The sequence below is a fragment of the Zingiber officinale genome, chromosome 2A (assembly GCF_018446385.1).
Source record: "Zingiber officinale cultivar Zhangliang chromosome 2A, Zo_v1.1, whole genome shotgun sequence".
Lineage (NCBI taxonomy): Eukaryota > Viridiplantae > Streptophyta > Magnoliopsida > Zingiberales > Zingiberaceae > Zingiber > Zingiber officinale.
Genome location: NC_055988.1, coordinates 115,006,713 through 115,132,305, shown reverse-complemented (window position 1 = coordinate 115,132,305; position 125,593 = coordinate 115,006,713). Strand labels below are relative to the sequence as shown.

Sequence of the window (125,593 nt, the reverse complement as noted above, 5' to 3'; positions counted from 1 at the left end):
TATACTTGGAACATCCCTCCAAGAATAGGAATTCATGGAACATTTTCTAAGACAACACAATACTCAATACACACTTGGACAAAGCACAACACATTTAAGCCAAGTATAACTACCAACACACATGATTAAGACACCTTCGACTATTAAAGATAAAAATTAGACCAACTTTAATGTTTCTAAATAACTTTATGTTTAATTGAAATATTAAAATAAATAGTGGGTCGGTCAAAAATTAAGTTTTAGCCTTTGAATACTTCATAAATTATTAACCCAAAATTAGATTCCAATGAACTCTTGTTGGTTGAATGCTCCAGTGACTAAGAGCTCGAATAATGGTATAGAATTTTGTCAAGTGGAGTAGTTCCTTTTTGCATCATTTAACAAGAAATGGGCTTGCTTCTCGGCTGAGAACACTTCTGATTCTTTACTCTGGATGCATCACAATCTAATTCAAACATTTTGCTCAACTCTATAAATGTCAAAATCTAGTTCATGTCATTTCGTCTTAATAGATGCACAACTTTCTTGAGCCTTCTTGGACCATTTGAAAGTCCTCTAAGACATTTGGTAATAGAAGCTAGTAGAGTCTAGAGAGCAAGTGTGCTGAAATGCTCATTGAATCTCCTATACAAAAGAGACAATACCATGAAAACTCTTTATATCATGGATGGTTTTGATAGTAGAGACAAATGTAATAACAGTTAAAATATTTTGAGATTTTCTTTGAAGAATTTGACAAAAAGTATCTATTATTCTCATAATTTTATGCATTAGGTGTAAAACGAACACAAATTCAAAACTTGTCATATTTCTATAAATTCATCGAACATCAACCTTAGCTCTTCCATTCGGAGAATAGTCACTAAGAACTTTAAAAACTTTGCAAGTTGTAGCGTACATACCTATCAAGCTTTTTACTAAGTTATAGTGAGAACTTCAATGAGTAGCTCTTGCTCGTTACAAATTACCAATCTGATTGGCCCCACTTTCATAATCACATTCTCCAATTGCCAACATATATTCGATTTCATGTCTTTATGCAGTATGTAACTCAACAACACGCTTAGTAGAAGTGACAATATTATCCAAATGAGAAAAGAATTCCCAAATAATATTGGCATCCATAGCTATAGAAACTAATGTTAATTGTATTTGATGGGCAAAATAGTGGACATATCCATTCCACGCTCCATGCATATTGCTAGCACTATCATATCCTTGGTTTTTAATTTTCTTAACTTGCAGGACACGATGAACAAGAACATTTGATATTTCTTTTTTTTTTTCAGATTCAATGAGGTAGTGTCACTAACACTTTTGATGGCAAAAAATATTTTTGTCAAAATCCCATGATTGTTCACAAACCTCAAAATAATGGTCATTTGCTCCTGTTTAGATATATCTCATGCTTCATCAACAAGAAGATAGAAGAATTTATCTCCAACTTCTTTATGAACCATTTGTCGTACTCTATTGGTCATAATAAGTAAAATCTCTTTCTGAATTTTTGGAGCATTCTCAAGTACAACTTCATCAATTTTCATACTCATTTTTACAAAAGCCTTCACCAATTCAAGAAAAATCCCATGCATAAGCACCATGTTGACACTATAAAAGGGGGTTCTTAGCTATAGGGAAAGGTATGCACAACTTCGTCTTCTACATCTACTTGCTACAGTTCCCATTTCTTGAGATCACTAGACACTGACTTAAGCGTCGGAGGGTCAACGCAAGGAACCCCTTCTGAGCCTGGCATTGACGTTTTTTTTGTCTCACAGAGCTACATGGAGTCTTTGTCGCATCAATCATACAACCATATCCCTAGCTTGCCATCTTAGCTAGTTTCAGACAGGATCATATTTGGTGTTGTCTGTGGGAAGCTTACCTAAATCTGGAGCGCTGAGATGGAGGATGCTGGATGACTCACCACGGTGATGTTGACGCAAGAGGAACTTGATATGTTGGTGCAAGCACGAGCGACGAAATGTTGGAGTAGCAGCAGACATTACCTGATCGCTAAGTAAATGAACCCACAACATCGGCGTAAGCCAACAAGGCAATTATAGAGGCCGAGTGGGAAACGTCGCCGCTCGTTAGTCGAACAACAAGGCAATCGACACATTTGAAGACGCACCAGATGTGCCAATCCCCTATCATCGGGTGTTGTTCTGCACCTCTTCAGAGGAACAAGGCCGAGTAGAAAGGGCCCAAGGATCATCATTAGAGGAAGTGCCCACTTGGGACAAGCGCAAGGGTAAAGACCCAAGGCTCGATAACTCCCCTGAACGGATAAACAAATAATTCTCTCAAGAGATCCTGGATGACCGACTGCCGCGATACTATGCGCCTCTAACTATCGGAGAATACACAGGGGTAACCGACCTTGAAGATCACTTCATCAAATTTGACAACATGGTCATGTCCCATCAGTACTCCGATGGGGTCAAATGTCGAGTGTTTCTCACTACACTCTCTGGATCGACTGAGAGATGGTCCATGCGACTGCCGATCGGTTCTATATATAGTTTTAAAGACTTTCAAGCGGCGTTCCTATAGCACTTCGCGAGTAGCTGCCGCCATCACAAGACGAATGCCAATCTGTTCACGGTCAAGCAGGGGGTCCAAGGAGGCACTGCAGGCCTACATCACGAGATTTAACCAGGTAGCTATGGAAGTCCCTTCGGCCACATTGAAGATCCTTGTGAGTGCATTCTCACAAGGGTTGTTGGAGGGTGAGTTCTTCCGCTCGCTCATCCAGAGGCCCCCTAAAGATTTTGGTCATCTGCTCGGATGTGCTACTGTGTACATCAATGTTGAGGAGGCCCAAGCAGCTCGGAGGGGGGAATTGATCCCCGAGCCATTAGTCATACCAAAACGTCTAACGACCCATTCAAACCCACCACCAAAGGGACCCCGAGCAGGAGCATCGCAACAAGAACCCCGTACACACGTGGTCCAGCATGTGGAAGCCGAACGGGGAAGGTGCAACGAAAGATGACCATGGACGTTACTCTTCTGCTCGATTCATCGGGTGGCGACACACAACACTAGAGAGTATTACAATCTCAAGCCGAATGCCCAATGAGTGGCCTCGCTAAGATCGCACCACCGATCCCTATCTTCTAACCGTCACCATCATAGGCGGTCAGGAGGATGGTAGGAAGAGAGAAGGCCCTGAGTTGAAGAACATCGACAACCGACGCAGAGCTGGAGAATGTCAGTTGAGCAGCCGTGAACCTCAGCTCGGGAAGAGGAGAACCGCCACAATGTCGCTCGGGCGACATAGGAATGATCGTAAGGGGCTCGACCCACGGTGACTCCAATCGAGTCCGGAAAGCACACACCCGACACTTGAAAATCCACGCCATCAGGTGCAACAGCAGCAAGGCCGGAGATCAGTTTCAGTCCTCGAGTCTTAGAGGGAGTGGAGGTCCCTTATAACGATGCCCTGATCATCCAAACGATAATCGCTAACTATATTATTCACCATACTTTTGTAGATACAGGTAGTTCGGTGAGAATCATTTTAAGAAGGTGTTCGATCAGTTGCAAATCAACTAGAGCGAGTTGCAGCCCATAACAACTCCCTTATACGGGTTCACTGGCAACAAAGTATTGTCGATCAGTTAATCTCAGTTGACTATATCTCTCAAAGAAGAGCCACTCAAGAGGACAAGGATGACGAATTTTATCGTGGTGGACGCTCCACCCGCCTATAACATCATACTGAGTCGGCAAGCATTAAATGAATTCCAGGTAGTCATTTCTACCTTTTTCCAGAAGATCAAGTTCGTCGTTGAGAACTCGGTCAGAGAAGTAAAAGGCGACCAGTTGGCCACTCGACGATGTTATGTCAAAATGGTTAAGACCAAGTTGAAAGTTGCTCGGAAGGCCCAACGGCTTAGGGTAAATGCAATCATGGAGGAACCTCCTGCACTGGTGTACATCAAGAAGGAAGAAGTCCAAATTCATCCAGCCTGACCAGAGGCTACCTCTTTTATAGTTGCCAACCTAGCTGCCGAAAAGAAGGAGCTAGTTGCATGTCTAAGGTAAAATCATGATGTGTTCGCATGGGTGACACACGAACACCCGGGTATCTCGCCAACTGTGGCGCAACATGAGCTACACATCTGACCAGTCGCCAGGCTAGTTAAACAAAAGAAAAGAGACTTTTGCTCGGAGCAAAATTAGATCATTCGAGCAGAAGTAGACAATTGCTGGAGGCTAGTCACATACGCGAGGTGCAGTTCCCAAGCTGGCGTGCTAATATGGTGTTGGTCTCCAAGTCAAGAAATAAATGGCGGGTCTACATCAAATTTTGAGCTCTAAATAAGGTTTGCCAAAGGATTACTACTTGTTGCCATGCATTAATCAGCAGTCGACTCGACGGTAGGTTGTGAGCTGATCAGCATGTTGGATGCCTACCAGGGATACCACCAGGTGTTACTCTCCAGAGAAGATTAAGAGAATGTCAGCTTCATAACGACCAACGAAACTTTTTGCTTAATGTGATGTCATTTAGACTAATGAATACGGTGTTCTGATGGTAAATCAGCAGAAACATGGAGGTATATGTCAATAACATTTTGATACAATCCCTTCAAGCCATTGATCTCTATGCATATATTGAGAAGATTTGCCGAACACTAAGAAGGTACGGAATCAAGCTCAATCGAAGCAAGTGCCTGTTCGGAGCAAAAAGTAGGCACTTCCTCAGTTACATAGTGACTGAGCGGGGGATCAAAGCAAATCATAGCAAGGTAAAAGTGCTTTAAGACATGCCACTGCCGCGCAACCTGAAGGAGGCACAACGGCTGACCGAGCGGATTACCGTGTTATCCAGGTTCATCTCCAGATCCTCCAACCAAAGCCATCAGTTCTTCAAGGTTCTACGTCGGGCTATAAAATTTCAATGGGACGCCGAATGCGACAAAGCGCGGGAGGAGCTCAAGACTTATTTGTCTTCTTTACCTATATTAGAGAAGTCCATCGCTGGCGAGCCGCTTTGGATATACTTGTCGTCAATAGAGCGAGCGGTTGGTTCAGGGAAGGTGGGTAGAATGACACTGAACAACAATCAGTGTATTTTTTTAAGTCATATATTGAAAGGTGCTGAATGCCACTACAACTGTCTCGAGAAACTGGCATACGGGCCGGTCCTAGCTGCTCGGAGGTTACGCCCCTACTTTTTGTCTCATTCGATCATCGTGTTGACTAACACTCTAGGGCGGGTCCTTCTCAACTCCGAAGCTTCCGAGCGACTGATTAAGTGGACTACAGAATTAAGTGAATTTGACATCCAGTATCAGCCTCGAACGACAATCAAAGTGCAAGCTTTAGACAATTTCGTGACAAAAGTGCAAACGACGAATTGGAAGCCACTTGGAGGATCTATGTGGATGGGTCATCCACTCGGCAAGGCTTCAGCGAGGGCATACTTCTGATATCACCAAGTGAAGATTAAATGCAATTGTCTATTCGACTATACTACAGAGCCACGAACAACGAGCCAGAGTGCGAAGCATTGATAGCCGGTCTGCAAGCAGCAAGACATGTGGGAGCTACGCAGGTGATGCTCCACTCCGACTCTCAATTGGCGGCGCAGCAGCTCTCAGGGACTTTTGAAATAAATAATACCAAGCTAAGGCAATATGTAGAAGCATTCAAGAAATTGAAGGATAGATTTCAAGAAGTCAGTATTCAAAAGATCCCCCAAGGCGAGAACCAATACATGGATGAACTAGCGAAGTTAGCGAGTTCCTTGACTCCGGTGGTGTTGGATAAGTCGATCAAGCATGTGATGTTGGTGGCCCATATCGATAGGCCAACTGTGGGAGCTACCGACGATTGGAGGATGCCTCTAATCACGTACCTCCAATCAAGGAACAAGCCGACTGACCAGGAGCAGGCTTAGCTACTAAAAAAGAGGGTCGGACGGTTTACATTGATTGGAGACCATCTGTACAAGAGAGCTTACTCAAGACCCCTACTCAAGTGTGTCAGATCAGATGATGTTTAGTACATTCTGCAGGAAGTTCACCAAAGTTCATGTGGAAGTCACCTGGGTGGACGATCATTAGCAAGAAAAATCCTATTGGCAGATATTTCTGGCCTACTCTGTAAGCCGACGTCGCACGGATAGTGGAGACCTACATCTCTTGCCAAAAATATCAGAACATACCGCATAGGCCAACGGAGGAACTAAAGACATTCATGGTGTCATGCTCGTTCGACCAATGGGGCATAGACATTGTAGGGTCCTTCCCAATGGCGACTGGACAAAGGAAGTTTCTCCTAGTAGTAGTGTACTACTTCCCTAAATTGGTGGAGGTCAAGCTGCTAGCCAAAATAATCAAGTAGATGATCATAAAATTTCTGTGGTAAAATATCATTTATCGGTTCGACGTCCCTTATAGGCTAATATCCGATAATGAAAGACCATTTCAAGGAAGAAGACTCAGAGAGTGGTACGCCAATTATGGTATTAAGCAGGCCTTCACTTCGGTGGCTTACCCCCAGAGCAATGGTCAGGCAAAGGTTACCAATAGAGAAATCCTCCAAGGACTCAAGACCAGCTCAACCACTCTGGGGGGAGTTGGGCGGATGAACTGTTGAGCATGATGTGAGCCTACCATACCACACCCCGAGAGATGACCATCATTATCTCGTTCCACTTAGTATATGAGAGGGAAGATGTAGTGCCAATCGAGATGGGAGTAGAGTCCGATCGGGTGCAGCTCTACGATGAGGATAACAACGAGAGGTGACTCATGGAGTTAGATTTAATTGAAGAAACCAAAGACAAATCTATTGTTCGGATGGCAGTGTACAAGTAGAGGATGAAGCAAAATTATAACAAATGAGTGATACCAAGGTCATTTCAGGTCAGCAACTTTGTCTAGAAAAGAGTCAAGTCGGTCAACGACATCAGCAAGTTAGAAGCCTCATGGGGAGGGCCTTACAAGGAAATTTTGGGTAAAAAAATGTTGAGTGTCCTAAACTTTCGACATGATTGGGAGAGTTATAAGTGAACTTTGCTCTTGCAACTGAAGATTAATTACCAAGGGATTTAGACCGGGTGCGTCAAAGACTCTCGACCTAATCGAGTGAGTTATAAGTGAGCATTGCTCTTGTAACTGAAGAATAATTACCAGAGGCTCATACCAGGCGCGTTAAGGAGACCTAATCAGGTGAGTTATAAGCGAGCTTTGTTCTCGCGACTGAAGATAATGGCCATGGGGTTCAGACCAAGCGGGTCAAAGACTCTCGACCCGATCAGACAAGTTATAAGCGAGCTTTGCTCTCGCGACAGAAGATAATTACCACGAGGTTTCGACTAGGTGCATCAAAGACTCTCGGCATGATTGGGCAAGTCATAAATGAGATTTTCTCTCACAACAGAGGATAATGGCCATGTGGTTTAGACCGGGTGCGTCAAAGACTCTCGACTCGATTGGGCGATTTATAAACGAGATTTTCTCTCACGACAGAGGATAATGGCCACGGGGTTCAGACCGGCGCATTAAAGACTCTCGACCCAACTGGATGAGTTATAAGTGAGCTTTGCTCTCTCGACTGAAGATAATGGCCACGGGGTTCAGACCGGGTGCGTCAAAGACTCTTGACCCGATCGGACAAGTTATAAGTGAGCGTTACTCTCGTGATTGAATATAATGGCCACGAGATTCAGATTGGGCATGTCAAAGACTCTCGGCCTGATTCAGTGAGTTATAAACAAGAGTTGCTCTCATGACGGAGGATAATTGCCACGGGATTTAGACTGGGTGTGTCAAAGACTCTCGACCCAATTGAGCAAGTTATATGCGAGATTTGCTCTCACAACGGAGGATAATTGCTACAAGATTCAGACTGGGCATATCAAAGATTCTCAACCCAATCAGGCAAGTTATAAGTGAGCGTTGCTCTTGTAGGTCCCTTGGTGGCCAACTAGAGGGGGGTGAATAGCCTTGCAAAGAGAAACAGACCTCCTCGAACTTTATAGCTTGATTAAACACTTGCGTAAAATAATCTTATCATTGAATGGGTTAGAGAGGAGATAATTCACCTTGAAAGCATCCAAACAATTGGGTTCCTCCTCTTGGTACTTATTGAAAGACACTAGGGATGCCTCCAACTCAGCCTTTAATGAAGCCAACTCGACATCTTTTGCGTTGAGCTGGAGCTAGGTCGCCGGTTACTCTACGCCTCGGTTAGCTCGTTCTGTTAGTATTAGCCTTAGTATCAATTATGAGATGATTGTAAAGGGATCATTTTGTATCATATATCATTATTAATAAAAGGTAAAGTTGGTTATTATATTTATTTCAGTTCAGTGCCAATTGAATAAGTATAATAATGTCTTTGGATAGTAGGTTCTTATCTATAATATATCAATTGGTTGAATTAATAGTGAGATATTGTAGAGAACACTACTCTTAACTGTTCCTAGTCGAGCATTAATATACAAGGACAATATTAATGCGTTGAGACTAGCATGTAAGTCAACGGATGACTTGATCTCACAAGTTATGGATATGAGATATTAGGTTGACACATGGGTATATATTAGAGAATATATACTGAATGACCCGTCATGAGAATTTTTCATGGATCGTTATATAAGTGTCATAAACATTCTTATGTGACTATTGGTATGAATAGTCCTTAGACCTGAAGTCGCTATGGTTCCCTGTATAAGGAGTTATGTACTTTGGTATCGGCAAACGTCACTTGTAAAAAGGTTGACAATAAAGTCGATCACTGGGCATGCAATGAATTATGCAGAGGGATGTGAGTGATGTAGATGGGATCTATCCCTTCCATATGACGGAAGCGATATATGTGGGCCCCTTGATTAGTAGGGCACAAGAAAGTATGACCATGCACAAATGAGTCAATATGAAATATTGAGCTTATTTGATTGAGTGTGTCTACTTAGAGATCAAGAAACACAAAGGTTGATAAGAGGATGACACGGTCTATGCCTCATTGTCAACCTAGATATCAAGGATAGAGGGACAAAGTCATACAAGATAATAGCCACGGACAGGTTAAGTTGGATCTTGACCTTCTCGTCACTTGGGTAGCAATGATGCCTTGCTAGATGCCACTTATTGCTTATGTATCTAAATGTTGATTTAGATACATTGCCAACGTTACGAGAACCTATTGAGTCACACACAAAGAATAAGTAGATTTGGAGATGAGTTCATATGATGAATCATTGGATTAAGTCTAATCCGAATTAGACTTATTGAGTTGGACTCAATTGGATCTAATTGTTGGATTAAGTCCAATTCAGTTAGACTCAAGGAGTCAATTTGAATTAATAAAATAGTGATTCATTGAATTTGAATTGCACGAGGATTAATTGAGTAAGACTCGATTGAATTAGACTTGAGTTAGACTCAAGTGAATTAGACTTGAGTTAGACTTAAGTGAGGAGACTTGAGTTAGACTCAAGTGAGATTTAATGAAGATAATTATTGAATTTTGAAATTGAATTATTCATTTCATTCAATTTTCGAAATTGAATTTGAAATGAAGAATTACACTCATTTGAAATGAGGAGTTACAAGTTTGGTCCTAATGGAGTATAAATGCTCATTAAGGCTATTGATGCTAATTAAGTATTTTCATTGGATGAAAATACTTAAGCTTTTTACTCTTCATTTTGGGATGTATTCTCTTCATTCTCCTTGCTCCTCTCCTCTTGACCGAAATCCACTTTCAAGGTTGCTAGCACAACCTTTTTCCTTTTGTGAGTTTGTGAGACAAACGAACGCTTGTTCGTGTGGATACCGTAGAGGCGCGAACGCGAGATCGTGCTGTGATCTGAGCTGTCGGGAGTCCATGAGCATGCTACAAAGGTATAATCTCTCATGCTATGTTAGAAAACTTAGTATATGTAGGAATTTCTCTTTTCCTTCACATGGATCTTCTGGAGGAAATATGTTTTTCTGCTGTGCATTTGTGTATTTAGCAACATATTTCCTTACAATGGTATCAGAGCCACTTGCGAATGGATATACTAAGTTTTAGAATTTTATATGTGATATAGAAAAGCATGATAGGTTTATTATGATCTGCAAAATTATGAGTTTTGGCCAAAAATTAGTGTTTTGTTGAGAACGAAACATAGTTGGTATGTGACCAACAAGGTCTCAACCAAAGGTGTTTTGTTCGGAACGAAACATAGTCGGTCTTAAGGGTAGTAGGGTCTCGGGACCACCGTGGCGTTGCGGCTCATAATTTGTTATTGCAATCATAGTAAATTTATGTCATAAATATATTGTGAATATATATGACATGGTGCATGGTTATGGCCCTTGAACCCCCTATGTGGTTGTGTGTGTTGTTGTAATTCATAATATGGCCTGCGTGTCGTGCCTTCATCCCTTTCATTCTAGTTGTAATTTTAGACTACACTTGAATGTAAATCGAGTTTCTTTAAATTTTGTAATGTACAAATTAGAAAAGAGTTAGTCTACTAGATGATGGGTGAAAAGGAAGGAAGGAAGGACAACAACACACGGCGACAAAGGGAGCGCTTGGAGAAGCTGCTTTGACCTAGGTGGACTCATCGCTCTTCTCATTGGCTTGAGATGATCGTAGTTTATGGGGGCCATAATCGTGCCACGTTTTGATTTATGCATACATGTGTGATGTGTGCTTTGTGATGTATTCGATACATGTTTAATATATATAATTAGGTCCTTTTAGAATATGCCTAACAAAAGTTTAATACTCACATCTAGCTCGATCAATTGTAGTCAGGTTTTGCCAAAACAAAGTGACTCAATTTATCTTGCTAGAGTGCGACAGGATAATTGTGATGTCCGACTATTAAACTTGGGTGCGACTTAACTAAGTTGTCTCATTTAGAATGAGAGCTTAGAGGCATATCCCATAAGATGGAATTTAAATTATACTAGTCTTGGGCGATTAGCCAAAATTAACTCAAGATGAGCTATAATATAAATTTCATAAGATGGGCAAATAAACAAATAATATTGTTCATCTGGCTATACAGGAGTTGCATTATGCAATTGGTATAAGATGCCTACCTACATTATACGAGTCTCGGGTGATTAGCCAAAGCTAACCCAAGATGAGGTATAATATGGATCTTGTCCCACATGAATATTATCGCGATTGGAATTGGAGCTAGTAGTGTGGGTAAAACCACAACCATGACTCGCTCCTACCAAGCTTTATAATTCTGTGGGAGAATCATTTAATTAATGGTCTAATTAAATGATCGATATATGATACTAAGTTCTGTATTATGTTGTTGTAGATAATCATGTCATCAAATACGTCGAACACTCTCTCTCTGTGATCTGTCCTTGATAAGGACAAGCTCAATGGAGCTAACTTCTTGGACTGGTACAGAAACTTGAGAATAGTTCTCATGCAAGAACGAAAACTGTATGTCCTAGAGTAACCCATTCCTGAGGCACCCCCCGCTACTGCCACTAGAGCTGATAGGGATGCTTACAAGAAGCATCAAGATGATGCATTAGATGTGTCATGCCTTATGCTCGCCACCATGAACTCTAAGCTTCAGAAGCAACATGAGAACATGGATACTTATGATATGGTCGAACACTTTAGACAACTATATCAAGGACAAGCAAGGCATGAGAGATTTGAGATCTCTAAAGCGTTGTTTCAATGCAGAATGTAAGAAGGAAGTCTCGTAGGACCATATGTACTCAAAATGATTGGGTATGTAGAAAACCTACAGCGGTTGGGATTTCCACTAGGCCAATAATTGGCCACTGATCTTATCTTGCAGTCATTGCCCGATAACTATAGTCAATTTGTCATAAACTACAACATGAATGAAATTGACAAACCACTGCCTGAGATATTGAGCATGTTGAGAACTGTTGAACTCAACCTTAAGAAGGCAAAGCCTAGTTCCATTTTAATGGTGTCTAAGGGCAAAGGCAAGTGAAATCCTAAAGGTAAGAGTAAAACCCAAACCAAAGACAAAGGCAAGACTCATGCACTGAAACCCAAAGGTGGGATTGCTAAGGAAGGAACCTGCTTCCACTGTGGTGAGACTGGACATTGGAAGAGGAATTGTAAGGTATACCTAGAGGAACTAAAACGGAAGAGAAGTGAGACTTCTGCCTCAGGTATATATGTTATAGAAGTCAATCTATCTATTTCTTCTTCATGGGTGTTAGATACCGGATGTGCATCTCACATTTGTACTAATGTGCAGGGACTGAGAAATAATAGAGCGTTGACAAAGGGCGAAGTGGACCTACGAGTAGGCAATGGTGCAAGAGTTGCTGCTATCGCTGTAGGAACATATTCTTTACCTTTGCCCACTGGACTTGTTTTAGAACTAGAAGAGTGTTGTTGTGTACCCGCTTTGACAAAGAACATTATATTTGTTTCTTGTTTAGACAAGAAAGACTTTTCATTTGTAATGAAGGAAAAATGTTGTTTCGTTTATTTCAATGATATGTTCTATTGTAGTGCACCTCTTATGAATGACCTCTATGTTCTAGACTTTGAAAACCCAATCTATAACATAAATACCAAACGGTTCAAGTCTAATGATTTGAACCAAACATATCTTTGGCATTGTCGCTTGGGTCACATAAATGAGAGTCGCATATCCCAATTCCATAAGGCTGGACTTTTGGACTCATTTGATTTTGAATCATATGAGGCATGAGAATCTTGTCTTCAAGGCAAGATGACAAAGCCTCCATTTAGTGGGTACGGCGAAAGAGCTAATGATCTCTTAGGACTCATACATACAGATGTATGTGGCCCTTTTAGATTAGCTGCTAGAGGAGGCTATTATTACTTTATTACCTTCACTGATGATTTCAGTAGATACGGCTATGTGTATCTGATGAGACACAAGTCAGAATCCTTTGAAAAGTTCAAAGAATTCAAGAATGAAGTACAAAACCAACTTGGTAAGAGTATTAAAATGCTTCGATCAGATCGAGGTGGGGAATACCTTAGCCAAGAGTTTTATGACCATCTCATTGAATGTGGGATCATATCTCAGCTTACTCCGCCTGGAACACCACAATGGAATGGTATATCAAAAAGGAGAAATCACACCTTATTAGATATGATACGATTGATGATGAGTCATACAGATCTTCCTATTTCCTTCTGGGGACATGCTCTAGAGACGATCGCTTTCACACTTAACCAAGTTCCATCTAAGGCCGTCATAAAGACACCATATATGATATGGACTGGGAAGAGTCCCAAGATGTCTTTTATAAAGATTTGGGATTGTGAGGCTTACGTTCGATAACAAGTCTCGGATAAACTTGGACCCAAATCAGACAAGTGATATTTTGTAGGACATCCCAAGAAAACAAAGGGATATTACTTCTATAATCCCACAGAAGGCAAGATTTTTGTTACCAGAACTGGTGTCTTTCTAGAAAGGGAATTTATTTCTAGAAAGACTAGTGGGAGTGAAGTCGATCTTGAAGAAATTCAAGATACATAAAATAGCACCGATGCCTTGATGGAAATTGAACAAGCACCACAAGAAGTTGTGGAACAACAACCTGTTCAAGTAGCACACGCCCTACACAGATCTGATAGGACCCGTTGTCAACCTGAGAGATATTCATTTCTCTTGTCTGACCACGGTGATGTAGAGCTTATTGGTCTTGATGAGCCTATATCTTATCAGGAAGCTGTACAAAGCCCAGATTCTGAGAAGTGGCTAGAGGTCATGAGATCCGAAATGGAATCCATGTACACTAACTAAGTATGGACTTTGGTTGATCCACCTGAAGGGATAAAACCCATTGGGTGTAAGTGGGTCTTCAAAGTGAAGACTGACATGGATGGGCATAAGCATACCTATAAAGGTAGATTGGTAGCTAAAGGTTTCAAGCAAATTCATGGTATAAACTATGATGAAACATTTTCACCAGTTGCGATGCTTAAGTCCATTCGGATTTTACTTGCTATTGTAGCTTACTATGATTATGAGATCTGGCATATGGATGTCAAAACCGCATTTCTTAATGGAAATCTACTCAACGATGTGTACATGACACAACCTGAGGGTTTTGTAGATCCAAAGCATGTTGAAAAAGTTTGTAAGTTACAAAGATCCATTTATGGATTAAAGCAAGCTTCTAGAAGCTGGAATCTTCGATTCAATGACGTTTGGTTTCATTAAGAATAAAGATGAATCTTGTGTCTACAAGAAGGTTAGTAGGAGCACAGTCATCTTTCTCATATCGTATGTAGATGACATACTACTCATTGGAAATGATATCTCTACTCTTCAATCAGTGAAGACTTAACTTAGGAATTATTTTTCAATGAAAGACTTAGGAGAAGTAGCATATATTTTAGGCCTTAAGATCTATAGAGATAGATCTAAAAGATTGCTTGGCCTAAGCCAGAGTACATACATTGACAAGGTGCTTAAATGTTTTGCCATGGAGAATTCTAAGAAGGGATTCTTGCCTATGTCACATGGTGTGAGTCTTTCGAAGACTCAATGTCCCTCTTCTAAGGTAGAAAGGGATCACATGGATTAGATTCCTTATGCATTTGCTACAGGGTCTATCATGTACGCCATGCTTTATACTCGCCCAGATGTCTCGTATGCGTTAAGCATGACGAGCAGATACCAGTCAGATCCAGGTGAAGGTCACTGGACAGCAGTCAAGAATATTCTTAAGTACTTGAGAAGGATTCAAGATTATTTCTTGATCTTTGGAGGCGATGAAGAGCTTGTTGTAAAGGGTTACAATGATGCTAGCTTCCAAACATATAAGGATGATTACAGATCGTAGTCAGGGTATGTGTTTTGCTTAAATGGTGGTGCTGTGAGCTGGAAAAGTTTGAAGCTGGACACAATCGCTGATTCTATAACAGAGGCCAAGTATATTGCTACTTCAGCTGCAGCAAAGGAGGCTATTTGGATCAAGAAGTTCATTACAGAGCTTGGTGTTGTTCCTAGTATAGCGAGTCCAATAGACCTCTATTATGATAACAATGGGGCTATTACACATGCTAAGGAACCTCGCTGTCATTAGAGATCCAAACACATACTACGACGATTGCATCTCATTTGAGAGATCATCGATCGAGGAGATGTGAAGATATGTAGAGTACCGACCGATACTACCATTGTGGATCCTTTGACTAAGGCTTTGGCACAGAGAAAGAATGATGGTCACACTAGGTCAATGGGTATTAGATATCTCAGTGATTGACACTAGTGCTAATGGGAGATTGTTAGTATTAGCCCTAGTATTAATTATGAGATGATTGTAAAGGGCTCATTTTGTATCATATATTATTATTAATAAAAGGAAAAGTTGGTTATTATATTTATTTCAGTTCAGTGTCAATTGAATAAGTATAATAATGTCTTTGGATAGTAGGTTCTTATCTATAATATATCAATTGGTTGAATTGATAGTGAGATATTATAGAGAACACTACTCTTAACTGTTCCTAGTCGAGCATTAATATACAAGGACAATATTAATGCGTTAAGACTGGCATGTAAGTCAACGGATGACTTGATCTCACAAGTTATGGATATGAGATATTAGGTTGACACATGGGTATATATTAGAGAATATATACTGAATGACCCGCCATGAGAATTTTTCATGGATCGTTATATGAGTGTCATAAACATTTTCATGTAACTATTGGTATGAATAGTCCTTAGACCTGAAGTCGCTATGGTTCCCTATATAAGGAGTTGTGTACTTTGGTATCGGCAAACGTCACTTGTAAAAAGGTGGACAATAAAGTCGATCACTAGGTATGCAATGAATTATGCAGAGGGATGTAAGTGATGTAGATGGAATCTATCCCTTCCATATGACGGAAGCGATATCTGTGGGCCCCTTGATTAGTAGGACACAAGAAAGCATGGGCATGCATAAATGAGTCAATATGAGATATTGAGCATATTTGATTGAGTGTGTCTACTTAGAGATCAAGAAACACAAAGGTTGATAAGAGAATGACACGGTCTATGCCTCATTGATCAACCTAGATATCAAGGATAGAGGGACAAAGTCATACAAGATAATAGTTATGGATAGGTTAGGTTGGATCTTGACCTTCTTGTCACTTGGGTAGCAATGATGCCTTGCTAGATGTCACTCATTGCTCATGTATCTAAATGTTGATTTGGATACATTGCCAACATTACGAGAACCTATTGGGTCACACACAAAAAGCAAGTAGATTTGGAGATGGGTTATATGATGAATCATTGGTTTAAGTTTAATACGAATTGGACTTATTGAGTTGGACTCAATTGGATCTAATTGTTGGATTAAGTCCAATTCAGTTAGACTCAAGGAGTCAATTTGAATTAATGAAATAGTGATTCATTGAATTTGAATTGCACGAGGATTAATTGAGTAAGACTCGATTGAATTAGACTTGAGTTAGACTTAAGTGAATTAGACTTGAGTTAGACTCAAGTGAGGAGACTTGAGTTAGACTCAAGTGAGGAGACTTGAGTTAGACTCAAGTGAGATTTAATGAAGATAATTATTGAATTTCAAAATTGAATTATTCATTTCATTCAATTTTTGAAATTGAATTTGAAATGAAGAGTTACACTCATTTGAAATGAGGAGTTACAAGTTTGGTCCTTAATGGAGTGTAAATGCTCATTAAGGCTATTAATGCTAATTAAGTATTTTCATTGTATGAAAATACTTAAGCTTTTTACTCTTCATTTTGGGATGTATTCTCTTCATTCTCCTTGCTCCTTTCCTCTTGATCGAAATTCACTTTCAAGGTTGCTAGCACAACCTTTCTCCTTTTGTGAGTTTGTGAGACAAATAAACGCTTGTTCGTGTGGATACCATAGAGGCGCGAACACGAGATCGTGCTATGATCCGAGCTGTCAGGAGTCCGTGAGCATGCTACAAAGGTATAATCTCTCATGCTATGTTAGAAAACTTAGTATATGTAGGAATTTCTCTTTCCCTTCGCATGGATCTTCTGGAGGAAATATGTTTTTTCCGTTGCGTGTTTGCGTGTTTAGCAACATATTTCCTTACACGTTTAGCCTTCGAGAGTAGCTTCTGTCTCCTTGAGATTTTGAGCTAGAACCCGAGCTTCCTTATTTTTAATGTCTAGGTCTTCAATAGCCCTGAGTTTTCTGACATTAGTAGAGTTTATCTTCGACTCAAAAGAATGAGCTTGCTTGGTAAGTCAATTGAGTTAGAGGGCTTGCTCGTGATTTTTATTCTTCTCAAAACTGAGCGTCGTTCGAAGCCTAGTATCTACTCGGAACTCCAGTCCAAGTCTTCTTTTAGTTGGGCCACCTCTGCATTCAATTGGTTGATAAGGGCATGGGAGGCTTCTGATCACCCGGCCGGAGCGCGTAGTTGCTACAGCTTATGCTCTAAGAGTACCAGCCTCTAGCACATGGCCAGACTTTCCACCTAGTATTGTAGTAAGAATAAGTTAATACCCTGATGGACTTCTGAGTGAAGCTGTCCGTGAGCTCCCCAAGAGGAATAGTCACCGTGCGGGCCCTTGTATTGGCTCAGACTTGGGCTAACAGTCCTTGAATCTTAATTTGGTGCTCAAGGGAGCACAGTTCGGCATCGTCTCGGCGACGCCACTCTTCGATCAGTAGATGGATAATAGTCAATATATGCCTACGATCGCTCAGATCCGACAGCTTAGAAGTGGTCACACCCTTTGACTTGGGCATCGAGGAGGAGCGGACGGTAGACACAAGGTGGCTGGCTTGGACAGCTAAGGTGGTATGTACGTAACTAGTTGTGCGCATGGTCCCAGCCGACAGCGCAGAAAGTGAGGGTGTCTGATTAGACGATGGCGAAGTGGGAATGATAGTCTCCCTCTCCAGGATGGTGGAAGATGAGGTCTAGTCCCACTTGGAGTTCGGGTACGGGGTGATAGGTGCAGGGGTTTGCAAGGCTGAGGTAGCCGAATGGAAGGAAGCTTCCCCGCAGTGCCTCTTGGGTTGTTAAATTAATAGCTCACCCGTGGTGGCTAACTCTGAAGGCACCATGGATGGTCGCTCGAGGGGGAGTTTGCTTGTGGCGGTCGCGGCATCACTAGCTACCGTTCGTCTTCCTCCTGCCTCGCTAGCTGCAGCGTGGCTTCACCCTACTTCATCGGTCGGATCATCGGAATGTTCGACCGATAGTAAACCATGAGTTTCTAGAAAGGCGACTCCTTTGGCGTTGATCACTGCATCGGCGAGTCTTCTTTTGCCGCTCAGCCATGCCGTCGACATGATTTGGGCTAGAAAAAAGAAGGAAAATTAGTTTGATTCAAAGATGGTGGGAAGAAAAAGGACATACCTAAGGGAAGGGGAAGTCGTGTTCGGATCAGGCTCAGTCCGAACACATACAAGACATTCTCCAACAACAGCCAGTGTATGTGATACTTCTGATCGACCAAACTAGACGCTGCTTGGAGGTAGTCCAATCAGCTTCGATATCTTCTGAGTGATGGATGTTTCATTAATTCCATCTGTCAGCAAGTCGGAAAGTTGGGCCGAATGGGAAAGTGAACAAAAAAAAAATACTTCATTCAGTGCTTATTGGAGGATGACATTTTATCAAAATAGATAGCGCCCACTCAGGCTTGAAACAAAAATGTACTGGCTCGGATAACTTAGGATAATAAAAATAATGTAACACATGAGACACTAAGGGAATTTCGTATAGACAGAATAGCATGACCACCTCGCATAGCAACCTAAAGGAGTTGGGCACTAGTTAGTTCAAAGAGATGTGGAAATACCTACACATTTCTAAGAAGAAATGATGAACGGAAAATCGAAGGCCAATGTAAAATTGGTCCTTAAAGAAGGTGAGAGAGCCATTATCCAGCAGATGGGGACGGTCGTAAGTAGAAGGGATGACGAGCTGGTAATCAGTGGGGAAACGATAGTTAAGCTTTATTTGGTCGATTTCATCGCCATTAAATTTAGAGGCTGTGGAGGTATACCAGAGCCCGAGGAAAGACAGGAGAGGATGAGGAGCCTCAGCCATGAAGAATAGACGGGGAAGAAGATCAAAAGATCCAAAGAAAGAAAGGAAGAGAAGCTTACTGCAGAAGAAATCGTCGGCAGGGAAGGAGGAGACGATAGTGAGCGTGAGAAAGACAGTGTAGGGAATAGAAAGAATCGGTGGCTTAAAATGTGGAGAGTGGTTGTTCTCAACCGTTTGTTCAAGGGATTTGGAATAGGGGAGTTTATTACGACCGTTGATTTCCAAAAGGCAGCAGCCACATCATTCTCAAACAGTTGCCTATCACCTCACGTCTGCAGCGGCATGCGGGCACGCCACGTGGCATTCTTCTATAGGAAGTATTAACATTAAAGCTGAGATCATGATTGCGGGGCATGGTTGAGCGTGCACAACATTAATGGAAGGAGATTTTATTCATTTTTGAGAAATTAAGATGACATCAGCGGTAATTAAAAACAACTACTGTCGAGAGCGTAGCTCAGTGGGGAATCAGAAAAGCATCTAAGTGTTTTCACTTCAATAGTCGAACGATAGCTATAAATCTGAATGTCTTCACTTCAATAGCCGAACGGTGACTATAAAACCGAATGTTTTCACTTCAATAGTCGAACAGAGGCTATAATACCGAATGTCCTCGCTTCAACAACCGAACGATGGCTATAAAACTGAATGTCTTCACATCAACAGTCGGACGTTGGCTTAAAAATCTAATGTCTTTGCTTCAGCTGCTAAACGACGACTTTAAAATCAGACATCTTTGTCAGTAGCAGCCAAACGAAGGTTAAAAAATCCTGGGATGAGATCGGCAAAGTCTATAGGCAGCCTTGAGTTGTAGGACGCCTGATCGGATAGAGAGGCTCACAAGTATACTAATGGTCTAGTCAGTCGGACTTGTAGTCTTCTTTGACTAGACTTAAATGAGAGGCTTATGATCCGGTAATAATATAGGGTCCCGCCAAGGATGGGTCAAAGTAGGGAAGACCGGATGACATGGAAGATAAAGTTAAGTGGGGTATCCAAGTTCACCGAGAAGACCGGCTACGGCCAAGAGGACCGAGTACTACTAAGCGGAGCAGGTACTGCCAAGCGGATGATACCAGCTTGAGAGATAAGTAAGGCGAGCCTGCCCCGGCAGGGTAAATTGCCCCCCGACTATAAAGAAAGATAAGCAATCACTAGTCTAATCGACCAGGCACCATGCCCGGTCGGACAAAGATAATTTAGGACAGTCGGGAAGCTTTGAAAGGGATGAGTTAGCAGGCCTAATGACACTGTCGAGTGGGATAAGCCTGGACGAGTGAATGTCGGTCGATCGAGCAAGGTCTCGCTAAATATCTTATCATATTCTTTTGGGAGTTTGTGTCACTGACAGCAGAGCATGCCAAGTAGGTAAATAGTACTTTAGAAGCTTCTAGGCTATCATGTCAGAGGATTATATGACTGCTTAAGGAATGGTGTCAGGGATACTTTTTGACTTGTCTCTTCCTAGGGCACCTAGGAAGATGTGTCTACACCTTGAGATGCATACACAAGCACCATGTTGACACTATAAAAGGGGGTTCTTAGCTACAGGGAAAGGTATGCATAACTTCGTCTTCTAGATCTACTTACAACAGTTCCTATTATTGAGATCACTAGACACTGACTTAAGCATCGGAATGTCAACGTGGGGAACCCCATCTCGGCCTGGTACTGACATTTTTTTATCTCGCAGAGTTACGTGGAGTCTTTGTCATATCAACCGCACAGCCACATCCTCAGCTTGCCATCTTAGCTGGTTTTGGATAGGATCAACGACAATACACTCTACAACTATCTAATCTAGAGTGTAGACATGGTGTATAGTTATCTAGATACAGACTATGGGTGATAATACATGCTACCATTACATGGTCTAGTAGGCAGTTCAAATGTAAAAAAGCACCACTATCTGCAGGTAACAATACAGGCTACCACGATCGGGTCTCGTGGGCAGGTAAGATGTATAGACATTGTAATAAGAAACAAGTACTGATGTGCATAGTTTGTATATAATTTTATCCATATTTTAACACACATCTATTTGCATTTCTTGATTACATTTTATGTTGTTGCACCATATTTTATCATTATTTCAGCATTATTACCCCCTTTGTCAAAGATATACTCTTTGCCATTTTCTGATTGACAGGTTATAATTCAGGGAAGAAACGAAGATAAAACATACCTCAGAGCTACACTAAGAAAAAGTACAAGATGGTCATGCCTCCCAAGAGTCAGAAGCCAAGACATAGTCATGCCCCTACATCCGGGAGCCTTGTGCCATCCAGAGCCCAAAAGGGACATGATCGTGTGGATCTACACAACCATGCCACCCATGCTATGAAGAAAATATAACATGGTCGTGCCCCATGGCATGGTCGTGTCTCTCAATGAGCAAAGAACCAGACCTAGCAGAAGCTAGTAGGAAGGTGGCCATGTGGATCTACATGGTCATGCCTCCCCTAACCTGAAGAATGAGGGCACGACCTTGCTTAGAGGCATGTCCTTGCCTTCTTTGGCCCATAATTTTAAGGCATGACCGTGTCCAGGAGCTTCCTCATATCTGAACTCCCGAGACTTGGCCGTGCCAAGTTGGGATGACCGTGACGAGGTCTGTGTCTCACGCGTCTGTGCCTCGCCTATAAATAGGGGGGGTTCTTCTCCCTTTGAGGGGAAGGAGAGTTTCCGCTTGTGGAGACTCAAGGCCATGATCCATGCTTCATCTACACCACACTCGACATTCCGAGGCCATTTTTTGACATTTCTATCTTCTCCGGATGCAAGGATTGGATTTGAAGACCCGACATCACGCTTGGATAAGCTTTTCTTCTCTCTTCTCTCTTGAATTGCTTAGGAAGTTTATAATTTTAATGCCTTTGGAGTAGATCCACTTGTTCTAGGATTAAGAGAGTAATTATAATGTAAGATTGATGTGAACTCTATGGATTTACCAATTTCCCTTCTAATGACATGTTTATGTCTTGTATCTATTTGATTAAACATGTGTGATGTGTTTGTACTTAATCTCCATATTTAATTCATTGGATGTATAGATCACTCACCTTGTAGAGGGGTGCCCAGATCGTATGGCCGGGGGGGTGTGTGACAGGGGGTATCCCTTTAATAGAACTTTCAATGGCATCATCTTGAAAGGGAGGATAATTTTCTACATGGAAGATCTTAATTAGGCTTAATGGCTTGTTCTATATTCTATGTTAATAGGTGTATTATATCATCTAGGATTGTATAACCGAGAAGCCTTAGGTGACAAAGCGTAATCCTTTAATCAAACATCCTAGGTCATCTCTACTACCTAAGGACATCGGGTGATCAAGGAAGCAATACTCTGACATGATCGTCGTGGGGGGAGTGTCGAGATTTAGTTAGACTCCCTACGTAACATGAGGATAGAGGATAGAAGATGAGCAATCCATAGTACATTGATTAATATTACAATGAAACTTGACCTGTTTTCCTCAAAACTCTCTTTCTCTCTCTTTTACTTCCTCAACTTTAGTTTGTAAGACTTTAACCAATATTTTGATCATCTAGCTAGCTAGCTGTGTGAACTCTCTAGTGCTCATCAATCCTTGTGAGATTGACATTTTATTACTGACAATGTAATCATGTACTTACAATAGCATAACAAGTACAACAATAACTAAGGTATATAAATAGACCAATGACTTGGGCAAACCATGCTATCACTACCTATCTCATGGGTAGTCAAGATATACAAATAATGTAACTAGAAACAAGTAAAATATTAATAATCTCATCAAGTAGAATATGTTGGTGCAGGGAACACTAGAATTGGACATGAATTTGATGTTGTTAAAGGCTCAAGTTAAGTCTTACTATTATTTGATGAATTGATCAAGTATGCAGGATGCTCAACTTGGAATGTCCTAGTAGATCAACTGGGCTGATACAAGGCAAGGAAAGTCTCAATAGATCATGGAAACTAGGCAGGAAATCCAAATAGGTCATGTGGACTTGACATCTGGTAGGTGGATTGGATAGGTCTGGAGGATCCGATATTGAATCAAGTGGAAGCTCTAGTTGGTCGATCTGATGCTAAGCGGTTAAAATCCAAACAGGTCTGGAGGACCCAATGTTTTGTAGCTAAGTTAAGATAAGTTCTTAGAGAGAGTGTAGAGAGGTCGTGTCCCAATTGTGACAAACCCTAGGCACTGACCCAACTGAAAAAACCAACAGAGATTTCTAAGTTGAGATCAATTTAGTCCTTACTATCTTTATCATGTAGACTACCTATTTGTACTAATCTTGTTTTGCAGATTTTATTATTATTGCGTGTGCTAACTTTGTGTTGTAGATAAACAAAAATCAGGTTGACCATGAATTTGGTCAACTGATAAGTATGATTAGTTGACAGATATGGCTAGCGTGACCTAGTACTAATCAGAGCTTTGCAAAAATTGGAAATATAGAGTTATTCATTAACTGCTACATTAGACCAGTTGGCCGATACATATTTGGAAATCGCAGAAGGCAAGAAAAGAAATAAAGTTCTGTCGACTGATTAGTAGGATCAGTCGACCGATAAAAATAAGGAAAGAAAGACAAATCGATTCGGATCACAACGATTTTTTAGTCGACAGAAAGAAAGACAGAACAAGGAAGGTGTGGGCTTCAGTCGACAGATAGAGAGATTGGTTGACCGAACTGATCAGTTGACAGAATGATTTTTTAGTCAATCGAATGGTGCCTATAAAAGAAGGCCTCGAGATCTGATCCTAGTATGATCTTCCTCTCTAATTTATTCTTCTTCTACTATTACCATTCATGCAAGTGCCAATACTTCTGCTCCAAGAAGCTCTCCAACAACCTTGTTCAATCTTCTTATTAGTGTTGTTGGTAATCTATTTATATACTTACAGTTATTCATTGAAGATAGTAGAATTTTTATTACCATCTTTCATACTTGCATGAATTGGGTTCTTTGGAAGAATGATATTAGAATTGTCCACTGAAAGCGATCAAGGATCGCGACCCTTGGAGTAGTAGTTAATGGACTACGAATCAAGTAAAACCGATTGTGTCTCTAAGTTTTTGTTTCCTTTTTATTCCACTGTAAACTATACTTTGATTTGGTTTTACTAATATAAAAAAAAATCTAAAAGAATGAGATTCACCCCCTCTCTCATCTTTAACGATCTTGTAAGGACCTAGCACGCTAAACACGCTTAAGCGTAGTAGAAAATTAACTAGATCTTCTCCAGAAGATCCATGCGAAGGAAAAAACAATCATATATTAAGTTTTACATGAGAGATATACCTTTGTTGTGTGCCCTTCGTAATCCCGACAACAACCTTTTTCTTTAGATGCATATTTTAGCGCGATCAAGCATCCGCGTCTCTAAGGTATCCACACAAACATATCATTCGTTCGTCACACGAACAAAGCCTTCAGAGAAGAACCATCTTCTTGTGCTAGAAAGAAAAAAAATGGTTCAGCCAAACTTGAAGATTCGGCCAAGGAGGAAGGAGGAGGAAGAAGAGGGAAGGTCAAGAGTTACTTTTCTCACCTCTTATCAACTCTTAATAAAAAAATCATGAAAAAACCTATTTATATTCATCCCATGAATACCAAGGGTTTTTGTCTCTTTGTATTCCAATGTGTCTAACCCAATAAGTCTAACCTATTAATCCAATGTGTCTAATTCGGATTAGACTCAATCCAATGAGTGGGTTCATTTGAGTCTAACTCAATAAGTAATTCAAAAAGCCTAATCATCTCATGATTGAATCTTAGGACTAATTACTAATAGATCTAACAATTGACATCAAAGTAAAACTGCTATGAAAAGACTTAACAGATGATTCTGTCCGGAATCTGAGTCAGACGGACCGCCGGGCGAGGTGGATGGAATGTTGACCGAGTCGCGATGTCCCGGAGGGGGGGTATGCTGAGATGGCTTCCGTGTTGACCAAGTCTTCAAAAGTCCCCTGGTCAACGCTATCTGCAACCAGTGACCGGGTCCCCCCGGTCCAGGGTACCCCGAGGCTCGAGGCGGATCCAATGAACATATAAGTAACAAGCTAATAATATAATAATGAAATAAATGAGGGGTGAGTATAGAAACGTACTCTGGCCCAGGGGGGCCCTCGGATGGGACGCTACTCGAGTTGTCGTGACTCGGAAGAGCAAATGACTCTGATAAGGCTAGATAGCTGGATTCCGACGACGAGGAGTCGAGTGCGATGACACGAAATCGGATACAACATCGACATGCAGGTTGGGCTATAACGTCGACACACAGGCCGGGATACTATATCGGCACGTAGGCCAGGGTAGGAACATCGACGCGCAGGTCAGGAGGTACTAGCGACACACAAGCCGAGAAATACTAATGGCACGCAGGCTGAGAAATACTAATGGCACGTAGGCCGAGAAATACTAGTGGCACGCAAGTCAAGACATGACACAGATAGGAGCAGCGCTAAGGTGGAACACAATGTACAAGCCACATCAGCACAAGGTTGGAACACAATAACGGCACACAGGCCAGGAACGCAACATTGGCACCCAGGTCGGAGGCATACAACGACGAGGAAGCTACACCGGATGAGCGTTCGAGTCTTAATGACAGCATCAACCATCCATAATGCGGAAGGGGGAACTATTGCGACGTGAAAGGCACGACTGTAGGGGGGGTAGCCGGGCCACCCCTAAGTGCTGAAGTGAATCGAGATGGTCGGATATAGTGCTGAGAGGTGCAGACGACGAAGGAGACGAGGTGAGGAGCGGCGCTTCGTTGCTGGATGCACTGGTAGTTGCCAAGGAGGGAGGAAGAGGAGAAGAGGAGGCGGATCTGTTGTTGGCTTCGCGAGGAGAAAAGAAGAGGAAGAAAGGTGGGCGGCCTGTTCGATGGCTGTGTCGCGAGGAGGAAGAGAACAGGGGACGACCTCTCCCACGGCAGCGTCGCGAGGGGGAGGAGTCCAGCAGCGGCGTCGCGAGGAGAAGGAAGAAGAAGGGTGCGGTGTTGTAGCCGGCATCGCGAGGAGAAGGAAGAGGAAGGGTGCGGTGTTGTAGCCAGCGTCACGAGGAGAAGGAAGAGGAAGATCCCGTCTGGAGCCGGCGGCGAGGTCTTGAAACGAAGAGAAAGAGCTCCCTCTCTCTGTGGCGGCGGCCTAGTGTCCCATTTCCCCACACGTGCACAGTAACCTAAAAGGGTGCTACAGCAATTTGACCAAATTGCCCACTCCTTTCCCCCTAATTCCTCCTATGCCCTCAACATATATCTACATCACAAGTCTCCCCTTCAAGTCTAGTCGAAGGAGGTGCAAGTCTGACTGACTAGACCCAACCAAATGAAAAACAGAATCGGTACTTAATGCAGAGTCATATTGTGGATCTGTCATATAACGTCGAACGAGTAGCTGTGGACGACGAGTACTTGGCAGAGCGACGAAAAGAATAAGCACCGACCTAGCGACAAAAGACATATCAAGTGAGTGTCGAAAGAGTGATCTAGCGAATGTCGAGCGATATCAAGCAGACGGTCGAGAGATGCTGAGTAAAATGATCGAACAACAATAAATCAATATCTGGCGATCGAAAAAGTGTTAACCGAGTGATAGTAAATCACGACCGAGCAATAGAGAAAATGATGGATGAGGAGAGCTGTGAGCGTGATCGAGAAAAATGCTGACCGAGCGTCAATAAATCATGACCGGGCAATGGAGGGAATGATGGACGAGCAGAGTCGTGAGCGTGACCGAGAAACCTACTAACCGAGCGTCAATAAATCGTGACTGGACGACTAAAAAATGTCGACTAGGTAAAGAGACAATCGTCGAGCTGAACCAAGAGGTCGATGATGAATGGTCACAAAACTCATGAGCAGAGCGAAAGTGGATCTCGTGATTACCGTGAGCATGGAGACAATGAGATCGAAGGCAAACTGGAACAAAGCCCTTGAGTTGAGCAGGCGCAGAACTCGTGAATTGAGCAGTGAGTGAGACTCGAGTCTCCAGCAATGCAGCGAGTGAGATGAGTGTCGACCGAGCAACAGCGATGAGCGAAACATGAATGTTGAGTGCCTATCCGAGCAGCGAGTGAAGCGAATGTGATGAGTGTTGGGCAGAGCAACGAGTGAGCGGTGAGCGGTGAGCGATGAGCACCGATCGAGCAACAGCGGTGAGCAAAACGAGACTGTCGAGTGCCGGGCAGAGCCACGTCTGAAGCGAGTGTGTGTCGACCAAGCAACAGTGGTGAGCAAAACGTGAATGCTGAGTGCCTAGCAGAGCAGCGAGTAAAGTGAGTATGATGAGTGTCAGGTAGAGCTGTGAGTGAGCGATGAGCACCAACCAAGAGGTCGTTAGCGATACTCCGGCTCGAGACCGGTGGCCATACTCCGGTCCGAGACCGGTGGCGATACTCCGGTCCGAGACCGGTGGCGATACTCCGGTCCGAGACCGGTGACGATACTCTGGTCCGAGACCGATGGCGATACTCCATTCCGAGACCGGTGGCGATACTCTGGTCTGAGACCGATGGCGATACTCTGGTCCAAGACCAGTGGCGATACTTCGGTCCGAGACTAGTGGCGATACTCCAGTCCGAGACCAGTGGCGATTATCTCGACCCCGAATGGGGGAGGTAAGAGATGATATACTCCGATTCGAGACCGGTGGTGATTATCTCGACCCTGAACGAGGGAGGTAAGAGATGATATACTCCGGTCCGAGACCGGTGCCGATTATCTTGACCCCGAACGGGGGAGGTAAGAGATGATATACTCCGGTCCGAGACCGGTGGCGATTATCTCGACCCTGAACGTGGGAGGTAAGAAAGCCGATAAGCTGGTCCGAGATCAATGAAGATTGCTCAACCCCGAACGGGGGAGATAAGCCCTGAAGTCTGTAGAAGTGGAGCCCGTAGCAATATGAGGGAGCAAAGCCTTTATCATACCTGATCGTGGAGTGATGTCGACCAACTGAGGATCTATCTCGGCTCCTCAACTCCAGAATACCCATGGAGTGAGGGGAGAAGATAATAATCTGAGCCCTGACCGTCAAAGGGAGTGAAGCCAATATACAGGAGCAGAATCCATAGTCATAGAAGGAAGCAGAGCACCGTGGGTAAATGGAGCTAAACCTGTAGATGTAAGAGGATGCAAAATAGGTGGAGAATGTAGAACATATGATAGCAATAGAGTGAAGCGCCTATAACAGTAAGAGGATGCAGAGCCCCATGGTAAAGGGTGTAGAGCATGTAGCACACCTAATCGGGGAGTTGGGCCCCTAGTCCCTGATTGGAGAGTAAAGTCTCTAGCCTGTAATCAAAGAGTGAGGCCCCTAGATTCTGATCGGGAAGTCGTGCTGCGAGTCAATGATCAGGGAGTTGTGTCCCTAGTGTATGAGCGGGGAGTTGGGCCCCTAGTGCCTGATCAAAAATCAAAGACCCTAGTCTTTGATCAAGGAACTAAGATCTTACTCTCTTATTAGGGAGCTATAGCAGCTCCTATAACTGTAAAAAGGGAGCAGAACTTGTAACATACCTGATCGAGGAGACATGCTAACCGGCTAAGGGTTTGTCTCGGTCCCTTGACTCCCGAATACCTGTGGAGTTAAATGGAAAAACTAACCTGTCGGCCAGCTGAAGCTCCACTCGATCCCTTAACTCCCAAATACCCGTGGAGTGAGGGTAGAAGATAATATATCTGTCGGGATCCTCTGAGACTGTGATAATGACATAGAACCTCCCGACGTCGTCCATCTTCACGTTCCAGAACAGGTGAAGGAGATTCCCATAGACGACACCAAATTGATCCTATCCGGAATCTGAGTCAGACGGACCGCCGGGCGAGGTGGATGGAATGTTGACCGAGTCGCGATGTCCCGGAGGGGGGTATGCTGAGATAGCTTCCGTATTGACCAAGTCTTCAAAAGTCCCCTAGTCAATGCTATCTGCAGCTAGTGACTGAGTCTCCCCGGTCCCTGGTACCTCGAGGTTCGAGGCGGATCCAACGAACATATAAGTAACAGGCTAATAATATAATAATGAAATAAATGAGGGGCGAGTATAGAAACGTACCCTGGCCTAGGGGCGCCCTCGGATGGGGCGCTACTCGAGTTGTCGTGACCCGGAAGAGCAAATGACTCTAATCAGGCTGGAGAGCTGGATCCGACAACGAGGAGCCGAGTGCAATAACACGAAATCGGATGCGACATCGGCATGCAAGTCGGGCTATAACGTCGACACATAGGCCGGGATACGATATCGGCACGCAGGCCTGGGTAGGAACATCGACGCGCAGGCCAGGAGGTACTAGTGGCACGCAGGCCGGGAAATACTAATGGCACGCAGGCCAAGAAATACTAGTGGCACGTAGGCCGAGACATGACACAGATAGGAGCAGCGCTAAGGTGGAACATAATGTACAAGCCACATCGGCACAAGGTTGGAACACAATAACGATACACAGGCCGGGAACGCAACATTGCTCCCATGTCAAAGGCATACAATGACGAGGAAACTACATCGGATGAGCGTCCGATTCTTAACGACGGCACCAACCAGCCATAATGTGGAAGGGGCAACTGCTGCAGCGTGAAAGGCACGGCTGTAGGGGGGTAGCCGGGGCCCCCCTAAGTGCTGAAGCGAGTCGAGATGGTCGGATATAGTGCTGAGAGGTGCAGACGACAAAGGAGATGAGGTGGGGAGCGGCGCTTCATTGCTGAATGCGCTCGTAGTTGCCAAGGAGGGAGGAAGAGGAGAAGAGGAGGCGGATCTGTGGCCGGCTTCGCGAGGAGAAAAGAGGAGGAAAAAAGGTGGGTGGCCTATCCGATGGCTGTGTCGTGAGGAGGAAGAGAACAGGGGTCGGCCTCTCCCGCGACAACGTCACGAGGGGGAGGAGTCCAGCAGCGGCGTCACGAGGAGAAGGAAGAAGAAGGGTGCGGTGCTGTAGTCGGCGTCGCGAGGAGAAGGAAGAGGAAGAGTGTGGTGCTGTAGCCGGCGTCGCTAGGAGAAGGAAGAGGAAGGTCCCATCTGGAGCCGGCGGCGAGGTCTTGAAATGAAGAGAAAGAGCTCCCTCTCTCTGTGGTGGCGGCGTAGCTCTACTCCCCTCCCCCCCCCCCCCCCTCCTCTCGTGCATCCACAGTTACCTAAAAGGGTGCTACAGTGATTTGACCAAATTATCCTCTCCTTTCCCCCTAATTCCTCCTATGCCCTCAACATATATCCACATCAACAGTCTTTCTAGCTTTTTCCTTTTAATTTTTCTTTACATTATTTGTTTTCATATTCTTTATCTCGCACTACTAATTCTAAGATGAATCTTAGAAATCTCTTAGTTTATCTTGTTTTGTAAGAATGACGAGTTCCCACCAAGAAGGTTATAGCACTGTCCATCTAGTGCTCTTCAACAGAGAAAATTTCAGCAATTGGAAACGAAGGATGGAGTGTTACCTTAAATCAGACATCGACTTATGGTTCACTATCAAGAAAGGGTATACAACACCAGTAAACAAACTTGAAGAAATACTAGATCAGGAAAAATGGAATCCATATATGAATATGAAAGGCTAATCGATTCTCGGGGAACATACACCCTCCAATGTGGCTTGCCAAATGAAGAACTCGATTGAGTTGGATATTGAATAACACCAAGGATCTTTGGGACATCCACAGTAACCTAAAAGGGTGCTACAGTGATTTGACCAAATTATCCTCTCCTTTCCCCCTAATTCCTCCTATGCCCTCAACATATATCCACATCAACAGTCTTTCTAGCTTTTTCCTTTTAATTTTTCTTTACATTATTTGTTTTCATATTCTTTATCTCGCACTACTAATTCTAAGATGAATCTTAGAAATCTCTTAGTTTATCTTGTTTTGTAAGAATGACGAGTTCCCACCAAGAAGGTTATAGCACTGTCCATCTAGCGCTCTTCAACAGAGAAAATTTCAGCAATTGGAAACGAAGGATGGAGTGTTACCTTAAATCAGACATCGACTTATGGTTCACTATCAAGAAAGGGTATACAACACCAGTAAACAAACTTGAAGAAATACTAGATCAGGAAAAATGGAATCCATATATGAATATGAAAGGCTAATCGATTCTCGGGGAACATACACCCTCCAATGTGGCTTGCCAAATGAAGAACTCGATTGAGTTGGATATTGAATAACACCAAGGATCTTTGGGACAAATTATTCAAAATTCATGAGAAACCCCAAGCTTCAAAGGTAACGAAAAGCAATGATAGTTCAAATAAATTATCTAACAATAAAATACATGACAGCAAATTGCATTCGAAGGAGTCACGCATGGAGGAACCAAATCAAAGAAGCTTTATGGCACTAATAACAAAAGAACAAATTGACGAACCTGAGTTGGAGTCCAAGCACAAGTCTGAGTCCGATTTTGAGTCCAAGAAAAGCCACGGATCAGTATCTGCTTCAAAAGGGCTAGATGAGGAAACCACCCCTTTTAAATACAAGATGCTTAAAATAATAAAATGTATGTTTAAAAAATTAACTAAATCTGAGGATCAAGTTAATTTTCTCCTTAAGGAAGTCAAAGACCTTAAGGAACAAGTCAACTTGAATCCCTCGGCTAACCATGTTCAAGATGAAACTTCAACTCAAGTTCCAAAACTTGAGGAAGAAAATTCAACCTTGAAAGTGTAGAATCGAAAGTGCTAGAAGAGTGGGGTTGGGAGGGGGTGAATAATGCTGGTGGATTTTTCACATTTTTCGTAAAAAAAAACTCAAGAGTAATAAAAGCAGTAGAAATAAAAAGACAATGCTAACACTTTTAATTTTACTTGGTTTGGACCCTGTGATAACTCCTACCACAAGGCCAGTGATTGAAGATTACTTTTGTTGGAAAATTCACTAACAATTCAATAATTACAAATAACGTACAAAAAGATTATTACAAGTTTGTGTAAAATAAATTATACTAACAGTATGAAAATTCAGTGTAAAGTGTAGTTGTTGGAGTAGCGTCACGAGCGTTTAAGCGTTGAATTGAAATCAGAAGTTGTAGCTTGTTTGTTTTAAAGTACTGTATTGATGGCTGGTCGAACATGGCTTATATGGAGCGTTGAGGGCACCTCCAGCCTTGTTTGAAGTGCCTTCAACTATAAAAATAATCTCCCAAGCTTCAAACTCGATAAGCTCCATAGACTGTGTTCTTTATCCACCCGAGGGCACCTTCCAGGGGCTCTGAGGCACCTCCAATGAGCTCCAGGGCACCTTCTATGCACTCCCCTCAACAAAAACTTTATCCTTAAAGTTTTCCTGTGTGAGGGCGTCTCCGCCCTATCCAAGGTGCCTTTGTGCGGCTCTGAGGCACCTCCAAAAAGCTCTGAGGTACCTCGAGCACTGTTCACTGGTAAGCTCTCCAAATGTATGTCACGATTATGCTCCCAAATTAATGTTATGATCGAAAACCCACAACTACTCAAGGAAATGTTTTAGTATAAGGCCCGAGTCAAATTTTTGAGGATTATGCTAGATACATGCTTGTCTTGGATTAAGAACGCTCTTTTTGGGTTTTCAAATTATAACATGGGGTTTTGGTATTAAAATGAAATATAAACCAGAAATAATTGGCAACACTTCAACTACCTACTGCAAAAGTAAAGCCTAGAAATCAAATACCTTAATCCATGTTTGCTCAAAATAATGTTCAACCCTATACAACAATTAACCTTATATAACTGAAGCAAACTAGAGTTCTAATCTAAAGCTACCTAAAATTAATGTAGAACTAAAGCTACTAAACTAATTGAATTTACCTACTTCCAACAAAAATGCAGAATTTCAGCTCGGTGCATTGCAAAACAGAACTTAACAAAAACTTATCAAGACATCAAACTAGTCACATTAGAGATTAAATACTCAATTAAACCAACTAACTATTCAGCTAATGAATACTTCAAACAAGTTGCAGCAGAAATTATGAAACCAAACAGAATACGAACCAGAGCACACAAAAACAGACTAACAAGAACAAATTCGTGCAGCAATTGTAACTATAAACAAATTTAAGCTATAAACCAACAAGTTCAGAGACAGAAGTGCAAAATCAAACTACAAAGAAAACCTAACATCCCTACAATCCAACTCTTAAACCAGTTTGTCTTCTCTTTGCCGTCGCACAAAGAATCTGCAGAGAACGCTCCAACAGAAATCGGAATGGTGCCCACGAGTTTCAAGATGAACTCAGATTCACCTGAATTAGCTCACAAATCTTCAGTGAGTTCAAGGCTTGAAGTTGTTCACTGTCACGCACAGGACTCTTGTCGTTAGAATCGCGAAGCTGGGAGGTAAGATGCGAGCGATGGATTGATGTCGGGAATGGCCCAGGACCACCGGAGAAACGCCGCCAGTAATTCTGTGAAGGAATGGAAGCTCAAACTAGAAGAACTTCACTGGCCTGAGGAAGAAAACGCGATTTGTAGCTACAGTACTCTGCCCGCAAATCGACTCGCTGGTGAAGAACGATGGTCTGAATCTAGTCGCCGGATGCTGAGGAACTCCACCGCAGATGAAGACAAGCTGCTCGTAGATCTGGATGCAGGGTGGAGCTGCGGTCGCGCGTTGAGGAAACAACATGATGAATAGTAGCGCAAGCTCCCTATTCACCATGCCAAATTTTCCATTTATACTTAGGGTTTTGGCCAATTGAGACCTAAGTTCAGTTAAGGCTCATGTGTGATTTGAGTCCAGGTCAGTTGAGGTCAGTTGGAGTTTTAGACTCCCTTTGGTTGAGTGAACCAAGCCTCCACTTGAATCATGAGTCCATTTATACCCTACAAGACCAAATTTACATAATTAGGAATAAATCATGTATTAAAAGGAAAAACATCACCAAGCTCATAACAGACCTTGTTTGAAGAATATGATTATAATTGGAAATTAGAGTATGCAAATGTGTAAAGAACACTACCTATTAACCTAAAAATAATATATCTACTCATAGCTTATCAATCACCCGAGGCTAACTTGTGTATTTTAGCTCCTACAAACCATGTTAGTCCAAATACCAAAGATAACTTACAAAATAGAGTTAGCATAATATGAAATAGTATTTATTAATTAATTTGACAGTCTAGGGACCGTCTGGTTCTGACTTTCATATTTTTTGTGAAATCCTAAGTCGAACCTATAAGTACTCCGTGGTAGTTTTGATGCGATCAACCTAGTCAGAATTAGGTCTTGTTGTCTTTTTGATGTCTTGTGTCTAAGTGTATAGGAACTTATGAGCATAAGAAGTTGAGTGAAAGATGCAATGAATGAGAAGGACAACACGGGAGAGAGTCGACGGATTCAGTGCATCCGAGGGATGAGGCACCGTGGAAGAGTACATTGGCAGACGAGAAGGAAGTGTTTCCAAGGGACGAGAAGCCAGAGCGAAAAGTTGCTCAAGAAGGTCAGAAAATGAGTTCAGGTGAGCCCTATTCCAGATGGGCGAAATCACCCAAGTAAACAAAGCCTAAACGGAAGACTCGGACAGAAATTCAATGCAAAGTTGACTGGAGTTTGGGCACTCGAAGCCATTTCGGGCGCCCGAAGTCCCCCCCCCCCCAGAGCTATTCTGGGCGCTCGAACCAACTTGGTCCAACCGGGGAGCCTTGGCGAGGTGCCCTTGTGCGAAGGCGATCTAGGCTCCCAGACCAGAGATTTTATTCAAATCCATTGTGATGCGATTTGTTATGATGTGGATAAAGTTTTATCCACGCTCAAGCACCCGGGACCCTTTCAAGCGTCTAGATCAGGACTATAAATGTAGCCCTGATTCCAGTAGTTGATAACAACACTTGTAAATGATCTTCTTTCTCTTTAGTTTTGTAATCGAGTGCTTTAATTGATGTAAGAGGATTCTCTGTCAGAAGGAAATTTGATAGTAAACTTTCAATGTCTTAGACTAGCAATCCCCTGATTGTAAACCAAGTAAAAGATCACCTGTTCTTTCTCTTTTTAATTAGTTTCTTTTTGTACAAGTGTTTTAATCAAGCTATAAGATCGAGAAAGGTGTTTTGGGTTTTTATTGTGCAGGGCAATTCTGTTAGAGTGTATACTGAAAGCCTAAGTTTTTATAAACATTTATTTTGAATAAAGAATCACATTTGGTCAAATTGTCTACATTTGTTTGTAGTTGTTCAATTAATTTATATTATAGATAACATAGTATGTGGTGTCACATACAGAAGATGATGTTATCAGAACCTTATAAATTATAAACAGTAGCTCACGACCAAAATGGAAAGGAACAAACCATTGGAAGGTCGTAGTGTAATTAGGAATTAGTTTATCTTAACTATATAATTACACTAGTACACTTAGAGTGTATTGAGTAGAACCATTAGAGGTCGTTTCTTTTATACTGACTTTATAAAGGAAAAAAAACCTCAGTTATTATGGAAATGTGTGCTCTTAATCCTAATATAATAACAAGCACATATATTTGATATTTATTTCTTTAATTTATCAATGGGTGAGATTTAGTTCGATAAATCAATAAGCCCGATAAGTTGGGAAATGATATCACTTATAGTGTGTGTTGTTGATTATAGAAGGAAACTGTGTCCTAGTGATCTAGGTTGATAATGTCCCCAAGATGAGCTCATAAGGATTGTCATGTTAAACCCTGCAGGTGGACTTAGTCCGACATGACGATAAGGTTGAGTGGTACTATTCTTGGATTAAGATATTAATTAAATGAGTTGTCAGTAACTCACTTAATTAGTGGACATTCGACATCTTAAACACAGGGAGACTGACACACTCATAATAAGAAGGAGCCCAAAAATGTAATTTGGGATTGGTGCGGTAGTTCAATAATAGTTCTCTAGTGGAATGAATTATTATTGATAAAATTAAGTTGTGTGTTCGGGGCAAACACGGGATGCTTAATTTTATCGGGAGACCAAAACCGATTCCTCCTCTCGGTCCCTATCGTAGCCTCTTATTTATAGAGTACTATACCCACCTATACCCACCTTCATACCCATGATGTAGGGGTCGGCCAAGCTAGCTTGTGGATCAAGCTAGGGCCGGCCAAACCTTGGTTCATGGGTGGTCGGCCCTAGCTTGAACCCAAGCTTAGGTGGCCGGCCCCCATTAAATTAAAAAGAATTTTAATTTTAAAATTTTCTTATGTGAAAGATATAATTTATTGGAGAGATTAAAAATTAAAATATCTCTTTTAAAAGGATCTACAAAAGATTAAAGAAAGAGATTAGATCTCTTTCCTTATTTGTAGATTGGAAAGATATTTTATTTTTCTTCTTTGTAAATTATTCACATGTTGAAAAATTAAAATTATAAAAATATCTTTTTATCAACCATGAAGGGATTTTAAAGGGAAATTTTATTTTTTAAAATTTCTGAAGACAAATAAGGAATTTTAATTGTTGATTGAAATTGCCTTGTTTGCTCTTATTGATGTGGTCGGCCATGACATGAAGATTTAGGAAATTTTGTTTAATTTTTTTAATTAATTCATGTCAAGTAAAGTTAAGAAAATTTTATTGTAATTAAATTTCCTCATTTGCCAAAGCTAAGGATTATAAAAGAGGGGGTTTTGGGAGCCTTCAAGGTGAACAACTTAAAAGGCTTTGTTCTTTTCGGTTGACCTAAAGTTATTTAAGGAAATTAAATATTAACTTTCCTTAAAAGGCTTTGTCTAGGCGGTGGTGGTTGTTCCCATATCTAAGAAGGTCATGTGTCTCGCCATGCAGTCCTAGAAGCCAATTTTGGAAATTAATATTTAATGAAATTAATAACTTAGGTGATTTGGATCGAACGTGTTAAGTTCCGCAGGAGATCCAAGTCTAAACCTAAAAGAACAAATAGATTAAACTTTGGATCAAACGTGTTAAGTTCCGCAGGCGATCCAAGTTTAATTTAAAAGAACACATAGTAGCTAGGAAAAGGTTCAGACCTTTGTACAAAATTTTTGTACAGTGGAATCATTAGGTTTTCCGAGTAGCAACCAACAAATTCACCCTGCTCTTGCCGACCGCAAGAGACCAATAAGTAATATCAGACCCCAATCGCTTCAAAAGGGCTAACTGTCGACCGAGGCACAAAAGACGATGGTCGAACCGAGCATATACCCATCGAAGTTCGAGAGGGAGTTCACGAACTAAAAAAAGAAGATAGAGGTATTCTTTAAAATAGATTTTGAATTATTAATTATTATGAAGTATGATTTTGTATCACCAAAAGACAAAGAAGAACATCAGTGGATGAAAAAGGAGCAAGCCGACTTCGTGGCAAACGACAAGGTAGAGTTTCATCTGCAAAGCGTTTTACTGCCTCAGGAAGTCAACTAGATCGAAGCCTACGAGTCAACCAAAGATTTCTAGGAAAAATTCCTAGAAATCCATAAAGGAACTCGGAGGCAAAACTTGCTAGACGAGATCTGCTTCGGAACCAGATCAGCAACCTCTGGTTAGAAGAAGGCATAACCGTCGCACACCTACACTCAAGGATCAAAGAACTCATCACCGAACTCACGAATCTAAAAAAAAATGTAACCAACCGAGATTCACTAAGGTACGCACTTAACGCATTTCCTAGGACTCCTAAATGGGCAACCCTATAGATGCATATTTCATCTTTAGGGACTTAGAGGTAAGCAATTTAGAAGCTTTGTTCTCTACTTTTGAAATTCATGAGTCAAGATATGCAAATCTAAATAAAGAGTCAAAGTACAACATTGCCTTAAAGGTAAAAATGGATGAATAAGAATCCGAAACTTCTCTCGATGATTACGAAATGACATTCATGATAAGGAAATTCAAATTTTTTTTTAAAACTAATAAGTTTAATCGAGTGCAGGACAAAAGAAAAAAAAAAAAGGTACTATCATTGCAATGAAGAAGGGCACACTAAAGGCAACTGTCCAAAACTGAAGAATAAGGACGAGGAAAAAGATAAAAGAGTGACCCACAAGAAACACAATAATTTAAAACCGACATGGGATGAAACATCATCATCAGATTCGGACGTCGTAGCCTATGTTGGACTTATATTGATGGTAAGTCACCAAGAAGACGATGAAGCAAGTTCATTGGAGATGAGAATTGAGAGCATCGATAAAGGGGGAGCAACGTTAGAAGAAAGCAGCTCTATAGGGGGAGCATCAGAGATCGACAAGGTAAGTCAGGTATGGTTTCTACCTCCTGACCAGTTATTTAAATTTATTAAAATTTTATCGAAAATTCTTGTCAATTAGAATATGATAATAAAAATTATTAAAATAAAATAATGAGTTAAAAAGAACTTTAGCAGCATCTTGTCAATAAGAAGATTTCAACAAAATAAAACTTGAAAATAAAAAAATTTAAAAGTAGAAATAGAGAATCTAAAAAATTCTACATATTCAAATATTGCTATTTCAAATTTTAAAAAGTATCAAGCATTAAATTCACAATTTAGATACCGCAAGGGCCAAATTAGAAAATTATCAAGAAAATATGTTCCTAGAAAATTTTTTATTAATCCAGTTGGTAGGAACATAAATTAGGTTCTAAAATCATGCTTAAATTTAATTTTTATGCATGTCATATTTTTAAATTCATTTAAGTTTTTTGTTTATATAGAATAATCTAAATTGTTTTGTAAAATTTTTGTTAAAAGTTAATTTCTTATTTAATTTTTTAGAGAAAGATAATTTCATCACTTATCTATAGGAAAATTTTCAAAATTTTCTGGCTATTAAATTATTTTTTATAAATTTTTTAACAAAAACTATATTTTTTAATTTAAAAATAATTCACAAAGTAATTTTTACAAACTTTATTTTTCTATGAAATGTTATCATGTTTTCTATTCAAGAAAATATTTTTATTTGACCATTATTGCATTTTATATGAATTATTTATCCAAATGCTACCTTTTAATATTAAAAATTCTTAAAAAGTTATTTTTTGAAAATTTATTTTCTTTGCAAAGCTACTTGCTATAATACATACTTAAAAAAAATTTCAAGATTTTTTGAGCTTAAAAAATATTTTTAATAAATTTTTTTATGAAAATATGTCTTGATATAGAAAAGAATTTATTAATGTTTAGTGTAATTTCAATTTTTGGTGAAAATTTTATTTCTCCTCTAACTATGTTTGTTTAATAATTATAAAATTTTTCATAATTTTCCCATAATGAAAAATATTTTTTTCAATTTATTTTTCCAAAAATGGTGTATAACTTATAAAAATTCATATTTTCAAAATTTAAAGTTCATGATTTTTTTGGATGATAGTCACTGTATTTTTATCCCTTAGATTGTTCTAAATTTATTTTTAGTATTACTTCATTTTTAATGTGATCAAAGGGGAAGAATTAGAGGTTAAGTCTAAGGGGAGGGTACATCTTTATTTTATTTTTTTTAATTACAAAATTTTATACTAATTACCTTACTGTTAATTGTTTAAGATTATCCTAACTTAACTTGGATTACTCACATCAAAAAGGGGAAGATTGTAAGTACCCTGAGCTAGTTTTGATGTGATCAACCAAGTCAAAGTTAGGTCTTGTTGTCTTTTTGATATCTTATGTCTAAGTGTACAGGAACTTAGGAGTATAGGAAGTTGAGCGAAAGATGCATCTAATGAGAAGGACAGTATGGGAGAGAGTCGACGGGCTCTGTGCATCCAAGGATGAGGTGCTTTGGAAGAGTACGTTGGCCGACGATAAGGAAGCACATGGTATTTCCGAGGGACGAGAAGCTGGAGCATAAGGTTACTCGAGAAGGCTGAAAAATGGATTTGGGTGAGCTCTATTCTGGATGGCCAAAATCACCGAAGCAAATGGAGCTGGAGCAGAAGACCTGGATAGAAAGTCAACATAGAATTGATTGGAGTCCGGGCACCTGGAGCTATTCCGGGCGCCCGAACCGGCTTGGTCTAGCCGGGGCACCTTAGCGAGGCGCCCCTATGCGAAGGCGGTCTGGGCGCTCGGAACCCTTCTAGGCGTCCGAACAAGAGATTTTATCCAGATCCATTGTGATAAGATCCTTTGCAACGTGGATAAAGTTTTATCCACATCCAGGCGCCCGGAACCCTTCTAAGCGCCCGAATCAGGGATATAAATACAACTTTGATCCCAATAGTTGATAACAACACTTGTAAATGATCTTCTTTCTATTTAGTTTTGTAATCATGTGCTTTAACTGCTGAAAGAGGCTTCTCCGTCAAAAGGAGATTTGATAGTAAGCTTTCAACGTCTTGGACTAGCAATCCCCTAATTGCAAACCAAGTAAAAGATCTACCTCTTCTTTCTCTTTTTAACTAGTTTCTTTTTGTACAAGTGTTTTAATGAAGCTATAAGATCAAGAAAGGTGTTTTGGGTTTTTATTGTGTAGAGCAATTCACCCCCCTCTTGTCGGCCGCAAGGGACCAATACAACCTATGCTTACTATTTCCTCAACGAGGAACACGTCCTCACCTACTCCTATTAAGAGAGTTTACCTGATGCCAAATCAGTCCTCTAGACCATTTGGACTTTTTCTCAGCATTTGAGACTTCAGGACTTTTTCTCAGCATTTACTTCAGGACTTTCTGTTAGGCGTCCGATCCCTGATCCGTCTAGTCTTCTTCTTAGTTTCTGTGACCTCCAGGATTTTCACCTACTATCTTCGACCAGTAGGATTTTTCGTTTGATGTCCTCGATTTGCTAAGACTTCCACCCAATCCTTCAGACCAGGACCTCCTTACCTTATCTAGACACAACTAGGATTTTCCATCTGTCTAGTATTCACTAGGATTTTTACCTTGTCTAAACTCACTTAGGACTTTTCTGCACACTCAATCAGATTTATTAGAACCACAATAACCCTTAACTTTGAATCTTTTGTCATATTAAAACTTGGGTTCGATCATCTGATGCTTCCTACACCAATAGAAAGTTCAAGTAGAGGGACTCAAGAAAATGTTGGAAAAGTTCAACTTGGATTCCAAGTATTTAAATATGATGCTTGGGTCCTAACAAGCTGTGTACAATAAATCTAGACTCGAATACAAAGCTAACATAATTAACAAGTCTTGTTGTCTTTATTCAATCAAATGTTAGAAACCAAGTCCGAGCATGGGTCCCTAAAACATGTTTACTTAACCAAAATGAACTAAACCAATATTGTGTAGGATGAGGGGGGGAATAGCGTTCGTGGCATTTCACATTCATTTAGAACTCAGAATAAAGAATAACACAGCGGAAATAAAAAGTAACGAAAGGGAATCCAAGCTAACACATGTTGGTTTTACTTGGTTCAGAGCTTGTGATGACTCCTACTCCAAGGCCTGCGATCAACGATCGCTTTCATTGGATAATTTACTAATGATTTTGAATAAGTACAAGTACAATAATTAAATGCTATAATCAAAATTTTACCGACAACTAAAAAATAAAAATTGCAGGTGTTCAGTTGTCGGAGCAGTGTTCGAGGTTGTAAAAGTGTTTTCTGAGCAACGCGCAGGAGAGAAACGTCTTTGAATTGTTATGTTTTAGCTGTTGGTTGAGCACTCCTTTCATAGCCCCATCCGAGCACCTGGATCCCCTCTTGGATGTCTGGAGTGTGCTGACGTGGTGAGCTCTCGTTGAAACTTCATCCGAGAAGTTTATCCATGTCTAGGCACTCAGACCACCTCCGTATGTCGGGACCGTTGACATGGGTTGGACAATCAATGTGCTTCAACTCAGAATGAAGATAACTTTTCACTAGTCTGGGCGCCTGGAGCAACTCCGGGTGCCTAGACCGTCTAGGTGCTTGAATCGTCCAAGTGCCTAGCCAGGCACCCACCTAGGGTGCTCCCTCATCGTCACTTTCCCGAGCACCTGGAGCAACTCCGGGCACCCAAATGTCCAAGCACTCGGACAAGATCCGGGCCCCTAAAGCCCTGTTTTCTAGCCACCAACTTTCCGCGTCACAAGGTTAGCACAAACACAAATAATATGTGAAGTAATGTAATTTTTAACAGTCTTCGGTCTGTCCGATCTTGACTTTGAGTTTTGTTAAAACTCTAGGTCAGATCGACACCTATTGTTTCCTCTTTGGGGAATGTGTCATCACCTACTTCTCTTAGGAGAGATTACTTTTTGGTAGACCAGTCCTCAAGACTGTCTGGACTTTTGCTCAAGATCCAATACCTTGGGACTTTTTACTGGGCATCTGAATTTTGGCCCGTCCAATCTTTCGCCTGGTGTCCGCAACCACCCCTAGGAATTCCACCTAGTGTCTACGACCCTAGGATTTCACCCGGCGTCCTCGACCTGCCAAGACTTTATCCAGTCTCTCGGACCAGGACTTCGTTGCTTAGCCTAAAAATAACTACTTAGTCTTTTTTTCTTTTTCCAAAACAAAACTTAGCTTTTTTTTTTCAAAAACTTAGCTTTTTTTTCCAACAAAAACTTAACTTTAGTTATACATTTGAACAAAAAAAAACTTAGCTTTAGTTTCACTTTTAAAAAAACTTTGAAAATACTTAACTTTTATACTTAGCTTTAGTTATACTTTTCAAAAAGCTTTGAAAATACTTAACTTTTATACTTAGATTTAGTTATACTTTTCAAAAAGCTTTGAAAATATTTAACTTTAGTTATACCTTTAAAAAAATACTTAGTTTTAGTTATACTTTAAAAAAAAAAACTTAGCTTTAGTTATACTTTTCAAAAAACTTTGAACATACTTAACTTTATAATACTTAACATTTATACTCCTTTTACTCCCCCTTTGACGTATATCAAGGAAATATTCTTTGTCATGTTCTAAACAACAGAAGAGTGTTTTTTTAAACAAATTGTTTTGAGCCTGCTGTTGCTGATCAAATGCCTACAAATCTCTGACATTGAAAATTCTAGGGATTCAAGTGAGGATGGAAGGATGCTAACAACTTTATTACTATGATCAAAAACTAAGGAAGATGATGTCGCAGGCTTCCTTGTCTTTTAAAAATTCTTGTGACTCAACCTTAGCAGAAAGGAATTTCGGATAATCATCAATATCTAGATGTTTAAGAGATTTTATAATATATAAGCCTCCAGGTGAAATTAAGTCTTGACAATTACAAATATCCAAGCTTCGAAGTGTAGTGAGATGTTCCTGAATCGAAGTTGCCTCGTAAACATTTTAATGACAATTTAGTGAGCAAAGTAAGACCTCGTAGATAACTTGTCAAATCTTTGTGTTTGTTAAGAATTTCAAGTTTTGAGTTTTTTCAATGTTGTCTTAACTGTGCGATCCATTCTTCCTATTCTCTAATACTTAACTTGATTATTAAATGGTTAGTTATGAGGATAAAATGGTAAATGTATAAGAATGAAATTCAATTCAAATAGATTCCAAATTAAGGAATTCAATTCAATTCTATTATTCACTAATCCATTCCAAACATAGGAATTGAATTCAATTCCTGCCAGAATTCAATTCCTTCACTTAAGTTGTTTCCAAACAGAGTATAAAGGTTTGTAAAATTTAAAAAGTTAACATGAAAAAAAACTCAACAAAAAAGCTTTAGTGAGTATCCAGATGAACTTTGTGGTTTTTAGTTCAAAGAGCATGTTTAATTTTTTAAATATGTTTATTTTCTTAGAGATGAAGTCATTAATCATTGAAAAAATAATATTATATGTTTAACTTTTTAAACAATTAAAATGTTTTATTTAATTGTCAAAGTTATACTCTTTTCTTTTAAAAATAAATATATTTGATAAGTTAAAAAAATACAAATGACTATAATTAAATTAAAATTCATAAGTTAATTAAATATTAAATTAAATTAAATTAAAAATCTTAAGTTAATTAATTTATTAATTAAAAATTATAAATAAAGTAAATTAAATTAAAAATTAGAATTAATTAAAATATTAAATAAAAATATATAAAGATATTAAATGAAAAATAATAATTAAAAATATATGATTTATAAGGTAAAACCTACAAAATATTATAATGTAGTGACATTGATATGACATATTAGAAATTAAAAAACAAATTAAGTGGTTTAAGTATTAGAACTGTCATACACTCTCCTAATAAATATGTTAGAAAACTAGGTTAAAATGCTTTCACACAGCGATACAATGATTAAACTCTTTGCATAGTTAATAGACATAATCTCAACTGCTAGTATTGTAGAGATTTTTCTTCGATAAAATGATGCACTTAGAAATATGATAGATTGTTAACTTTTCAATTTCCGGTACGATCCGTGAAAATTTCTATGAGCTGGACTGAATTATTAAAAATTAAAGCATATGCTCTCCACAAATTCATGTGAGAATGTGAAATGTGTGTCCTCACAAGGTGTTCAATTGGCTGAGTCAATTTTCTATAGATGTATATTTTCGGAAAGTACACATGAGGTATTGTCATAATGAGGTCTGGGGTTTGAATTTCAATAAAATCGAGGTAAATGTCTCCCTTATGTACTAGTCACTATTCCAAAGATTAATAATCGTCCGTGATTTACCTCATCCGTATTAATCCTGAAATAAATTGATAGAGACATTAGGAACGAACATATTCACTTTTTATCGCAATATCTTCATAAAGCAAAATTCTTTCTACGTTTCGATATCAACTATAAATTGACGATTAATTTACCTATCACATGGGGACGGATTAAGTCTGGATGAGCGTAGAGGCGCGATCAGGTGTCTTACTCACAGTGGGGACGCCGTTCCTTTGATGCTACGAATAAGGGACGGTCATTCCGAGGTAACCGGGACCCACTGGCTCTTTGCATCGAATGCCCAATCAAAGTGGGGGTCCGTCAAGAGTAATTGGACTGAAGGATTACGAAATTGCATGATCCCTGCCTTGTGCTCATCGTGAGTAACGAACGAATCGCGTTAAGAGACGATAGCTGATCCACTTCGGCTGTCTCACCCTCAGCCAGCGCCTCCAATCCAATCCACCCATTTTCCGACCAGCCATGGCCGCTTCCCTCTCTGCCGTCAAGCTTGTCGCCCCCTCCGCTCTCCCCTCTTCTTTGCCCCGCCTCCTCCCTTCCGCCGCCCGCTGCCACCGCTCCGTTTCCACTACCACTCTACACCTCCGACTGCACACTCGTAGGTCCTCCCTCTTCCCCCGCCTCTTCGCCTCTTCCGCCTCCGCCCCCGCCGTCGCAACCACCATATCCGTCGGAGACAATCTTCCTGACGCCAACCTCTCCTACTTCGGCTCCGATGGGGAGCTCCAGACCGTCACCGTCTCTGATCTCACCAAGGGCAAGAAAGCCATCTTCTTCGCCGTCCCGGGGGCCTTTACCCCGACGTGCTCGCAGAAACACCTCCCTGGATTCGTGGAAAAGGCCGGGGAGCTGCGTGCCAAAGGCGTGGACACCATTGCCTGCATCTCGGTCAACGACGCTTTCGTGATGCGTGCCTGGAAGAAAGATCTCAACATTGGGGACGAGGTTTTGCTGCTCTCCGACGGAAACGGGGAGTTCACCCGGGCACTCGGGGTGGAGCTGGATCTGTCAGACAAGCCCGTGGGCCTCGGCGTCCGATCCCGGCGCTATGCGTTGCTGGCAGAAGATGGGGTTGTCAAAGTGCTCAACTTGGAGGATGGAGGTGCCTTTACCTTCAGCGGCGCCGAGGACTTGCTGAAAGTCCTCTAACAACCCTTCAACGTCATCCCTGTTTCAGGTCCGTGCCCCCTTTTTTTTTTTTTGGTCTGTTTGCAGTTATCTATTTCTATGATCTCCAAAACTGTTGAATTTGGATAAACGAATCCTGGTTATGCTTTTTGAAGAATGAAATATTTAGTATTTCCTAACTTTCTGGAGAACCAACTCAGGCAGTTTGATTGACTGGTGAAGATTGTTGTGTGTAGACCAATTGTTTGCCCAAATGCGAGAAAGAAATGCAATATCTGTCATTCATAATCTAGGTGTCTGCTGAAATCTATCATGACCTCTCTACTGATTTTTTAAATCAGTCACAATATCTCCAATCTGCCTGAGTGTTAACTTTTATCCATTAAACTGTTGTCCATCCAATGTTAGCGGATCTCCAATTCAGTCAAGGGATCTATATCACCGGCTAATTCAGTAACGTTGAATTATTTTAGAAAAACAAAGTTAAATCTCTAACAATTAATTCTCTGCATTCAGTTTGTAGGAGAGAAGGGGGTTTTTCGCTCATCGGGGATAGTTTGAGGCTTTGTATCTATAGATCTCATTAGTGGAAAGCACTTCTATGATTCCAATTTCATTCCATTAAAGTAAATTGAGTAAGGAAAAAGTTGGAAGAAAGATTTAATAGGAGTTTAAGAATTGATTCATGAGATCCCATAAGACTCCATCGATGTAATAGCCGGAGTTGATGGCTCAAATTGGTAGGTTTCAAAAGTTGAGCTCAATTCGAGCAAGAAGCTAATGTGGATTAACAAAGAGTATAGGTTCAGTGAGATGTCAAGGAAGTGTAGTTATATTGGCAATAGGATCTTTGGGAATAAAATATTTCGGTATTGTGGCAACCTGTTGCATCACTAGATCCATGAACTTGGTCTTTTCCGTGAACCAGCATTGCTATGCCCTCTGAAATTAGGCGAGCGCCATGGGTGAACACACCACCATGCTAAGGTAAGGGACGGTGAGTTTCATCAGAATTTAAGATGGCCAACCTCATAACCAGCATCTTGAATTCACTTGGTTAGCATGGATGATTTATAGGGTGATAGAGCAGAAAACGGATTGGATCTCGACTAAACAATCACATAGGGAGGAGTCCAAGTCAATGATCCTCTGAACCAGCATCCGGAGCTCACTCAATTTGTCATGGATGATCTTCCGAGAAGTGGAGTAGATGAAGGCTGGATTATGATGGGGTGATGACGCTTGCTATCGCCTCACTTGAGGTGGTAAAGACAGCAGGGGACTGGGTTTCAAGGGTTTCATGTTTTAAACATTTGATTTTTTTTTAAAAAAATTATTAATTGTTGATTGGCAAGTGATGCGGATTACTTAGCTGAATTGGTGTTTCACCATTGCATCAAGTTAGCAGTATTTATATAACAAGTGATAATTTTATTGAGTAAATGATAGATTTGATAAAATGGTTATGATAGATTTGACAATGCAGTAAAATGTACATAGTATGTTTAGTAATTACAAAATGTAAAGAAATGAATCTTAAAATTTCATTCAACAACTTGGTTACGATACCATAGATTTTACTTATTTTATAACTATGAACCAAATAGACTAGTTCGATAAACACCAAAAACTTCCTTTTATATTAGCTGCAGTCAGTCCTCTTATGGTTCCCTATCTTTCCTTTTTTCCTATTTATTTCCTTGCATGTTCTATTACTAAGGAGCAGAGCGTTTCAGCTGCTAGAGATTGTTGGATATGCATTATGATTCTGAGTTATTAGAATATCTTAGTTATGTTTTGGAGATAATGGTCCAGTCCAACACACAATCGTTAGCTTAACCTTCAACGATAGATCAGTCAACAAGATTGATATAAGTCAATGCCCAAGTTCTTACTCCATCTCAATCAACAAGATTTTTACCCTTATTTTATTGTAATTAAAATTAAATAACAATAAATAATTGGATCACCTTCTGGTAACACACCATTTGGGATCTAACAAACACTCTTTGACTGCACAAGATCTTACGCCTGGAGCAATGTGCATTCAATTTTGTGATGGAAATCACTGAAAACTCCTGATTTTACAATAATAATCTACCTAGTTTGATAGAAAGATGGAGCAACCAAATTATAGATAATCACGAGACAAAGAAACCTAAAAAGAATGAAAATATGTATTGCAAGCAAGATCTATCCTACTCGATAAAGTGATGTGATAAGCTTAAGAAGGCCCTGTTTGAACTACAAGAAACAATCAAAACAATACGCTGATTTTTCTACTAATGACGGGTCCCAAAACGCTCATGCTAAAATACGCTGAATTGTTTGACAAAAGCCCTCTGATGCTTAATGAAGCTCGGGCGCAACCTTGAGCTGAGTGCTTCAAGTACTTGGGTACCGATTCACACAAGGTGCTTTGGGAGGCGATCGAGTTGTAGGAAGGACTTGAGAGGTCGAGTCGCATGAGGAGCTTAGAAAGCCGAGTTGCATCGGTCACTTAGGGTGGTAAGTTGTAGAGGAGAGCCTCGGTGTCGAGTCGTATAAGAGACTTGGGATGCCAAGTATAGGGGACTGGAAGTCTGAACCGAATAAGGAACTAAACTAGAGTCATGTAGGTCGTAGTTGCTACCGTGGAGTAGGGCAACGTGGGTTGAAGTTGTTGATGTGGAGGGATTACAATCACTGGGTATCACAAATTCCTCTTTCAAGTCAGATCGAGGATTGAAGATGAATGAGGCTCAACTTAGGCTGAGTTGAAAATGAAAGTTAACTAAATCTAAGAAGTTCAAAAATTTAGAGCGGTCCATGTCGGGACATCACCTCATGGCAATTTCCCACCTATAATTTGAATTATGTCATCATGTTGTTATGTCATTATTCACCTAACAATATTGATATTGGAGCAAAGATAAAGTCGTCATCTTAACAACCCCTTCAAGACAACCACACACTTTCTAAAAGCAGATAAATCAAGAGAGATATTTATTTTAATACAACGATTCTTTGCATAGAAAGATCAGACATCCAGTGAGATATTTTATACAATTACACATTTACTTGATGATATTCATATGTTACCTTTGATACCTGTTCTATTAAAATTATAGTGATGATTTTTTTTTTCTTCATTAAAGTAGCCATGACATTACCTTTGATACCTGTTAAGGAAATAGCATCATCTTTTTTGCTCCAATAAAGTTATTGGGCAACATTATTTTAAGGGGTATTTTTATTATTCAATAGCATAATAATAATATTGAACTAAACTAAAGAATTTAATTATGTATTATATGTGAAATTATATATAGCCCAAGATATTGTTAGATTTTATTTCTCCATTCCATGAGTTTATATGTTATTTTTTAACACATGAACTTATCATTATTGACAAATTTAATAAAATAATTTAATGCGTATATTCATTATGAGTTTGATTTATTAGATGTGGATTATGTGGGTAAAAACTAGTTAATCTACTTTTCTATTATTATTGATGGACTAATAATGAAAATAAAATTTGAGGTTATAAATATAAATTGTAGTCCTCTTAAAGTGGGCATCACAATTGGCTCTGCTTTCTTCCCTCCATAGATCAGGAGAATATGATTATCATCGTTTTAACTCTTACGAAAGATAAAGCTCCTACTTGTCTGTTTTAAGTTGCTCTAGTAAAAAATAATTATATTCATCCTAAACACTCTTCACAATTCATTCACAATTCGTCCCCAGATTTTAAGTTGCTCTTACAACACAAGAGATGAGAAATAAATCTCTATTTATAACTTTCAAATTTAATTCTATTTTCACAAATTATTATAACTTTTATGATAAAATCCGTGTATAGAATTATTTTATTCTTTATAATTCATATGTGGCAGCACAATTCTTAGAAAATTCTTCCAAATCCTATTATAGGTCATTAAAAATGTCTTCTTGCCCACGTATAATCTAATGTAAGTATTATGTAATATTTGAAACTTTAGCCAATGGATAAAGATGATTTATGTATTTTTTTTAAAAAAATAATGTTTCAATGAGCCTTGGCATCCACGGTAATTATATTTATATATTTTATATATTCAATACTAAACTTAAAATTATAGTCTTATAATCATAATACATAATACATGATCATCTTTATTATCTTAAAAGTACATCAAGTCATCCCACAAATAAGTACAACAAGTCATCCCACAAATTAACATAATTGATATCTATATTATGTTAATAGGTTTTGGGATAAAATACCTCCCAATTTACTTGTTTGTATTTTTCATGGGACCGATAATACTAGATCACTTGGAGTGAACGATATTATCTTTTACTCTAATTAAAGATATAATAAGTTTTCACGAAATATATGATGTGATAAATAAAGGTAAGACTCACTCTCATATAATTAGGATTTAAATGTCTCATCGGAGATATCCGATAATATTAGAATGACATAGAGTATATTGGCATGATTCCTGCGCAAGGCTGACACATAAATCGAGAAATAGTTTGTCTCCACAGGTGTAGCCTAGTTAGTATTCAGATGATAGATTTACAATACATGAGTAAAGTTCGAATATTCTAGAGTTCATTTAGGGAATAAGTTCCTCTAACTAAGAGATTGTTCGGTATCATGATTTACCTCCCTTCTAAATGACTTAAAGTGGATGTAACGTTGAGTGTCTTACTAATACTCATTCAATTTTTTTAGATTTATCTGACGGTCAATGTGTGAGATTGAGTCATTCAATTTTAGGATTATTTGGACCGAAGACCTAAATACATAGATATAAAAATATAATAATAAGTTTTGAAAAAATAATTAAATAATATGATAATTTTCGAAAAAGCGCACCCAAAGTTCAAGATTGTCCAAAAAGCACATTTAGATTTGAGAATGCTCAAAAAATACACTTCTTTATTATTTTACCCCTATACTTTTTCTCTTTTCTTTTCTTTCTCTTTGCATCCAATATCTTTTCTCTATTCTCTTTAATTAAATTAAAATTTTCTTTATCCTTTGCATGCATGCATGCAATAGTCACGATGATGTTAACTTTTAAAAAACAGCATCATATCTTAATTACGTATCTTCATTACACATGTACTGTTGTTGTATTGATTTTTAAAACTAATATCACGGTGGTGCTAGTTTCTAAAAACTAGCACCACAGTAATACTAATGTTAAACTATGGTATTGATTTAAAAAAAATAGTAAAAAAAAACTTATTAAATTTTAAAGCACAATAGAAACCCATAAAAATTAAAATGAATTCAATCGGAACTATTTAGGTCTATCAAGAATTTTAATTGAAATCTATTGATTGATTTAGGAGATTTAGATTTTTGAAAACTTAATATATAATGAAAGAAGATAGTACATTGAAGATATTTATTATGTTCATGTTTGATGTTGACATTCGATCCCTACGATAAATTATGTGTATATATCAATTGTATTAAAGTTAACTCGAATTTTTGAAATACTTCGGAGTTCAAATATATTATTTTTGAGTGTTTTAAAAAAAACCATACTGTAGTTGTAGTTGTACGTGTTAGATTTTTGAAATCAATATAATTATGATGTTGATTTTTACCAAATAACATTATAACGATGCAAATTTTTAAAAATAAGTATTATAATAATTATTGCATACATGTAGAGGAAAAAGAACAATTTAATGTAAGAGCAAAAATGAAAAAAAAAAATACTATAGGTACAAGAGAGGAAAGATAAGAAAAAATCAACTCTGACATGAGGGTTAAAATAAAAACAGAGATGCATTTTCGAATATTCTCAATTTTCAATATGTCTTTTCAAATTTTGGGTGTGGCATTTAAAAAAGAGAAAATTTACATACAGTCTCAATTGACAAACACAATTTTACATGCACTCTCTATTGAAAAAATTCTTTGTTTTCACTCCCTAGTCTAATATACTTACCTAATTGCCCCTGATGTTTTAAATATAAAAAATCTAAAAATGAATATAAATCCTCTTAAATTCAGTACATTAAACTAAAATCTAGTATATTTTCTATCAAATTGAGTACGATTCTTTTTTCACCTCAATTGGATGGAAAATATACTATATTTTCTTTAAATAGTATTAAATTGGATGGAAAATATATTAGATTTTCTTTAAATGATACTCAATTGGATAAAAAATATACTAGATTTTTTTCAAATGGTACTGAATTTAGAAGGAATTATATTAAATAAGAAAAAAGTCGTACTCAATTAAATAGAAAATATACTTGATTCTAGTTTAAAATGCTAAATTTAATAGGAATTATACTCATTTTTAGACTATTTATACCTAAAAAATATGAAGGGCAATTTTAATATAAAATATACTAGATTTTCATTAAATGATACTCAATTGGATAGAAAATATACTAGATTTTCTTTAAATGATACTTAATTGGATAGAAAATATGTTAGATTTTTTTTTTACATAGTGCTGAATTTAAGAGAAATTATATTAAAACAGGAAAAAAAATATACTCAATTTAATAGAAAATATACTCGATTCTAATTTAAAGTGCTGAATTTAAGAGGAATTATACTCATTTTTGAACCTTTTGTACTTAAAAATCTGAGGGGTAATTAGATTATAATATTTGTATGAGGGAGTTGAAGCAAATAAAACTTTACATGCAGGAAATGGAAACAAAATTTTTCATGAGTGGGGATTGCAGGTAAAATTCAAATTGTCATTGAGGATTTTTTTCTATTTTATCATTTAAAAAATTACCGTTGCAAATAAAAATATTTCAGTAATCAATTAATAAAAACAAAAAATTGTTATACTTTTTGTCAAATCAGAGGCAAGGTGAAATTTTCTGCGCAGGTGAAACCCTTGGGCGTGGCGCTGTGTCACGCTGAGACTGCCAGCGCGTCAGATTCATGGAAGTGTCTCTCTTGGTTCTTCCATCGATTCATTAATGCTCCCACTAAATTCACAGGCTGTCCTCTGTGGCATGCAGACCGTGTGCAGATGTAGGTTTCATTTACTGGACATTATTGATGTCGTCAGATACTGTCGGTTATTGTGACGTGACCCACATCAAATCATACTCGCCACCCTCAGGTGTGTAGAGTGGGGTTGTGTTCTCGTATGAATGAAACACTCTCACCTTTGGGATGTACAGAATCATGCATTAATTTTATCAAAATTAATTCATATTATAATGTGAATTATAAGAATTTATATTATAATAATTATAAAATCATAATTACTCCAATATAAATTTTTATGAATGTTAAATATAATAAATATACATTATAATAATTACAAAATTATAGATATTATAGTATGTATTACAGTTATAAAATTTATAAAAAAACCAATTGACTCAAAATATAAACATTGAGATAATAAGATGAGATGTTGGACTGAAAATTAATTGGATAATTATACATAGTTGAATAATAGGATGAGGAGTATTTAAAAAAAAATAAAATAAGATGTTTCATTAATAATTTTAAAAATATGTTTTTTAAACTTTTGTCCACTAAGTTCCGTATGATCACACTAAATGTTTATAAAATTATGATTTAGATTATATGATCCTATGATCCGAAAGCATTAAATTGATCAAGGGCACGAATTTATAATGGAATCAAAATGGAATCATCATAATCGTATAATATTGATAAGATCGGCATGAGTCACCATATAGACAATTCAACTCCGAACAGTGGCGGATCCAGAGAAAAATTTAGAAGGATGCTCAAAGAAAGACTAAAAAAAATTTCTTACTATCAAATAAATATATTAAAAGATAACAGTACTAAATACTTCCATTGCTTTTCTCCAATTAGTCATCCCTGAATTAGTAAATGTCTCATCTCCAACTTGACATCTTCTATGAGAATCTTTAAAGAGATAACACCAAAAATAAAAAAACTACATCTTTTGATATGCTGTACTCTAACCATGAAATTTTTTTAAACCAAGCAATTTGAAAACTTCTATACTCTTTACCAAATTGTCTTTGGGGATAATTATGACCAAATGGTTAACAAGGCCCTCTAATCAAATATTCTCTTCGAATATGATCTCTAATAGAAATATCAAATTCATTAATTGGTTTGCGTAGCCCTGGGTCACTAACAACATCATCCAGGTTGAATTCAATACGAGAATATTTTTTCTTACTATTTTCTTTCATAGAATTCTTAGAAGACTCAATACTTCGTTTTAAAAATTTCCCCATAACCTATGTCAATTTCTCAAAATTATTAATTTATGCAATCAACATAACAATTAATGTACTACCAAGTATAAATCATGAAATTAGAAATTAGATGAAATAAGGAACAAAATTCATCTAAAATTGAAGAGATTTTGCTTGTTGTGGAGAATCACCAGCGGAGCACAATGGCAGCGGCGTCGATAGTGGCAGGCTGGCAGCGACGTCGACGGAACAGGCTAATCGTGAACAGTAGTGACGTCACTGGCGTAAGGCGTCGACGAAGTGAAGAGGCAACAAAGATGAGGGCAACGGTTTGAGGAGACTGGAGAGGGGGAAATAATGAGATCTCCTAATACAATTAAGGTTTTTGGTTTAAAGAAGAAACTATAAAAGATTGGTTTGGAAAAAAAAGGGTTCGGCGGCTGAAAAAGAAAAAGAAGCTTTGCTGTGGCAGAAAAAGATCGAAACAAGAAAAGAGGGAAAATGTTGTTTTAATGGCACTTTTGTGAAAAAATCCAATAGTTTTAAACAATTATAATTATACCTTTAATTTTTTAATCATAACTAATGTTTTCTTTTTCTCTAGAAGCAAGGGGGTGCTTCCGCACCCCCTCGCCCCCCCTACCTCCGCCAGTGACTCCGAACTCCAACGGATAACTTCCTTGTCCATGGAACCACGGATAACATTCTCATTGACGAGTAGCGATAGCAGAGGAGGTGATGCCGGTGACTTGAGGGACGCACGAACTTGGGCATACACGAGAAGAAAACCTTAATTAATTTTACTTGGGTGGGCATTGGCGGCTTGCGGAAGGGGACACACGAACTTTGACGACTCAAGATGGAGAAGAGGGGAAGCCGGAAGACGTCAATCGTTGGAGGGGACGATGACATGCACGAGCACATCGTATGGAGATGAGGGGAGAGAGGGGCATTAAAATAGTGAAAGCAATAAACTTTAGTTAATTGATTCAATAACTCCCAATTTATATGAGATAATTTAAATATTTTTTTAAAATCATAATTAAATTATCCTATTAAAAAATATATAAATTTATTTTAAATTTTAAATTTATTATATATATTATCAATCTATTATTACCATTAATATCATTAATAATATTATTATTAATTGTATTTAATTTATTATATAGAAAATTGTAATTAAATATCAAATTGATTTAGTTGGATCAATTTGATGGTTCTATTAAATATTAAATTAAAATTTAAAGATTTTAATAGGACTATACAATTCTTTGCTTGGGATAAGAACGTATAAACTATATGAGAGTATTACACTCCTCTGGGAATTTAAAATCAAAGATTTTTTTTTTTTTGACATGACAGTCATAAATTCCTTCATCGATATACTGGTATCATGATTTCAGTCTGGGTAAAGCTGGGAACAAAAACAAGTCCAAACGAAATCGTAGAGTTAAATTTGTACTGTAAAATTTTACGCGAGATGGAAATAGGAAAATTAAGCAGAGAAATGTGTCCTTCCCACCGCCTCTCAGTTACTGCCCCAAGAAGCAGCTTCACTCGCTAGCTCTCCATTAAGCAAAGGAATGTGTCCTCCTTCCCACCACCGCCAACAGGCAGCAACAGAGCAACCTCACTCGCTCTCTCCTGCTGGTCTGAATAAATAAGGCATAACCTCAACCTACAAATATCTTTGGTCATTTTTAGTTGAGAGTTCCTTTTTTTTTGTTTTTTTTTTCGCTAATGCTTTTGCTCAACCTTTCAGATCTCTCCAGTATTCCATAAACAAGTTTCCTGGTCCTTCCTGCAGCAGAAGAAGCCAGCAAGTTCTTAAAGATGCAGGTAATTAAACAATCTTTTATTCTTCTTCTGCCGCTTCCTTTGTTTGCTCCGAACTCAAATCCGAGATAAATGCCTCTCTTTTTTTTTTCGAAATTGTTTACTTCATGTCGAGTTTTCTTAGGTCTTTGTTTTCTTGTTCCACTTGTAGGCTTGTGTTCTGAAGGTGAACTTTTGCTGTGATGGGTGCCAGAAAAAAGTAAGAAGAGTGCTTCACAAGATCGAGGGTGAGTGCGCACATTGAACACTATTCTTCCTTTTGGTCTTTGATTTTTTTCCCCCTTATTTTTTTACATCGAATGGCAACCAAGAAACAAGAATAGACTTCGTTTTGGGCTTCAGGGGTGTGCACGGTGACAATAAATGAAGAGGAAGGGAAGGTTACAGTGACAGGGGCTGTGGATCCAGCCATCCTCATCAAAAAGCTTAACGAGGTTGGCAAACATGCCGAGGTTATTCCCACAAAGGGTGGAAACCAGCCGAACCTCACCGACATGCTACAAAAGCTCAAGCTTGATTGTGTCAAAGGACAACAGAAGGAGAATGGAAAGTCGCAAAAGGGTGGTGGTGGTGGTGGTGGAAAGTCGCAAAAGAGTGGCGCTAGTCACAAGGAGCAAAAGCAGACTCGGGAGCAGGGAAAAGGGTTCAAAGATCTGAAATTTCCCAATCTGAAGGACCTCAAGTTGACTTTCAAGGAGGACAACAAGAAGTTCAAGTTCAATCCGCCTTCCAAGGACAACAAGATGGATGATGGAAACGTCGAAGACGACTTTGACGACGAGGACTTGGACGATATGTACGATGAGTTTGGTGGTGATGGGATGCTTGGTGACCGTAAGAGGATGATGAAACCCAACATGAAGATCTTTAACCAGCTGAATGTGAAAGGGAATGGTGTAGCAAATCGTAAGAAACGTGGTGGTGGTGTTAAGGGAGCAAATCTAGTCCAAGTGATCAACAAGGTTATGGGAGGCAAAATTGGCGGCTGCGGCTGTGGCGGTGGCGTCGGAAAACAAAACCAAACCAATGGTAGTGGTAGAAGAGGCCATGGAACTCATGGGAGTAAGAAGAATGGAGGAGGAAGCAGCAAGAAGAACAAGGGTGGGAATCATGGAAACCATGCCGACCCGTCATCCCGGGGAGGTAGCAAGCGTGCTGGCGGAAGCAATGCCGGTGTGGGACTAGGGTTAGGAAGGGCCCAGCCCAACATGATGATGGGCGAAATAGGAGGTTTTCCGTTGGGCGGCATGCCGCTGGGCTATTTCCAGCCGGGGTCGATGCCACCGGATATGATGATGATGGCAAGTGGAAACCACCCCTACTACCACCAGCAGTATATGCAAGCTCTACTGCAACTGCAACAGCAACAGCAGCAGAGGATGATGATGATGATGACTGCAGTAGATCGGCCGACTTTCCCGCCGGCGCAGCTGAGCCACGGATATGGATACAGTCGGCCAGTGTACACGCCGCAACCACCGCAGCAGCTGCATCCCCACGTGGAACCATACTTGATGTTCAGCGATGAGAATCCTAATAGTTGCTCGGTAATGTGAAGGGAGCAAAAGCGAGCTGGGTGTGCGCTGCCTGCTTCTCCGTTTTCTTCATCAGTCGCGTTGTTTTCGTTTTTATGGAGTTTGGCTTTAGGGCTTTAATTTGATCTCCCTCCGTCTGGTAATTGCTCGCTATAGTTTGCAGTATATAGGAGTCGGCGGTCCTTAATTTACCTTGTGGTTCTTAGACAGTTATTGGCAGTGTTTCTTGTGCAGAAATTAGAAGAAAATTAAAGATGAGTGTGGATTGCGACGCCTGAGATGGGGCGAGAATTAGGCTACGAGTCTTCATTTCGATGCTATTAGGATCGGTCGGTCGACTAAATGAATATGAATCGATCCGTCGACTAATAATATTAGTCGTCTGATCCGCAGTTGACCTAATTCAGATTTGATTTTTAGTCAAATGAAGCATAGGTTTGGTCGATTGAATTAAGCAATATGCCATTTATCTTTAACATGTCGACATTTTAACGTTCATCCTCGGCCTCGTTGAGCTTATTATTGACCATGCATCATGCTGATGTCAGCCATTCAAGATTTATCCTCGTCTGCTTCGGATACCATGTCAGCACATTAGACACTTTGGCTGTCATGTCACATATACATGCCACCTCAGCTTCTAAGTTGATCAGACCTTACTGTTCGGTCTCTCAGATCGTTCAATCAATCGGTTAACCTGTTCGGTCACCTAACTCTACAAGACCAAGTTAGCATAGAATATAACATAATGCATTTTCGACTTCAGAATCTAAGTCCATCCTCATAGCGATTGAGGGCTCGTCTTTATTTGTCCTTCTTTCTAGAAGAATATCTCAACTCTAGGAGTTTATATTTACTCACCTTGTACCAAATATTAGGTCTAATTAACCTATTTAGATTTCCTTTGTTTGTTGTTAGATCACTAGACTCATCAAGATTTTTCTTTATTCAATATTTGGTCTTTGCTAATCCATCAAGTCCGTCCTATCATATGTCAGGTCCATTTGTCCTTTCTGGACTTTCTGCTTAGTGTATAGTCTTCATGACCTAATATTTGGTTCGCTTAATCTATTAGAGTTTTCTTGTTAAGTTTTGTAGGCTTAATATAACTTATGAGCTTTTAATTTGAATCTTTATCAACATCAAAATTCAATTTTAATTATGATACTTTTTACACTAATATAAATATAAATTACAATATTATGTAGGATATTTTTCTCTAGTTAAATAAAAAATTTAGGATATTAATGGTTTTATAAGGAGCCACTTGTGCTTTTAGAATTTTCTAGTAGCTAGGCTTTATCTTCAGAGCTAGTTGGATTGAAAGTCGATATATGGATTATAAATGAAAATTTGAAGTCATATTTCCTATGAAAAAAGTAAAAAAATTAAAAAAGCACCATTATTTTTATTATCATTAAAAGAAACCACTATAACATTAAACCAAATTATTACACAAGAGACATTGCTATTTTAAAATATTCTTTTTTTCAAATTGATTAAAATTGCTCCACGTATTAATTTTGTTCAAAGTTGAACACAATTTTAATCAAATTATTACTCCTAGTTTTGAATAAATATACTATACATTATAATAATTTCGACAAAACTATTATACGTTGCATCAGTTTGGACAAAACTGTTAGAATAAGAATATTTTTAAAATGAAAAATATAATAAAAATAAAGACAACTAAACAAATAATAAGGAACAAAATTTATAGGAAAATAATTATACAATATTGAAAAGAGGGAAAATAAAAATAAAATTTTATTTGTTGAAAATATTAATAGAAAATGACGTTCACTTTTTTTTTTAGAAAGGTGTCATTATTCTTGAAATAATTTTTCATACAAATGCATTTTTTGTAGAGACACTCTTCGAAAAATTCCCTAAAAAATTGTATTTCTACTACCAAAGTCTTGATCGTCGATTGCGTGGTATGGAGTCGCCGGAGTGCCCTGTTTGTCTGCAGCCGTACGACGAGCAACAGGCCGTGCCGCGAGTCCTCGCTTGCGGCCACTCCATCTGCGAGCAGTGTCTCGTCGTCCTTCCCCCTCCGAGCCACGCCCTCCCTGACGCCCTCCGATGCCCTGCTTGCACCCAGATCGTCCCCTTTTCCCGATCCCTCGGCCCCGCCGCCCTACCTAAGAACATCGATCTCCTCCGCGTCCTTCCTGTCTCCTCGTCCTCCTCTTTATCCCCTCCCCCCGATTCCGGTGCTAAATCGAAGCCATCTGGCACTCTGGAGTACTTTCCTGTCTCTGAAATCTATCGTAGCCTCTACGCCATCTGGAAAGACTCCATCTTGCCTCAGGAAGCAATATACCCTGTCCCCTCTGGGATCAGAACTGACGAGGTTTTGGTGGCTATTATGCCCTCTCCTCTCGGTCGCCCATGGTTTTCTCGCGCCAACCAGCTCGTAACTCTTCTTCCGGTCGCTTCTGTCTCGTCTTTGTCTAAAGAATCTGAATCTGAGTGGTTTCGTCTCAGCTATACCGCGCGCGTGTTGGAGGCCCTGAGCGAATTGGATGACGGGACTAGAGCTTCACTGCGTTTTCTAATAGACGCGTCCTGGAAAGAAAGACGCGGGGTTTGTAAGGTTTATGGGTTGTGGATGAAGCCGGAGGAAGAAAGTTCAGATCTTTACTTGATTTCTGAAACCTTTGATCGAAGCCTTTCTGATGTATTGAAGGGTGAGAGTAAGCTTAATATTTCTGGAGATATATCTGACAAGTTTCTTGCATTCGTTAATATAGGTTTGGACCTATCTGAAGCAGTGATGGGTTTACATTTTCAGGGCATTGTCTGTGGTTGCTTAACTATTTCCTGCGTCTCTTTGGATGAGTTTGGGTATTGCCATATTGATTTTAACAAAGTCTTGCTAACAAGTTGGAGAACTCAGGAAGATATCAGGTCTTTTGTATCCAGAAAAGGAGGAGAGCATTGTGCCAAGGACAAGTACCAATTATTTGTAAGTCCTGAGACGCTGCTTGTGTATGATGAGGATTCTGGCAAGGATTGTGGATCTGATGGTCCAATTCAATATGCTTCAGATGTTTGGTCATTGGCCTGCATCTTGGCCATGCTTATTACTGGGGATGAATTTATTTCTCCTGGGTTATTTGATAGTTGGTTTTCAATGCTTGAAAAAGGGAGATGTGAGAATTTTGTTGAACTGTATGATGCTTGGAAGGAAAAAGTCGTATCTAAATTGAAACATTTGTTACTAGGAACCCAATTCGAACAAATTCTTCATCTTCTTACATTGGGCTTGAGTTATGGCTTGCATAATAGGCTTAGAGTCTCTGATATTTGGCATTGCATTGTCCTTACTTCATCAAAAACTTTTCTTCATTATGTTCCTCCTCTAGATGGATTTGCAGCAAAAGATACATTACTGTGCTGCCTTGTTCTCGGGAATTCACTTTGCTCGGTTAAGAAATCATCACATGCTGGCAACTCAAGTGCTTGTAGTACCTCAGATATCAACATTATAGGCAGCAATGTGTCCAATAACCAAAATCCACAACAGGAGAAAATTGATGAGGACCTTGTTAAAAGGATTCATGGACACTGCCCAAAAAGCCTGACTCTTGAGGGCCACAGTGATTGTGTAACTGGACTGGCTATACATGGTAAACAATCATTCCACTAAATTTCCATATGTTGTTGGCTTACGTTTTCTACATTTGTTTTTTCTTTTGTATGTTTGTTGTGTGACAACTACAACATAAACATATTCATTCTTCTTGCTTTGATAATAGTTTTATGTATGAGATTTACAAGTCACTTTCTAATCCTGTTTTTCAAATCCTATAAGAAGTTGAAAGTTAGAAACTGATGGCCAATGCATCTTCTTTGAAGGGGATTTTCTGTTTAGCTCTTCATTTGACAAGACAATCCGTGTATGGTCCTTGCAGGTACGCTCTTTGCATGCTGCACTTTTTATTGGATGATAAACCATCATATTTTATTGTTGAGTCAAAGGGATTGACTGGGAGTCATTGTCAAATGTCTAATATCTAATATCTAATAAAAGTATCTAGACTTGCACGATGAGAGGTAGCTGAAAACAAAAATAAACTATATGATTTTTCTTGACCGAAGTAAGAGACTAGGAATGTTATTCCAGGTGGTGCACACTTGTGGGAAATAAAGCCATGTTTTAACATTGTATCTGATTATTCAACATAAGTATTTTTTTTTAGTGATGATCTACATTGTAATACATACACCTCCCAAAAATTGCCCTGATAATACAAATGTTAATGCTTGACTATAAGCGAAAAGGCTACTGTTCTAACTCCTCTAGAATTTTGATTTTCACATTTCATTTCAAATTCTTCCTGAGGAACATCTTTAATGATCTTATCTTTTTGTCTTGTCCGTGTTGCTTAGGATTTTTCTTATATTCAATCTTTGAAGGGCCATGAGCACAGAGTCATGGCTATCCTTGTTTTAGATGACACGAACATGCCAATTTGCATAAGTGGTGACAGTGGAAGTGGCATTTTTGTTTGGAACATTGGTGCATCTCTTGATCAAGAGCCATGCAAGAAATGGTATGAACATAACGATTGGCGTTATAGCGGAATTCACTGTTTAGCCCTTTCCTCAACAGGATATCTCTATACTGGTGGAGGAGACAAATCCATTAAAGCCTGGTCCTTGCAGGTGTTATGCCTTTTTCTGCTCTAGTAATAAAAATGTTCTCCATCATTTTGGATTAATTTCTTTTGACTAGTGTCCCTTCTCTTCTTGTTGTGTTTCCAGGATTACACCCTTTCATGCACCATGACTGGTCATAAATCCATTGTATCTTCTTTGGCGGTTGCTAATGGGGTCCTTTATAGTGGAAGTTGGGATGGAACCATCAGATCATGGTGGCTCCATGACCACAGTTCATTGGCAATTTTAGGACATGAGGAACCAGGAATTTCAGCTCCAATTTTATCCATTTCAATTGAAAACAATTTCCTTCTCTCAGCCCATGAAAATGGCATTCTTAAGGTTAGTGGTGTTAAGGCATTATATTTCTTATCCATTCTTGTAGAAATTTATGGTGTTCTTATAAATGCAAAAACACTTTCTAGATATAAACTTTACCAAAATCTAAACTTTATTTTTTCTTTTATTTTATCCCCATTGCTTTTGGAGTATAGCATATGTCTATGTATACTTGACATTTTTAGATTACAATTTAGGAATTATAATACTTTTCCTTTGACTCTCACCAACACACACTCGCTACCTGTCTTCTCTATTTATTCTTTTTTTTTTTATTTCATAACAAGCATAAAAAATTATTTGGTGGGGGAGGGTGGAATATTTAAGAGTCTTGGGCAAGTTATAGTTGTAGATTTATTTTAATTTGACTCTATAATTAACTTTTTTTTTTAGTATCTACATGTGCGAGTCAAATAGGCCACATATATGACTACATAGATCACTGCCTCTCCTATTAAAGCCAACTTTGTATAGGAACTTGTATAGGCTAATATGCAAGACAATCCTTTGATGTATGCAAAGGCACATATGGTGCCTTTTGAAATTGTTCTGTACTCCAAGTTGTATCAATACAACACAAACTTTTAGTGATGAGCCATAAATTGGATTTTCTTAGTACATTATGCCATTTGTAAGACCACAAAAGTGGTTTGTGTAGGTTCTTGTTAGGCGTGACAGGAAGAACTCTTTCCTAATATGGAAAAGCTTGTGTTAGGTTGGAGCGCACTAGGTATGTTCTCACTCCCATGTCAAAAATTCTAGGAGTCCTTTAGGCACTTGTATATGGTGTGATATCCATCCAAGCGGCTAGAAAATTTCAATTAGGGCATCCAACTCCTGCATATAACATCTTGAACTCATAGACTTACATTTTTATTGAATGCCTATTGTTCAAATTTCAAGGCTTCATCTTGTGAGAATTTCTAAAACGGACAGTCCGATGCACAAAACTCCTGTTAATGCAGGGTTCTAAGGTCGGACCACATTTGGGTCTATTATATGCAACCTTATCATGCATTGCAAAAGACTATTTTCACGACTCGAACTCATGAAGACAAGGTCATACAACAAATTTACCATTACACTAAGGCTCCTCTTTACCCTTGTGATGAATTTCTAAGAGAAAAAATAAATTAACACCCAATGCACATATTATACACACTCTAAATAATTTAAAACACTAATTTATGATGTGGCATCACCCCATGCCTCAACCACCGCCCCGCCCCGCCCCGAGGGGACTAAAACACTAATTTATGATGCCCTAGTGCTTGATGGATCTACGTTCCTGAGAAAGCATTTTATTATGTTTTTGCTGTTCATTTGAAACGATGGCTAAATGATAATGATGAATGAAAATATAGTGACTTTTCTAAAGATATTTGTTACATTCACAAGCAAATATCCAATCAACTACCCTAGGGACCACTTAGTGAGAAAGAACCATCAGATAGATGTTCATGATTTAGACTTTATAAAAGTATATATTTTTGTTTTATGTGTAAGGGTAGGATGAATCAATATCTGATTTTAGATATAGTATATCAATTAGATTGGTTGTGAGAAGATGCATATAAAGGAGCACAAGAAGAATTAGAGATCTATGACATCATTATTTTGGAGTAGTGATCCTTGCACTCAAAATGCATTCTAGAGTTTACAAATAGATATAAGTGCTAATGAGCTGGGATCTAACAATCATTGGATTAAATTTTGTTAGAGAGGGACCTAACACATCTGGATTATATTTCTCACAGAGATGGATAAAGTTGCAAGAAGCAAAGAAGGGATATGATGGATTGATATATAAGGTTAGAGAGGGGTAAATAACTGATAGTGTGATCTTTATAATTGATTAGCACACAATAACGAAAAGGCAACAAATACAAAATTTAAGAACAATAAAATAAGTAATCCTAATAAGATAGATTTTTACATGTTTCAAAAACCCAAACTCCTACTCCATATTCCGTGACTTCTTGAATAACTTTCGGAGGTGGAGAAATCTCTAACAAAACTCCTTAGATGAGAATTTTAGGCACAAGAGTAGAATTACAAACAGAGAAAAAAAAATAAAGTAGCTGAGATAGTCTATTCTTTGCTCATTGGAATCTGAACATGAGGATCATCCTCTTTGGTCTTTTCCTTTTCCAGTTAGGGCTATACTTCTATGTTCAAAAGCTTGTTCCTTTTTGTTGTCAGGATCCTTGGAAGTATGTAATTTTAATTCTGAAAATAGTGAATTTAGACTATTTACATTTAGGTCTTGGATAATCAAATAACTATTGACGATGGAACTCCAATATTGGGTTCTTGCTAGGGCCGATGTCATTCTGATGAGATCCCTGTTTGATATATTGTCACCAACACTTGTTAGTTCAAAAATAAGTTGTTTATACCTTGAGTGTAATTCTTCGATTTGCTCCCCCCTTCATTATTGTGAATGTGTTGTGCTTTCATCGCAGCAAATCTCTCAGTGCAAGTATTTCCTTCATTGATCCTTCAAGCATCTTGATGATCCTTTCTCATAATTCTTTTGTTGTTAAATATTTTCCAATTATACTCATCACCAAATTTGGTAGTGTATTTGAATGCCAGCTTGGCTTTAGTATTGGCTACCACCTCCACCTTTAGCTTCTTTGTCAACTTGGAAAGAGAAATCAAATTATTATTTTCATCAATCGTACCCTTCTTCATTTGTGATTGTCGTGTCTATATTAGTTTGAAGTACAATGCTATCTTCCGCTTTCATGATGTGAACTTTTCCTCAATCTTCTGAATCTTGAATTCATCTCCGACCATGTGCTTCGTCAGCTGTTAGTCCTTTAAAAGTGAACCCACTTTGATATCATTTATTAGACCAGGATGGTGGTGAAGGGGTGAATACCAAAACTCGCCTGCAATGTTAATGTTGTACAAAACATTATGCACAATAAAAATAAAGAACATAACTAGAAAATCAAACCAGAATGATGCTTTTAATTTACATGGTTGATGGTTCACAACCCTCAGGTTGCTATGTCCACGACCTATTCACATGGAGTCCACTATTTTTCTCCTCTTTAGTTAAGCACTAGAGGTGGAGAAACCTCTTACAATAATCAACAATACAAGCAATAATATAGAAATGATGTAGAATAATGAATTTTGACGAGACAATATAATAGATCTGTTTGTACTTGTTGGATTGCCCTTCTTGTAGCCCTTTTAGCCCTTTTTATAGCCTTCATATCGAATATTGCTATTTTCTGATTTGACGACCATCAATTGATTGAATGTCACACATTAGTCTATTGATCTTGGGATCTTATTCAAATGTCATTGGAACTTTCATCTTCTACTTTGTTTGAATTGATTGTTGCTCCAATTGATTTTTGGACATCTTGTTCACTTCCAATCAAGTTTAGTTGACTAACAAATATTTTGTTTTAATATGAGTCAACTCAGCCAGACTCTACAACATTCTGTTCATTCGTCAAGGTTTGATACCAACAGTCGACTGATCCAACCATAATACCCTAAAAAGACCTAGCTTAGAGTATATATGGATATTTGGATCACAAGTTAACTAGATATTATCAATTGATTGATGCCCTAACTTCAATCAATTCTAAAGTCGAGTTTGCCTAAGTCTCTTGTCTACCCTTCCTCCCATATTCAGTTTACTCGACTCACATTTCAGGTGGAGTTTATCTAAACTTTGAGGTCTTCTCACATCCCTAGGATGCAACGAGCCCTCAGCTCCTTCCCATGCCATCCTTTACATAATTCACCTCAGTTTAGTATGCTTCGATGCTCCTTGTCTTGCGACCCTTGAAATGCATTATCCTTCTTCAATCTTATATACCTTAAGCCATTGAACCATCACAACATGTATATTTGGCAAACTCTGCACAACTTAGCACATAAGTGAGATAAACATAAAGATCACTTAAACCCTTTGTCAATCTCATCAAAACCAACAAAACCCTTGTTGCCTAAATGCATAGGGGGGCGAGAGTCCTAACATGGGAGAGAGGCCTCGATATTTAAGAAGATACTTACAAGTTATAATTATGATTTTATTTTCATTTGACCTAAACTTGATCAATTAAATTATAATTTTATACATTTTTGAGAATCTACATGTGTTGGGAAAAGCTAATTAAACACAGCTATATGGATCTTTTTATGTGGTTCTATCTCCTATTATATCATCATCTATATTTAAATAAATTTTATTTTATTGTTGCTAACCAAATTTTTTTTTTTGGTATTCCTCATCCACGTTCGATGTGCATATTTGTCATAGTTTTACATCGCCTAACTAAAGTATTTATTGATTATCTAAATATATGCACGTACATCTTAAACGTCTATCGGAGTTTTCCTTCAATAGATAAAACCCCAACTTTCTCTCTAATATTTTCATTTCTTATTCTGTCAATTCTCATATGTCCACACATCCACTTTAATATCTCCATCTCTGCAACTTTTATCTTTTGCTCATGTGCTCCAGTCGTAGTCCAACATTCAACTTCATATAACATAACAGGTCTAATTGTTTTTTTGTACAACTTCCTTTTAAGTTTATAGGTACTTTATGAACACATTGAACACCCAATACTCTCCTTTATTTCAATTATCTATTCTATCTATTAGGACCAAAATAATTTAGATATCTCTATAATGGTATGATATTGTCCACTTTGGGTCTAAGCTCTCATGGTTTTGTTTTTGGGCTCTACGTAAAGGCCTCATACCAATGGGAATATCTTTCCCTTATAAGCCTATGATTTTTCCCTTATGTTTTTAATGTGGGACTTTGTTTGAAACCATGCAACCCTAACACTATCTAAGATATCTTTCCTAATCCTTCCATTTTTTTATAAAAATAATTCTAAATACTTAAAGTTCTAGTTACAGACAATTCATTATCTCCTATCTTTAATAATGTCCAATATTACTAAACTTAAATTTCATATATTTTATTTTTACTCTATAAAGTCTAAAACCTTTCACCTCTATCGTTTCCCACCTATATTCGAGTTTAGCATTACTCTTTTATGTGTCTTAGATACCAAAATAATATTATATGCAAACAATATGCACTATGGTACTATATCTTGGATGTGTTCAGGGAGTTCGTCCATGATTAGTATTTGATAGAGACTTAAAGATGATCCTTGATGTAACCTTATCTTTTTAGAAAACGATTCGGTTAATCCTTCTGAAGTCTTCAATTGTGTCGTTACATCCTTCTACATATTCTTAATTAGTTCAATATATACCATGCTAACACCTTTCTTTTTTAGAATTCTCCAAATAATTTCTCAGGACTTTATTATAAACATTTTCTAAGTCAATGAATACCATATGTAGATCTTGATTTTATTCCCAATACTTTTCAATTAGTTACGAAGATGTATAGTTTCTATTGTCAACATTCTAAGCATGAATCCAAATTGATTTTCGATTACCGTGGTCTCCTTTTTCATTTTCAATATTAAGTTAAATAACTTTGTAAGCCATTTAACATCTTGTTTCCCTCGGCGCTTTCATACTAATATTGGAATATCATCTAGTCCAACTATATTTCCATTTTGCATTCCATTTAAAATTTGTTTTATTTCTGAAGTTTGAATTATATTATAAAAATTTAAATTTCTATAATCATTTGATCTATTTAAATTACTCAAGTTAAGTTGATTATCTAAATCTTCATTAAAAAGTGATGAAAATATTTTAATACATCTTATTTGGATAAAATCTCTTATTTTTCTCTCTCTCGCTTTAAGTATTATGAAAATCTGTATTTCCCTTCTTTTGGATATAATTTTCGATAAAAGCATTCAAAATTTTATTTTTTTACTTTATTCACTATTTTTTTTAGCGTCTTTCTTAACTATTGTATATATTTTTTAAAGTTGTTCTCATTCTTACAAGTATATGATGTTTTAGAGGTTGTTCAATTTTTTTTTCACTTTCGTACTTTCTCATTCTACCATTAAAATTCTTTATTTAGTGGTGCACATCCCTTTGACTCATCGAGTATACTCTTGGCTATTATTTTCAACTTTGATATCATCTTATCTCATATCGTATTCGAATTATCATATATTTCTCCCAATACTCGTACTTCTATCCTCTTCTTAAATATATTTTGCATCCCATCCTTTAACTTCTACTACTTGAATATAGGAGTCGTGCATATTTTCCTTTTATTGACACTATGATTTAGGCGTATATTCAATACTATTTACCTATGTTGGGTAGTTAAGTTTTCTACCAGGATGACATTGCAATCTTTATAAATCTTTCTATCAATATTCCTAATCATAAAGAAATTAATTTGTGATTTATTATTCTTATTTTTGAACGTGACTATGTAATCCTTTTTCTTAAAAAACGTATTAATTATTATAAGGTCATATGTTATGCAAAATCCAATATAGTTTTTTTATTTATTTCTTGATCCAAATTCATAACCCCTATCATATTTCTTATTTTTCACTCCGTCATGTCCATTTAGGTCTCTTCCTATTAAAACCATTTCGTTTCGCTGAATGTTTTGTAAAATCTCATATAAGTCGTTCGAAAACTTAGGTTTGATATCTTTATCTAATCCTATTTAAAGTGCATATATGTTTGCTAGCTTGGTTGGTGTTAACAATAATAACCAAACCTTATCCCACTAGGTGACATCGGCTATATGGATCATTTTACGCCATTGAACTCTATCTCTTACTATATCATCATTTATACTTAAATAAATTTTTACTAACCAAGTTTTTTTGGTCTTCCTCTTCTTCGTTTGATATGTGTGTTTGTCATAGTTTCACATTGCCTAACTGGAGCATTTATTGGTCGTTTAAGTACATTCTCGTACCATCTTAAACGTGTATCTCAGAGTTTTCCCTCAATAGATGTAACTCTAACTTTCTCTCTAATGTTCTCATTTCTTATTCTGTCAATCCTTGTATGCTCACACATCCATCTTAATATCCTTATCTCTGCAACTCTTATCTTTTGCTCATGTGCTCGAGTCATAGCCCAACATTTAGTTTTATATAACATAGCAAGTCTAACTGTGATTTTGTAGAACTTTCCTTTAAGGTTTAGAGGTACTTTACGGTCACATAAAATATCTGACGCTCTCCTCTATTTCAACCATCCTGCTTGTATTGCAGTGCATATATGCTAATTATGTTAATAATTTCTTTTGCCACTATTATTTTGAGAGCTATAATCCTATTCCTCTTTCTAATTACTCTTATAACTTCATCCTTAAACGCTCTATCTACAACAATTCCTATTCCATTTCTTATACCATAACTTAAAATCCAAGTTCTCTAATATCTTTGCCTTCTCTTCTATTCCGTTCATCTCTTGTACACACAAAATACTAATTCTCTTAATCATTGTCGCCAACCCCACCTAGTGGGATAAGAGTTGGTTGTTGTTGTAATCATTGTATCTATTCTTTATCAGAGAACGTTCCTATGTTCCATATTCTAAATCTTAGATCATGGATTAAAACATCGTGCCGAGTCAGTCGAAACGGGCGAAACATTTCGTTCCACCCAACGAGCACCAACACAACTTGACACCAAATCTAGCGGCTGACAATCTTGTTGAGACTTTGCGGTCCTTGTTATGATGTTACCGTTGGATCTTACAATGCGTTTCTTCTATGGAACAATTTAACATTATCACGATAGTTTGATAGACCCATTCATTGAACATTTATTTGAATTCAACGCTGGCTGGCACCCTAATGTAACCCTCACACATTTCTCATCCAGGCTTGGGACCATGGCTGTCTTACAAGCAATTACTAACTAAACAAAAATAAAAGTAATTTTAGAAGAGAGTAGTTGCAATTAGGTTAAGATGATGCATGATGGCTGTAGAGGCTATAGATTCATATCAAATGAACACTATTGCACTCTTGACATTCCTTTAAGTTTTTTCATGTTCATATTTTTTTTTAAATTTTTTTTTTAAATTTTGAGCCTTATAGGGCTCTGTTAAATTTTTTTGGTTAAAAGTATTTAACGATTGTAGAGATCTTGAATTTGTGTCAAATGAGCATTGTTCCACTCCTAGGGTTCAACAATAGAATGCAACAATACTTGACAATGACTAGTTGATCAGCTAATTGACTGGCTGTGATTCTAATCAATTGGATGCTACACTAGTTGATTGGTCGCTGTAAAATACTTTTGACCAAAAGTACTTGTTTGCCCTTGGGAAAAATAACATAGAAAGACTTAGGAAAATTCTAAGAGCATTGTCAAGCACTTTTGGCTAAAAGAAAAATATTTGATGACCTTAGAAGCTTGAGATTCGCACTTAAAGGCATAGTTGCACTCCTGAGTTTTCCATGTATAGTTTCACCATATAGTCACTAAACACTTTTAGCCAAAAGTACTTGGCGATGACCAGTTGATCAAAATTGACTTGCCAATCCACTGCATTATATCTAGATGTTTGGTTTATTGATTGTTGGTTTGGGCAGTAATGGATCTGACAAAGCAGGTTGCCAAAAGGATATTTTGTAAACGAATACGTCCTTCGATAAATTCCAAACTATGGTGTACCCCAAGGTTGTCAAAATCGAGATTCTACGTTGAAACGGAAGGGAGTTGTAGAATCGTAAACTCGTAGTATCGTAACACGAATCGTAAGTTTCTACCAAAATGTAAAATTATATATAAACATATATATACTCATAGAAAATAACATAGATAAGATTAATAACCTCAAAAACACATTAAACATTTGATTAAACTAAACATTTATAAGGTCTTCTACAATCCACACATAAAATAAGTCATAAGTCACAAATTTTAGATAACATATAAGTCTACAACATGAAAAATAATAGTCAAGTTCTAAACTTCATAAATTCGTGAATTCATAATCATCCTCCATGTGTTCTTCATCTCCAGCATCCTCCATGGCATCTCCACCTTCTTCAACTTCATCATCATCATAACTAGGCAGCTCCAAATCATCATGAGGTGCTCCACTACTAGGTCCTTCTTCAACTGGAACCAAATCTTCATTTGAAGCATCCAAATCTAAATTTTCACTATCATCCACAATCCAATCATCATCAGAAGCTAGGTCATCAATGCTATAGTCATTGACTTTCCTCAATTCCTTCTTCTTGGCTAATTTTGAATTAGCCATCACAAAGACTACATCATTCATCGTTTTTGCCTTCAAACGATTTCTTCTCTTAGTATGGACCTAAATAATAACAAAATCAATTAACACATACTCATATAATCACATACAACTAGGTAATTTCATTCAAGAATGAAATGCAATACCATCTCAAATGCACTCCAATTCCTCTCACAGCTAGATGAGCTGCATGTCAAGCTCAAAACACGAATAGCAAACTTTTGCAACTCAGGATGTTCATAACCATATGATTCCCACCATTGTGCTGGAGTTTTGGTTTCAATTCCACAAGTGGCTACTGCACTACCAAAGAATTTCTTTCGATATTTGAAGTCTTCCAGTTGAGCATCAATCTTCTTTACTTCTTCCATACTTTCAACCATCCTTTGTAGACAATCATATATTCCTCTTTTCACTTCAAAGTCAGCTTTAAAATTAGGACTGTAATGAAATTGAGGGTTAAGGTAATAGCCCGCAGCATGCAAAGGCCGATGTAGTTGATTATCCCATCTTGCATCTATAATTTCCCATAGAGGCAAGTAACTAAAGAGTGAGAAAAATTTTGAATTAGTTTCCAAGAAATTATAAATTTATACGAGTATTTAATAATTAGTAATAAATTAAGTTACCTTTTCTTAATACCATTAAAGGCAGCTTGTATCTTTTCTTTGGCCCTGTCCATTTCCTCATAAATGAACCCCATGGCAGGCTTCTCATCTGAGTCTACCAAACGAAGGACTTTGATCAAAGGATAAGCACTCCTCAAGCATGTAATAATGCTTTTCCAGAAGTCCTTATCCATTACCACATTTTCAATAACCTTTCCATCTTTAGTCTTTGCAAATTGACTAGATTTCCATTCTTTGGATGTAAACATTCTAATCAATGCTCCCTTATTGTCATTCAAGCAACCCAAAGTCAAGTAAGATGTGGCAAAACGGGTAGTGGCTGGTCTAATCAAATCCTTTTCTTTGGTAAAATGATGCAATAGAGAAATAAGCGCAGTCCTTGAATAGATGTAAGTTGTGATCTTTTTACCTCGTGCAATTGTCTCTTTATGTATTGGTATCTTTTTTTCAAAATCCTCCAACATTAAATCGATGCAATGAGCTGCACAAGGCGTCCAATATAGCCTCTTTCTCTTCCCCATCAACATCTCCCCGGCTGCTTTGTAGTTTGCTGCATTGTCTGTGACAATTTGCACTACATTCTCTTCACCAACTTCTTCAACAATTTCATCCATCAACTTGAAAATCTTGTCAGGTGTTTTAGATATATCAGATGCATCAATTGACTTCAAAAAAATGATTCCCATAGGACTATTAACCAAGAAGTTTAATATAGTCCTCCTCCTCTTATCTGTCCACCCATCAGTCATAATTGTGCATCCCATTTTCTTCCAAAATGCTTTGTGCTGCTCTATAACTTCTTTGGTGCAATCAACTTGTTGTTTCAAATACTTGACTCTAATCTCATGGTAGGATGGAGGCTTAAAGCCAATACCATGTCTTGCAACCAAGTCTAGCATCTTCTTGAATTCATCACTTTTTGCCACATGAAAAGGTATAGCATTATTGTAGAAAAAAGAGGCAATCCCTTGGCAAGCTTGCTCCCTCAAATTCTTCTTGAAAATGCCATTGATGGTAGTTTGACTACTCACACCCCTTTTCTTGAATAGATCAGCAGGATTCTTTGCAATTTCTCGCCTTTGTCTTTTTTGCACCCTCCACCTCCTCATCTTCATATTGGCCAAGAGGACTTGAATCACTTGATCTTCCTTCAATCTCCTTTGCCCTCTTTATTAAATTTTCTTGCAATGAGGATACAATTTTCCACATTTCCTTCCTTACATCATCACTAACAGCCTTGCATGCTCCAACATCCTTTTGTGTTCCTGCCAAATGATGCTTGAGTCTATAAATCCCTCCATTTATCACCTTTTGACAGTATTTGCATTGCACTTTCTTTGGATTTTCATCAACTGCAATTCCATGTTTCCAACCTGGATCAGATCTATTTCCAGGAGCATTCAATGCCAATCTTTTGGAATCTGAAGTTCCACTAGTTGTGGAAGCTACGCTTGGAGTGGCTGCACCACTATTGGAGCTTGCTTCACCAGACCCACCAACACTAGCTTCTCTACTCATTTTCGTGAAATTAAAGAAGAACAAGAACACCACCACGCAGCTTCAGCTTCACCAACGACATTGCAACTCTGCAACAGCAGCTCGCGAACCACAGACGTGGCCAACAGCCTTCAGAGATGCAGACGGGACAGAGATGGCCAAAGAAGTAAAGAACAGAGACCCACAGATGAGATAGATGGAGAAGGGACAGAGGCGGATGGTGGCGTACCTTTAATCGAAGTCAGTCACAGTGCCGGTCGACGCACACCGGACGCACAGGGAGGAGGAGACAAACGCGTACGTGAAGGAGACGATGGTTGCTGAAGAAGAACGAAGCACAGCAGTTGCGGCGACAATGGCTCGCGACGCGACTTAGGAAAGTTAGGGTTTCTTGAGATCAAATCTTCTGTCCCGAAACTCTCCCTGTCCTTCTGTCCCACGCAGAAAACGACAACCGACTCGTGAGAAACACGTGACGAAGGCGGAAATCAGGGCTCTGCAAGGGCCGATCGGCCTAGGGGCTGATCGGTCCCCAGACCGATCAGCCCCTAGGCCGATCGGCCCTTGCAGATCGGTCTGTGGACCGATCAGGCCATAGGTGGATCGGTCCACAGACCGATCTCCCTATTTTTCTGAAGGAGAAAAGTTTCTTGGACCCGTGTTTGATCGATCGCTGCGATCGACCTTCTGGTCTTGGAAAACCAGCGGACATTTCGCGTAGAATCGCTGGACTCTTACGAGTCTACGATTTCCGCTACGCTTCCACGCGATTCTGCACGATTCCACCCGATTCCGCTTCCGCCTGGGCACGCAACGCGGAAGGCCACCAAAAATGCGTAGAATCGTGCGATTCTACGTTCCGACTCGCGATTTTGACAACATTGGTGTACCCTTTGGATATTCATTAAAATTGGATCCACCCATTGATAAATTGTTGAATATTAATTTTTTAGTGTATGGAGCTTGATAATACTCCATGTGCAGTGTTTGTGCAAAGCTACTATTGAACACTTATTTAAAGAAATTAGTCATTTCTAAGTGCGTTCAAAAAATTATCTACCTGCAGCTGTGTTGTATTGACATTTTATCTGATAAGATTATACTTGTGGCTTGTGAATATATACACGTGTTTATTATTTTTCTATAATTATTGTTATCAGGTGTGGAGAAATGATGAGCTTTTTAAATCACAACAAATTCATAATGGTGCTATTTTTGCACTTAACTTAGATAAAGGGTCAATTTTTACTGGTGGGTGGGATAGAATCATTCATTTACAGGTCTGTGTTTCGACAGAGATTTAAATAAATAATCCTTTTAATCTTGTATCACACTATGCATCACCTAAACCTGTTAATTCAATTTCTATTGTGTGGATATCTACAGGTGTTGTCAGAAAATGAACTAGAAGCAGAAGTTAGTACTATTGGTTCTATTAACTGTGACTCAGTGGTAACTTGTTTATTGTACTGGCATGGGAGACTTTTTGCAGGACTTTCCAATAAAGATATCAAGGTATTCTTCTTTGTTACACTTCATTTAAAATTTTAACACGAATGCAAATTGGCAGAAGACATTTTTTTGTTGATTGACATACATTTTCAGTTCATAACAAACTTAGTTTCATATGTTCTGATTTTTGTAGGTTAACTATGTTCATTGTCATTAGTAGATTTTAGTGGTATGCTGCAAACAATGTTTGTCCGTAGTCACCACACACCATCACTATCAGCATTTTTTATCCCAAAACTCTCAATTATTTGGGATTGACTATATGAATGCTATATGCTCATTGAGTGTTATGCTTTTGGGCAAGACCACTTCACTAATAATATTCAAACGAGCAAACCATTTTTTTATTATGCTAACTATAGTTGTTTTCAGACTAAATCTATTCCTTATATTTTTATATAATTAATTAAACTTATATAATTTATTGATTATCTTCGACAACAACTTATATTCATCAACATAAATAGCAATTAATGTATGAAACGAATAACGTATTATAATGATACACATGCATGACACCAGAATCTTCATATACAATAACATACATAATATAACTTACATTTTTGAATATGAACAATTAAACATATAACTACTAGCATGATATAATAACTATATGATGTAATAGGATAGTTATCCTATTTAATGTTATATTGTTTAAATTTTTAAGGGCTTAGGTGTAAATTCCAAAACTTTGATTCTTCCTTATTAGCCCTGCGCCTTGTAGGCTTCCCTAATCCTAATCTTCTCCGACCCACCTTCTCCTACCCACAAACCCTTCTCTGTCGCCTCTTGATCTTTCGTGAAATCCTAACTTCCCTCACGCTGTGTGGCACATTGCACATTGCACATTGCCGTACACTGTCACCCACCAACGCACTACTGTCGGTGACGTTGTCGTCGTTGTCATTGACACAGCACATTGCCATACGTCGTCACCCACCAACGCACTAGTGTCGGTGATGTTGTCGTCGTTGTCATTGACAGCACATTGCACATTGCCATACGCCATCACCCACCAACGCACTACTGTCGGTGATGTTGTCATCGTTGTCATTGATGCCCATCATAACAACAAGCTGTTCTCGTTTGCCACCAACCATTGTTGGTTGCGGCCTTTCACAACTACCTCCAGCAACAAGGTAATAGAGAAGACCTCCTTCCCCTTTTACTTATTCCACCACAAAAGTGAAGTTTCTCTTTACTTCCAAAGCAGTAGCCCTAAATCTTGAGTTAGCTTTCACAGTCATAAGGCAGAAGATTTCAGCGCATGTTTGATCCACCGGTGAAAGGAGTTTCTTAAGCCGAATCAGCGTGATTTAAACCACAATATAGTGGAGGTTTTTCCTGGTTGTCTCCCTATAACCATCTTGTGTGTGTACATATACAAGATGAATGATATTAGATAATTAAAAAAACAAATCTTTATAGATTGTAGCCGTCAAACTCAAGATTATGCACTATGCACCTTCTCTAATCAATAGTTGGACAGCAAATCCTTGTCTTATGCTGTTAGAGCTGAGCTGATTCGATCAGTGTTGCAAGGAGTGGAGTTATCAGTTTTCTCGATGCTAGCAGTAGTTACTCGGATTACCATACTTCGCAGATTGTTTCTTGTGGGGGTCCAAGAGGTCTCTGGTGGTGTGGAGGGATATATACTATCCCAAATCAGGAGGACTGTGCTTTAGGGTTACTAGGAGTTGGTATCAGGCTCCTACTCTCCAAGGTGCTTTGGGACATCCATGCAAAGGCCGACACACAATGGGTCAAGTGGATCAATAAAGTATGCCTCTGTTCACAATCCAGTATACCTCTGTTCAAATCATTGTGCTACTGACAAACAAAGAAAGGGGATTCACCATTTTTTAAGCAACCGACGAGGTTAGGAAGGATTTTACAAAGTACGGGTTTGGTAGATTCAACCATCAACCTCATCACAAGCTAGAGTAAGGAGACCCGGATATGCACTGCTCAAGCCTATTAGTTTACCAGACCAACAAAGGGTGTAGCTGGCCATGCTGTATACTGCCAAAATAAGCCTCCATATTGTGGTTGGGAGCAAAAGGTCGCTTGATGATGTAGGAACTGAAAATAATTTTAGTAGTTTTTATTATTTTTATCGAGTTTGGTATTTAAGGTATCTTTGTTAATTTCAATCTTTTATATTTTTGGATTTTTGAGTCCGTTTAGAATATTTTGTACTTTTAGTATGTTTAAAATTTTTCATTTATGTCAGTATTTCTTTCCTGCATATTTAGGGTTAGAGTTTATATAAACGTTCTGTTTATTTGTAAAAGGGAGTTTTTGATCAATACTAATTCGGCCACGCCGTTCTTTTCCATAATGCTGAGTAGTTTTTGGATGTTGGTATTTGTGCGTGAATCAACAGATTTAGAAGATCGCTTCCGATATTCGTGCGTGAATCAATAGATTCGATAGTTCTTTTTGGTATTTGTGTACGAATCAACGGATTCGATAGTTATTCGCTGCATAGTTTGGTATCAAAGCTAAGTCGTTCTTGTGGAGTCATGCCACCAAGAAGACAACAACGCGTTGACGACATCAATAACGTGTATGAACGCGATATGGAGCAACAGGTTCACGCTATTGGCAAACGGATGGAAGCTTTTGGTGAACGGATGGAATTGACTGTGGAAAGGATGATAGCGAGTTTTGAAAACTGAAATAGAAGATATCTGGTCCAACGACATCACTGGACAAACTTGGATGTCGAAACGGGTGATGGAGAGCAGGAGAATGTTTTTGATGAAGAGGAAAGAATTTTTATTTATAAGAAAGACGTGAATTGAAACACATGTACCGCCCCAAGACTAAGAGCCATGCAGCGGTTCTTGGAGGAGCAGGTAATCAAACTTCTTGACTCGTGGGTTGAGGCATGTCAGCGAGCTACACTGCCTCACGGCAACCCCTTCGCTCGACACCCCTGCTGGTCGAACCAAGGACGGCCTTGCGCCCAAATACATGGAGTTGAGCGAGATTCAGCAAGCTACACTGCCCCACTCCCTCTGCGTTCGTGACATCCTTGGCGCTGCCAAGATTGACTAAAAAAAAACCCTTGCTTTCATTATTCCCGTCATAGAGAAATTGTATAGAGCAAGATGGGTTTTAGAAGATGATGTTGGCGGCATTATAATCTCCCCTACGAAGGAATTAGCTGGACAATTATTTGATGAGTTGAAAATAGTAGGTAAACACCATAGTCTGAGTGGCGACCTTCTGATGGGTGGAAGTAAAGATGTTGATGCACAGAAGGAATGGGTCAATAGTCTCAATATTTTGATATGTATGCCAGGTCGACTCCTCCAACACATGGACGAGAATCCAAACTTTGATTGTTAACAGCTTCAAGTCTTAGTTCTTGACAAGGCTGATTGGATTCTCGATGTTGGTTTTAGGAAAGAGCTGGATGCCATCATCTCTCATCTTCCGAGGCAAAGGCAAACCCTGCTATTCTCTGCAACACAAACAAAGTTAAGGACCTGGCTAGGCTAAGCTTGAAAAACCCTGAGTACATTAGTGTGCATGATAAATCCGTAACAGCCACCCCTGAGCAACTAACTCAATTCACCTTTATTGTTCCACTTGGCCAGAAATTGAGTATGTTATGGAGCTTCATCAAAGCAAATCTTAAGTTGAAGATTCTTGTTTTTCTTACGAGTTGCAAGCCGGTTAAGTTTGTTTTTGAGGCATTCAGGAAACTTAGACCAGGAATTCCTTTGAAATGTTTGCATGGTTGGATGAAGCAAAATGCAAGGATGCTTACATATTTACAATTTTGTGAGGAAACATCTGTTCTCTTTTCAACTGATGTGGCCTCTCATGGACTCAATTATTCTGCTGTGGACTGGGTGATCCAGGCTAATTGTCCAGAAGATATTGCAACTTACATTCATAAAGTTGGCTGCACTGCTCGCTTCAAAATACGTCGTTTCTAATGCTATCTGAGATGGAGATGCTTGCAAGAGTACGCACAGTTGAACCTAAAATTCCAATTGAGTTAAGGAAGGCAAAAGAACCAGTATCCATTTCTGCATTATTGGCATCTCTACAGGTTAAATATCCTTCTATGCAGCAGTTATCACAGAGAGCATTTTTCACATATTTAAAGTCCATATATCTTAAGAAAGATAAAGAGGTATTTTGATGCAACCAAACTTCTCATAAAAGATTTTGCAGCATCCCTTGGTCTATCAGTAACCCCTAAGTTGAGATTCTTGAAATGCAAATTGGGTGTAAATTTGGCACCTACTGAAGCTAATCATGGTGAAAAGGGTCCCCATGATGTTAACGCTATAGTTGACAACAGAAAGTTACAACTAAATGTTCGGTCAGATGATGTAGAGGACAAAGTACTCATACCCAATGAATCATCCTCTTTTGATTTGGGAAGCTGGAAAACAGAATTAGGAACAAGGGTGTTGAATAAAAAGAAGTTGAAGATTAATTTGCATCAGCCTTCGGAACCAGAGTTAAATTTGATGATGATGGGAATGTTATGCCTCCATTAACTGCCTTATCTGACACACAGACAGTTGACAGCTCTGTTCACCTTGATGTTGTTGAAGAACTGTACAATAAGCTAAGAGAAGAAACGACAATGGCGAAGATTAAAGAGAGTATCACTGAGGCTGCAACACATCCGGCCATATCTTGCGGAATTGCTACATGCTTTTATGGGCTTTTCCTACTCAAAAGACCTAGCGGTTATCTGATCTGCAACACTAGGCGTATCTTCGTGAGGTGAAGAGTCTTTGCTATCTAACACTTAGGTGAAAGTCCAGTAGATCTCATTAGATTTTACTGAGTTGATGCCACATTTAATACTATTCTAAATTCAAGGACGAATTTTCTCCATCTTGGGGAGAATGATGTGGAATTGAAAAATAATTTTAATATTTTAATATTTTTTATTTTTTTTATTATTTTTATCGACTTTGGTATTTAGGATATCTTTGTTAATTTCAGTCTTTTATATTTTGGATTTTTGAGTCTGTTTATGATATTTTGTATTTTAGTATGTTTAGAATTTTCTTTTCTGCAGTATTTCTTTTCTTTGCATATTTAAGGTTGTAGTTTATATAAACGTTTTGTTTAGTTGTAAAAGGGAGTTTTTGATCAATACTAATTCGGCAACATTGTTCTTTTCCCAAAGTTTCAAGTAGTTTTTGGATGCCTATTTCTTGCTATTCGTGTGCGAATCAACAGGTTTAATAAGATCGCTTCCGGTATTCGTGCGCGAATCAACGGATTCGAAAGTCGCTTCCCATATTTGTGTGCAAATCAATGGATTCGATAGTTATCCCCTGTATCACTTGATAACCAAGGATCGTATTACATTCTAGCAGCACACAGAGTCATGCGAATTCTACAATATCAAGTTGAAAACTAAGGAACACCTATTCTTCAACTGCGAGTTCAACATGTCCATATGGGACAAATGACCACGCTACAAAGTGTCATGAAATGGTTAATTCAAGAAGCACAAGGAGTTGGCTAGCGGAACTGGGCCAAGAAGATTGCTTTTGCCTCCATGGTGTACCAGATATGGATATATTGGAATAAATGGGTATTTGAGGGATTGTTGTGATCCAAAGAGTGAATCATTCACAAAATTAAGGTACAAATGTACAAGATTTTGTTTGGCCTATATCCTAAGGTCCAGGAGTTATATGCATAGTTTAAAATCTCAAATCGTGCCGAGGTGATAGTTTCGGATCGGAATGATACAGTTTCAGTGTCGTATAATATATAATTTCTATATTTTTTTAATATAAAATATATTAACTAAAAAAAATTAATCTAAATATTTTAAAATAAAAAATAAAAACTATTTAAAAAAAATATATAAGCCAGCGCATGACTCAGGTCCAGCATGACGCGTCCGGTTGCGTCGTCGATGACCTCCAGGTCAACACGATGCCAATGCGATGCGTCCGAACGTATCGCCGACAGCCTTCGGGCCATCATGATTCGTTTGGACATGTCGCAGGGCCATTGCAATGCTTCTGGGGAGCTTGGGCCACAGCGGCACTGGAGGTGAGGCAAAATGGCTCGAGATTTTAAACTATAGGTATATGTACAATGGGTAGTAGGAGAGGAAGGAGGATGAGGAAGTTTTGGGTTTAGAGAGACACATAGCTTACATGTGTTAATAGTGTTAATATGTGACAAGTTTTGATATACATATTTCCTTGAGGAATGAAATTTACATTTACGGAACAAAAAAAGAAAATTTTTGGATCAAGCTGGTCGACATGGGTGAAATTTTTGATTCCACCTACCAATTAACATGCGAGAAGCCACAAAATCCCTGGTGCATTTATAAAACCTAATTTCTGCTTTTGCGGCTTAATTGCTAGATGCTTCGTTCATCTATGTCTTCCATGAAAAGCTTTGACTTTGCTGAATAGTTCCTTGTGTCGAGATCCTAATCCAAAGCTCATCTGATAAGCTTTGAATTGTCCTTTTGTCATGTTGCAGGAAGTCTCAATTGGCTCTTCCATGTCAAACCTTCCATGCTAGAAGTCACATCACAAAAATCTCCATTGGCTAATCCTCTGCTAAACCATCCACGTTGTTACCCTAGCTTTCTCTAGTGTTGGCTCACATACCATACTCAAGTTGCACTAATGTATGATCATGTATTGTGACTCACATTTCTCCAGCTCCGATTCCACTTCCCTCCAAGTAGGCTTCCTCATCTTCTACTTTTCTTTGCTCCCCTTTTATATTTTTTTTATTTTTTATTTTTTATTTTATTTTTATTAAGGTAAATATATGTCATCAAAATGTACGAATTATACATGTGCTCGAAGATAATTGCTCATTTCTGATGAACTATCTGGATCTGAGTAGATATGTAAGGGGAATGATACATGTGTGCGTACCCTCATGAATACCACATATCCTCATGCGTACCATTCTTATAGCTAATGGATCACTATGAAACAATGAACCCAACTATCAAACCAACAAACAACGAATTGATGCCACTGATGCCATGTCGCTATTCAATCAATCATACTCTGCCGATCCTCCACTAGTGAGCTAGCCAAGTCAAGTGACGCCCTGGTATGTCCGTGCAATCGGAACTAATCCTCCAGGGTGCTGTCATCACTGCACTCATCAGTGACAGAGTTGTCCAGTAGTATAGTATCTCATTCGTCTGTCTTCCACTGGTGCATGTCATCGCTTTCTCCTACATGTAGTCACCCCCATATGACCATCTCCACTGAACTCCCCTGCTCCCTCTATGTAGTCGCCTCCTGTGTCATGCATAAAGCACATCCGATTTCTAGGCTGGTCGGGCCAAGAGGGTGCAGTCATCTCTGTATTCGTCCTACTGTAAATGATGCCATGTGATATCTGCTCCACTCACCATCAGGTCTGCCACGTCTACGCTCCTCCAAAGTGCATAGATCACCATGTCTTTGTTCCCCTCCTCTGCCTCAGAGTGATCAACAGTACTTGTTGGCATAGATTGAAATGACACATAACAGTGTTACTCAGATTGGGGATTGAAACCCCAACTTGCAATTAGATTTCAAGACATGATCTTCTCAGGTCACCTCCAAAACCAGCCTCCAAGCAGGTGGTAATGCTTTGTAGAGAGGTTATTGAGGATCGACTTGAAGGAGTGTCACAAATAGAATGGCTCACTTTACATGGATGAGAAGGGTGTCACTTGTTGTAAGACATTTCATTTGTATAGTCTGCACTATCTGTCCATTTGCAAACATCATAAATGACTAAATAGAAACGCCAACTAAATACAAAATGGAACACGGATAGTAACTTCAAAGATTTTAATTAACTTCTCATAACAATCACAATCTTGCTGCCATCTCTAGAAAATCAATCCAGAGTTTCGCATCTACATGTTGTATCAGTGTCATGCTTTTTTTATGGGTCATTTTTAAGCGTCTTAGTCATTTTGGCTTTTCATTTTTATGAACCCTTTATAATCTATATAAAGAGCAGAACATAAATAAATGCAACTAATCTGGTATACCTAGTGTTATGCTTGAGGTTTAGATGGAATTAATTATGTATAAGGACTATAAATACAAATTATGACTCTATACATCACCAATACAATATTTTAATTTCTAACTGTCTATTATCATTTGGAATATCATGTTCTCCGGTAAACAAACAAAACAAAAAATCCTACTGAAATTCATACCTACTCTAGATATTACTTTTATCTGTATTTTGGTGCTGTAAAAGGATTTGGGTGTGTATAATTCTGATATCATATGATATTTTTAGTCAGTTTCAGGTTCAGCCTTATACTTTATAAATGTTTATCGTTCAAGGAATCAACTATTGTTTAGGCCTTTAATTACGGAATTTATAATGTGTTCATTCTTCCCTCTTGTTTTTTTTGGGAAAAAATTACCTGAACTTTTGAGATTTTAATAAATCTATCAGAAACTCTTCTAACTATACAATCGGCACTCAGTCTTTCTGATGAATAACTGAGTAGTATATCTTATCATATATTCATTTAAGAAAAATGAGTAAAACCTGGTTATAGTTAGATTTGAATAAGGTCTCGAAATGACTTATGTTAAGGAACAATGAGTAATGATTTAAAAATTTGTTCATAAATTTTTTCTGGTAGATGGATTGCAAAATTAAAATGTGTGATGTCTTTGTTTAAAATGAAAGCTCACGATAATTTATTAACTTATTCGGGATAGATCTAATAATTTTTCTTGGTTATTTGAGACGTACTGATTACCGAAGGTTTATACTACATGATCCAACAAGGCATAGAGATGCTTAACCGTATAGTTTCTTCTAAATTATGGAAGCGTGTTTGTCAATGCTTCTTTGCATTCTACTGATCTTTGAGTTTATGTATATAATATATAGATAGGTGTTCTTAGTTCCTAATGTATATGATCATAACGGTTCATTTTTTTCTCTCCAGATTTATTACTTCGATTCTTGATTTACTTGATCTGATCCGCCTTCCTTTTTAACATCTGACTGACGTGATTCTGGATTCAAGAACGTGCCAGAAAGGTACTATTGCATACAATATGCACTTTTGTACATTCTAGAAAGTGTGTAACTCAAGTGTCATGTTTTTTTCCCCCTCCTTTATGTATATAGTTTCCCATGTAAATATAATTGTGTGAATACGAAAGTTTGTAAGATGCGCCTACGCTTGAAGCAAAACTCCAAGTATAACCGGGCTGGCTGTCCATAACTAGTATTTGAAATGATTGTGGAAGACAACTATGATCATTGTGAAATGATACGATTGGATCATAAAAGTACATAGATAGCATCTGAGTATAGTCTGGTCAATTCTTTGACAAAAAGAAGATACCTAGTGAGTCCGAGTAAGTGAACAGGAAATTCACCGCAAGCAGCAAGAATCAACAAATACTGCTGATTCTTATTCTACAAAGTTGGTGACTCCAGGCCATGCAACCAAGTGACTGTAGGGCAATATCCTATTGTAATGACGTTTACAAAGTGATCTTTGAAATATTGACAAGTAGAATTGCAGACATTGCGGGAGATAGTTTACATCCAAGCCAAACAATATTTGTTAACGGAAGGTCAATTCAGTGGGAGTGCTGGCGGTTGTAAATCTGAATGGAAAAAGATGCGGATGAAAAAAAGGCCTTTATTATGAATGGAAGTCTTTAGTTCACATTGAAAGTTTTAAGGTATTGTGGTTGATTTATATTGAATTACCATCAATGAAGGTTGTGAATATGTATGGGGTGACTCTCTCTAATGTGTGGGTATGAAGGATGCAAATTTAGAGCTTTTGAATGCAAAATGACTGAGGTGTGAGCATGATTTACGTGTGTTTAATGTCGGACCAATCGGTGTAAAATTTTTCTTCCAAGTAATATAGTAGATTTGAAATGGTTGGATGTTAATGGTGAATATGTAACCTGCCAAACAGAAATAATCGACTATTAATGGACCATGGTTATAATTATGTCTGAGCATTAAATAATCATTACTCCATCATTCAATGCAGTTGAGAGTTAGAGCTCTATATAAGGATGTTTTGATCCTGAGCAGATAGAGTTGCATACGCATAAGTAAAAGAGACATAGACTATAGGAATTCATCCGCTTTGTTCCCCAAAGTTTCTTCCTCTTAATTGTGCATTTCGCTCAATAGTCTTTCCGTGATAACATTCGGGTACTTGCTCAGTTTGTCACAAACAGTCCGTGTTAGATTGTGATTATAGTTTTGTTGTTGTATCTTGGGAAATAAACATCCCACGTGACCTCGAAGCACAGTTGGGGTGGACAAATTTATTTTAAGAAAACTATGTCAAAATGCAGGACTCAATATCTTTCTCTCCTGACTTGACACTCTTAAGAGGCAACCCACTCGAGCTCGGCCGACTCAGTAGTCGGGCAATGCAACCACTTGACCTCCTCTTGGTAGCTTGGTCAACTCGAAACTTGGCCGACTTGAGAACACTCGATGTCTCGACTTGCACTCTGCAACACTCAACTTCCCACTCGAGCTAGGGAAGCATTTGGGTGCTCATATCTCACGGCATTCAAGAACACTCCACCAACAACATCCCATGAGTTCGAACAACCCAACAACTCGTCCAACCAACCTAAAATATCAGTTTGAGATTATTCGCTCAGGTTTTCTTAATAGAGATAAGTGTGAATTCGAATTTCAATAATTTTTCAATTTAGTAGATTTCCTCTAACTTCAACAAATATCTCCAATAAGATTATGGAATATTATTCAACAATCTTAAAGCTTCGTTCTATTGAGATTGCCACGGTTACCATTGAGAAGCGGGATGCTTAATACGTGACAGCTCCCTCCTCTCGTCTCAATTGGAAATGTTCAAATCAAACATCGGGAGAAGCCAAAGAAGTTCACTAGGTTGAATTTCAAGAAGTGGTAGAAGATGTCCTTCTACTTGACTATATTGAACTTGGCTCGGTTTTTGATAGAGGAACTTCCTAAATAGGCTAAGGATGCTAATGATGTACAAACCATCAATATAGTGGAGGCATGAAACTATTTAGAGTTCCTATGTCAAAACTACATCTTTAACTACTTTGTCGACTTGTTGTACACTGTATATAGCACAAAGATAATGACTAAATAGCACAAAGATAATGACTAAATAACTGTGAGAATCCCTGAATAAGAAATATAAGATGAAGGATGCAGGGGCTAAGAAGTTCATTGTTAGTCGATTCTTTGACTACAAAATGGTTGACTCCAAGACGGTGATCGACTAAGTCTAAGAGTTTCATGTGATTTGAATGAGATTCACTCAAAGGGTATAGTGCTGAGTGAAGCCTTTCTAGTGGTAGTTATCATTGAGAAGTTGCTTCCTAGATGGAAGGACTTCAAGAACTACTTGAAGCTCAAGAAAAAGGAGATGAATGTTGAGGAATTCATTATTAGATTTCGCATGGAAGACAACAAGAGTTTAGAGAAAAGATTGTTCTTTTAGGCTATTGTGAAAGCCAACGTGATCAAGCATATTCAAAACTCAAAACGGAAGCACCCCGCATCTTCTAAAGTGGGACTTAGAGGAGGCATCAAGAAGAAATTCTCTAGAAATTCTACAACTGTGATCAAGTCGGTCACAAGTTCTCGAAATGCAAGAAGTCGAGGAAGAAGTGGAAAACCAACTTGGTGGATAAAATTTAAGGGTTAGATATGGACCTTTACACCGTCGTCTCTAAAATGAACCTGGTGGGTTCAAACCTTAGACAATGGTGGATTGATATTGGTATCACTTGACATTTGTGCTCCAATAAGGAGATGCTCCATAACTTTGAAGAATTACAAGATGAAGAAAAGCTATTCATAGGGAGCTCATTAATCTTGGACATCAAGGGTCAAGAGAAAGTGCTAAAAATGACCTCGGACAAGAAGCTGACTCTATGAAGAATGTGATATTCGGATCACTTCTATACAAGCATAACTTGTGCATTGTTTTTGAGTAGTTATTCTGTCTAAGAATGAAATGTTTGTAGAAGATGACTATATAACTAATGGGTCATTTAAGCGTAGTAAAATGACCATTAGACCCAAGATTAATAAAATTGAATTTTTTTTTTTTGTTAATATGCTTGAGTCTTCTTATTTATGGCATGATAGACTAGGATATTTTAATGATGATGTGCTACGTATATTAATTAACATGTAAATTATAAATACATTTCACCTTGACACGACACACAAGTGTAAGACTTGTATTGAAGAAAAAATGATAAGGTCATTATTTGAACACATTAGTAGTGAACCAATTGGCCTAATCCACACCGATGTGTGTGACCTTAAAGAGATACCGACACGTGACAAGAATAACTACTTCATCACTTTTGTAGATGATAACACAAAAATTGTTATGCGTATCTTCTTAAAAGTAAAGATGAAATTATAGAGAAATTTATTCTTTATAATAATAAGGTTGAAAATCAACTTAATAAAAAAATTAAGGCGATTTAAAATGACGGAGACTGAAAATATGTATCATTATTTGTTGAGTTGTGTAATAAACATAAAATCAAACACAAAATAACATTTCTCTATACTTAAAATAATGTTGCTAAGCGAAATAATCCTACTCTGAAAAAGATGATGAATGCTCTTTCATTAAGTTCTGGAGTCCTAGACCACATGTGAAAAGAAGTTGTATTAACTGACAATTACCTTTTAAATAAGGTATCTTGAAAGAAAATAGGTAAGAGTGTAGGATCGAAAACCGCAATAGAGGAGGGTGAATATCACTCGTTTAAATTTTTTTTTTGTTTTACACAAACAAAACAAAGTCACAGCGATAATATTAAAACTAATGAACTAGATCGGTTACTTGGTTTATAGTTCAATGATTGTTACTTCAAGGTCAACAATCTCGTGGATCATTTCAGATAGGCAATTCACTAATGCTCTCCTTTCTAAAAAGCATTCAGAGGAGGAAAGCTCGGACAGAAGATGAAGAGGATAGTAACACATTACTATCTCTTTTACTTTAAATGCAAGTATTAAAATATACCAACAATGTAAAGAGTGGAGTTTCAACGTAGGTTGTCAGAAAGCCTCTCAGCGTATCATCAACATTACTTGCACGAACAGAGCAACAAACAAAAGAGATAGATTGTGAGAATTGTTCTTCTCAGTCTCGGATCCCGAGGCTCTTTTATACACTTTTTCGGTCAACTGAGCCTCATGTTCAGTCGATTGAACTCAATTAGATCCCCTCATCTCCATGCTTGAATTCTAGGTTTTTTAGTCAACTGAAAATCTTATCAGTCAACTGAACCTTTATTCTTTCCTTAATCTGATCCGATCAAATCAATCCCATGTAATCTACTTGATTGGTTGACTGATCCTTCTAATCAGTCGAATGAACCCAAGGATTCCTTTATTGGTTTATCTAATCGCATCTTATCTTTGGTTTCCATGTGTCGATCGACTGATCCTCCTGATTAATCGACCGAACCCTTGTTTCCTTCTAAGCTCAGATTGACTTTAATCTATGCTTATCCATTCTGATCGATCGACTGAACCACCCTATCTGGTTGACCGAACCCTTATTCTTTCCTTGCTTGATCTAATCCGATCAGATCAATCCCATATAATCTACTTGATTGGTTGACTAATCCTTCTGATCAGTCGAATGAACCCCAAGGATTCCTTTATTGGTTTATCTGATCGCATCTTATCTTTGGTTTCCAGGTGTTCGGTCAATTGATTCTCTTGATTAATCGATTGAACCCTTGTTTCCTTCTGAGCTCAGATGGACTTTGATCTATGCTTATCCGTTCTAATCGATCAACTGCACCACCCTATCCAGCTGATCGAACCCTTCGGTCAATCAAAGACTTTGCAAAATAAAATAAACATAATAATAATAATAATAATAATAATAATAATAATAATTTTGCAAAACATATTAGAAACATATACGTATGCGTGAATTGTTTTGACAGTTAAAATTGTTTGATCTCGACATAGAAATGTCCGTTGTTTTTCTTAGTCGGATTAACGCCTAAAGTTTATCCCAAATGAGATGCGTCTTCACTACCTTCCAAGACTTAAAGGCCTCTTCGAGACTTACTTTACTTACCCGCCAAACATCCAGTTTTGCTGACATGCTTGGACTTCATCTTTTGCTTAGTGTCTGATTGACCCATCAAGACTTTCCTTAATGTTCAGTCCAACTGACCGATCAAGTGTTCTACCCAGTGTATGGTCCTTCTAATCTACTAAGATTCCCTTGTTTAGTGTCCAGCCCTCCTCGCCACTAGGACTTCCAATGTCTAATGTCCGATCCTTTTGATCCATTAGGACTTTTCATGTTAAATGACGATCTAACTTTAAACCCTTTGCCAGATATCAAAATATAAGTTCAATTATCGGTGTTGTCTGCACTAACAATATCCTTATTTTTGATGTTTAATAACACAGTTTAAAATTAGAAAAAAAATATTTTCTCTAATGCAGTTTAACATGCTTTTATAGAAATTCAAACTTAATTTAAAGTAGTTAAACTTAGATCAAAATTTGAATAAAAAAGATTAGCTAACTTAAACTTCTGTGTTAAAGTTTAAGTTAAACTAGATCAAGTCTTGATAACTTTAGTAACTTAAACTTTAGCAAATATAGCAAGTAATAAGTTCATGTTTAAGTTGAAATAGTGTAACAAATTTGAAATAACTAACTTAAACTTAACTCCAATCTAAGTCTAATTTTCATTTTCACAAGTTGAAATTTTCTAGGTTCATTTTTCTTTCAGACCAACTTTAAACTTATCTCTCCCCTTTGACCCATATTAAAAAATGGACCCTCCTAATAAATTCTCAAAGAAAACTTGAAACAACTTTGTCAAAATATTTTCTAGATTTTTGTGAAGGCATTTTTCAAGTTATTAAAGCACTATTTTCATAGAAGAAAACATTTTCAACGGTATTTTCAAAATATTTTTCTAGATATTTATCTAATTATTTAAAAATAATTTTTTAAAGAATTTTTAAAAATATTTTCAAAAGTTTTTTCAAAGAAAAATATTTTTACAGACATTTTACTAAAAAAACTAAATAAATTTCAAAGACAATTTCTAAAGCATAAAAATATCTTTTATAATACAGAATTTGCAAGGCACTTAAAATATTTTTCAAACAATATTCTAAAGCAAGCAATCAAGTAAAAGAAAAAAAAATGATTAACGTAAATCAAGAAGCGTTTGTAGTGGGCAGCCCAAGATCCTAGTATTTTTTAGTTATGTATTATATTTAGAGGAAAAATTTCTGTATATTCACAATAGTTGGGGCTCGAACTGCGGGTGTCTGGGTGACAACCTGAATACCCTGCCACTGTACCATAGCCCCGGGGGCAAGCAATTAGGTAAAAGAAAAAATGATTAACCAAACTGGAAAACGTCGTGCTTGGGGTGACCGGCCTGGTCCCACGAAAGTTTTTCACCGGCAACCAGGGTAAATCGAGAAGCGCTCGCAGTGGACATCCCAACATCCTTTAGTTGCGTGTCCCATTTGGAGGAAAAGTTTCTACAAATTCATTATAGTTGGCGCTAGAATCGTGGATATCTAGATGACAACTTAAATATCTTATCATTATACCATAATCCCGGGGGCGCAATAAAGTAAAAGAAGCACATACAAGATATAGTAGAAGCATATTAATCATTCGTAAGTTCATAAGCAAGCATAATGTCAAAGCATCAACATAATTAGGTGGCAAGCTGCCAAATATGGAATAGATAATAGTCTGGCCTAAACATGCAACTTTAGATCTAATTAGATGATGTAGGGGGCTCTGACTGATGCGCGAAGCCCAGAGAAAGTCAAACATATCCTTGTCGCTCTATCGAGTTGAGACGTTTGCCAATCGAATCCAAACGTCTGTAGATCTCATGAAGTTCCCCTTGAGAGTGGTCATGTGGCTCAAAAGGGGATGTCTGAACATGATCTGGTGGGGGCAGCTCTAGTAGTGGGGTAAGTCGAATCTCAGTGCCCATTGGGATTAACACTTCCTAGGGCTCCTTGGCGGGTGCAACTTGTCTGTGTCGATCCTTGAAGACTAGGATCTAGCCATGTACGTTTATCCCAGTCTAGGATAACTGTCTAATGTCTATCTTATCATAATGAGAGGATATAAAGACTTAACATTACTTATTGCAGTGTTTATGTCATATTATGGCAAAAGATAAATATATTTGTCCCTAATGTTCCCGTCAATTCGTCCCAGGTCAATACAGAGGAAGTAAATCACGGACGACTACTAGTTTTTGGAATAGTGACTAACACATAAGGGAGGTATTTACCTCGATCTTGTCGAGATTCGAACCTCAAACTTCATTATGACAACACCTCATGCGCTAGCCATTAGATTCATCCGAGTCATATGATCTTAGTAATGTAGTAATAATGTGACAGTATGCATGTGAACTATTGCAGACGAATTATATATGGAATAATTAATGGTGGTCTTGAAAACTCAGTCCTATGTCAATGTTAAGATGATGCTTAAGTGCATACATAAGGAAGAGGTGATATGACCTAATCCCTAGTGGCTAAAGGTAGAATGCAACTTACAATGGCTTTATACAAATCATTATTTATGGACTTAGATTAACTGAGTTCATTGATCTAGGTCTAGGGCCCACAAAGAAGTTAGCATATGTGGTATCTAATATAGTCATTATTTTAAAGATTAGTAGCTGTCCGTGATTTACTTCCTCCGTGTTGACCCTGTGACAGATTGATTGAGACGCTAGGGACGAACGTATTCGTCTTTTAATTACCACCATACGTGGTATCTAAAGTCATATGCGAATAAGTCTCATGTAAAGTTTCAGGATAGATAGAGAAGTAGTAGATTTGATCATTTGTAACTTGAGTGTCAACAAAGTGTAGAATCATGTCGAGATTGAAGAAATCTAGACATGCTACGCTAGTCTTGTAATGAAACTCAACAATCTGATAGAGATTAATTATAGTGAAATTCGGCACATAAATTGAGGTTCACATAATGCATGTAGGAAACTAATTTAGAAAATGCATAGTAGTTGATATTTCAACTACATCAGGATAGTATGTGGTATAAAATGACATGTCTAAAAACCTAGATCCTATAAGATGAAACTCTCTAGTTTGGAAAGAGCGCCTAAGTTCTTCGGTAGAAAACCTAGGACCTTGGCTAGGGTTCGCTGGGCCAGCTTGGTCTTGATGTTTTGGCATTTCTTTTGTCTATAACGATTTATAGAAAATAAGTAAAACCATTAAATAGGGAAATAACAGGGGGTTTAGGATTATTACCGAGCTATGCATTGTCAAAGCTTTGAAGAGTTTTGCATGGCTTTGGATGGTTTTGAAAGTTGGTTTCAGTGTTAGAAGCGGAGAGGAGTTGATTTTAGATGAGGATTTGGCTTCCCTTCAGTAGCATTTTTATAATGTAGGATTAGTCAACTAATCAAGGGGATCAATCAACTGATCCATTAATTGTTCCTTCAGTCGAGATTGAAATAGATAGTTTTCCCAAATTCGACTGACTGATAAGGGTGATCAGTTGACTGAAAATGTTAAGTTGCATAAACTTTTTAGGATCCCAAGGCTTATCAGTCAACTGATTAAGTTTATCTGTTGATTGAACGAGTTAATATCGAGTTAGCTTTTTATGGTTATGAGGATGATCAATTGACTAAACCCTTTGGATCAGTCGACTAATTAGATCATGTTGATCAGTTTTATTGGTTAGATTTTGACCATTTGCTACTTTGCTTTGGGTTTACCACATTCAATCTACTGAACCGAGGGGTTCAGTCGATTGGTAATTGGTTTTTTGAAAAAAAATAAGATATTATTTTTCAAAATAATTTTATTTCAAAATATACATCTAAGAAATTGCCCTTAAAAAAATATCTAACTGCTATTTTTACTTTACTCAAATAATATCAAATGATCATTGAGTTTAGTTTTGAGTTAGTTACCAAGGTGATCCAATTTTTATTTTAAACCTTTTGGTTCATGTCAATGCACTTGTCTACATCTGGAATCAAGAGTTGGACCTAACATCTCACGCTCATCTACATGGTACAATACGCGAATATGTTAATTCTAGGTGTTTGTGATATGCAAAGACTACCTATATCTATAGGTTCATGTAATCTACGGTATAACGTAAGCTAGTTCTAGAAAAATTAAAATAGATAGGTTTAAAAATAGCATAACATAACTCTTTTCTATTTATGTATTAGTTTTCTAATTCCTATAGATTTGAGAAAATATACAAAATAATTTGTCAATTTTATTTAACATCTCATCTGTTCTAAGTTATCAATCATTGTAGCCTTATGAGTAGTATGAGATAATTTTTCAATATTACTTTATTAATTTTATGATTTTAGAAGAGAGTTTGATCTTGGATTAGATTCAGATTTAATTTTAGGTTAGTTAAGTAGGCATTTCTAAAACTGACTTCCAGTTTGGGGTGAGGCTTAGGGGCCTACTTTAGAGCGACCACATTCTAATATAAAGTCAATTAAAGGAATTATATATACTTAACCAATTTAATATAAAATCTTAGTCTAACTAGTTTAGAATTATGTGGGTTATCTTTAATAAGTTTCACTTAACTAGGTGCAACAGGTAGGATACATTTTATCCAACTTAGACATGCACTTTTGTGAACTTTACTAATGTGTTATCAGCTCACCTAGTTCTAATACTATGTTGTCAAGGTTAAACTATCTTCCTTTTTTTTTTTTTTTTTTTTTTCTATTTATCCATTCTAAGCATAATGTAAACATGACATTTGCAAGCATAAAATAAACAAACAAGTTATACACCAAAATATGTTCCCCTATATCAATGATACAAGTTTGTTTTTCTCTTCCCCTGGATCACAACTTTGATATTGTTTATCCACATAGAAGATTTGATCTTTAGGAATCTAGAATTGTTATTTCCTATTTCGTTGATTAAATTTGATTTTAGAATCCATGCTTGAACCTTTATTCTTGTATATTTATTTACCAAAGACATGTAAGTTTTATGTTGAATGTTACACTTGAACCCGAGTCCAAATTTGTTGTACACAACCCTTTGAGTTTCAAATATCATGTTTAGGTACTTAGAGCCCGAAGTAAACTTTTCCAACATTACCTTAAGTTTTTTAGCTTGACTTTTCAAAAGGGTTATTTTTCTCAAGTTTTTGAACTTGAGTTGAGATTCCTTCTTGAACTTGATTAGTTGAAGAACTTAGATTGATCTTCTCCTTAAGATCTTTTACATCCTTTAGAAAGGGATCTAACATGTTCATTAGATTTAGCTAGTTTTTTAGTTAAGCAAGCAATTATGCTATGCAATTTATCAACTAAGGGAGATGTTACCTCTTCTTCTTGATCATCTAAACCAATACGGACTTGTTGCTTATATTAGACTCAAACTCGGATCCTTGTCTTGACTCAAACTCAGACTCAAATTCAAATTTGGTTGTCCTCCTTTGCCATTAGCTAGAGACATGAAGTTGGTATTGTTTGGTTCATCTAATTTTGACTCTGAAAATGATTCGTCCCATGTCGCTTTGCGTGGTTTCTTCTTTCTTAGCTTCTTGGATTTGTTCTTTTTTAGGTTAGGGCACTCAAACTTGTAGTGTCCCTTTTCATGGCACCCATAGTATGTTACCTCTGATTTTAGCTTGCTTGGTTTGTTTTGACGTTCTTTCTTGCCCTTTGACTAGACTACTCTTTTGACATCCTCTTTGGTGAGTCCTTTGTTCTTCTACATCTTTCGGACTAAGTTCACAATTTCTATGGTTAAATCTTTGCCTTCCTCATCTGATTCCAATTCATCTTCTGACTCCGGCTCTAGTCGGGGTTTTGACTTGCTTTTTTTTTTGCATTTAATTTGTCATGCAAGGAAGGTAATGACTTGATTTCTTCTCGTTCTTTTTCATGTGGATTCAAGTTAGCTTGCTCATATAATTCTATAATTCATAAAATAATACATCTAATTTTATAGTAGATAAATCCCTATATACTTTGTATGCATTAACCATTGATGCCTATAATGTATTTCAGATAAAAGATTTTAAAGCATAGATGATAACATCTCGATTTTTCATCGTTTGCCTAATTGAATGGAGTCCGCTCAAGATGTCTTTGATCCTCGGGTAGTTGACATACGGATTCTACATTATGCATTTGACAGTTAAATAATTTATTTATTAGAATGCTCATTTTTGTTATATTTGAGTCAGATGTTTCTTCATGGAGTTCGATCAATTTATTCCAGAGATTTTTTGCATTATCGAATGGTTCGATTTGATTTAGCTCTTCTTTTGTTAGTCTACATAGTATTGTATTTGTGGCTTGAGCATTGAATTGAGTCTTTTTTTTTTTGTATATGTGGTCCACTTTTCCATCTCTTGTGGTTTTTTAGATTCGTCGACTAGCAACGTGAAGCCATTCTTGACGATGATCCACATGTCGATTTCTATTTGTAGAAAGTACTTCATTTGTCCTTTCCAGTAGTTGAAATCATTTTTGTTGAACAGGGGTGGGCGAGCAATATCGAATCCTTCTTGTTGAGACATTATATATTATAGAGAGAACTTAAAAATTTCAAAACTTTTAGGGTCTTAGATAAGTGATGCAATAAAAATAAAATGCTAGAAATAATTTTAAATGTGAATAAAGTTTTGAAAAAAGCTCGAAGGTGGTAAAACTGATTCAGAGCCTCTAAGTTTTGATACTAATTGTGGACCGAAAAGCACGATAGAAGGGTAAAGGGGTGAATATCACTAATTTAAGCCTTTTTCTAGTTGTTTGTTTACAAAAACAAAACAAAGTCGTAATAGAAATATTAAAACTAATGAACTTAATGGGTTACTTGGTTTACAGTCCAGCGACTGCTATTCCAAAATCTACGATCTCATGGATCATTTTAGATAAATAATTCACTAATGCTCTCCTTTCAAAAAGCATTTGGAGAAAGAGGAAAGCTAGTACAAAAGATGAAGAGGATAGTCACACACTACTATCTCTTTTAATTTAAATGCAAGTATTAAAATATACTGACAACGTAAGAGTGGAGTTTTGTCATTGGTTGTTGAACATTCTCTCGGCGTGTTAGCAGTAGTACTTGCATGAACACTGCGGCAGATGGAAGAGATGCATTGTAAGAATTGCTGTTCTGAGTCTCGAATCCCAAGGCTTTTTTATACACTTTTTCTGGTCGATTGAATCTCCTATTCAGTCGACTAAACTCAATCAGAATTCACTGTCTCCATACTTGAATTTGGGGTTTTCCCATCGACTAAACATCCTATCAGTCGACTGAACCCCTATTCTTTCCTTGATTGATCTGATTTGATCGGATCAATCTAGCGTAATCCACTTGATTAGTCAACTGATCCTTTTGATAAATTGACTGACCAAGGATTCCTTTATTGGTTCATTCGATCGTATTCAATCTTCAGTTTCTATATGTATTCGATTGACTAATCCTCTTGATCAGTCTACTGAACCCTTGTTTCCTTTTGAGTTTGGATTGACTTTGATATGTTCTTATCTATTTTGATCTGTCAGTTGAACCCTTTGATCAACCGAAGACTTTGTAAAATAAAATTAGCATAACAATAATAATAGTAGTCTTGCAAAACTAAGTTAGAAATATACAAATATGTATGAATTGTTCTGATAGTTAAAACTGTCTGATCTCGATTTAGAAATCTCTGTTTGTTTCTTTAACTAGATCAAAGCTTAAAGTTTGTCCCAAATGGGATGCATCCTCACCGCCTTCCAAGTCTGGAAGACATCTCCAGGACTTACCTTATACACAAAACATCCGATTCTATTGACATGTATGAACTTCATCTTCTACTTAGTATTTGATCGACCCATCAGGATTTTCTTTAATTGATGTTCGATCCAACTTAGGGGTAATCAAATTGAGCCGATTCATGAACTTTTTAAGCAGGCTGGAAAAATATTTGATTCATATTTGAAATTGTCAAATTTGAGCTAAACTCGTACGTGTTTGATAATTTTTTTGAGCCAAATTCCAACCCATAATATTTTGTTTGATTGCTTATGAGCCGCTCGCAAACCAAACTCGAATCAAATTCTAATTAATTTTATACAATTGTAATTTAAATGTATCAAATTAAGGTTCAAATAATTCAAACTGAATTCGAATTTAAGCCATTTCAAATAATAGTACAAATATACTTAAATCAAGGTTCGAATAATTGAAATCGAATTCAAGCTCAAATTTTATTTTAAATCGAGTTCGAGCTCGACCAAAATTATTTATATTTTTGAACTTCAAATTGAGTTTCAAATATCATATACACTTTTCAAGCTCGAACTCAAAAATTATTCAGCTCGATTCGATTCCTTTGCACCCCTAGTCCAGCGGGTCCATCAAGTGTTTTGTCCAGTGTCTAGTCCTTCTAATCTATTAAGATTCCCTTATCTAGTGTTCAGTCCTTCTGACCCACTAGGATGCCTAATTTTGATCTTCTTGGTCTATTAGGACTTTCCATATTAATTAATCTACACACTTAACTCTCATATCAAACACATAATGTCTAACTTTAATACATTTGCTAGACATTAAAATACAAGTTTGATTATCAGTGTTGCCTGCACCAACAAAGAGCCCTTATGAGTTATGAAATAGTAGATAATTATTCTACAAATACTTACGAATGTGGGATGTCTTGCAAAAGTTCTGGTGCTTAATTTGAAAAGGATTAAGATAGGAACAAAATCTGTTGATTGCATATTTATTTGATATGTACTAAACAATTGTACTTACTAGTTACCTTGTGCAGGGTCTCAAATATCGAAGATATTTAGGAACTCAGTTATTGAATTGAGAAATATCTCATTCTTCGAGCATGTATTTTCTTATAAGACCCCAAAGAAGACAAATTCCTCAAAATGGACATTTGAACTGCAAGAAAAAGAAGAAGTTGAACCAATTGAGATTAAGTTTACACTAAATAAAGAGATCTCGTGGAAAAATCTTTCGAAATGAATTTGATTACTTTTATTTTGGAAATTGAGCCTTAAAGTTACTTAGAAATTGTAACTTCTTATGAGAGACCTCAATGGAAAAAGACAATTGCATTTGAAATTAACTATGTCTTAAAAATTACACTTGGGAAATCATGAATCTTCATGGATCTTCCTCCAAAGAGTAAACTACTAGGTTGCAAGTAAATTTTTAAGAAGAAAATAAAATAGATGGTATAATTGATAAATATAAGACTAGATTGATAATTAAATGTTATTGATAATGTGAAGGCCATGATTACTTAAATATGTATTCTTCCGTATTGTGAATAACTTCTATCAGAATATTATCGACTATTGTCGCTCTATAAAATGTGGAAATACATCAAATGAATGTAAAAATAACTTTTTAAATAAAAATTTAGAAGAGAAAATCTACATGGAATAACCTCATGAGTTTCTATGTCAGGACAGGAAAACATGGTTTATAAATTGATAAAGTTGTTATATGACTTGAAATAAGCTCCAAAGCAGTGCCATGAGAATTTAAATAATGTCATGAAAGAAAGTCAATTTAATATTAATTAATTTGATAAATGCATCTACATAAATGCCACAGGAAATTGTTGGTTTTGTAAGGTTGCAAACATAGTCTCACATTGAAAACACATGAGAAAGATCATGAGTTTATAAAGAGAAAGATATCTCCATTGGCATGAGACCTCTTGGGTAGAGCCCAAGAGAAAAACCATGAGGGCTTGGCCCAAAATAGATAATATCATGCAATTGTGGAGATATCTAAATTCTTTTTGATCCTAACAAGTGGTATCAGAGCTCGAACTGCCAGAAGGTTTAACCGTCGACTGTGCATAAGAGCTATGGTCCGATTGAGTTATGTGAGAATAATATTGACCTCGAACAAAGAAAGTGGGGACTCCTATGTTCGGATCAAGAGAACCAGACACCAGGTAGGAAGTCCTAGTTATGGCTAGGCGGTCCTAGTAGGTCGGGTGGACCGAGGGCAGGAAGCCCTGGTGGGTCAAGGTTTGGACGTGGGAAGCATGTGGTCCTTTGTTTAAGGGGGGAGGGGGATTGTTGGGGTTACAAGGTTACAAATATAGTCCCACATTGAAAACACATGAGAAAGATCATAGGTTTATAAAGAGAAAAATATCTCCATTGACATGAGACTTTTTTGGTAGAGCCCAAGAGCAAAACCATGAGGGCTTGGCTCAAAGTAGATAATATCATGCAATTATGGAGATATCTAAATTCTTTTCGATCATAACAGAAATAACTATGCCATTTTATGTCTTTATGTAGATAACATATTTACCATTAATAAAATAATCAAATTCACTAAAGGTATATTGAACTATATGAAAAATATGAATATAATTGATATGCTTCTAGAAATTAAAATTCTTTGACAATGGAGGCACATATTAACTAGATGGGCAAAGTCCTACAAATTCAGCCAGAAATAACTGGCCAATAGGACCTTTCGAGTCAAGGTACATCCATCAATGTGATTACCTTAAATACCCTTATGTATTTCCTTTATCACGTACTTAGCCTGCTCTAAACTTAGACATTTAAGGGCTCGAGAAGGCACGCTTGTACAGACTGTCTCCAATTAGGGTGAAATGTGTAACATGTCGTTTGAGGAGACATGCCAATTCTAGATTCTCTTGCAAAGTTCCCTACTGAAGAAAATAGATAAATGGATCTTGCTAGTAAACTAAGTTACCTAATTTGGGTTCTTGATCAGTTTGTGCGATGAATTGTACTCGGGCAATGGGATCATCCAAGGTCTAACTAGAAAGTGCGCTAGTTATTCGGGCTAGTTCATCAGCCTTTTGATTTTTCACCTGAGGGAATTTCTTAAGGATGACTTCCTGGAACTCAATTTTCATTTGTTCATACAGTTCGGTGTAACGACGAAGTCAGTCATTTTTTTTTATCTCAAAGGTGTTAGTTAGAGCCTAGAGCCAATCATTTGATGATTGTATGGACTCATGTATATCATATTCTTAATAAAGGCATTGGTTTTTGGTTATTATGCTTATTTGTATTAGTGTCAGATAAAATAAGTATAGTAACGTCCTTGAGTAGAACGTTCATACCTATATCAATCGATTAGTTGAATTGATAGTGAGATGATATAGGGAACACTACTCTAAATCATTCATAGTCGAGTATTAACATTCAGGGACAATGTTAATGCAATAAGACTAGCATGTAGGTCAGCTCGATGACTTGATCTCACAAGTCATGGATATAGAGATATCAAGCTAACACATGGGTATGCATTAGAGAATGTATACTGAATGACCCGCCATGAGAAAGTATCATGGATCGTTATATGAGTGTCATATACTTTCTCATGTGGCTATTAGTATGACTATTAGTCCTTAGACCTGAAGTCACCATGGATCCCTACATAAGGAGTTATGTACTTTAGTTTCGTCAAACGTCACCCGTAACTGGGTGGACTATAAAGGCGATTACTGGGTATGTAACGAATTATGCAGAGGGATGTGAGTGATGTAGAAGGGATCTATCCCTCTCATATGACGGGAGCGACATCGCTATTCTTGATAGAGTGAGACCACTAAGCGCATGGCCATGCCCAAATGAGTCAACATTAGATGTTGAGCTCATTTGATCGAGTGAGTCTACTTGGAGTTCAAGATTTAGATTGATTGGAAGATGACACGGTCTATGTCTCACATTTATCAATCTAGATGTCTAGGATAGAAGGACAATGTCACATATTGTGAGGAGTCACAATTAGTAGTCACAAGGTGATGTCGGATCTCGACATTCTTGTAACTTGGGTAGTAATGATGTGTTGCTAGATACCGCTCATTACTTATGCTCCTAAATGGGTTTAGGGGCATTGCCAACGTTACAAGAACCTATAGGGTCACACACTAAGGGCAAATAGATGGAGACTAGGTTCATTTGATGAACCTAAATGATTAGGTTCATATGATGAACCAAATTGGATTAAGAGTAATCCAAAGTAGGATAATTGAGTTGGACTCAAGTTGGTTCATGTGTTAAGTGAGTCTAATTTGGACTTAGACTCATTTAATTAATTTAATTCAATAAATAGAGATTCATTAAATTAAAATTGGCTTGAACCAATGGTTAGATTAGATCAACCAAGGGATAGAAGTGGTCAAGTTTGACTTGACTTAAGTAGGAAGATGAAGAGTCATGTTTTTGACTTGACTTTGACTTGACCAATGCCACATCATCAAGGCCTCTTCATTTGGTCAAGTTTGACTTAACCAAATGCCACCTCATGGGAGTTACCAAGAGTTGTGACTCTTGATATTCCATGGGGGTTACAAGGTTTAATGTGGCCGGCCACTTTGAGTGTAAAAATGAATGTTTTATTTTTCATTCAAGGCTAATTGATTTCATTTTCTTCCTCTTGCTCACAATTCTTCTCTCCCTCTTCTCCTTCTTGCCGAGACCTTGCTTGAGTGCTAGCACACTCTAAGGTTTCTTCTCCATCTCTTGCTTGTGTGGATACAAATAGAGAAGTGTCTACTTTGACACTTTTGAGATCCGGCGAACCAAGGACAAGCGGGATTGCGAAGGGCTTCGCTACAAAGGTATAAATGGTTTATCCTTATGTAGATCTACTGTAGATTAAAGTTTTCAAACTCGTACTCATATTTTCGTTCGGTTTTACCTTGCACGAGATCCGTGGCTTGGGCGATTCGGGGTTTCCGCGAAGCGGTTTTCGCGGCCCGAAAAACCCAACAGTGGTATCAGAGCCACGTGCAAGGCTTGTACGAGTTTGTTTTTATTTTTATGAAAAATAAAACCTTCTGTGATTTTCTGTAAAAATTAGTTTTTTATGATTTTATGGGTAATTTTTCCGTAGAAGCGAAGCACAAGTGTCTCGGCACTTGTAGGCTTCGGCTACCGGAAAGATCTTTCAAAACCGGCTATATTTTGCCCCAAATCCATTTGGGACAGCGGGCTTGGGTGCCATTAGATCGCAAGGAGCAACTCACGATGGTTATATCGTGGGTAGGGGCCCTAACCCGCAAGGGGATTTGCTCTGCGATCGCACCAGAAATCGCTAAAAACGAACTCGCCGATTTTTCGAAACGGCAATGTCTTGACCCAAATCGTTTTGGGACAGCGGGTTTAGGCGTTGTTGGATCGCAAAGGAACCCTCGCGATGGTTAGATCGCGGGTAGGGGCGATGCCCGGCCCCGCAAGGGGATCCGTTCAGCGATTGCGCCCGAAAAACCGCCGGGAAATTTTATTCATAAAATTGTAAAAAATTAATTTTAAAATTATAGAAAATTATGAAAAATATATAATTTTGAATTATATATTAATTTGTGATAGTCATGGCCCAAAGCCCAATATGATTGGTTGTGTTGTAATTCTTAATACGGCCTGCGTGCCGTTATGTGTTTGCGAGTGTTGTATTATATTCGCGACCTGCGCGTCGTGCCTTCTCTTATTTTCTTGTTGTAAATTAGATTTAGACTCGAATGTAACTCGAGTTTCAAATTGTAATGTACAAATTGGAGCGGTGGAGGGTCCACACGAGACGGAGTTCCGAGGCGGGCACGAGCAACACAAGGTGGTCAAAGGGAGTAGCTTGAAGAAGCTGTTGACCCTAGGTTGACCAATCAATCTTCTCATTGGCTTGAGAAGATCATAGTAGGGCCATGACTAAATCACAAATAGATTAATTAATTGCTTGTGTATGTGATGCATATTTAATAAGTAGTTAATTAATTAGTGCCTAACGATTAGATTAGATCTAAGTCGTGCACATGATGCACCCTTGCGATTAGATTAGATCTAAGTCGTGCACAAGATGCATCCCTTCTCGATTAGATTAGATCTCAATTGACTCAACTCTAATGCCTAACCGTGCCGTGATACCTATCACTACCTCGATCACATGTATTATTGAATCTGCCAAAGCAGAGCAATACATATTATCTTGGTAGGGTACGGAGGGACAATCTTGGTCCCGTCTATCAATGCATGGGTGAATACAAACTCAATTAGATTGAGTATTCATAGTTACTCGGTTGGATCGAGTCAACTATAGGCATTCTTCCAATAGTTGGAAAGATAGGTCAATATCACATCTATATTAACTCTCGGGCGTATTAGCCAAAGCTAACTCGAGTTTTAATATAAATGCGGATATTGATTCTATAAACAAGAGTTGCATAGAGATGTAATTGGTAATCGTTACCTACCGATCATACTAAGCCTTGGGCGTATTAGCCAAAGCTAACTCAAGGGTTAGTATGATGTGGATCTTGTCCCACAAGAATTATAGAATTCAGTGGGAGCATCATTTAATTAAAGGCCTAATTAAATGATTTTAAAAGAATATGATATTTATTTCTGCAAATTTTTCTGTTGTAGATAACCATGACGTCGAACACGAATTCCTTCTCCCTGCGATCTGTCCTTGAGAAGGACAAGCTCAACGGAGCGAATTTCCTGGACTGGTACAGGAACTTGAGAATAGTTCTCACCCAGGAACGTAAACTGTACGTTCTGGAGCAGCCCATTCTGGAGGCTCCTCCTGCCAATGCCCCGCGAGCAGACAAAGATGCTTACAAGAAGCATCAAGACGACGCATTAGATGTGTCCTGTCTAATGCTCGCGACCATGAACTCTGAGCTTCAGAAGCAACACGAGTTGATGGGCGCTTACGATATGGTTGAGCATCTTCGCCAACTATATCAGGGACAAGCGAGGCATGAGAGATTTTAGATCTCGAAGGCACTGTTTCAGTGCAAGATGTCGATCCTGTAGGTCCTTATGTACTCAAGATGATTGGGTACATAGAGAACCTACAAAGACTGGGGTTCCCACTTGGCCAAGAGCTGGCCACTGACTTGATCTTGCAGTCCTTGCCGGATAGCTATAGTCAATTCGTTCTCAACTATAACATGAACGAGATTGACAAGCCACTGCCCGAGCTACTTAGTATGTTACGAACTGCTGAGATTAACCTTAAGAAGGTTAAGCCCATTCGGATGGTCCGAAGCACAAGGGCAAGGGCAAGCCCAAAGGTAAGGGAAAGTCCCAAACCAAGGGCAAAGGCAAGGCACTGAAGCCTAAAGGAGGGTCGCCAAGGATGCTACCTGCTTCCACTGCGGTCAGACCGGAGGAACCGCAAGGTATACTTGGAGGATCTGAAGAAGAAGCGAAGTGAGACTTCCACTTCATGTATATATGTTATAGAAGTCAATCTATCTATTTCTACATCATGGGTATTAGATACTAGATGTGCTTCTCATATTTGTACTGCAGGCGCCGAGAAATAGCAGAGCATTGGCAAAGGGCGAGGTGGACCTACGAGTAGGCAATGGAGCACTGGTTGCTGCTGTTCTGTAGGAACTTATCTCTGCCCTCTGGGCTTGTACTAGATTTAGATGATTGTTGTTATGTGCCGCTCTTACTAAGAACATAGTTTCAGTTTCTTGTTTAGACAAGAAAGGATACTCTTTATAATAAAAGACAAATGTTGTTCCGTATATTTAAAAGATATGTTCTATTGTAGTGCACCTCTAATAAACGGACTCTATATTCTAGACCTTGAGAGCCCTATCTATAACATTAGTACCAAGAGGTTCAAGTCAAATGACATGAACCAAACCTACCTCTGCATCGCTTAGGTCATATAAATGACAAGCGCTTATCCCACTCCATAAGGATGGTTTGCTGGACTCATTTGATTTAGAATCATATGAGATATGCGAGTCATGCCTACGAGGCAAGATGACCAAAACCCCTTTAGTGGGCATAGTGAGAGAGCAATCGATTTGTTAGGACTCATACATAGTGATGTATGTGGCCCTTTCAATGTTCTTGCTAGAGGCGGTTATAGGTACTTCATCACATTTATGATGATTTAGATATACTATGTGTACTTGATGACATATAAGTCTCGAATCCTTTGAAAAGTTCAAAGAATTCAAGAATGAAGTCTGAGAACCAACTTGGCAAGAGTATTAAGGTACTGATCGAGGTGGTGAATACTTAAGCCATGAGTTTCGTGACTACTTAGTCGAGTGTGGGATTCTATCCCAACTCACTCCTCCTGGAACACCACAGTGGAATGGTGTATCCGAACGGAGGAATCGTACCTTATTAGATATGGTACAATCTATGATGAGTCACACAGATCTTCCGACATATCTATAGGGATATGCTCTAGCACGGCAGCTTTCATACTCAACCGAGTTCCATCAAAGGCCGTGATAAAGACACCATATAGGATATGGACTGAGAGAGATGCCCAGGTGTCTTTCATGAGGATTTGGGGTTGTGAGGCTTACGTTAGACGTCAAGTCTCAGACAAATTAGGACCCAAATCCGACAAGTGCTATTTCATTGGATATCCCAAGGAAACTAAGGGATATTACTTCTACATTCCCAGTCAGCACAAGATAGTTGTGGCAAAGACTGGGGTCTTTCTAGAAAGGGACTTTGTTTCTAGAAAGACTAGTGGGAGCGCGTTCGATCTTGAAGAAGTTCAAGATGCGAACAATAGCACTGATGCCTCGATGGAAATTGAACTGGAACCACAAAGTGTTGTGGATGATGTTCCACAAGGAGTTGAGGAACAACAACCGGTTCAAGTAGACATACCTCTTCGCAGGTCTGATAGGGTATGTCGTCAGCCTGAGAGATATTCATTTCTCTTGTCTGACCATGATGATGTTATGCTCATAGAGGATGAGCCTACCACCTATCAGGAAGCTGTGATGAGACCAGATTCCGATAAATGGCTAGAGGCCATGAGATCCGAAATGGAGTCCATGTACACCAACCAAGTATGGACTTTGGTTGATCCACCTGAAGGGGTAAAACCCATTGGGTGTAAGTGGGTCTTTAAGAGAAAGACTGATATGGATGGACTTATTTATAAGGGTCGCTTGGTAGCTAAAGGTTTTAAGCAGATTCATGGTATTGACTATGATGAAACCTTTTCTCCAGTAGCGTTGTTTCAGTCCATTCGGATCATGCTTGCTATTGCAGCTTACCACGATTACAAGATCTGGCAGATGGATGTCAAAACCACATTTCTGAATGGAAACCTACTCGAGGATGTGTACATGACACAACCTGAGGGTTTTGTAGATCCAAAGCATACTAGCAGAGTATGCAAGCTGCATAGGTCCATTTATGGACTAAAGCAAGCTTCTCAGAACTGGAATCTTCGATTCGATGATACAATCAAACAGTTTGGTTTCATCAAGAACGAAGATGAACCTTGTGTCTACAAGAAGGTTGTAGGGGATATAGTTGTCTTCCTCATATTATATGTGGATGACATACTACTCATTGGGAAGGACAGTCTATCAAGACCTGGCTAGGGAGTTGCTTCTCAATGAAGGACTTAGGTGAGGCATCCCGCATTCTAGGGATACAGATCTATAGAGATAGATCTAAGAGATTGCTTGGCCTAAGTCAGAGTACATATATTGACAAGGTACTCCTTCGGTTTGCCATGCAGAACTCCAAGAAGGGATTTCTGCCGATGTCACATGGCGTGAGTCTTTCGAAGACTCAAAGTCCCTCTTCTAGAGAGGAGAGAGACCGCATGGATCAGATCCCTTATGCCTCAGCCATAGGATTGATCATGTACGCCATGCTATGTACTCGACCTGATGTCTCGTATGCTTTGAGCATGACGAGCAGATACCAGTCAGATCCAGGTGAAAGTCACTGGATAGCGGTCAAGAATATTCGTAAGTACTTAAGAAGGACTAAAGAATATTTCTTGATATATGGAGGCAATGATGAGCTAACTGTAAAGGGTTACAGTGATGCTAGCTTCCAGACCGACCAGGATGACTATAGATCGCAGTCGGAGTTCGAAGCAGGATACAGTAGCTGATTCTACAACAGAAGCCAAGTACATTGCTGCATTAGAAGCAGCAAAGGAGGCAGTTTGGATCCGCAAGTTCATCACTGAACTTGGGGTGGTTCCCAGCATTGCTGACCCCATTGAGCTCTATTGTGACAACAATGGAGCTATAGCACAGGCGAAGGAACCTCGCTCACACCAGCGGACCAAGCATATACTACGGCGCTTCCATCTCATTCGAGAGATTATCGATAGAGGAGATGTGAAGATTTGCAGAGTACCTACAGAGGCTAACATCGCAGATCCCTTGACCAAGGCTTTGGCACAGAGGAAGCATGATGGTCACACTAGGTCTTTAGGCCTTAGAGCCTATACTGATTGGCACTAGTGCTAGTGGGAGATTGTTAGTTAGAGCCCTAGAGCCAATCATTTGATGATTGTATGGACTCATGTATATCATATTCTTAATAAAGTCATTGGTTTTTGGTTATTATGCTTATTTGTATTAGTGTCAGATAAAATAAGTATAGTAACGTCCTTGAGTAGAACATTCATACCTATATCAATCGATTAGTTGAATTGAGAGTGAGATGATATAGGGAACACTACTCTAAATCATTCCTAGTCGAGTATTAACATTCAGGGACAATGTTAATGCAATAAGACTAGCATGTAGGTCAGCTCAATGACTTGATCTCACAAGTCATGGATATAGAGATATCAAGCTAACACATGGGTATGTATTAGAGAATGTATACTGAATGACCCGCCATGAGAAAGTATCATGGATCGTTATATGAGTGTCATATACTTTCTCATGTGGCTATTAGTATGACTATTAGTCCTTAGACCTGAAGTCACCATGGATCCCTACATAAGGAGTTATGTACTTTAGTTTCGTCAAACGTCACCCGTAACTGGGTGGACTATAAAGGCGATTACTGGGTATGTAACGAATTATGCAGAGGGATGTGAGTGATGTAAAAGGGATCTATCCCTCCCATATGACGGGAGCGACATCGCTATTCTTGATAGAGTGAGACCACTAAGCGCATGGTCATGCCCAAATGAGTCAACATTAGATGTTGAGCTCATTTGATCGAGTGAGTCTACTTGGAGTTCAAGATTTAGATTGATTGGAGGATGACACGGTCTATGCCTCACATTTATCAATCTAGATGTCTAGATAGAAGGACAATGTCACATATTGTGAGAGTCACAATTAGTAGTCACAAGGTGATGTCGGATCTCGACTAACTCAGGTAGTAATGATGTGTTGCTAGATACGCTCATTACTTATGCTCCTAATTGGCAACGTTACAAGAACCTATAGGTCACACACTGGGCAAATAGATGGAGACTAGGTTCATTTGATGAACCTAAATGATTGTTCATATGATGAACAAATTGGATTAAGAGTAATCAGTAGGATAATTGAGTTGGACTCAAGTTGGTTCATGTTAGGTGAGTCTAATTTAGACTTAGACTCATTTAATTAATTTAATTCAATGAATAGAGATTCATTAAATTAAAATTGGCTTGAACCAATGGTTAGATTAGATCAACCAAGGGATAGAAGTGGTCAAGTTTGACTTGACTTAAGTAGGAAGATGAAGAGTCATGTTTTTGACTTGACTTTGACTTGACCAATGCCACATCATCAAGGCCTCTTCATTTGGTCAAGTTTGACTTGACCAAATGTCACCTCATGGGAGTTACCAAGAGTTGTGACTCTTGATATTCCATGGGGGTTACAAGGTTTAATGTGGCCGGCCACTTTGAGTGTAAAAATGAATGTTTTATTTTTCATTCAAGGCTAATTGATTTCATCTTCTTCCTCTTGCTCACAATTCTTTTCTCCCTCTTCTCCTTCTTGCCTAGACCTTGCTTGAGTGCTAGCACACTCTAAGGTTTCTTCTCCATCTCTTGCTTGTGTGGATACAAATAGAGAAGTGTCTACTTTGACACTTTTGAGATCCGGCGAACCAAGGACAAGCGGGATTGCGAAGGGCTTCGCTACAAAGGTATAAATGGTTTATCCTTATGTAGATCTACTGTAGATTAAAGTTTTCAAACTCGTACTCATATTTTCGTTCGGTTTTACCTTGCACGAGATCCGTGGCTTGGGCGATTCGGGGTTTCCGCGACGCGAAAAGCGGTTTTCGCGGCCCGAAAAACCCAACAATTGTCCTTCCTTCTTCCTAATTGTGCTCTGATACCACTGTTGGGTTTTTCGGACCGCGAAAACCGCTTTTCGCGTCGCGGAAACCCCGAATCGCCCAAGCCACGGATCTCGTGCAAGGTAAAACCGAACGAAAATACGAGTACGAGTTTGAAAACTTTAATCTACAGTAGATCTACATAAGGATAAACCATTTATACCTTTGTAGCGAAGCCCTTCGCAATCCCGCTTGTCCTTGGTTCGTCGGATCTCAAAAGTGTCAAAGTAGACACTTCTCTATTTGTATCCACACAAGCAAGAGATGAAGAAGAAACCTTAGAGTGTGCTAGCACTCAAGCAAGGTCTCGGCAAGAAGGAGAAGAGGGAGAGAAGTATTGTGAGCAAGAGGAAGAAGATGAAATCAATTAGCCTTGAATGAAAAATAAAACATTCATTTTTACACTCAAAGTGGCCGGCCACATTAAACCTTGTAACCCCCATGGAATATCAAGAGTCACAACTCTTGGTAACTCCCATGAGGTGGCATTTGGTCAAGTCAAACTTGACCAAATGAAGAGGCCTTGATGATGTGGCATTGGTCAAGTCAAAGTCAAGTCAAAAACATGACTCTTCATCTTCCTACTTAAGTCAAGTCAAACTTGACCACTTCTATCCCTTGGTTGATCTAATCTAACCATTGGTTCAAGCCAATTTTAATTTAATGAATCTCTATTCATTGAATTAAATTAATTAAATGAGTCTAAGTCCAAATTAGACTCACTTAACACATGAACCAACTTGAGGCCAACTCAATTATCCTACTTTGGATTACTCTTAATCCAATTTGGTTCATCATATGAACATAATCATTTAGGTTCATCAAATGAACCTAGTCTCCATCTATTTGCCCTTAGTGTGTGACCCTATAGGTTCTTGTAACGTTGGCAATGCCCCTAAACCCATTTAGGAGCATAAGTAATGAGCGGTATCTAGCAACACATCATTACTACCCAAGTTACAAGAATGTCGAGATCCGACATCACCTTGTGACTACTAATTGTGACTCCTCACAATATGTGACATTGTCCTTCTTCCTACTTAAGTCAAGTCAAACTTTTAACTAGAAAGTGCGCTAGTTATTCGGGCTAGTTCATCAGCCTTTTGATTTTTCACCTGAGGGAATTTCTTAAGGATGACTTCCTGGAACTCAATTTTCATTTGTTCATACAGTTCGGTGTAACGACGAAGTCAGTCATTTTTTTTATCTCAAAGGCTCCTTGTATTTGTTGGACAGCTAATTGGGAATTTGAATGGTTGATGACTCGTGCAGTGCATACTTGCTTCATGGCCTGAAGTCTAGCCAGTAATGCCTCGTACTTAGTTTCATTATTGGAGACACAAAAGTTGAGTTGCACGGCTATTTGGATTGAGTCCCCTTGGGGTGAGATCATTAACACTTCGACCCCAATTCCTTATTTTGTTGCTGAGCCATCTACAATTTTTTTTTTTCAAGTTTCTCTTATTTTTCAATTGGGCGTTTGTACTAGAAAATCGGCTAAGGTTTGAGACTTGATTGTTGTGTACGGTTGGTAGTCAATGTTGTACTCGCTGAGGTCGATCACCCATTTGATTAGTCTTCCCGAAGCTTCTGGGGTCGCCAAGACTCACCCCTAAGTGTTGTTCATCAACACGGTGATAGGGTGAGAAAGGAAGTATGGGCGTTGTTGTCGAGTAGCTAGGAGGAGCCCTAGAGATAATTTTTATAGAGTACCTTCAACGTCTTTAGAGTGACTAGAAAAGTAGATAGGGTATTGGATGTTGTCCTCTTTACGAAGAAGAACTGATCTAACTGCCCCTCGGCTGCTACTAGATATACTCATAGTCTTTCTCTTGTGACAGACTTTGAGAAAGTATCCAAGTGTATTAAGTACCTATTGAGATGACAAATGCTTGCTCGCACTTCTCATCCCATGAGAATTGAGCTGACTTCTAAAATATTTTAAAGAAGGGTAAGCTGTGATCAATCGACCTGGAAATAAATTGGGACAAAGGAGTAATTCAGCCAACTAACCTCTGAACTTCTCTGATGTTTTGAGGAGAGAGCATATTCTATAAGCTATGTATTGTCTCTAGATTAGTTTTTATTCCTCGCTCAGTCATAATGTAATCGAGAAATCACCCACTTTTGATGCCAAATAAGTATTTGCTCGAATTAAGTTTTAATGCATACCTGCATAGTGTATTGAAAGTTCCTCCATATTACTAATTATATTGTTAGCTAGGGTTGAATTAATGAGTATATCATCCATATAAATCTTGATATTCCACCCTATTTGATGTTTGAAGACTTGATCCATCAACCTATGATAAGTGTGTCTGCGTTTTTAGCCAGAAGGGCATAATCGTGTAGCAAAAAGTTTTATCTAAAGTGATAAAACTGACCTTTCCTTGATGTTCTAGTGCTAAAGGAATATAATGATAGCCCTGATATGCATCTAACATATAAATCAATTCACAACCCGAAGTTGAATCCACCAATTGGTCTATCTGAGAAACATGATAGCAATCTTTAGGGCAAGCTTTGTTGATTTTGAAAATCTACACAAACACGTCATTTGCCAGCTGACTTGAGTACTAGAACCACATTTTCTAGACATGACAAGAATTGGACTTTTCAAATGTGTAGTACTTCCAACAATTTGATAATTTTAGATCGAATTACCTTGTCCTTGTTAGGTCTGAAATGATACTTCTTCTGCTTGACTAGTCGAGCTTTTAGGAGAATATTAAGTCTGTGCTCCATGGTGGTCAAAGAGATGCCATTGACTTCTTGTGTTCAATAGGTGAAAATATCTTTATTCTAGGAAAGACAAGTGATTAGTATTTTTCAATTTAGGTGCAAGATCAGCGACAGTCTAAGTGGTTTTGTTTATCTTATCAGACACAATCAATATTGCCTTGTGCCCGTCAATTGGTCGAGACATAGGTAATTCTTGAAGGGTTTGCACTTTTGCCCTTTAAGACCGTCAGATGTTTATCAAGTTGTCTCCCACCATTTCAACATAGCACCTTCGCGCAATAGTCTGATCATCTTGGACTTCACCAATTTGATCGCCTATAGGAAATTTACTTTCTAGTGATAGGTAGAGACCACATCTTGGAACAAGCTTATGGCCAACCTTCCCAATATGACGTTGTATGAGGAGGAGGTGTTAACCACTATAAAAATAGTAGTCTGAGTTCGTTGTAAGGGCTTTGCTCCTAGGGATAACGACAGAGTGATCTGGCCGAGTGATTGTACTTCATGCCTGATGAAAGGGAAAGTAGTCATGGGTCGAAACTCTGCAAGCTCAATTTTCATCAGATCAAAAGCATCTTTGTACAAGATGTTGACTAAGCTTCAGGTATCTGGCCACATCATAATTGACTATGGTAGCTCTGACTACCAATGCAATATCATGAGGGCTGGTCACTCCCACTAAATCTCTAGGTCCAAAATTGATCAAGGGACCTTCTCTTCGACCCTTCTGAAGCTGACTCTATAACTTTTGAGTCTTCAGCCATAAGCTTTTCTTGCTTGGTTTGAATCCCCGTTAGTCACCCCCTCTGAAATCATGTTTATGGTACCTCGGTGAGGAGTATTATTTTTTGAGGCTTCTCGCTGAGTGCTCCAATGTTGGTTGGTTGGTTTTTGAGATTGCCCTGATGTTTTTGCTGATTGACAACTCTTGGGTTGACCTCGAGACTCATCAGGCCGAGGACGTTTAGTTGGTAACCAGTGAAGTGATGAAGGTGGGGATCCAACATTCCCCTATTGATGATGTTGTACTGCATGACATATTTCTCTAGCAAGATGGTGACATTCATTAGTGGAATGACCACATAATTGATAAAAAGCACAAAAACGAGTAGATATATCAATAGGTTGCTTCCTTTCGTTGTCAGACGATGTTGGAACTATTTCCAATGTTCGAACAACTTTTTCCTCAATTCTACTTGGGGCATAATTTTGACTCGAATGAGGTACCTTGTTTCGATGAGAAGGATGAATTTTCCTCTCTTGTCAAGGAAGGGGGGACTTAATTATAATGATGTCGTGCTTTCAAGCATGTTGAGCTTCTGCCAAATGAATGTATTTCTCGGCCCTTCCTAAAAGGCTATCATAATTGACTAGAGGTTTTTTCACGAAAGATTTAAAGAAATCTCTCTCTAACAATTCTTGGGAGAAGGCATTGGTAAGAACTTTTGAGGTGGCAATTGGTACATCTAGGACGACTTGGTTCTTGTTCTTTTGCTTCATTACAAAAAATTAAGAGAGGTCTTATGGTACCTCTTACTAGTGACAAGTAATACAAGAAAACAATGCTGAGATCCTCAAATGAGTAAATAGAATCAGATAGGAGCCAATTAATCCACCTTTGCTTCGATTTGGACAGAGTTATTAAGAAAACTCTACATTTTACACAATTGATATATTGATGTAGTAAGAAAGCATTCTTGAATCGGTACAAATGATCTATTGGATCCGAGGACCCAATAGATATATTCCATCAATTGTAGAGGTTGGAAATGTCTTAACAATTCCTTGGCTAGAATATTTTAGGAAAAAGATTTTCCTAAGTACTTTTTCTTTCATATAATAAGGGAACTTTGCTTGATTAGAGTTCCTTTAAGGTGTTTCTCATACCATTGATTCTCAAGATTGATCCTCGTACTGTACAAATATTCCATTTGGTATCTCACTGGAAATTGGAGGTATCTTGATAGGAACTGGTTGTACTCTATCAGTGGTTGGAGGTACTAGGGTAGGAGCCGACTGTACCCCAATAGGGGCTGGTGTAGGCAAAGTATGGTGTCGCTATATTTCTTCTATAGTGGAGGTGACAAGTCGATTCAAAGTTTTCCTTGTCATGGTGATAGTTTCAACCCGACCTATTTTGCTAACAAAGTCATGATCTTCTAGATTTCTTCTGTGCCCCCCATCTCAACGTTTCAACTCAATTCCCCAGACGACATCAATTTAATATGGTCCGAGATCAAGGGATGGGATGACTCATCGAATTTAACCACGATCGTGTAATTTTGACTGGATGGCTACAAGTCAGGTTGGTCTTCGTTAAATCTATCTTTTGTCAGATCGAGCTTCAATAGACCGATTGTCCTCATATCGGTATTCAATAGACCGATTGCCTTCAAGTTGGTCTTCAAGGTGCCGAGTAACCAAGAGATCCTTTGAGCAAGGGTTTGAAAAAGACTTCAAGAAAAACATTAAGTGGATATCCGAGTTGGAACTCAGCTTGGCTGCTTTGACGTTCAAGTCAGACAGTTGAAAAAAGGTGGAGAAAAAATGGAGAGAAGAAAAGAGAGAAAAGTAAGGGGGCGTTTGGTACGAGCATTTTCCATTTTCATTTTCTAGAAAACGCGCGTTTTCTGAAAAACGGTGTTTGGTTTACGTTTTCCGCGTGCGTTTTCTAAAAAATTGGCTATCGTTTTCTAGAAAAACAGAGAATGACAAAAAGTCATTTTCTGTTTTCTAGAAAACGCGCGTTTTCCAGAAAATGAAAATGAAAACGGTGCAAACCAAACGCACCCTAAGGCGTTTGGTACGCGCGTTTTCCATTTTCATTTTCCGGAAAACGCGCGTTTTCTGAAAAACGGTGTTTGGTTTGCGTTTTCCGCGCGCTTTTTCTAAAAAATTGGCTATCGTTTTCTAGAAAAACAGAGAATGACAAAAAGTCATTTTCTGTTTTCTAGAAAACACGTATTTTCCAGAAAATGAAAATGAAAACGGTGCAAACCAAACGCACCCTAAAGAGAATAGTAAAGTTATTAAATTGCTTACTTAGTGCGGCAACTAATTACCTTTAAATAGAAAGTGAAAGGGTGACCCTAGTTTCCGAAGAGTGCAACTATTTCTTTCATTACCAAGTGACATCTCTCTTTATGACCAGTACTTAACTATCACATTCCTTGATGATCGACATTTCAACAACCGCCAAGTCAAGTCTGCATTTGGACTGATCATATTTAGATGTGACTTGGACTTAATTGATTTGAGATCTTCTTTTAGAACGAATTTAGTTGAAACTTTGTTTGATCTAATCTGGACTTAGTCTACATGGATCTGAGCTCGATCTGTCTTGATCCAAGTCTATTTGACTTAATTCGGGTTAAAATTTAAGATAATTTGTTATTAAATTTAAATAAGTTAACAAATATTTTAATAAAATATTATATATATATATATATATTAATTTTGATTGAGCTAAAATAATTTTATTATTTTTATAAAAAATAATAAAGGTGCATTTTAAATTTTCTATAAAAGAATTATCTACTTTCATATGCTTATTTTTCCCAGCAAGTCAAAGGCAAAAGACCTTTCAGGTTGGCTACCAAATGTTCTCAGCAGAAAGTCTGCCATTATCCTCGAAAAAACATCCATGCCCGCTTGACTTGGAGTTTACCATTATCCTCGAAAAAACATCCATGCCCGCTTGACATTGGAATTTATTTATTTTTTGCCTGGTACGGGAGATCACAACCACAAGGAAACGCGTCCTTTTGGTGTCTTGCGGAGACGGGAGATACCCGAGCACGCCATCCGAGAAGCTAGCGTTCAAATCCAGTCGCCGTTATCTCCAGATGAAGGAACAACGGAATACCAGAGGGGAAGATCCAAATCCACTCGCCGTTATCTCCTTGTAGCTAGAGCAATTCGCCTAGGAACGGACACCAATCCAGAACAAGCGAGGAGCCTGTTCCCTGTTCCCTGTTCCCTGTTCCTCTTCCCGCCCCACCTCCTCTCACTTCTCCGTGTAATTATTACTGGTCCATGTAAGTAATGTTAACGCGGGCATTGCTGTTTGTTTCCTTCCCGTACTGCGCCGGCGGCAGCAGCCGCTGCAGCTGCATGCTCTTCTCCCGATCTCTGCTGTCCTCGGCATCGCCCCTCCCTCTGCTCTGCTCTGCTCTGCTCGGCTCGGCTCCATCTGCATCCTTCACTGGCATGCTCCAGGGATCAGCAACATCCCCTTGTATCTTCTGATGGATTCCACCTTTTTCATTAATACTTGCAACTCCCCTCGCCCACTGCAGGACCTTCTCCAGCACCACCAAAAGATGGTCAGGAAACGCCTCGCCTCCGAGCTCAACCTCCAACCCGAGTCCTCCTCTCGCCTCCCTCGCCGTTTACTCCCCAACCCAGACCCTAACCTTCTCCTCAATCCGCCCCCCGTCGACACAGGTCTACACATCACTTTGCCGTCTTTGCCAGCTCCGCCTTCGTCTGGTACTCTCCCTCTTTGCGGCTTCTCTGGTCTGCCTCTCTTCGCTCCAGAGGCCGACCGAGCTACTCTACCTGCTTCCGGCACCGATGCTTCGGTCCAACTCCTCGGCGTCGATGATTCCGCGGCCGAAGCGGATTGGGTGGATCGTATCATTCACGATATACTTAATAGCTTCACTTCCGGCGGCGAGGTCTCCGTTCCACATATTTTGAGCAACGTACGCGAGATCGTGCAACCTTGCAACCCTGTCTTGGCTGCGCTCCTCGAGTTCCGCCTCCGCTCGCTCACCTCCGACCTGTCTCCTCCTCCTACGTTCTCTCTCCACACAGGAGGCGAAACCAAGACGCCAGCACTCCCGGAAACAGTTTCTTTAATTCCTTCTGCACCATCACAATCTCATCCGTCCCAACCACAACGCGTCCAGCAAAACTCCGCCTCTGCTTCCTCCGACGAGGCGACTCCATCGGCCACAACGGTTGTGAAAGAGAAAAGGGATCGTGAACTGCACCAGAGAAAGCGGGATGCGGAGGGACTGCAACTGCTGACGCTTCTTCTGCAGTGCGCGGAAGCGGTGGGCGCCGACAAACTCGACGAGGCCAACGTTCTTCTGCTGGAGATCTCCGAGCTGTCGACTCCCTACGGCACGTCGGCGCAGCGAGTGGCGGCCTACTTCTCCGAGGCCATGTCTGCGCGGCTGGTGAGCACATGCCTTGGCCTCTATGTGCCGCTCCCGGCGGTACCGTTCCGTCACCGTCTCGCCTCCGCTTTCCAGGTCTTCAACGGCATCAGTCCCTTCGTCAAGTTCTCTCACTTCACGGCCAACCAGGCCATCCAGGAGGCGTTCGAGCACGAAGACCATGTGCACATCATCGACTTCGACATCATGCAGGGCTTGCAGTGGCCGGGCCTCTTCCACATCCTCGCCTATCGCCCTGGCAGCTCGCCTCGAGTGCGCCTCACGGGAGTAGGCTCCTCCATGGACGCGCTCGAGGCCACCGGAAAGCGCCTCTCCGATTTCGCCGACACACTCGGTCTTACCTTCGAGTTTGTACCCGTGGCCGAAAAAATCGGTAACCTCGACCCCGAGCGCCTCGGCGTCTCCCCTAGCGAGGCCGTCGCCGTGCACTGGCTCCACCACTCGCTCTACGATGTCACTGGCTCCGACAATAACACCCTTTCGCTCCTCCAGAGGTGAGTTTCTGGATTCAATACCTCTCGCCCTTTACTTGTTAGTTAACCATTACAATTTCAGACTTCCAACCTTTCATTTGTTTCTTTTGGTCATTGGGAAAGCTTAGCAGGGAAATAGGTGCAATTTCCAGCCTTTGCCATGCATTGTTGTAGTTTCAAGCCCTGCATTCCCAATTATCGATCCCTGACTTTCGTTTGAATTAATTACAGTTAACTTTTGTCGTTTGGATTTGTTAAAAAAACACTAAAAAGAGAGATCGCTAGAGAACTTTTTTGACGTTTTAACTTGAGCATTTGATAATTTTTCTTTTCTACTTTTACCTACTTTTTGCTTGTCTCTCCGAGGTCAACCTGCAATCATGTTGCTCCTACTTTTAACGCAATAATTGGCGGGGATGGTCGTCTCTTCGGCGTTGATAGTACACTTCATGTCGCAGATTGATTAATTAGTTACTTGGTTGCAGCTTGGCGCCGAAGGTGGTGACGATGGTCGAGCAGGACCTCAGCCAGGGGGGCTCGTTCCTGGCCCGCTTCGTGGAGGCCATCCACTACTACTCGGCGCTCTTCGACTCGCTGGGCGCCAGCTACGGCGAGGACAGCCAGGAGCGGCACATCGTGGAGCAGCAGCTCCTGTCCCGCGAGATCCGCAACGTGCTGGCCGTTTGCGGCCCGGCGCGCTCTGGCGAGGTCAAGTTCAGCAACTGGCGGGAGAAGCTGAGTCAGGCGGGCTTCTGCGGCGTGTCGCTGGCCGGCAATGCCGCGGCGCAGGCCAACCTTCTCCTCGGCATGTTCCCCTCCGACGGCTATACGCTAGTGGAGGAGAATGGCACGCTGAAGCTGGGGTGGAAGGACCTCTGCTTGCTGACCGCCTCTGCGTGGAGGCCGCTGAGCCGGTATGGACACCTCCACCAACACCACCCTGTGGCTGCCCCTACCACCATCACCACTCCCACCCTGGTAGGTAGTTAGGAAGAGAAGAAGATGTGCAACTATATAAGATCATCCTTGACTCTGTAAGACAATTCCTGTTACTTCTTTTGGTAACGATTTGAGAGACAAAAAAAATTAAGGAAAACTTCTCCCTCTTTTCCTTTTCCTCATAAATTCTATAAACAAGTGCTTAATTGGAAGAAGGAGCAGATGAGAGCAGAGATCAACAGTGGCTTATATATCTTCTCATCTCAGGTTAAATTTATACGAGATGGACCTGGTGTTTTTTTTGTTTGGTATCGAATTCCCAGAAGACACGGTGAGGTGCGGATGAGTCATGGTCTCATGGGCGTGCTCGTCCTTGTTCTTTGACACTGTAGTGGTGGGATGGGATGTCAAATACGAATCTGCATGTTTTTTATTAATATTCAAATCAAATATCTGAAATTTAGCTGGATGTGATTTTGACACCAACTCTGATTACATTTATACTTATCATATTTACTTAACAATAATATGAATAGTTCTTAAGACTTTCTTAACTCTAACTAATCATATAAAAAAAATAAAATTTAGATATTATACAATTATTAATAAATTTGAGTTAAAATTCACTAATGATACATGATATGATGCGTAAAGGAAGGGTTTGATAAGATTAGGAGGTCAAAAATCAATGAGATGTAACGGTCAAAAGTCAAGGGGACATGACAATCAAAAGTCAATGGGATGTGACAGTCAATAGGCAAGTGGGCATGACAGTCAACAGTCAAGGAAAGACGGGAGTTAGTTCGCCTCGCGTCATGAGCCATATAATTCTTGTTCGGTCACAGGTAGGGCAGATACCCAGATCTGAGACATAAGATGAAACTTGGACTAGTTCCTGATCTACCCCGATTGTTCGGATTTCCCCATCTCGAGCTTTATAGATGGTCTTGGTACTTTGGCTAAGACAAATCCGTCCAGCTCTTCAACGGTCAAATCATGAAAGATGAGTCTCTCATCACAGTCTCAGATAAAATCCGATCGGTTCACCATAACTCATCCTCTTCATCAAGGCTCAGTCCTAGTAGCACAGCTGAGCAGTCATTGCCGAGTTGTTTGTAACTGAACCTGGGCAGGACAAAAAGCACTAAGCGACAACAACGTCATAAAATCATAACTTCCTGTTAGAGAATAACTGTCATATGCCAAAGAATATTCCAATGGTCTGCCACTCCCTAAGAGTGGAACCTTAGCTTCCTTCTACTAATGGAGGTCACTGTACATCCTCTCTCACCCAACAAACGCTAACACCCGACATTCTCTGACAGGGGTTAGACTCAAAAGGTATGTAGAGTCATATAAAAAGGGAGGTCCTCTTCCTTGGCTAGGTACACACACATCCGCACTCGTCTTCAACAGTTTTTTTTTCCATCGTACACTGCGTCAGAGGGCCTGCATCGAGGCCTTTTTCCATGGTTTCTGGTCTCTAACGCTCTGGGTGCTTGTTTGAGTGCGTGCAGAGTCTAAGTACCACCATTTCTCCTACCACAGACTTTGGGGTTCCACATGTGGGTTCACCTTTCCGACACACATACACAGGGTACGTCAAAGTTACCTCTCCGTCAACACCAACGTCATCTCCACCAGCCTCCGTCTGACTCAGATTCCGAACAAGATCAATTTGGCGCCGTCTATGCGGATTATCTTATTTTGCTCGGTCGAGAAGTTTCTCTTCTTCTACTTGATCGGTCGAGAATCAGGTAGGAGATGAAGCTTGTGCTTAACTACCTCGGGCTTGACTCCCGGCAGCTCCTAGGGGGACCAGGCAAAGACGTCCCTGTTGCGCACCAGACATTCGACTAGATCCCACTTGATTTCGGATGGTAGGTCGCTTGATACGCGAGTGATGCTTTTAAAGCAATCAGGATAAAGCTGGACCTCCTCCCAGGAAATGGGTTCTTCCGTTATAAGTAAAGGCTCATCTTAAATAATGTGGATTCCCGCATTTCATAAGCAATAGGAAAATAGGAGCATCTTCGACCAAGGCTTAAAGAACCAACATTCAATCCGAACCTTCAGAAGCTGTAGGAAGGAGAAAAAACTTCATCAAAACTAGCTGAAACCACCAAGAACTTGGAACAGAACTCAATCCGTCAAGAAAGAGTTGAACAAAACTAAATCCAAACGTAAACACCCAAATCCCTAGCGGAAATCCATAGCAATTCACAAGATGGAACAAGAACAACACAGGAAAGATCGATCCACCTCTCAATCCAACAATCGACAATATAACAAGCATATTGGCTCCTCCTAACTACCTATCCCATACATCACCAATTCATACCAACGTAGAGGAAAATGCTCTTGCCTTTCTCTCCCTCGGCTACCGCCGGAAGCCCTCGCCCATCGTTATCACTCGACAGTGAGGTCGTCGCTAGTCCCTGCGTCTGATCGCAATGTCCTCCACGGGATCGTCGGCGTGGGGTGATGCTTGGTCGAAGCTTAGGGCACGAAAAGGAGCTCCATCGCGAATGGCAGAGATGAGTGAGGTTGTGAAGTCAGTGACTCGCGGAGTGGAATGAGGTGGAAGAATCGGGGGAACAGTGGATTGCTTTTATACTTAGGTTATTTAGCGTTAACTTAGGGTAATTAAATTTAATCCACTCCTAATTTAAATAGGTATTATATGTTGGACCCCATGGTTGTTTTGATGTGATCAACCAAGTTAGGTTAGGTGCTGTTTGTTGGATCGAAAAGCGCTAGAGGGGGGGGGGGTGAATAGCACTCGTGTCTTTCACTTTTCGTATTTAGAAAACTTAACGAGTAATTGCAGCGGAAATTAAAACAACATAGAAGGACCCAAGTATTTTTACTTGGTTCAGAGCCTTGAGCGACTTCGACTCTAAGGCCCACGCTCGTTGAGCATTTACTTTGGGCAACAACTATAATAGTGCAAAAGATTACAAAAAGTTATTACAAAATAATATTGAGAAAGCTATACTGACAACAAAAAAAATGGAATTTACAGCTTCGGGTCTCAGGTTCTTGCTATAGACTTTCTGGATTGTCTTCAGAGTAGTGCACAGCTGAAAGATAGCTTGGGAGTTGATATATTGATGTTGCTGCTCGAGACTGCCTTTTATAGGCCGTTGAGGGCGCCTTCAAGACCCTTGAGGGTGCCTCTATCACCGCTGGATCCGCAACGCAGATAAGCTCCGAAGTAGTCTTCGCCTATCCACTTGAGAGTGCCTCCAATCCCCTGGAGGGCACCTTCAATGTCGTCCAAGGCGCCTCAAGCCTCCATGAGGGTGCCTCCAACCTGGCTTCCTGCGCAGCTTCTACCTTGCACCCGAGGTGCCTCCAAGCTCCATAGAGGGTGCCTCGGGTACTGTTCATCCGAGGCAAACCTTGTTTCTTTGTCTCTGCAAGATATGTTAGTCCACAAAACAACAACATATCCTACAAAATAAAGTTAGCACATAATAATAACATACAAATAACTGTGTGACAGTCAACGGACTGCCCGATTTTGACTTCATATTTTCGACCGGAAACCCTAGGTCGAACCGACGCCTACATGTTCCCTCAGTGGGAAACACGTCCTCACCTACTTCACTTAGGAGATCATACCTGTTGCTAGGATCCTCTAGACTGACTGGACTTTTGCTCAGTGCCCGAGTCTTCAGGTCTTTCTGCTGGACTTCCGCTCCATGACCCGCCCATACTTTCACCTGGTTCGCGACACCAGGACATTTCACCTAGGGTTACCGCCCCTTAGGACTTTTGCCCAAGCTTCGACCCGCCAAGACTTTCCGCCTAGGGTTACCCCTAGGACCTAGGTTTACCACCCCTAGGGTTTTCACCTGCCTAATCGCAGCTAGGACTTTACCTAAGACACCTTAGGGCTTCTCCTACAATCTCATTCAACCATATTAGATAACAAATAACCTTAACTTTGAATCCTTTGCCATTATCAAAACTCAGGTTCGATCGTCGGATACTTCCCGCACCAACACTGTTTAGTTTTGATCCCTGTGTTTAAGTGTGCAAAAGCTTAGGAGCACAAGAAGTCGAGCAGAAGACGTAGCTAGCGAGAAGGACGGTGCGAGAAGGGAGCCGACAGGCTTTGTGCGTCCGAGGGACAAAAGAGATGTGGAAGAGTACACCGGTGGACGAGAAGAACGTACGCGACATTCGAGGGATGAGAAGCCGGAGCAGAAGCCTGCTCGAGGAGAAGGTCAGAAATTGGGTTCGGGTGAACTCTATTTTAGTTGGCCACAATCACCTAAACGAACAGAGCAGCGGAAGAACCAAAGGAAGGCTGGAGCAATTTATACCCTGCAGGTGGAGGGCGCCCTCCATGAGGTATAGAGGGCACCCTCCATGTGGTATAGAGGGTGCCCTTTATGAGGCATAGAGGACACCCTCCATAAAGTATGGGAGGTGCCCTCCATGCTTATGGAGGGCGCCCTCGACCTAGTTTTTTAGCTATTGCAGCGGATAAAACCTTATCCGCTGTTGCCACGCTGGAGGCGCCCTCCATGCCCTTGGGAGGCGCCCTCAAGCTGTGGATAGAGTTTCCATGAGCTATAAAAAGGGCCCTGGAGCTAGGGAATAAGACATCAACTCTTGAATTAACTTCCTAGCAACTGTTCTAGCTTTCATTGTGTGTAAAAGGCTTATCTGCCTTCAGATAAAGGAGATTCCTAGTGAGCTTTGCAACTGCCTTAGATTAACAACCACCTAACTTGTAACCAAGTCAATCCCGAGTCTCTTCCTCAGTTTTGTCATTTTTATTTTATTATTGTTATTGCACTTTAAGAAGAGTTGAAAGAATGAGGAGGGTATCTTTTTCTATTTCAGGCAATTCACCCCTCCCCTCTTATCGGCTCGCTGCGCCAACAAGTGGTATCAGAGCCCAACCGTCTCAAAAGGACTAACCGCCGTCTAAAGCAACAAGATCAAGACGATGGCCGGACCGACAATCTTCCCACCTAAATTCGAGGGAGATTTTGCATCGTGGAAGAAACTAATGGAGGCATTTTTCAAAATCGATTTTGAAATATTATTAATAATTAAATATAATTTTGTAGCTCCCAAAAACCCTCAAGGAGAAGTAAAAGAAGAGTGTCATTGGACCAAGAAGGAGCAAACAGATTTTGTAGCGAACGGATGAGCCGAGTTCCACCTGTTAGTGTGCTTCCACCCCAATAAGTAAATCAAATCGGAAATTACAACTCCGCGAAGGAGCTTTGGGAAAAGTTCTTGGAGTTGCATGAAAGGACTTCTGAAACAAAGCTCGCGAGATGGGACAAGCTTCGGAATTAACTGACGAACTTCCGAATGGAAGAAGGAGAGTCAGTAGCACAACTGCATGGACGAATCAAGGAACTTATCACAGGACTAATAAACATCGGAGAAACGGTAACGAATCGGGACACACAAAGGTATGCTCTAAATGCGTTCCCAAGAACACCTGAATGGATATCTATAGTAGAATCCTACTATATATCCAAGGATCTCAAGGTAAGTACGTTAGAAAGGATTTTCTCTACTTTTGAATTACATGAATCTCGGTGTGCAGACAAAGAAAGTACCGAGTCAGAACATTGTCTTGAAGGCAAGGACAAACAATTCAGATTCCGACGAATTAATCAATGAAAACGAAGCAACCCTTATGGTAAGAAAATTCAATAAATCTATTTGATCTAATAAATTTAAATTACAGACAAAGAGAGATTATCGAAACAAAAGAAAGGTCTGATGCTACAACTGCAGCGAAGAAGGGCACATCAAGGGTGACTGCCCAAAATTGAAGAAAGGAGACAAAGAGAAAGATAAAAGACCAACATCCTCCAAATACAAGACCTTGAAAGTCACATGGGATGATTCATCATCCTCCGATTCCGAGGTCGGAGCCTTCTTGGGACTAGCTCTAATGGCCAACCATCAAGTGAAAGAAGAAACCAGCTCAGAGATGATCATTGATAAAGGGGGAGGATCAGAAGAAGAAAGCTACGATGAAGGGGGAGCATCAGAAATTGAGGTAAGTAAGGTACGTGTTGTTGGTGCAGGAAGCATCCGACGATTGAACCTAGTTTGATTATGTCAAAGGGTTCAAGTTAAGTCGTGTTGTTATCTAATGTGCTTGAATGAGTTTACAGGAAAGTCCTAACTGCGGTTAGGCAGGTGGAAAATCCTAAGGGGCGGTAACCTTAGGTCCTAGGGGGTGGTAACCCTAGGTGGAGAAAAACCCTAAGGGGCGGTAACCTTAGGTCCTATGGGATGGTAACCCTAGGTGGAGAAAAATCCTAAGGGGCGACAACCTTAGGTCCTAGGGGATGGTAACCCTAGGTGGAGAAAAACCCTAAGGGGCGACAACCTTAGGTCATAGGGGGTGGTAACCCTAGGTGGTGAAAATCCTAAGGGGGTAACCTTAGGTCCTAGGGGGAGGTAACCCTAGGTGGCGAAAAACCCTAGGAGGTGGTAACCCTAGGTCGTAGGGGGTGATAACCCTAGAAGGAAAGTCAAATCGGTCTGAAGGATCAGACTGACATCAGGTATGCTCTCCTGAGTGGAGTAGGTGAAGATGCGTTCTCCGGAAGAGGGAACAGTAGGCGTCGATTCGACCTAGGGTTTCTTGTTGGAAATCCGAAGTCAGAATCGGACAGTCCAGTGACTGTCAAATATTTCACTTATTGTATTTATATCATGCTAACTTTGTCTTGCAGGGTATGTATATGGTTTGTGGACTAACATATTTTGTAGGGACTAAAATACACATCATGCCTCGGATGAACAGTACCCGAGGCGCCCTTATGGAGCTTGAGGCGCCTCGGGTGCAAGGCACAAGAAGTCTGTGTGGCGAGCTTGGAGGCGCCCTCGAGGGAGGCTGAGGCGCCTTGGATGCTAGGATTGAGGCGCCTCCATGGAGGAATGAAGGCGCCTCCAGGCAGGATAAGCAGCAGATAGCGGAGGCTTATCGCAGCGTAGAAAGAGGGATAAGGTTTCACATTTGAGGCGCCTCAGTGAGTCCATGGAGGCGCCCTCAACGTCCAATAAAAGGACATCTCGACCAACAGCTCACATAATCAACTCTGAAGCTATTTTTCTACTAC

At 39.0% G+C, this 125,593-nt stretch overlaps 5 protein-coding genes and 2 pseudogenes across 9 annotated transcripts; 6 read left to right on the top strand and 1 right to left on the bottom strand.

Annotated features, from left to right (window-relative positions):
• Positions 1-44,789: 44,789 nt before the first annotated feature.
• Positions 44,790-45,802, top strand: LOC122041984 (peroxiredoxin-2E-1, chloroplastic-like). The gene has a single exon (XM_042601890.1). It carries the CDS (start codon positions 44,958-44,960, stop codon positions 45,642-45,644), a length of 687 nt encoding a protein of 228 aa, XP_042457824.1. The 5' UTR covers positions 44,790-44,957; the 3' UTR covers positions 45,645-45,802.
• A 4,236-nt stretch (positions 45,803-50,038) lies between these two features.
• On the top strand, positions 50,039-50,133 carry LOC122044551 (annotated as a pseudogene).
• A 5,161-nt stretch (positions 50,134-55,294) lies between these two features.
• On the top strand, positions 55,295-57,452 carry LOC122041982 (heavy metal-associated isoprenylated plant protein 32-like). Of its 3 annotated transcripts, XM_042601887.1 has the most exons (4): positions 55,295-55,472; positions 55,570-55,646; positions 55,795-55,870; positions 55,986-57,452. In XM_042601887.1, exons 2-4 carry the CDS (start codon positions 55,641-55,643, stop codon positions 57,197-57,199), a joined length of 1,296 nt encoding a protein of 431 aa, XP_042457821.1. In that variant the 5' UTR covers positions 55,295-55,472; positions 55,570-55,640; the 3' UTR covers positions 57,200-57,452. The 3 variants fall into 3 exon arrangements, with proteins under 3 accessions (XP_042457821.1, XP_042457822.1, XP_042457823.1); XM_042601888.1 differs by lacking the exon at positions 55,295-55,472 and having other exon boundaries at positions 55,500-55,646; XM_042601889.1 differs by lacking the exon at positions 55,295-55,472 and having other exon boundaries at positions 55,516-55,646; positions 55,967-57,451.
• A 1,568-nt stretch (positions 57,453-59,020) lies between these two features.
• Positions 59,021-84,988, top strand: LOC122041980. 3 transcript variants are annotated; one of them, XM_042601883.1, is made up of 8 exons: positions 59,021-60,816; positions 61,046-61,101; positions 61,580-61,855; positions 61,955-62,191; positions 74,649-74,768; positions 74,875-75,003; positions 81,499-81,705; positions 83,957-84,988. In XM_042601883.1, the coding sequence occupies exons 1-7, from the start codon at positions 59,121-59,123 to the stop codon at positions 81,538-81,540; spliced, it is 2,556 nt and encodes an 851-aa protein (XP_042457817.1). In that variant the 5' UTR covers positions 59,021-59,120; the 3' UTR covers positions 81,541-81,705; positions 83,957-84,988. The 3 variants fall into 3 exon arrangements, with proteins under 3 accessions (XP_042457817.1, XP_042457818.1, XP_042457819.1); XM_042601884.1 differs by lacking the exon at positions 81,499-81,705; XM_042601885.1 differs by lacking the exons at positions 81,499-81,705; positions 83,957-84,988 and adding an exon at positions 77,387-77,884.
• Positions 70,778-73,387, bottom strand: LOC122041981. The gene is made up of 3 exons (XM_042601886.1): positions 71,992-73,387; positions 71,509-71,905; positions 70,778-71,425 (listed from the first exon to the last, which is right to left on the bottom strand). The coding sequence occupies exons 1-3, from the start codon at positions 73,104-73,106 to the stop codon at positions 71,072-71,074; spliced, it is 1,866 nt and encodes a 621-aa protein (XP_042457820.1). The 5' UTR covers positions 73,107-73,387; the 3' UTR covers positions 70,778-71,071.
• Positions 77,881-79,874, top strand: LOC122040340 (annotated as a pseudogene).
• Positions 84,989-115,798: 30,810 nt separating the features above from the next.
• On the top strand, positions 115,799-118,664 carry LOC122041979 (protein SCARECROW-like). The gene is made up of 2 exons (XM_042601882.1): positions 115,799-117,560; positions 118,025-118,664. The coding sequence occupies exons 1-2, from the start codon at positions 116,128-116,130 to the stop codon at positions 118,527-118,529; spliced, it is 1,938 nt and encodes a 645-aa protein (XP_042457816.1). The 5' UTR covers positions 115,799-116,127; the 3' UTR covers positions 118,530-118,664.
• Positions 118,665-125,593: the final 6,929 nt, after the last annotated feature.

What these genes read in the sequence shown, in the direction of transcription:
- LOC122041984 (XM_042601890.1), top strand. Translation starts at nt 44,958, where the DNA reads ATGGCCGCTTCCCTCTCTGCCGTCAAGCTTGTCGCCCCCTCCGCTCTC.
- LOC122041982 (XM_042601887.1), top strand. An exon ending in AGTGCTTCACAAGATCGAGG is followed by an intron (nt 55,871 to 55,985) that starts GTGAGTGCGCAC and finishes TTTGGGCTTCAG; the next exon opens with GGGTGTGCACGGTGACAATA.
- LOC122041980 (XM_042601883.1), top strand. Translation starts at nt 59,121, where the DNA reads ATGGAGTCGCCGGAGTGCCCTGTTTGTCTGCAGCCGTACGACGAGCAA. An exon ending in TCCGTGTATGGTCCTTGCAG is followed by an intron (nt 61,102 to 61,579) that starts GTACGCTCTTTG and finishes CGTGTTGCTTAG; the next exon opens with GATTTTTCTTATATTCAATC. An exon ending in ATAGAATCATTCATTTACAG is followed by an intron (nt 74,769 to 74,874) that starts GTCTGTGTTTCG and finishes GGATATCTACAG; the next exon opens with GTGTTGTCAGAAAATGAACT.
- LOC122041981 (XM_042601886.1), bottom strand. Translation starts at nt 73,106, where the DNA reads ATGAAGATGAGGAGGTGGAGGGTGCAAAAAAGACAAAGGCGAGAAATT. An exon ending in TTTAATGGTATTAAGAAAAG is followed by an intron (nt 71,906 to 71,991) that starts GTAACTTAATTT and finishes CTCACTCTTTAG; the next exon opens with TTACTTGCCTCTATGGGAAA. An exon ending in ATTGGAGTGCATTTGAGATG is followed by an intron (nt 71,426 to 71,508) that starts GTATTGCATTTC and finishes GTTATTATTTAG; the next exon opens with GTCCATACTAAGAGAAGAAA.
- LOC122041979 (XM_042601882.1), top strand. Translation starts at nt 116,128, where the DNA reads ATGGATTCCACCTTTTTCATTAATACTTGCAACTCCCCTCGCCCACTG. An exon ending in ACCCTTTCGCTCCTCCAGAG is followed by an intron (nt 117,561 to 118,024) that starts GTGAGTTTCTGG and finishes ACTTGGTTGCAG; the next exon opens with CTTGGCGCCGAAGGTGGTGA.